The sequence below is a fragment of the Tauraco erythrolophus genome, chromosome 1, assembly GCF_009769465.1.
Source record: "Tauraco erythrolophus isolate bTauEry1 chromosome 1, bTauEry1.pri, whole genome shotgun sequence".
Taxonomy (NCBI): domain Eukaryota; kingdom Metazoa; phylum Chordata; class Aves; order Musophagiformes; family Musophagidae; genus Tauraco; species Tauraco erythrolophus.
The window spans coordinates 57,511,909-57,656,087 of record NC_141465.1 but is presented as its reverse complement, the minus strand read 5'-3'; the positions used below and the strand labels follow the sequence as shown (position 1 = coordinate 57,656,087).

General features: G+C 38.5%; 1 protein-coding gene across 1 annotated transcript; it reads right to left on the bottom strand.

Moving 5' to 3' along the window:
- Nucleotides 1-64,526: 64,526 nt before the first annotated feature.
- Nucleotides 64,527-121,538, bottom strand: PRKX (protein kinase cAMP-dependent X-linked catalytic subunit). Its single transcript, XM_086609593.1, has 9 exons — nt 121,358-121,538; nt 92,297-92,465; nt 87,273-87,536; nt 80,861-80,980; nt 74,893-74,988; nt 71,000-71,057; nt 68,460-68,537; nt 65,251-65,398; nt 64,527-64,727 (listed from the first exon to the last, which is right to left on the bottom strand). Exons 1-8 carry the CDS (start codon nt 121,536-121,538, stop codon nt 65,273-65,275), a joined length of 1,092 nt encoding a protein of 363 aa, XP_086465719.1. The 3' UTR covers nt 64,527-64,727; nt 65,251-65,272.
- Between the last annotated feature and the right edge of the window lie 22,641 nt (nt 121,539-144,179).

Here is a 144,179-nt window from a genome sequence, read left to right as displayed (position 1 = left end):
ATTTTGAAAAAAGAGGGGAGATGTCCCCCAACGCGCGAACTGAAAGGCGAAGGCGGAGGCAATCCAGGAGTTCCCAAAGACTCAGACTTCTCTGCAGAAGAATAGAAGAACTGTTAAATCTTCCAAAGAACATATTAGATGACTCTGATCCAGACGAGATAGATTTTGCCTTTATCCGTAGTTTGATACGTACACGCAAAGCTGCAAAATTATACCCGCTAACACACTGCAGGTGTAGATGTAGGAATTTAGAAATTATAACTATAGAGTGCGGAGGTTGTAGTCGCATATGTCATGAATCGCAACGTGATGCAGTGCAAGGCTGTACAGATTGTAGACACGCTTTAGATATTAACCCATACCAGGCGCTCGCTGCTTGGCTTAAAATAGAGAACGCTTCACGACAAAGGTTAACTGCGTTGTTTGAAAGTGCAGAAGAAGCTATATTAGCACACGCAGCCTTTAGGTTACAAAAACTACTGACTGTTGTAGAAGTAGCACAAAAGACACAAGTGATGGGTACCAGATATCAGAAGCAGTGTAGACATCATGACAAGGATGGAGGAGTTTATTGGTAAGACAATACCTATAGTAACAGGAATCTTAGTTTGGTGCCAAATGACCTATGGAATCAACTCCATCAGCCCGAGAGACAACATTTGGGTAACCATTGCTAACAAAACAAACCAGTCATCAATTTGCCTAGCCCTGGGTGGTATTGGAAACCCATTCCGTACCTGTCTCATAGGAGTACCAACATGGAAAGTGGCAGCCTTTAGAGGGCTAGTAAACACCACTAACCTAACATAGCAACTTCAATACCACAACGATCTATAGAGCGACCCCTCAACAGTATGACGGAGCAGTACAATGCCGGCTTATTCATGCACTTAATGCTTCCCTCCAGTCTGATCCAGAAGAATTAGACCTGCTTGGTAGTATGCATGCAAACACTAACGCTGGGAAAATAGGAGGATGGTTTTCATTTTTTGCCGTTAGACCCAAACAGCTCAAATAAAAACAGGAAACTATGGGCAACCTTAGATTCTAATCTTGACAGCGCATCGGTACTTTCGCTTTCTATACTCGAGCTGCAATGGCAGCAACATTACTGAACCTCGAAGGTTGCCCAAAGGAATTTTCTTAATTTGTGGGGACAGGGCATGGAATGGCATTCCAAAACAACCACAAGGAAGTCCTTGTTATTTAGGCCAACTAGCCTTATTCCATCCCAATATATCCCTATTAAGAGAATGGAGTGAAAATCACACCAGGAGAAAAGGAAGCCTACATGATCTAGACTGTAGCAGTGTAGGCAATCCCACATTTTGGAGTGAATTTGGACGAGTAGCTGCCTCCACATTTTTCCCAGGGTTAGCAGCAGCAAAAGCGCTCACCTTAGCAAAACAACTAGGTTGCTGGGCTTGTGACGAGATAAACTTAACATCCAGCATTCTAGATGAATTAACGAAAGATGTAGAAAGTGTCAATCATGCAGTATTGCAAAACAGAGCAGCGATTGACTATTTGCTTTTAGCCCATGGGCATGGTTGCGAAGAGATCGAAGGAATGTGTTGTATGAATTTAACAGGTCCAGGAAAGTCAGTGCATAAAAAACTTAAACAACTAAAGGACAAACTACATGCCTTGAAAGAGGTAGATGGCATCGATGGATGGTTGACTTCCTGGGGAATAGATGGTTGGGTGAGAGATCTCATCAAAACGTGCTTGGGGCCTCTTTTGTTGTTTAGGCTTTCTCTTGCTTTTTGGACCATGCTTAATGCAATGTGTGACCCAACGCTTGTCAGCTATAGCGCACGCCGTTTTTGAAAAAAGAGGGGGAGATGTTGCAGCTAAAGTGTTAACAGTAAGGAATGTGTATCAGCGAATATAAAAAGAACACTGTCCTTGAGATAAGAAGGTAGGTTGAAGCTATGAAAAACACACTGTCCCTGTGAAAAACAAGAAGGATGGAATTATGAAAAACAAGATTCTGAGCAAAACATAGTAACTGCAAAAATAGTAAAATATTGTAACAAACGTAGAAATCTCTATCCAATCACAGTGTGTATCATACTCGTGCTTGTCGCGTGAACAGTAGTGCTAGACCAATTAGCTTGCTAAGTACAGCGCATGAAAGCGTGCACAGAACCGAGCTATGCTATAAAAAGAGCAGTGTCACAGAATAAAGCTGAAGCCTTTTTACTCATCATATTGATGCGTCTTGCTTCCCCGTCTTCGGCCGCAACAAGTTGGTTTTGCAGATTTTTTTCTCCAATCAGCTTTTCTCCTATTAAACCAAAATAAAGGTGGTCATTTTAAAGTTAGTTGTATTTTCTGACAGAACTACTATTGTGATTAAGTGTAATAACCTTCTGCAATGCCACAACTCTTCAACAAATGCTTGCATGTACTTCAAGTCCTGTAGGTTAAACACACTATTTAATTTATGTGTTTTTTAGTTCTAGGACACATTGAGTGACCAGGTCACAAATTATTTCCTCAGGCATCCCCTGAAGAAGACTGTCTTTGCAGTCTGTGTATTAACTTGGAAAAAAAACACAGCAGTTACAGAATAGTTTAATTACTTAAGCATTTCAAGTCCTTTTCTATCACAGTACTATAATCATAAAGCTGCTTAAGAGAGTAAAATTGCCCAAGTGGATGAATATTTCCCATTTCAGGCTCTAGTGTAATGCCACAAACAACCAACTATTTTACAAGCCCTGCTCCCAAAATAAAAAAAAACACTTATTTTCCATCACAGCTGAGTGAAAGCAATAATAATCAAGATGAGTAAATGATGTAATATTCATTAACATTGAGCACATGGTTACCAATTGAATTAATTAGTAAACAATGAATATTCAATGAAATTGTGTGTTAATGCTCCCATAGAATAGGTAATTAAACACTGGGTTTGTTCATTAAATCATAAAATGTTTTGAGACCTCAAAGTTCATCTAGTTCCAACCCCCCCTGCCCATAGGCAAGGACACCCTCCACTACACCAGTTTGCCCAACACCTCATCCAACCTGGCCTTGAACACTTCCAGGGCTAAGGGATCCACAGCTTCTCCGGGCAAAGTATTCCAGAGACTCAACTCTCAGAGTGAAGAATTTATTCCTTAGATCTAATTGAAACCTACCCTCTTTCAGTTTAAAGCCATGGCCCCTTGTCTTATCACTACATGCCCTTGTCAAAAGTCTCTCTCCATCTTTCATATAGGCTCCTTTAAGTACTGGAAAGCTGTTAGAAGGTCTTTCCAGAGTCTTTTCTTCTCCAGGCTGAACAACCCAACTTTCTCAACCTGTCTCCACAGGAGAGCTGCTCCAGCCTTTGGATCATCTTCATGGTCCTCCTCTGGACCTGATCCAACAGGTTCATGTCTCTCCTGAGCTGAGGACTCCAGAGCTGAACATGGTACTCCATGTGAGGACTCACAAGAGCAGAGAATCATCTCCTTCAACCTGCTGGCCATGCTTTTCTTGATGTAGTCCAGGATACAATTGGCTTTCTGGGCTGCAAACATACATTGCCGGCTCATGCTGAGCTTCTCATCAACCAACCCCCCCAAACCCTTCTCCTCATAGAATCATTGAAAGGTTAGGGTTGGAAGGGACCTCAAAGATCATCTAGTTCCAACCCCCCTGTCATGGGCAGGGAAACCCTCCACTACACCAGGTTGCCCAAAGCCTCATCCAACCTATAACTTCCTTCATAACTGGAAATCATGTAAATACAAATAGCAATTGGTATAAGCTCCTGGGAGGCTGCCTGCTCCTATTGATCTCTCAAAACACTTGTAAGTTTATTTCACTTGCTGTCGCTCTCTTGAGTCTCTAGACACCAGCACAAACACACTCAATTTGATCAAAGCTGCATCTTGTACTGTGTGGCATTTCCAACTGGGATAAATGCTAAATGCTTTGAGAAGAGTGAACAAGTGTGTTGTGATATTTACTGTGCAATTCTTCTCCTCCTGGCTTGTGGTTACCTTTTTCTCTGGGCTGCAGGCACAACTAGACGTCTCTGACCATCACTTGCAGCTTCCTCTGGACACTGTAGCGGCATATTTATGATTTTTTTTCCCCTTCTGCTGCTTCTGAATTTAAATGCTGACAAACAGGTGCATTTCTCTTCCCTTTCTGTGCTGTTTTTCAAATTCTGTTATTATTTTACAACTGCTAATAAGAATAATAATTCCTTATTCACCTTCTCCGTTTTACATATGATTTTACTGGGCTCTGCAGTGCCCTGTCCCCCACTTGCCTACATCCTAGGCTGAAGGGTTATTTCATCTTTTTCATGGAGATGTCTATTTCTGACCACTGATTGCAGAGGGAGCCTAGGCATCTAGCTTAGAAGATATAATTCACCTTTTCAACTACTGAAGACAGACAAGATGAATGCCACTCAGGGTTTCTATGCAATTTTTCTTCATTGTATTCTGCACTGTCACACTCCACTCCCCTCTTCAATCTATATTTTCCTGCTTCTGGTTCTCTTACTCTGGCTTGTGACTTTTTCTAAATTTGTTACACTCTTCGTTATTCTTACAATGTTTTCCAAATTCTAGACATCATTTGAGCCTGCATGTTCCCATCTCTTATGCACTTTGTTTTTGTGACTTCTTATGGCTATTGCAACTATGGCTATTGCCCAGATTGCCCAGCTGGGTTGAATTGACTGATTTCCTAATTAAGGTTTAGACCCTGCCTACAAAAGGTGGGCTATTTCCTCCTGGCTGTGGAAGATGCAACTATGTCCTTGGAGCTGTAGTCTAGGTTGGTGAGCAACAACTTCTTGCTGTTTGATCTGAGTATTGCTACTTTATAGAATCTGTTTTCCAGCTGCCTGTCCCACCATTCAATCTGCTTGCTGTACCAACATCTTTTTTCCTTCTTTGTACTTTCAGCCTCTCTTAAATGATTTCTGCAGATTAATGCAGATTGACAAAAACTTTACATGTGCTTAAGTCTGCATCTTCCAGAATTCCTATATGTAGCTTTGGATCTTTAATTCCAATTACTATCTGATCTGTGATAATTAAATCTGGCAAAGTGCCACAGTTAACATGGTTTTCATTAATTTAGGGTCAGACAGGAATTCCTCAGAGAACTCTCCCTGCTTCTGCAATTTCAAATGAAGTCTGACCTTCCAGAGATTTCACTTTTTCCTGGGCACACAATATACCTTAAGCCTCCTCACTTTTAGATTTCAAGCTACCATTCTAGTTTGTCATTTTATTATTAATAAATATCAATGACTTCAAGTCTAGCAAAACAGAAGGATATATAATAGATAATGGTTTGTTTCTGGTTCTAGTCCTCTCTAACATTTCTTTGGGAACCTCAGTGATGGAAAAGAAAGGCTTGTAAAATTCACAGACTATCTGAAGAGAGAGCAGGATGACAAAATAAACAGAAGAGTGGATTAGGAATTGATTTTGACAGAGTTGACAAATAGTCTGAAAAAATCAGGCACAATAAGAAGAAATACACTCATGAAGAAATAATCAACAGCAGAAACAGCTGTAAAACAAGCTGTTAGCAGTTCTTTGTGAAAGAATCTTGACATACATGTGGAGTTAACGTGAGTCAATTGTATCATGCTGTTGTAGGAGAGGCACACAGCATACTGAGATATATAAACAAAAATAAGATATGTTAAGTAATTCTTCATTCAATTCAGCATTGCTACAGCCTTAGCTAGAAAAATGTGTCCAGTTTTAGACACAACACTTGAGGAAGACAGAAGAGACTGATCTGAGAGTTAGAAAATCTGATTTAGAGCAAAAAGATTGAAAATGGGCTTGTTTGACTAGAGAACAGAAAACTGAGGGAGGACATTATAATAGTCCCCACGAAAGAAACTGTTTCACATTACTCTGTAAAGAAGTAAGGAAAAAATCTGTGTTCTGAGTTCATGGACAAAAGCAAGATGACATGAATTTCATCTACAAAGAGATTCAGATCAGCTGCTAGGAAGAAATTCCTAGAAACAAGGAAAGATAAAAGTAATAATATGTGTGAGGAGGTTACATTGTTTCAATTACTCAATGTCTTTGCAAGCAGATTAGACAAGCATATGTAGAGATCCTTCTGAGGGTTAAGAGGGAAAAAATAGAATTATCATACAACCTTTCCAAATCTTGTCCAATCCTATTTTTTTATAATGCTGGGATAGTAGTCAAGATCAAACAGCCACTTTTTGTGGCTCTCTTTCATGTCATTAAATCTAACTGTTCATGCGCATGTTTTATTTCTTGCCAGGATCTTCTTCCAAGGCTCTGCAGCAATGCTGAAGACTTTCAGATCCCTATGCCCCTTCTTGCCTGAGAGTCACTCTCTCTCTGCCAAGCCAGATCAGGCTGCCCACCTTTTTCCTAAATATGTTAGTCTTAAGAGCTTTACCCATTCCTATTAACCTGACACTGCCTTCTAGGTGGCTCGTCCCAGCTCTAAACTGACAACCCAGAATTAAATCTTGAGGACTTGTAAGGCATTCACTGTAGCAGCTCCACAAAAGAAGAGTGGAGAGGGGACTACCTACACCTCTTGAGAAATGCTGTGCAGAGGATAGGACTGAAATCACATCCTTGTCCAGTGTCTGAATGTGTGGCTCAGGGACTGGGAGAGGCTATTCTGTCTAATCAGGATTTAGAAACTTTGAGTGTAGAAACCTATAAAACATTATTTGAAAGAGTCAGTGATCTGTTTTCTAAGATACTGATGCTAAAGCAATAGGAAGTGGTGTCCTCCACCCTTAACAACAGCCCCTTGGTGAGAACAATTATTTAGAAAGTGGTGGGCCAGGATTTGATCCCCTTCTTAGCTAAAGAAGTGACAAATTCACATTTTGCTTCTTCTAAGAAAGAAGACCGAACCACTGGGATCTACATCTGGGGGTCAGAAAATGGAAAAAAAGTTGTTTGTTTTTTTAATGTCTATTCAATGTAAGAATGTGTGAATGGTTCTGGGGACAGAGACAGAATACAGACATGAGTTGGAAACAGGAAAGAAGCAAATAGAAATAGTACTGGAGTCAGGGACTGGGTCCCAAGGCTTCCCATTCTTCACTATGTGCTCGAACTGCCAGGAACTGCACAGAAGTTCAGGGATGGTTCTACCAGTCTCCCTGATCCCAGTATGGAGCAGAGGGAAAGCGGGTGTCTGGGTGCTCAGTCTGGGACAGCCCTGAGTAACTACAGCAGTAGAAATACAGCTACAAGGGAATTTTTAGGCCAAAGAGGAAGATGCTCAAGGATTTCAGGTGACTTCTGGGCTAAGTGACTGTGGATCATGTTTTTCTTGCATTACCATCTCAGCCTTTAGTGCCTAAAATTTAATTAGCTGGGACATAAAACAAAGTCCTCTTAAGAATTTGAATCCCCAGATAAGGGCACAATCACATTACATCTTGATTTATAATTTTCATTTGTTCTCATGAAATCAGTGGATTTGCACAGCTGCAAAGAAAACAATATTTTGTTTAGCTATGCAACTGACCTGCATTTGGGCTTGCTTCTGTTCATCTTTCCATTTGTAAAATTGCAATAATGGTCCTTTTCCTAAAGAAAAATTGGAGGTAGAAGGACTTTGCATTATTGCTGTTATGAGAACAATTACAGAAGCCAAATAGTAAATTCATAGAAACTGGAAGAGTTCACCCACAAAGACATTTTCACATCAAATGAATTAAGAGCAATAGCTCAAGTCTCCAAAGTGTGTCCTGAAAACAGGAGGTCATGCAATGTTCCTTTTCTTCCTGTATTACCCTATTTTCTCAAAGCTCTTTTGCACGGTGACTTGCAGTATCTCAGAACTTTTGAAAGATGCAGTCGGTAAGGTTATATCAGCAACTAAAAACAGCTACAACCTGTTGCTCACCAGCCCGGGCTGCGGCACCAAGGACGCTGTTGCATCCTCCGCAGCCAGGAGGAAATGGCCTGCCTCTTGTAGGCAGGATAGGTACCTTGAGTTGATTAGAGTATCTCAACTCAGTCCAGCTGGGTAAGAATGATTGGTGCCATAAAAACCCTTGAAATTTTAAATGTGAAACAAGGTTTATGACATCTATTGAAGTGTTCCTCCTGTTACGATAAGTAGTTTTATATCTGATATGAATATAAAGGGATGTTGTCTCCTATGTGCCACAATGATGAAATGCTTTTTGCCATTGCAGGCACATTTACTCCTAGCTTTCAGTCTTATCAGTGGCAATTTTAACAGTTATAAACTTTTTTTTTCTCTCCCTGTTTATCCCATACTCAGTTACATCTTTTCCAATTGTGGAAAGTCCTCAAATGTACTGGAAATAGTTCAGGTTCTGGCAAACAAAAAGTAATCCTTAGAGACTGAATTTTCATGCACAGAGTTCATAGTCCCATAAATTTGTTCATTGTGCAAAGAAGCTTGACAATGGCAGAATTGTTTTATGAAGCACATACCACATGTTAAATTCATAACCATAGAGGTGTCAGAACCAGAGCAGTAAGTCTAGGATCGCTGCAGCCCTTTCCAATCACAGACATGTACCGTGTTTTATACACATGAAACAAATGGAGAATCTCAGGGTCTGGTCCTTTCTCCTGTGCACTACCTGCATTTTCCTGCTTCAACATTGTTTAAGGCAGAACATAATCCCATTTGAGTAGTTTGCATTCATGTTTGTGTAGTCTTTAAGTCATATGCACACCCCCTGTGTAATGCTAGTAACCAGTCCTGTTAAATACTTTAATAGAAAATATTACTATAGCTCAGGGAAAATAAACACTGATTAGGTACAACATGCAACATGTGAAAGTTATCAGCATAAAATTATGTCCAGTCCAAAATAACGCTGGGAACACCTTTTTATTTAATCTCTAACCAGATCAGTGCAACCACACGCCAAACTTACTTAATCGAGGAGGAAAGTTTCATGTCAATCTGTTGCATTAAAATTAACCTGGTATAAACAGTCTGGTACAAAGGTATGTAATCCTTCAGCACTGATGAATGTACGTTTCTTGACATAATTCATTCTGTTGGCCAGTTAAAATGTGTAGGAATCACACTTCTCTCTCCAGGTGATAACAAGATCATGCCATCTTAACAGTTTGTTATGAACATGGTGTTTAACGGCAGAATTCCATTAGTTCAGCACTCTTCAAAGGAGTAACCTTCATTTTCAATTTGAGGTGTGAAGAGCTAAGACATAGGTGAACAGATTTGTAATTTGTTGTTGTACCATTTCTTCTCTCCTTTGTGTGTTTACTTATTCAATGCTATCTTAATCTGCAATATCTTAGTGCTAATTTTAAATGGTTCTTTCTGACATAACCTTACATATCAGTGTAAAGCAGATGCTTTAGCCATGATGACTATAACCTCTGCTGGTCAGATATACTTGCAGGTGGTTTTTTTCTAGAAGGAGTCTAGAATCAAGAAAAAACATGCACATGAGCACAACAGGGAAAAGACAGGAAAAGAAAAGATTGGAAAAGATGGGAAAAGACAAGTGAAAGAAAAGGAGAGGAGAGGGAAGAAAAGAAAAGAGAAGAAAAGAGAAAAGAGAAGAAAAGAGAAAAGAGAAGAAAAGAAATCATTACTGTGTTACTTTGTCTCACTGTCTTACCTCTATGCTTTTTGCATTAGGATATTTAATATTTTCTTTGTCTCTCTGATAACTTCTTTCTCAGAGACCTGCAGACATTTGAAAGGACCCCACGATTTATTTCTTTTTTAATGCAGAAACAGCCAAAGCAGTTTTGGCCTCCTGAATCAAGTAACACCACAGTACCTATTTCTCCTGGGAGAGGTCGTGTTACTGGCTGCTTGGACGTGACAGCGGTACCTGATGGGTCCCAGCTGCTGATAAGAGGCTCTCGGACAGGGGTACGCCATTTACAGCACAGGAGGTGTAAGTAACTGCGTGCCACTCTGACAGCAATTGAATAAACCTGGCTCCAAGGCTGTCTGTAATGATACGTAACAGATAAATCAATTTTGATCTATGCAGGGCTGAATGGAAAAAGGGAGAAAAATGCTGAACTTTTTACCTTACAAAATGGGAGGAAGGAGTGGATCTACATCTCAGCTTCATCTGCTTTACGGAACATGAAGTAAAACAGTTACCTTTCAGGCCCTCATCCCTATCTAAAACTCTGGGAAGTGATGTTCATACATGTTTATGCACCAGAGACGAAACTCCATGTCTAAGTGCTACAGCAAGATGTTTTGTTAACACTTACCTGTAGCACACACAATGTCGTTGCTACTCAGCTTTCTTTTGCTGAATGCTATAAATGTACACCCACGTGGGCATGCAAACAGCATCACCAGCTCATTAACAGTCCTCTGAGCTCATTCATGACAAAATATGGAGGTCTCCAAGGGGCTGAGGAGCTCAGGTCTCTGCAGAAGACCCTTGTGCCTTGTAGCTTCTCCGAGGCAGCCGGGGGTCTGGGGCAGCCCCCAGGGCAGGCAGCCCCAGCTCAGCTGCCAAGATTGGAGCTGGGGCCAGGGAGATGCCGGCATGTTGAGGCTCTCAGCATTGCATGGTTCTCTGCCTCTGCTGGGGACAAGGCATTTGGGCAGCCAGCGGGAAACCTGCAAGTGGGGGGAAGTGACGGCAACAAACCACCTGCGCTGCAGACTCTGCATACATGTTTGAGACCTGGTCGCAAGCAAAACAGGTAGCCAATCCTCGGAAAGGTCAGTGTGCATTTTATTCCAGTCCAAAGTACAACTTTAAAACCTCAAATGAAGGTAGATTTTTGTTAACCAGTTTATGAGTTCAGAGGACCTATAAGACAGTCTCCCATATCTGTAAACACAGAAATAAAAAATTAGATTGTTTACCCTCCTGCTATTTTGAGATCTCAGAATAGCACAGCATCCTTTACTTAATAATACAGTAACCCTCCTCCTTGCAACCACAATATCCAGAGGTGGAAACAACTGGCAGCTTTTTCTCCCTTCTCTCCAGTATAATAACTCATGCACTTCCTTTGGGGGTCCTGAAGGAGGAATGTTTTGCTAGGATTGTGAAAAAGAGAGTTCCTGCTTGCTGCACATCTGTCAGGGGGCCATCTCACCCATCAGGAACAGCCCTGACAGTGGGGAAGGGAAGGGAGGAGGCGAAGAGGAGGAGTTGGTGCCTGCTGAAACACTATGCCAACTGCATGTTGATATAGAACCAACTATGTTGGTTCTCCTCCCCCTCTACTCTGCCCTGGCGAGGCTGCATCTGGAATATTGTGTCCAGTTCTGGGCCCCTCAGTTCAAGAAGGACAAGGAACTGCTTGAGAGAGTCCAGCACAGGGCCACAATGATGATTAAGGGAGTGGAGCATCTCCCTTCTGAGGAAAGGCTGAGGGAGCTGGGTCTCTTTAGCTTGGAGAAGAGGATACTGAGGGGGGACCTCATTAATGTTTATAAATATGTAAAGGGTGACTGTCATGAGGATGGAGCCTGGCTCTTCTCAGTGGCATCCAATGATAGGACAAGGGGAAATGGATATAAGCTGGAACATAGGAGGTTCTGCTTAAACATGAGGAAGAACTTCTTCCCAGTAAGGGTAACAGAACACTGGAACAGGCTGCCCAGAGAGGCTGTGGAGTCTCCTCTGGAGATGTTCAAAACCCACCTGGACGCGTTCTTGTGTGATCTGATCTAGGTGGTCCTGCTCCGGCAGGGGGGATTGGATTAGATGATCCTTTGAGGTCCCTTCCAATCTCTAACATTCTGTGATTCTATGATTCTGTGATTCAAAGAACTAATTACTGGAGTCAGAGATGCAAAATGATGCGTTGATCCTCACATCAAATCCATTCAAGCTGTTGGAATAAGAAAGAGCAAACCCAGTAGAAACACATAATGGTGGTCCAGAAGAAGTGAAGGAGGTAAAAGCGGACAGGTAAGTTAAAGAGGCCATCCAGGAAAAGGTAGTAAAACAGGGAAGTAAATGAACTGAGCAGTTTCTGGAAAGCAGGGGGTAGAAAAAGAAAAAAAAAAATCTACTGACTTTAATAGACGCTATATATTATCATAGAACCATAGAATGGTTTGTGTTGGAAGGGACCTTAAAGATCATCTAGTTCCAACCTCCCTGCCATAGGCAGGGACACCTTCCACTAGATCACGTTGCTCAAAGCCTCATCCAACCTGGCCTTGAACACTTCCAGGGATGGGGCAGCCATGACGTCTCTGGGCAACCTGTTCCAGTGCCTCATCACTCTCAGAGCGATGATTCATGTGAAGGAGAAATAAAAGATTAACTGAATAATTATATCCAAAGGAAAGGCCTTCTCAAAAAGCAGTCTGCAGTTAGCTGAGTAAAAAGAACAGGAGATGGAAGGTGCCATTGGAAAAGTTATAAATGAAACTATGGTAGTGAGCAAACTTTCAGTTATTTGCTTACCTGGGGAGTGGGAGGGACCTCTACATTAACATCATAGGAAATCCATGTGGGTTTTCTTCCTTTGAAAAATAAAAAATAATAAAAAAAAGGCAGCTTAACTTAGCTTGACTTAAGATTCAGGTTTGATTTTTAAACCTCTTCAAAAACTTTCTAAAATTATACATTCATTATTTTTAAACACAAATACTATGAATAAAGTATGGAAACACTGCAAGAGCTCTAAAAACTATAAATATGCTATGAGGCCAGAAATGAAATCTTTCGGCTTTCTGACTCAGCCCCAGAAGAAAACATGTTGCTTAAATTTCAAAAAATTCTGTAATAATTTTAGTTGTCAGAAATGACGTCTTTGTGTAAGCAGTTGTCTGAAGCAAAAATTAAAAATGCATTTTCCAAAGGTAAACCATGAAGAGCCAAAATATTTTTCATCCCTACTTTTCAAAATGTGAACTCTGACACACTTTAAAAAAAAAGTTAGATATGGATTTATGATCTAAAGATATTTTCACTGAAAACCAAAACACCAGCAAAAAGCAAACAAAACCAGCTTTAGAAGTGATCACTGCGTCCTGAAGCCACCGTCTTTCCCCTTCCCAATGGGCTCATAAATTAACAGCATCTTTCTTCTGAGGAAGACATAAAACACGAGCCATAGTTGTTGCTCAAGGCAGTATCTCCTTGACAGCGAGATACTGTTTGGCTTGAAACTTGGCACCAGTGTGGCAGTTACGTGTCACTGATTATCATTTACAGTTTAGTAATTAGAGAAAACACTCAGCTTGGTCAGCAAAATTTCTAGTACGTGGTGTGTTTGAGAGTGAAGGAATGAGAACGCAGCTCCACATGTGAATAGAATAACCGATACTGAGCTCTTTCCTGACATCTTCTCCCTCACTCATATTCATTCTACAATATGCAAGCAACGTTTAGCTGTTAAGTGAGTACAATCACCAAATCCTGCTGAACGCTTTCAAAAAGTTGATACCTAATATCCAGAGAGTCCTTTGAAAATCCAGGACACCATTTGTGATAGATAGTACTATCTCACTGAAGAGCAGGGTTTACTCTGCAATAAATCATAAATGCTTCTACTACCCCCACTTATGATTTATGTCTTGATCAGTATCTTGTGCCAGAATGCACCAGCTTGTAACTGTCATGGGGTATTACACTTGGCAGCAGTTTAATACTTCTTATACTTACACTATGATCTTACAGTAAAAAGTTCAAACTTTTCAGAAAATAAAAAACATGCAGCAACAACATTTAATCTCTATCCCTCTCATGAATCATTCACTCTTCTTAATGGCAGTCTGTTTTCATTATATTTGACCATAGAATTTTACCTGCGAGATCAGACCATGAACGTGAGGATGCTGCATTAAAGAGATCATCAGTGACTTAAGAAAGCCTCAGTGGCTAAGAGCTTCAAGATGAGTTTAATTTCTCAATAACTTCATGCTTTAAATTGTTCTCCAGTGAGGACAAAGACAATAAACATTAAATAAAAATTTAACACCCTCTTCGACTGTCTCACACTGTTGAAGGAGCAGTCCACAGTCTGAAACTGATACGCACTGCAAGTATGAATCATAGCATAACAGCACGTAGTAGGCTCCTCAATAAACTCTTCTTTGTGTCCAGGCTGCTCCAGAAAGGCAAAGGCAGTTGAAGGGCGTTCGGTTGGGCAAAGCAGCAGAGTTCTGTTCAGCTGGTTGAACACAGAGATCAAGGAATAACCAGAAGAAAGAAAGGCTGCTTGCTCTCAGCCAAAGAGCTATTTTTGCATGCTAAATGAAAAAAATGTAAAAGTGCAAGATTCGACCTCATTTTAACAGGAGTCTCATTACGACTCCAGCGAATGCCACATGATCTTAATTGGGAATATTAAATGGTGTAAATTGGTATTTTTAATCCTTCCACTGCGGCTAAGAACTTGCTGTAAATGTAAGCATTTTGAGAATGGAAAATCCAGTACTCTGTATAGAATATCCCACATGGGAACAGGAAAAATAAAAAAAGATTTGAGTTGCAATCTGAATTCTAGTAGCTTATATTAGAAATTGGCTAATAAAGCTTTAAATTCCTCGCATGAAACATGTAAAAAAATGTAAAAGTAACCACGAATCTTACTGGCTAGGTTGTGGGGATCAATACCGGCAGTTTTGCTGGGTCCAGTGAAATCATACCAGACATGGACTGAATATCTGCCCCAGTATCCAACTAGCTGTGTGTATATATACATATCTATGTTACAAATCTAAATGGTCTACTGGTTAACACAATCTCTTTCTACTCAGGATTTTAGAGTTCTCCTGTTTCTAACACCAACGAAAGACTCAGTCTTACAGGATGCTCTGTATTGTCAATTACTATGCAACTGGGATTAACGCGTGGATAAAGAGAAGGGGTGTAGGTGGGAAATTATACATACGCAGCCTCTGCAAAAGAAATAAGATAATTTTTCTAAATGTTATTTTTACTGTGATTCCTGCAGAAGTTATACTATAAGTTAGCTGAGTGACTGAACAGAACATTTTCCTTGAAAATCCTAAAGATCTCGAGCGATGAGCTAGCTCCAACGAAAGTAATTGCAATGCAGCGTAACTTCAATTACAGCTTTGGCAAAAATGATTCCTTTTTAAAATTGTACAGTCTTCTCTCAAAAGGCACCTTCTTGAAACACACAAAGCAGACTAGTTTTCTATTTACATAATTTTTAAAACTAATGTTGAACACAGTTCATTGTATCCAGGAGTAATTCACAGAGAAAGTACCTTTCATGAAGTGAAGTTGTAATTTAGTGCTTCCCAACCTTCAGCCTGTTGTCATGAACATGTTCACAACTGTGCCACTGGAAATGAATGAGATAGAAAGGAAAATCTAATCACAAGAAAATCTTTTCTTTGCAAATTTTGTAAATAAATTTCATGAGGAAGGTGAAGTCAGTTAAGTACAAGGGGAATGTATTTTAAAATTTTCCTCTGGGAAAGAAATCTCATTTTTCTGAGGTGTTTGGTGGCCTCTAGTGGCTCCTGTCTTCAGACAAAAACATGACAGCTGCCATATTTTAAAAAGTACTTCTTGGGATGGTTGATTTCAAACTTATTATGTTAGGCTAAATGACATATTAATTAGCTCTGTACATTTCTAATTGTACATAAGTGACAGATGTTGTTAATAGTCTGGAAGGAAAGCTGTCTATAATAGAAATATATAGTTAAATATATATATTTCACTATATAAGATACATATAAATCAGAGATAGGCTTGAATCCAACCCTGTAATTTAAACGTCCTTATAAAAAGTTAGAAAGATTGGTTTCAGCTCCAAAGTTTTAGCTCCACACTAAACATCTGCACTGCAAACAGCCATGTGATATTTCTTCATCTTAGCTTATGCAATATAAAAAATAGTTGAATAGAAAAAAAAATTGCTGGTGATGTGCCTCCAAGTTCAAAGTATAAAACCTGAAAATTTTTGCTTTGGTCTCATTGAATCCTAGTGGTGCATAAAGCTTGTGGGAGCTGTAAGTCCTTTAATGTTACATATCTTAAGGATCTTTACAGTTTTGATTTGGGGCAGCCCCACAGTCACCTGAGTCCTGCGGTTCCGAGAAGTAGAAGAGTATCACATACTGAGTCAGGATACATAAACTAGGAATAGTTTTACCTTGCCTACCTGAAGGGAAAGGAGTTTTCTTCACAAAATGCACTTGCCAAAATGGTCTTTATGCAACATGCAGTGGGAACTACCTCTTTGCTTATAGTTTCCTCCTTTTATTTCTTACTGCAATTGGACAGTCTGACCAAAGGTAAACTCCTTGATAATTATGGGAAGCCAAAGAAGCAGGTAGGAGACCATGGGTCACCTTCCCCCTCTGCCTGAAAGGATTCAGGCTGATCTCTCGGCTCCCGCGAGTGATCAAAAATCCAGACTATCTTCTGTGGGAGTGTGGGACTGTACGAGTGTTCCCCAGCCTTTGTGATGAATCTGATAGTTACTGAAATTTACCCTGGATGCCAGAACTGATGTCAGAAAGGCAGTCAAAGCAACACTGACTCTCATAGCGCCTTCAGTCCCCTATGGAGTTCGGACATGACAACAGTCATGCATTTCTAAAGCCCTATCAGTACCTTAACACAACTATATCAAAGTGTCTGAATCATAGCACCACTAACATTTTTAGTGTTGTTGAAATATAAACGTTCCCCTAAAACTGTGATAAAGCCTTACTGTGCTAAAGAGACATTTACCTTGACCAATTTAAGACATCTACAGTGTCTTACAGCAGAGCCAGTCACTGGGGAAACCACAGTGACAACAGAGGGAAATGAATGCTCTTAGAGAAGGGTCCACCTGACCAGTGAGAGAGATCTTAGGGACAGGCTGAACAGTATATCAGTGCAAGTGTTCAGTTAATTTGACTGTTATTCAGCAATTTTCATCATTCACAAGCAAACAGAATTCAAAGTGTACAGGAGTAGACTACAGAGGCAGTTAGTCTATGGACATATTAATAAATGCCCACAAACCTGTTACCTGCATGAAGGTGACACATTGGTAGGCTGAAAATTCTTTAATATTTTATTGATGCATCACTGTGAGGAACCAATTTAGCTCCTGAAAAACAAATAATTAATCTGAAATAAAGATGTTCAGATTTCTCTTCTGGGTGTAGTTTGTTCTTTCTTTTAAAATTTTATAATACTGTATCTTATAAAGCCCTCCTTTATCTCTTCTGCCAGCCTAAGTAGGATTTTACAGGGTTCTCTGTGGATGAGTACTGCTGGACATGTTACAGCACATCTCTTCAGATGGAGATTTTCATCTCAAAACCAAAGGTAACAAAAATAATCATTCTCTTCTCTTATCTGTGTCAGTATCCAGCTCTATAAATTGATAAACACCTGAGCATACATCTTCTTTTGCAATCATGTTATCATATTGGCTATATCACTCTGTCTACAACACAGGTCTCTTGCATTTTATGCATTCTGAACTTAAAAAAATCATAGAATATCTCTTAGGGCTATGAGGCATCACATGCGGCTGAGGAGAGACTGAGGTCAAATCATACGCTGGCTGGACGTGAACTCTCTACTGCAGAAGCAGAATGCCTAGCAGTGCCCTCTGCACCATTATGTTGGGGAGTGATCTCTTGCTGGAGAGTAACCACAAAGATTTAAGATGTGCTTTGGTCTGGACTTTGCTCAAGGCTGATTATCGGCAACTGCAGGAAGCCCCCTTCATTTCCTCTCATCTCCTAATGCCAAAGACTTCATGTGCCAGGGATCCCCATAGGAAGAACACATACATGCAGATTACTTTGCAAGATCTCTTTTTTTGAGGGGATGACTAACAATAATTTTTACTTTAAAAGTTCTTGAGATATTCACAAGAAGATAATAAATATATTATGTATAATAATTGAACTGTATGATCATTACAGTGCTGGGCAGCAAAACAGTGAAAGAAATACAGCTGGCTGAGCTATGAGAACATTTTTGTCTAAAATGGATTCTTTTATTGAACATTATTATTGCAAATAACAATTTGAAACTGCTTCCTAGGCTTTAAAAAAGATTCCTTATTGTTTCCTGCAGCTTGATGAAAACCAATTAGTGCTCTGAAAATAATGTGATGTGTCCTGAACAGATAGAGTTACAGTGCTTTACAAGTAAGTAGGCATTTAATATGTTCAGAAAACTCCATCATTTCTCTAAAATACTGGTGGTTTTGTAATTGTCTATATCTAAAATGGGTTGGTACATGCTGTGGTATGTCAGAAAAGCTTTCTTACTGAATATTTAGCAGGTAATATCATCTTTGGTTATCTTGCTAGTTCCAATAACCATTACCAAAACTTCAGCGTGGCAGCATGGAAATAACTAAAAATTTAATTTCATGGTAGAATGATTTCAATGTTATTTAACATATTACAAATAACTGTGAAACAACAAACAGGAAATGAGGTGGGTCCATTGGGAAACTGTCATCTGCAGAGAGGCTGATGGAATGTCACTCTGAATGTATGCTATGTGGCAAATCTTTTTACTGTCTTTTTACTGAACCACGATCTACTGGGAATGGGCATTCCCACGTATTTCTGAAAGCTGGTGTTATCAGGAGATAGTTGCTAATAGCAATGGCGTATTAATTCTAGAATACAACCAGAATAATCCCAGAAAGTCACATGCTGGCCCTCAGTAATTTCTCCTTCCAGGTTTCATATCATTGTGGTTGACAGACATCCCAGATCAGGGTTCATACCATAAACCTTGTGAGTCCTTCATACCCAGACAGGCAGAGCTTCCTCTCTTCCTTCTTTTCTTTACTTTCAGTCTTAATAATTTGGTCTTCCATGTATGGAGTCGTCTCCTATTCATCTTGTGCCAAACACTCCTCCAAGTTCTTCCTTGAAAAAAGGGAATTTCAACAAACACTCCTCCAAGTTCTTCCTTGAAAAAAGGGCCCTGCCGTTATCTACTGCTAACTTCCTGTTCCACATATCTCTCCCCCAACATGTTTGACCTTGCTGTATCGGTATATGCAGAAAGACAGGAAATTTAAACATTTTACAGAGAAGGTAAACAACTCACATATTTTTCCCACTATAAATAAACCAGATGATCTGACTCTTTACTATAAAAAGGTGTTGTCTGTATGACCTCTAAAGCAAGGCTTTAATTCATCAAGGGCTTCTACCTTTGAATCTTCTTAAGGGGTTGGAGAGCTTGATTAACTGAAACAGAAATCACAAACTAGGTTCTGCTTTGTCTTACTCGACTGTGATGCATTCTGCTTATCTAAGAGCTGAGGAAAATTTATTATTACTACTTACTCCCTCCAGATTTGGAGACATGAATGCTCCTATAGAGCAGCAAGGCTCCATTGGTCATAGTCCTCCTAACAGGCCCACTAAGCAAAGCTTAATGCTCTCCAAGGCGGAAAGATTGGATCATACAGATTTCTAGAAACTACACTTGGAAATTTTATGTAGATTAAGATTCTGAGAGGTCCTTTAATCATCTTAGTCTTAACCTACCAGAAGATTTCTCTTCTTCAAAAGAAAGAACCTGCCTGGTTCTTGGCTCCTGGTAAAACACACCATACTTCAGAGGCATGATTTGCCGCTTTTTTGTGCTACATACATACACTTAATTATGTTTGTGTCACTAAAGTTTTCTGATGCATTTCAGGCCCTGAATATGTCATCTTTGTCCCAGGGGTTTTCTAGTTTGATTTGGTTTTGTTTTGCTTGCTAAGCCCTGAGAAAAGGAGGTGAAGAAGGGATGGATTTGTTTAATTAAAAAAGAAAATAGAAGAAGAGAATGAACTGTGATCTTCAGCAGTAAATATTTGGACTTTTATCTTTAGAAAACAAAACATAAAACAAGTGGCAACTTGTGCACCTTGGAATTTCAACAGACCTTGCCAAGATGACAAAAAATAGCCCCTAGTAAGTGGTGAGGGCTGAATCTTTCACATCAGTGGCATGTCTGCTGGAGCTTTTCAAGACATGAGTGCCCTGGCTTTGCCTCTGGAAGCCCACCGACAGCTGTGGTACTGCCCTGGCCACTGGCATGCCCCCATGGCATACCAGAGGCAGCCACTTTGCTGCTGGTCTGAGAGCAGAAAAGAGGTCCCAGCGCTGTGCTGTGGGATTGGCTGCCCACAGAATCCCACATGGAGGAGGTCTGCTGCCACATCTCTCCTGCCATCCCCCACTCTCCTTCCCACCTCTCACTTGCACAAGTGGGTGAACGGGCTTTGAATTTATTGGGAAAAGAAACTTGAGAAGTCTGTTTATATCTGCTCGGTTACATCACTTACAAGATGAAATCTCTTCCCTTCTGAGATTTGCTTGGTATATACACAATCAATTATCATTGTAGAGTAATACTCTCCTAGGATCAGCCCTAACATCTGTCCATATTCTGTATCAATTTCTCCATAAAAACATCTTCCCAAAGACACTCACCATCATACTTGTAAGCCCTGAACACTCTGCAATGATAATCAATTGGCTGTTACAACAGAGAAATTCTCTAGTTATTCAGAAAGATATGCCTTTTCGGAGTAAACACATCTTTCAGATTTATACATACTCTATGTCACACTGTACTACATGGTGAGGAAATTCAGTAAACTCTGTTACAATTTCAAAAAACTGGTGGTATCACCACAGTCCCTGGTGTAGCTACCTAGAATTATTTGCAGAAACAGTACAAGGGATGGTATGCAAACTTTTTTAAGGAATGCAAAAAGGCAGATTTTGGACATACCTTGCAGGAAATTAACACCATTTAGTGCATTACACTTCATATCTTCCAAATAAAAGATTGAAATTGATATGGGAAAACTCAGACTCAGAAACTTACTGGTAAAGTACATTTCTACTGCATACTGAGGCATAGAACTCAAAACTGGTCTCTTACAGTATTTAGGAAATGTGGAAAGTGTTTCTGGCATCCCTGAATGGAAATTCAATCATTTCGGGTGAGTTTGCTCAGAAAAATAGCTTGCTACAAATTGTCTGGGTGTGCCTGCTCATACATGAATTCTATACTTGCAAGTGTCCACATGTAAGTGTCCAATAACACAAACCTATAAATCCTGAAACACTGAAAACTTCTATGCAAATCAAGTTTCCACTGTTATTACAGTTTAAAAATATAAACCTGAGAAAATACTTATAAAAAAAACTCTGTTTTTTGACCAATTTACCCAGTTTCATTGTGCAAACCCATGACCAGGCTTTGTAACTTCCACAACCTGCCCTCTGTAACTATTGTTTGTTGTACATCTAAAAATATAAAAACATAAAAACAATGGTTTAAAAACAGAAAAAAAAGGGAATATCATTTAAACGAACATATATGCTGAGGTTGTGATGGTTTATATACATCTAATGGAGACGGTTTTGCTTGGTTTGGTTGGGTTTTTTTCCTTGAAAATACTGTTAAGTCCTCCGTAACATTATTAATAAATGAAAACATGAAGCCTCTTTCTTCGCTGCTTTCCACTTTATGGAACTGTGACATAAAACGAACAAGCAGAAGGTGTCAGACACCACTTAATCACAATGGGAGTACAGTGAACTTCCTGCTGAGTGGCGTAATGACTATTCCAGGTATGCATTAATGGAGAATCGAATGAACATCAGTCCAACATGCTTATTTGAAATATCTCTGGAGGGATTTTGTATTAGCTATTTCTTTGTCATTTTCTCCAAGTATCATTAACACCTATGCTGTATTAGAGTATAGTTTATACATATAAATCTTTATCAGGCATTTTAAGAGAATTGGTGCCAGGTACATTTCTGAGGCGATGCCATTTCTGCTACTTTTAACAGAAGGGCATTGCCCCAGGTAGCTGTGAGCCATGGCCCCCCCAGCTAGCACCAAATCACAGTCAGTGTTAAATAATTTGTAATACAAACGATGCTGGGAAGAAAATTATAATCACTATCATCACTATATCATTTAGGGGGTGATATGTGTAGTCAAGAGCAACACACAAGTTGCCTAGAGGTTAAAGAGAATCCCAAAAATAACAGCTCAGGTAATAAAACTTCCCCCCCTAGGGGTGCCGTGGGGTCGAAAGCCCAACTTACGTGCTTATATACGAACGCACGCAGTATGGGCAATAAACAAGAGGAACTGGAAGCTCTTGCTATCCGGGGAAACTACGACATAGTTGCCATCACTGAAACATGGTGGGATGACTCGTATAACTGGAGTGCTACCATGGATGGCTACAAACTCTTCAGGAGGGATAGGAGAGGTAGAAGGGGTGGCGGGGTTGCCCTGTATGTAAGGGAAGATCTAAACTGTTTAGAGTTAAATGTTGGGGATGACCTAGTAGAATGTCTATGGGTGAAAATCAAAGAGGGGCCTATGAAGGCGGATATTGTAGTGGGTATCTGCTACAGGCCACCCTATCAGGACAGTGAGACTGATGAGCTATTCTTTAAACAACTGGGGGAAGTCTCGCGCTCACTAGCCCTTGTCCTTATGGGTGACTTTAACCTGCCTGATGTCTGTTGGAAGTATAACATGGCAGTCAGGAAACAGTCTAGGCGGTTCCTGCAGAGTGTGGAGGACAACTTCCTCTCACAACTGGTCAGTGAACCGACTAGAGAAGGAGCTCCCCTAGACCTGCTGTTTGTGAACAGAGAAGGTCTTGTGGGAGATGTGAAGGTTGGAGGACGCCTGGGGCTTAGTGACCACGAGATAATAGAATTCTCAATTCTAGGGGAAGTTAGGATGGGGAACACTAAAACGGCCAAGCTGGACTTTGGGCGAGCTGACTTTGGGCTGTTTAGAAGTCTGGTTAACAAAGTCCAATGGGAGACAGCTCTCAAGGGTAAGGGGGCGCAGGAGGGATGGTTACTATTCAAAAAGGAAATTCTGGAGGCACAGGAGCGAGCTGTCCCTGTGTGCCGGAAGTCGAGCCGCCGGGGTAGAAAACCAGCTTGGATGACAAAGGAGATTTGGGAACATCTCAAAAGAAAAAGGGATGTCTACAAGTCTTGGAAGAATGGGCAGGCATCCAGGAATCAATACAGGGAGGAAGTTAGGGCATGTAGGGAGATAATCAGGGAGGCAAAAGCCCAATTGGAACTTAGACTAGCCTGCTCCGTAAGGGACAACAAAAAGTCTTTCTATAAATATATTAATAACAAAAGGAGGGCTAAAGATCACCTCCAGCCCCTACTGGACTCAGGGGGTACATTAGTCACTAGGGATGAAGACAAGGCTGAGGTCCTTAATGCCTTCTTTGCCTCAGTCTTTAATAATAAGGTCAGCAGTTCCCAGGTGAGCTGGCCTTCGGTGTCTGAGTGCAGGGAGGGAGAGCAGATCGAAGCTCCTGTGATCCAAGAGGAACGGGTCAAGGATCTGCTCCTTCGGCTGGATGCCCACAAGTCTATGGGGCCTGATGGTATCCACCCGAGAGTCCTGAGAGAGCTGGCGGATGTCATTGCCAAACCCCTGTCCATTATCTTTGGGCAGTCTTGGCTCACTGGGGAAGTTCCGCTGGACTGGAGGCTGGCGGATGTTACCCCCATTTACAAAAAAGGGCGGAAGGAGGATCCGGGGAACTACAGGCCTGTCAGTCTGACCTCGGTGACGGGCAAAGTCATGGAACAGGTTATCTTGAGTGCTATTAATGAGCACATACAGGTTAACCGGGTGATCAGGCCCAGTCAACATGGGTTTATGAAAGGCAGGTCTTGCCAATCAAACCTGATCACCTTCTATGACAGGGTGACCCGCCTGGTTGACGAGGGAAGGGCTGTGGATGTAGTTTTCCTGGACCTCAGTAAAGCCTTTGATACAGTTTCTCATAGTGTTCTGGTGGAGAAACTGGTAACTGCTGGCCTGGATAGGCACACCCTCCTTTGGGTTAAAAACTGGCTGGATGGCCGGGCCCAAAGAGTGGTGGTAAATGGGGCTAAATCCGGCTGGAGGCCGGTCACCAGTGGGGTTCCCCAGGGCTCAGTGCTGGGTCCAGTTCTGTTTAACATCTTTATCAATGACCTGGATGAGGGGATTGAATGTACCCTCAGTAAATTTGCGGACGACACCAAGCTGGGAGGCTGTGTCGATCTGCTCGAGGGTAGGGAGGCCCTTCAGAGGGATTTGAACAGACTGGATCGTTGGGCTGAGGCCAATGGCATGAGCTTTAATAAGGCCAAGTGCAGAGTCCTTCACTTGGGGTATAAAAACCCCAAGCATCGCTATAGGCTTGGGGAGGAGTGGCTGGAGAGCTGCCTGGCGGAAAAGGACCTGGGGGTGTTGGTTGACTACCGGCTTGATATGAGCCAGCAGTGTGCCCAGGTGGCCAAAAAGGCCAATGGGATACTGGCATGTATCAAGAATAGTGTGACCAGCAGGAGCAGGGAAGTGATCCTGCCCCTGTACTCGGCACTGGTGAGGCCGCACCTGGAATATTGTGTCCAGTTTTGGGCCCCTCGCTTTAAGAGAGATATTGAGCTCCTGGAGCGAGTCCAAAGAAGGGCGACTAAACTGGTCGAGGGGCTGGAAAATAAAACTTATGAGGAGCGGCTGAGGGAGTTGGGGCTGTTTAGCCTGGAGAAGAGGAGGCTGAGGGGAGACCTGATTACGGCCTATAAATACTTGAGAAAAGATGGTGGGGAGGTAGGGGAAGGGCTCTTTACATTAGTGATGGGAGATAGAACAAGAGGAAATGGGCATAAGCTTAGTCAGGGGAGATTCAGGTTGGATGTTAGGAAGTATTTCTTCTCTGAAAGGGTTGTCAGCCATTGGAATAAGCTGCCCAGGGAAGTGGTTGAGTCCCCATCCCTGGATGTGTTTAAGAATAGGGTGGATGAGCTACTTGAGGATATGGTTTAATGGGGATTAGGGATGGTTGGACTCGATGATCTCTAAGGTCTTTTCCAACCTAGAAATCTATGAAATCTATGAAATCCATCACAAGTTGGAGCGCAAGGAAAATCCTGCGGAGCCCATTCTTATCTGTGCTGGTTATGCCACCTTCACAATTACTAAAGTAGTGAGATGGACTACTGTTGCACATGGTCAGCTTCACCGGCTCTGAAAACCATGTGCTGGCAAAGATCACAGTAGCTGCTGCCACGGGCAAGCAACATCTACGGCAAACGATTCTTGTGTGTTACCGTACTTCTCAGCTAAAGAGCTCACTTCATAAACAGTCAACACCCAAATTACAGTATTTTAGGGAAAGTGCTTTTGCAGAATTGCCAGTGCAGGCTTGGGAGGATTGTGCTGATGAAAATTCAAATTCAGCATCCTTAGAGAGAAGCTGGAATTTCAGAATTTAACTGATGGAGAAATTCTGATTTGGCATTGTTTAATTTCAGTTCAGTAGAATCCAATTTGGCAAGAAAGCACTTAGGTTACATTTTTAGACAGGTATATACATATGCCTGTGTATGCAGATATATATCATTTATATAAATCTATAAAAAACTACATTAATTCAACATCTACCTCTGCTATAACAAATACACACAATTGGGGTTTCAAATATGCTGATAGATAAAACACATCTGTTTTACTACATGGCTTGACTGCTCAAAATATACCTATGTTTGTACCCTGTCCTCATCATTATGCAACCTAAGCAACTGTGTAGTTCATTTACATAAGACATTTTGAGTGTTAGTATTGAGAATAACAGAAAAACATGTTTATTTCTTCTCAAAAAACTTTTTATGACCTTTAGGGGCCTAGGTCCCTCTCTCATTCTCTCCTCTAGCTCTTAGCAGTGTATAGTTTCCTAAAAACTGAAAATGAAAACAAAACCTCTCCTGAGATATTAGAGTCTGAAAGCTGCAAATGATTTTATGAGCCTTGTGCATTGGTATGTCACAACTGGTGCTACACAGCACCTCCACAGAGTAGTAATAACTTCTTTCTATCACTCTGTGGGAGGATGGAGAAGAACAATGAAAATCACTTTCTTCTTCTCAAGAACAACATAAAATATTTCTGAAATATTTTCTATTAAAAATATGCATATTTAACGTCGACTCTTTTCAAAGGTAATCTCATTATTCCTGGTTAGTCAATTTTTCATTGCAGTCTGTAAGGTATAATGTGCCAAATATGTCAGGTGGTCCTATAACAACACAGAAGATATTTGAAAACAGAAGCCGGTTCTGAAGAACTGACATCATCTTTCTGAGCTTTCTTCTAGGTTAAATCTCATCCAAGTGCTGCCTAGGCCTAATCTAGCCTAAATCATGAGTTTGTACAGGGTGCAACTCTGGCTTTTCTTGACAGATACTTTTAGCTGTAGGGAATTGGAATTCCTAGGGTCTGCTTACAGTTTACAGCTTGGTTTTTTTTTTTGTTAAATTTAATCCAGGTTCATCAAGATCACCACTTTGTGAACTGACAGACTACCGTAAAAATGCTCTCTGTCCTCCTTGCAGAAGCCAGTCTCCAGTACATTTAGCATGCTGTCATATAGCCAGCCGTATCGTGAAGGAATAATAGACAGCACATGAGAGGGCTCCAGGTGACACTGAGGTCCATCTGCCTCCTCAAGCCGCTCCTACTTCACTCTTATCATATCTAATTATTTCTTAAATCTACAAACTCCTTAGTGTCTCTCATTGACCTACTCCAAAAGCTCACTGTACTATTCATGTGGCCTGTAGAGGCATGCGAGTGATCTGAAACAACCACGGGCAGATACCAAAAGTAGCAGGGAAACTGAGATGCAGGTCCGGCCAAGTGCTCGCCAGCAGTACGTGCAAGGTTTGGGAATTGCACGCCTGTTCTCAGACCCTCTCCTTTGCCTTTCCGTACAGACACAGTCAAAAGAGCCAGCTGGAACAGCTTGCAATTTTATGCAAAAGATCATCTTGCAAAATACTGAGATGTCAGACCTTCGCCAGCAAGGCAGACCTCTGCTGGTTCCCCTTGCTCCAAGCCGTCACTACATAACAGACTTCATAGAAAACTGTGGTTTGTAAGAAGTAAATGCATCTTCCTTTGTTCCAGAAAGATGCCAAATAAAAATAATGAAATAATCAGTAATAATTAACAAAATTAACTTGAGGCTTCTGAAGAAGAAAGCAAAAACAACCAGAAAGTTCATAAAATAAAGCAAAACTCAGGGGAAATAAAAAGGTTGATCAAGTCAAGTAACCTATTTGTTGTTTTGAAACAATTAACCCTGTACTTACAGCTGCAGTAGGGAGCAGAAAGAACAAGGAATGACCACAAATAAAAAGGAGAAACAGGAAAGAAGACATAAATGAACAACTGCTGCTGCTGCAGTTTTCCTCAGTCCAGGCATTGAATAGAAATCTGAATCCAGATTGGAAAAGAAATCAGTAAGCCAATAGGTCATTAAAAGAGAAGGAAGATACTTTAAATTCACGCTGCTCATTAGAGGTTTACTTTAACTGCTTCACATTCACACTAGATACAATCTGAGTTGTGAAAGCAGCCCTGCTGTTTAGGGATGGAGATTTGTGCCAATCAATTCTGCAGAAGGTGCTTACTGAACAATTACAAAAGATTTGGACTTGGTCCTGAGACTGAAGAAGAGCATTGGAAAAGACAATGTGACTGCTGGCTTCTGGTGTTTTTCTTTGCTTGTGTTTCTGTCTTTTGCAAGGTATCGAAGAGTTCCCGAGTTTCCATATTTCTCCTGTTTATGTCTACGGAGTTTCTATTCAGAAATTTTGTAAAAGGACAGCACTTGCCTGAAAAATCCATCTTCTGCTCTGAGAGGTTTTTTCTTTTCTTTTTTTTTCTTTCTTTCTTTTTTTAAAAAAAAATAGAAATACAAAGGTTGTCTCTATAGTTTATCCCAGGGAAAAAAAAGAATAATCACTCAAAAAAAAAAAAAAGAATCACTCATAAATCTTTGATCTTACCTCTTCATTTTTTTCCAAAATAAAACCTCAAACGTGTTTACTATCCTAAAAACAAATTGCTGTTTTTCACAGGTCAAGTTCCTGACATCACCTTGTCATAGAAATGGGCCTGAGCTGCAAACATAAGTACAGATCTCAAATTTCCTAAAGTGCATTTTTTTTGCTGGATTTTCTTTGTTTTATCATTTTTTTTTCATCCAGATGGCAAATCCATATGGAAATCTCTCCAGAGGTTCTCTCTCAAAATGCAAAGTTGTCTAGGTCATTCAGTTCCTTGCTTTGTTTTTGGTGTTGGTGATGTCTTCATTTACTACAGGAGAACCCAAGAATCCTAAGCTCAAATCTTAGCCAAGTAAAAAGACAATAATATCACCTAAATATATTGTCTTCAACTCGTAGATCATATTGTTACATTTGTAGATACTGTCATATGAATTCAGGCTTTAAAAAGCTGTCCCGTTTCTATATTCTGCTTTTTAGGGGAAAAAAAAAAAAAATCCCAGTACTGTTATTTTTTAGAAGAAGAAGTGAGATTTAGTATCAAAAAAAGAAAAAGAGTGGAAAAATGGATTATAAATTATAAAAGAAACATGAGACAAAGTGACATAGAATTATTATCTTGGTCATTTAGAATTTGTGGAGGAAGATTGCTAGAAAGATGTGGTGCACCTAATAATATTTTGGCCTTAGCACTGGTGATGCAATAAGGCAATCAGTTTATAACTGCCTAGCTCTCTCTCACTTCCCAGACAAATTCCAGATCCCTAAAAATGTAGACTCACATAAAGAACTGTTGAAACAGGCCAACTTAACTAAGAAAAATTATCTGTATAAGTTCTCCATGTTTTTGTAAGAGGGTTTGATGTGGGCCCGTGATTTTCATCTATCAGCTATGCATACGGACAGGCATTCCCATAGTGTTAAGACTCAACCCACTTGGCAAAACTTCTAGTCACTGGCCAAGTGGGTGTTGCCACTTGGGCAACTTTAAAAAGAAAAACTGTTTAATTTTATAAGTATCAATGTTGATATCTTTTCCAGACAGTTAATTCATCAGCATACCTAAGTCTTCCAGGAAAATTTATACTGTCCAGTTTAAGACCAAACCAGCTGCCTTCAGTTTTTCCAGAAGCTTCAGGGTGTGTTAAAGCACCTTTTCAAGAGATAACACATCATCTGCTTTCACTGCGCCCACTGTATTTGTCAAGAAACAATTTACAGTAGTCATGCATTTACGGGATACAAGAAAAGCAACAAAAGACAGTCCACATGTCAGTGAGGAGAAGCAAGTGCCATAGTAAAAGAGGTTAAAATTATCATTTGGCAAAGATTTATTTATTCAAATACTTAAACAGAGTAACCAAGTTGAATGGAAACCAACAAGGTTCAGATATGTACGCCTGTAGGAAGTTTGCTTTTGCATCCTTAAAGAAATTATTGTGTCCAAAGATCTTTTTAATAAAATATCTCATATAAGTTTTAATTGAGTCTTAAAGATTTTAGCTGTGTGCATGTAATACTTCACACAGCTCTACCAAGAGCAGATGAAAACAGATAACATTTACATCTTTAAAATGTTGAAAAAAAGTTCTAGGGTGGGAAACGGCCTTTTGGTTTTATATCCTCATTTTTCAGGAAAGGAAGACTACTGAAATCCAATTATACATGGCTGTGTCCCTGGGATGAATGCCAACCAGAGGCTCTGTCTCTTTGACTTTTAGGGCTTTGGAACTACGTCTGTGAAGAATTAGTAAGAAATTTAGTGATATTGGTTGTATGCTTTAACCTAGTCCTCTATTTACTTTCCCTCCAAAGTGCTACCTTTGAATCATACCTGTTTGCTCACACTGCCATGGTGGTCTTGGGCCGGTAGAAAAAAATAGTAAGCTCTGTTCTCATTTCATTTTGGCCTGCTTCCCTGCTCTTAGCAATAAGTTAAGCAAAGCAAAAACTCCAACATCCATGTCCTTTATCCTTTCCCCCACATATTTTCTGAGATATTGATCCTTTTAAAAAAAAGAGAAAAGAAAAATTTCTGTTTAAATTTTTCAGAATCAAAAACCCCATCTCTGTTTCCTGTAATAAATCATTTGAATACAAAAAACCTCTTCGAGGTATCAAAGCATGTGATGCTGAAGAAAGTCAGTATATAATCAACCTAAGAAACACTCTACAAAATAAGATATTATGTTCATTGAGCATCACTCGCAGTAAAAATAATTTTAAACTAAGTCAGTACCAAATGGAAAAACTGGCATGAAGTCTGTCTAGCCACACACTTTTTTAACCTGGAATACAAAACTTCACTTTTCCTCAGAGAATAAAAATATCAGTACTATTTTATTTAATCTCATATCAGTAGAGGTGCTGTTGGTCCCTAACCACACATATAGTAAGAGCAGCTGAAACTGCAATACAGCTTTGCAAAGAAAAGAGATCATCTGCGCAAATATCCTAATATCCCATTGCCACAGGTAACCTGGATAACACAAAAATACAAGCAATACAAAACAAATGTAACCTGGTCTAGAAGAACAGAGAAAGAGACAGGACATAGGTGTTTGCATCAGCCGTGGCATGAAGCAGCTCTGAGCTGGAGCTGCCTTGGGTTGGGGAATCCACATGCCACAGCAGTGCTTTGGAAGCCACATTCTTTCATGTAGGGATATGAAATGAAGGATCTCTGCATGGATAATCCAAAAACCCACATGATCCCACCCTAAGTAATGCAGACTGACTATAATCTTCCCAATAATCATGGGCTTAATGATGGATTTCCTTCAGAGCATCTCAGGAAGGCCTAAGAAAGCTCTCAAGTTGAATCAGCCTTGAACAATGCTCTTGATTTAATTTCCATCCTTAAAAATGTGGGTTTCAGGAAAGATTATTTTTGAGTGAGTTCAGCTGGGAGCACTTCAGTGTCTTCAGTGAAGTTCAGCACATTTGGAGGAACAGAGAACTTGGTCATTAAACAGAGATCAACAACTTCTGTGCAAATGGAAAATAGTCTTCACTAACATTTTTTTTTTTTAATGTAGCAGCCTTCCCCACCCGTTATTTTTGTGGCTGCAACTGAATTCACAAGGAATAATTTAAAAAAAAAAACAACCACTATGAAAGCTAAGACAACTAGAAAATGACGATTCCTTTTCCAGAAAGATGATCTAAATAAAAGAGAAAAATTACTGCAGCATGACAGTTCAGAGACACTGAGCGGAAGTTCTTACAGCAACTCCCCAGGGAACTCTCTCAGAAAATCAACAAACCCCCTAATCTTCAGAGGTAACTGTACGAAAATCACTGAATTTTGAAGATTGTAAAAGTTCTTACTCCATTTGTTATTCTTTTGAAGGCCTTGTTTCCTCTCTTTCCCATTTCCCATGTTTCAAGGAAGGGACATCAGAAGGTAAAGTACATTGTATACTACTAAAATACTGTTTTCTGGAAGTCTTCATATGAAACAGTCAAGAACATATTGTTAGCAACAATATCCTAACAACGGACACCTTTATATGTTCATTCCCCTAGCCTTCCCCTATACGTAGCTATGTTCGTCTGCCAAACGGCTATTCAAAAGGGAAAACTCATTAAAATATGCTTTATAACGCATCCACTGAGATCACAGTCGTTACTACTCTTGGTAGCTATTTCAGCAATATAAAGCAGACATCATGCTGGCTTACGCTTCCCCATTATGCTTGGGGGTCTATTGCATTATTAAAGGAGTGGAAAGTAGTAAAACCACACCTACTTTAATGTTCATATAAAATATTGATCTCTGTTGGACAAAGGTTTTCATTTTTAATGCATTACATAACATTCCTGACTTAGTGGTAGACGTTAAAATTTAGGTTATTTGAACTTATTTATGTTTTTCATATGAAAAGAGATTTTTCTCTTTGGTTTCTGTAAAAACAAGCGAAACTGTTGAGACGCCTATATCTTCTGGGCTCAATAAAGACTGAAAATATTTGTTTAATAACAAATGCAGTTTTCATTTCTTAACTAGTGTATTGGTAAGTACAGTTCTTCTCAGTTACCAGGTATGCGGAGGTATCTTAGCTCCGTTCTGGAAAAAGATACAGGTATGCACCATTTTCCAGGAGCCTGATTTCTGTAGGAAAGTACACCAACATCTCCAAGAGATCCCAAGGATCAGGGGACCAAGCCTATGAAGCATGCCAATGAGGTCGTAGCCTCACTCAAGCCTAGTTCTCATAAAAGCTATATCCTGGAGCTGGGAAACTTCAGCCCTTCTGACTCATTTTCCTTCTCTGATTTTTCTGACTTTTTTCCCCTTTCACGTTTGCTCGTTTGATTTAGAGTTGGTACTTGATACATGTTTAGGATAGACCTCTTTAAAAAAAGGCAAAGCCAGGAAAAGGGGAAGGGGACACCGGGCGAGTACCGAGGCAAGAAGCCCTTGCCTCTCTGCACTTGCAGTCGAGGGTACCTGTATTGCTTGCTTAGTTCACATAGCTTAAGGATGGAATGAGGGAAATAATCCTAATTGGTAACTGGACCAGATGCAGAGGATCTAGTAAAGACAATGATAAAAACCCCCATACTGTAAAGCATGTGCCCTTTGTAACTCATTCCCGATATCCTGATCAAGCTTTCGGAGGCTTCATGCATTAGAGGCTCTCATTCAGCCAAGATCAGGCAAACGTCAGGAATCAAATTATAAAAATGTCAAAACAAATTACTGATCTGCAACCTGTGACTGAGTCTATCAATAATAGATGATGACAAGCAAGGATTTAAAGCTAGTGCTCATGAAGAATTGGCCTCCTCTGTGTATTCTGTTTTCTCCATTAGTTTTTCCCTATATATGTCCCCTTTATGTGGCTTGCTCATCTCTGCGTTACGAATGTAGGCCATGTGCTCTCTATTGTGAGGCTACCTTTATATGAAACATAGCAGAGTAGGATCTAACCAGGATTTGTAGCTGTACTGCAAGGAAAATTAACATGATTAATAACAGGATTTAATTTAATTAAACTTTTTCAACTTCAGAACCAAGAAAATTATTTAATAGGCTATTCTCTTACCAAATAGACACAGATCATTTTTTTTTCTCTTCTAATGAGTACATTCCTGCACATACAGGATTCTAGAAATACTACAATAAAGAACAGGTATTTTGGATTTCTTCGTGTTATTCAATGTGTTCAGTCCAATGGGATAAAAGGAATTTTTAAATCCTGCAATGTATGTCTGGTTCTTTGTATAAAACTAAACATCATACAACTGCATTTAAGGAATTTACAAGGTAAATGGGAGTTTCAGAAACATGTTCTGAGATACAGCTGTCACGTTAGGAGAGAAAGATAATTCACTGCACACATATGTGGTGGAAATTGGACAGTACAGCTGGAATATGTCCTCATGCTTATTACAATCTGAAATACCACTTCTGTATTGACTGTGTGAAAAATGCTATAACATCAAAGAATACTTTCAGAGAAGACCATTGCTCAGAAAGAACAGTTTACTGAATCTGGAGTTTAAGTCCCAGAATAAAAAGGCTAGATGAGAAAGGAAATTCACAATACCTTGTACCGTGTTTAGATCACCTAAACGTCCCTTCTGATCAGAAACAACCCCTTTTGAATAGGCTTGATTCGCCTACACTGACTACTTTTATTCCTTTTCAATGTATATTCATCACAATGGTCATTTAAAAAAAACCAAACCTGACATGGAAGAGTCTGATAACAATATGTTTAATTTCCATTTTGTATTTTTTACAGTGCCCTTCTTGCAGAACATGATTTTGGAAAAGAGATTGGTGGACAGCAGATCAAAAGCCCTCTGGGACAGGCTTTAGCAACTCTAGCACAATGGAGTTTCCTTGGGGGTGATGGTAGTATAAATAATAATAAAATGCTAACAATTCTGTCTGCCAGGTTTTCTTCAGGATATTACTGCAGTGCATCTAAAGGTGCTTTGACTGGGTCAAAGCTTTTTGTTTCCCTATTCTGGGAACTATTTGTTCCTTCCTACACATTTGAGACTTTCCATTAAGAGAGACATTAAATGACTGAACAGATTTAACCTTATTTCTGGTCAGCAAAAGTCAATGACTTGCTGAGGATTTCTTTTCAATTCTCGGTTTCACAGAAGCTTCATATCTGCCAAGAGAAAATACTATACAAAATTTTCCTTCTGAAATCTTGGGAAAGCCATACCTTTAGTCATTTACCTAAGTGTTAAGAAACCATCCAGATGCAGTCGCCATAAAATTTACAACCAGAACCTACCTTTAATTAAAACCTTACTGCAACAACAGAGAAACAGTGGGTTTTTCCATCCAGCCAAGTGGAATCGGTTCATTCTGCTTTATAATTCAAATTTTATAGTGCCTTTTTCAGAGGAGACTCTCTTCTCTTTCCTGTCTGTCTTCGATTATTGCTGGGCTGGTGCCACTATCAGGGTCTGCTTGCTGCTGCAAGACCAAATCTGCATTTACGCAACACAAAAGAGCTGGTCCAGCTCCTCAGTCACTCCAGACTTGCATCTGACAGCACTCTGGAAGCACAGACCTTGCACAAACTGCCAATAAAAGCCAACCTTCCCGACTACATTCCTTTAAAAGCCACTATTGTTCTCATTCACGACTGAACAGCTCGGCCTTCCTTTCAAATGAAAAAAAGGAGTCAGGGCTGCATTGAACAACTTCCAGACGTTTCCTCCACCCTCAAAGCATTCAATCCTATCATAAGGTTTTTGTGTGTAGTACCCTTGAAATGAGTATGGTTGTTGTTATTCTTCGCAATAGGACAAAATCTCTCCAATAAATGCCAGCTCGATATTTCTTTAATCTTTTAAAAGAAGGTTTCTGTATGTATTGATACACAGAAAATTGGAAGGGCAGAGTAGTAAATACATATAAGGCATAATTTTACTGGCAGACAAGTAGGTGATGGATTAAGTTTGGTGATACTTCAGCTTCTTCGGTAATAAGCCACTTCCATTGTGATCCCACATTGTTTTTCTAAGTCACATTCTGGGCTTCAAAACAATGCAAGTGGTTATAATTTATTTTCATTTTACTCAGTGTTACGCTAGTAAAACAGTCAGCTCCAGGAAGATGTCATGAATGGAAGTGTTTTTAACACAAAGATGTCTAAATAGCCCTTTTAACCTATTTCTTGATTATATTTCTTAATTTATTCATTTACTACAATTACTACCTAAAAATATGCTACCAACTTCCAGTGCACTAGAAACCAAAAAGGAAGCACAGTCCTTACCCAGGAGACATAGCAATCTAAAATACAGGGCAACCAGACAGTTAAATTGGTGAGCTATAAAACAAACGTCTGCCAAAATATATATTAAAAAAAAAAAAGTTGTGTTTTACCTCAGCTGCTTTTTTTTTTTTTGACACATTTGTATTAGAAAAAGAAAAATAGGGATATAGATTGTTTATATTCCCTGATGTAGATTTAGATTCAATACATACAGAATCAAACAAAACTAAGTTCTCTGCGGTGAACCAGCAGAGATGGAAATGCCCAATATTCATGGGCAGGTCAGATAGGCTTTAGTGCTTTCCTTCTCATTGGAACAGGGAACAAAGCACTGAGGTCTCCCCCCACAGCGCAAGGGAAAAATTAGGTAGATTCAAATACAATTATTTAAAAATCCTGCCCTGTGAATAGGAAGCATTTATGGGAAAAAGCTAAGTAGAAGGGCGCTTTCAATCCTGCTTTCTGATGCTTAAGTGCCTTTTACTATAAGGAAAACTCCTTAAAAACTAGAAGCCCCTGCTAAAGGTGAGTCCAGGCACAGTTTTTCATGAAGCACAGCCCGTGAAGGATATAAAGAAAGTAAACTTCTGTCGAGCACACTCCTGGACAGAATTAATCCCTCAGTGTGGGATTAATTAAGTCTCCTTCCACCTGAAGGGATTCAGACCCAAAGTTCCCATGAAGCCATGGTAGGAGCACACGTCAGGCCCCTCAGTGAAGCTATGTATAAAAATCACTTAAAGCATACTCTAAAACAAAGCATGAACAGATACAATGAAAGTGTGAATCTATGGCACGCTGATTAGGATGTTCAATTGAGAGGCAGGAGAGCAGTTATTGATTTATTTTTTGGATCAGGTAGCAAAGTCAAATCCATATCTCTAGCAAAGAGCACTCCTATGAAATGCACAGACACCTAAGCAGGAGATCCATACTGCCCTGGACGGTAAGCTACTTGAGCTACCTAGTAGTAAACACCAACACTAAGTAGATGGCCCATTGGGACACCATGTTCTCCCAAATCATCAATGTTTGTCGTAACGAACAGGGCACCTGTCCTAGCTATCTCTGAGATCTTTTTTTTTTTAGGAATTAGTTGCCTGAAATAAACCCTTTTTAGACAAAACAAAGGCACTAGCACCCCTCCAGTGGTTCAGTATTTACATGGGAAGTCATAAAGAAAGATAACCTTGCTGACCAGCTTTCTTCCATAAAAGGACATAAGCTGAGTTCCATTCCCCATTTGCTTGGGTATTAGAGCATTTTATACATAATGTAAGTAGCATTAATTAGCAAGAAGGAGATATATCTACTGAAGAGGAAGTGATGTTGGTTCAAATCTTGACAAGCAAATAAGAAACTGAACTGGATCCTGCACAAATTGCATTGATTTTCTCTCCATTGAAATATTGGGAAAGTGAAGAGCCACTACTTTGGGAAGAGCTTCATTTAGTCTAGATACTCTGAACACAGTGGTAAAACCAGTCCCTTGGACAACATTACCTGGGGGCATTGGTCAACAGTCAGCTGAATACGAGCCAGTGGTGTGCCCAGATGGCCAAGAAGACCAATAGCATCCTGGCTTATATCAGAAATAGCGTGGCCAGCAGGAGTAGGGGAGCAATTGTCCTCCTGTACTCGGCACTGGTGAGGCTGAACCTCAAATACTGTCTTCACTTTTGGGCCACTCACTATAAGAAAGACATTGAGATGCTGGAGCATATCCAAAGAAGGGGAAGAAGCTGGTGAAGGGTCTAGAGCACAAGTCCAGTGAGGATCAGCTGAAGGAACTGAGGTTGCTTAGCCTGGAGAAAAGGAGGCTCAGGGAACACTTTATTTCCCTCTACAACTACCTAATAGGAGGTTATAGCGAGGTGGGTGTCAGTCTCTTCGCCCAGGTAACAAGAGGAACAAGATAGAACGAGAGGAAATGGCCTCAAGTTGCACCAGGTGAGGTTTAGATTGCATATTATGAAAAATTTCTTCACCAAAAGGGTTGTTGAGCATTAGAACAGGTTGCCCAGGGAAATGGTTGAGTCACCATCTCTGGAGGTATTTAAAAGATGTGTAGATGTGGTGCTAAGGGACATGGTTAGGGGAGCATGGTGGTATTTGGTTGATGGTTGGACTTGATGATCTTAGAGGTCTTTTCCAACCTTAACGATTCTATGGTTATAGGATTGTATGGTTTAGTGGTGGACTTGGCAGTGTTGGACCTGATGATCTTAAAGGTCTTTTCCAACCTAAATTATTCTATGATTTAATGATTCTAAAAGCATACTGATTACTATGTGCTGCTGGGGCAGTCACAGACTAAATGTACCTACACTGGTTTGGTAGTGGAAGTTACATGCCTGTGAGATAAGGTGGCAGCTGAAGGAGAGTTTTGTGCATATCATGAGCACATGATGCTGATGTAAATTCCTTCATGGTAAGGAGATGGAAGTTGGCTGAGAAAATTTGTACTTAATGGGATGAATTAGATCTGCTATCCTAGTCTCTCCAAAAGAACGCTACAGTAAAGTATTGTCTATTTCCATCTAAATTTAGCATGAGGGATCCTTATTGTTTTTATTTAGTGAATTTTATCCAAACATCCTCTTTCCTCTCACTGTTTCCTTCCCTGTTGCCTGTTTCTCCTCTACAGCTGGGAGGAAGTACCCTTTGGTCCCACAGGACTGTCCATTGGGTCGCATTGCACTCGGCCAGTGCCCCTCACCCCAACTCAAGCTGAACACAGATATCTTTGAGGTGCCAGAAACCTAAAATATATGGGCGATCGTAAATAAAGAGTAGGAACCAGGAAGAGGGGAGAGAGGGATAAAGTCTGTCATGAAATAGTGAGCTGAGAAGTTATCCCCTCGGTTCCTCTCTCTGCTGTCAGGGAGAGAGATGCTTAGAGTGGTTTCTCATTCAAAACAAGGCTCCAAGCTCTTGTACTACTGGAAATGGGTATTTGATAAATGCAGAGCTCAATTTCCCTTCCCTGCCACCCTTGCCTAGCTCTCCTCCGGGTGCTAGAAGGGAATGAAGTCCCTCCTTCTCTTTCTTACTGCTCCTCATCCTCCCCAGATAGAAGTCCCCTGGCCACTGTCCCATTGGAGCACCCTTCAGTAGCTCTGACTAAGGCTCTCAGGTCATGGGCATGTGCAAGGGATCGCCCTCTTTCAGGAAAAACCCAGTGACACGGAGCCAGCCGTTCTGCACACAAAACCCTGGAAGGTCCTAATGTGTTCAGCATGTGCAAGCTGATTAAGTTATGACTACAGGGAGACATATAATCGTCAGCGTATAGTTGGAGGTAGTAAGAGGAGAAGTTATTAAACATGGTATGAGGGAGTTTATTAGGAGTAATAGAATGGAATTGAGAAAGCAAACACTTGAACATATGGAAAAACTGTCTGACAATGAGATCAACTCTAAGTACGAACGAGTAGTGTAAGGAAGTGGTAGAAACCACATTTAAAATCAGACTTAACAGTAGAAGATGTGCTGTGGGGAACAGGTCTGCCCTGGCATGGAGATGTGCCGACTAATCAAGTTAATCTCCCCTCTTTGCACCTAGTATTCCTGGATCCGAAAACAGGTCCAACCACAACAGACCCAGACTCCACATTCTGAGGCTTCATGCCCTCTATGCTACGATCAGCAGAAATGTTATCTTTTAAATATATGTTACCTGCTACTGGAAATCTTTGCCAAGCTGAAAGTCATGGACAAGATGGGGAAAACAAACAAGGGAGATGAGGCTGTCTACACTGACAAAGGCCAAAGAACACCTTACCAGGACTGTAATAGTTATTTATTTTCAGACTCACCATCACCTGTGGCTTTGTCTAAGGATTTTATTATTACGCACCTAGTATTTTCTGGATGGGGGGGAGGTTGAAAGGAAAGTAAGATGTGTGAGATTAAAAAAGAAAGCCCTTAAAATTACGTCCAGGCTGTAGGAAGTGCAGGCAACACGTTTTTGCCTTTCTTGCTTTCAGTGTAAGGGGAAGAGATCTGCGGGGAAAGTCTGGCTTGGTTATTTTTACAGCTACAGGACCATTGCTAAACACGGCACGTAGACGCCGCCGACTGGAAATACCCACCCACCACCTACGTATTTATTGTGAAACCAAGGCAATAGCAGAAGGCACCAGCGCTGCTGTTATCAAGTCAGCTGGGAATACCAGAAATCCTCACGTCCTCTCAGCAGCCGGGTGATCCCGCAGCTCCAGCGAGGCAGCGAAATCTCGGCTCTCAGATGATACGACAGTGCATATATGGGTCTAAGAAGGCTTGAATTAACTGTCAGACATTGCCTCAGGACACAAAGATGCATACATTTTTCCATTCTCCTTTTCTGCAATCTCTCCGCTTAATCCCACACAGCAGTTTCAGTGAAACCCGATAGGTCACTGGTGGGTTGCTTCCTAAAACTCCTGTTTTCTTCCTCTGCAGACAGTCTCAAACGGAGCAGCTAAATTGGGCTTAAGTGTCTGGCACGCAAACACCAGAATAGAGCAGAGGTTTTTGTGAATATATTAATTGGTATATGGATTTTAATGACTGAATAGTGCTTTTTAGGAGGTAAACATGGAAATGGCTAAAGGTATTGTTACAATTTAGTATTTTTGGAGGTATTCTGGGTTTAGGACTAGAGATCGATATTTTCGAAAAAATCTCTCTCTTGCTCTATCTTATCTTATATTGCAGTTTTACACCCTCATATATGGAGTCTGGGGGCATCTTTGGCCTTTTGTACGATATTTATGTACAAGTCAAGAGTGTTTCACTGTGTAAACACACACTCAAATGACTCAAATTGAATCATTTCTGTTTCCAACCCTCTGTTCTATCTCAGAGTCCCTACAAAGCAATTACACAGCTGAATATAATGTCTCTGGAATTTGGTGCTTTCTCACTACAAAATCTTGGCTAAGAAATTCTGAGTTTATATTTATCATCATTACTGTTACAGACTTTGGCAGCATTAAACAAGGAAATCAAGTAAGGCCATTTTCATTATTTCATCCAAATGATATACATTTTCATCATGTGGTTTGTAGAAAATATTGTAAGTTTAAGGAGTACTTGCTAATCAATATATCCAAAAAATAATGGCAGGTGGATGCTAAAAACATTCAGAAAATGGTCTTAAGAACTCTGAAGCTGTCTAGCTTCGCTGGTGCTAAAAAACTCCAATAATATTTGCATTAAACTCAAATACTGTTTTTCTTCATAATACTTCTACACTCAAACGCATACATAGTCAAAAGAAAATCAGGAAATACTGCAAGTTTTTGTTTGCTCTTCTGTAAGTGAGAGAAAAGACCAGCGTGCGTTTACCTCAGTCTTCCGAGCTGTTTTCAGTTAGTCTGCAAGCACAATGAATTTGTCTTCACCACCATGCAATCCGAAATACTTTTCCCCATCTATGTTCCAGATCTGGCCTTTGACGTAGGTGACAGGATGTGAAATGGGGTCCTCTTAACCACTGCAGAATGTGTTCTTAGAAGATTGTCATGAGTTCTCTCAGCTGTCCCCATAGAATCATAGAATCGTTAGGGCTGGAAGGGACCTTCAAAGGCCATCTAGTCCAACCCCCCTGCAAGGAACAGGGATATCTCCAACTAGATCAGGTTGCTCAGGGCCTCATCCAACTGGGCCTTGAACGTCTCCAGGGATGGAGCATCCACCACCTCTCTGGGCAACCTGTTCCAGTGTTCTACAACTCTCATGGTAAAAAATTTTTTCCTAATATTCAACCTGAATCTACCTCCCTCTATTTTAAAACCATTACCCTTGTCCCCAAGTCTTTGGTGACTCAACTCCATCATATTTCTTGCTTTTCATTTTAACGCACACGTATGTGAACGGAAGCTACACGATGCCTTTTTTTCTGCTGTGTTCCTTTGTCATGCGGTATTACCAAGGGATCAGTTAGAGAAGAAAAAGTCTTTGGAGGTCAGGAGTCTTGGATGGTAGGCTTAAATTAAACATTTAATTGAGTGACCCTCAGCAAGTCATTTCATTCTGCACATCAGTTTTTCCTCATGACTGTCATTTGTAATATCCAGGACACAGATTTCTGGGTGGGTGGCACTGTTATTAATTATTTGCATGACTCACATCCAAGAGATCCCTGGTCACACAGTCAACTCATCTGCGTTGAATACAGTACAAAACTGACAAACACACATACACAGACTGTAAAATAGTGTGTTAGGGACAAAGTAATGATAATCCATACTGCAAATAACATCAGCATTAGCTGCTTTTTATGACTCTTGCACTAGAAAATCCTGAAGGAAGCAGAGCTTTGAAAATGAGTCCAATAGATGAAACATCCACTAAAAATGACTTAGTCACAACAAGTTCCCTGCTCACCAGCAGACTGTTTTGAGAAGCTGCTATCTGGAATATTTGAGGCAAAGCAGCTGTTTCCATCTACCCCCTCCACAGTGAGCTCTGCATAGAAGGGGTACGGTGAGGATATGCGGAGGCAGCTAGCGCCTATATGAGGTCACCCTGAAGCAATCAAACATCTGAGTTTTGTTTTATTTCATGAGGCTTTTTTCATTAACAAAGCCAAATGTCATATTCTGTTATCCTAGTCCTTTCCACAGAAGGATTATAGCTGTCTAGTTTATCAGGGTTCATTTTTTTTTGCTAACAATGCTCACATTTCCCTCTCTTTACTGTATGATAAGACATTAATCTTCATTTTCTACTAATCAGTCCAAGGGTTTTAACACTTAATACTTTATACGTGGAAAGCAAAAGAACTGTCAGCATGATATAATTAAATTCTCTCTCATTGACCCTTGAAATCTTTAACAGCACCTCTTGCAATCATGTAATTACAGTAAATTGCAAGGAAAGCATCCAAATTCAGTCAGATCTCCTGAATAATAACTGCTTTCTGCATTCCTGAACCCACAGCTGTTAGCATTGCTGTCGAGATGTATTTAAGGAACCTTGAAAGACTAACAACTATATAACCATAGCAATACTGGGTAGAAAATCCTACTTACATCATTGGTGATTCGTTAAATATTGGAGACCTCCCTGCAAAACATTTTGATTTTCTGTTCAGTACATAGTACCTAGGATTTAATAAAAATAATTTACTAGATATTTACTCTCTGATCTACTTTTTCAGTAACCAAATCTACATAAACAGATATCAATTACAAACGTTTCTGATTAGAGATATTCAGGGAAGTATCAATGTCTCAGACCAGGAGTTTCAGAAAAATGAATACCATCTCAGGCCATTTAGAGGTAAGATTCAGGAACAGAGATATGAAAAATTAAATATCAAAGACAGCTTTAAGACTATCTGTCATTCTCACACATATGGAAAGGATATCAAGGTACTGATTGTCTGAGTCTTGAGACGGTCCACCAATTATGTTTGAGATAGTGCCACCTGATATTACGGTCACAAATATCCTAAATTAAGATTTTTCTTTTTGGGTATTTGTTTAAGATGACTAATTTTCAGTTTGAACCCATATATATATATGTATATATATGATTTCAAGGACAAATTTGTACTGAAAAAACAAGGGGTTTTTCTTGCTCCAATGTTCTCTTTCACAATGCAGAACTTCCAAGCAGTGTCGACCACGATCACCATACACACCAGTGTGCTCCCCCCAATATCCTTATTTAAAATAAATTTGAGAAGACAGTGATTTGCCACCTGCAACCTCTGCTTGTCCTTTTCCTGGCTATTGATTTACCAGAAATTCTTTCTCCCTCCAAGTCCACCATGCAGGACTGACCATGCACAACTAATTCACTGAGCAAGTGAAGGGGAGGACCTGCATTTCAAGGGACCTCAATGCTGAGCGAAAGGAGCCGCCCTTCTGATTCACACCAGCAAAGCTCTGTTCTCCATAATTCTGATTTCCCTAGCCTTTTCCTGCTGATCAAAGAATGGCCCAGCGATAACACCAAGCAGAAATGGATCTTTCTTGGCTGCTGGACACAGACATGACAGCACTCAAGGTTAACAGATGTTTTAGCTTTACCAGAAAATGACCTCAGCTTCCACCCCCTAAATTTCTCATGCTAGAAGAAAATCAGACCATATCAATGGAGCAAATATAGAGGAGTGGGAGGAGAGCAATGCTTCCTTTCACCCAGGCACCATCAGCAGTCCCACTCAGCTCTTGCACGTCCATCTCCCCTTACTGCCATGAGCATAACAGGCAAAAGCCGTTTTCTTCTCTGTCTTACTCCACGGTGTGTTCAGGGCAGTTTCCAAGGCTGTTATATGCTTCCCCAGCCAGATATAGCAGCTGGGCCTGGGGCCAGGAGCCTGGCTCATTGTCCAGAAATGTGATTCTGATTTGGACTTTGCGATGGGTGAGGGAGCTGCGCTGAGCTTCCTTGGGGAAGAAGGGAGTTTGTCCAAAGCCTTTGTAACACAACGCAAGCGTAAAGCCCAGAGCTACAGAACACATAGCGACAGAAGGAGCTTTGGCCAGCCTCATTGACATTGCTTGCAGCACTGCTACCACTTGCAGCTGTACCATGTGTACTGCACGTAAACACTAACAGGTCATCACTGAGCTCACAGCACAGAAACCCCTTGAGGTATGACCTAGAGTCAGTGGTTCACACTCAGCTCACAACAATCTGCCTGGACTTTGGGAGAGAATTAAAAATACACAGAGAGCAAGGAAAGGGGCTCTGTGCTGATATCCTGCTGGCGCAGGGCCCTTCTTCCCCTTGGAACTGTAGGTGTGGAGGAGCAGAGAGGTAGGTGAGCCCCCCTCCCATGAGCACTGGCTCTTTGCAGACTCAGTGGGATCTTAGGTGGATGGGGACAGTGGAATTCAGTAAGCCAGGCTGCCAAGGCTTGGCAACACAGCTGCAATTATTCGAGCTGTTCGCATTTTGTTTATTTTCTTGATTGTTATGTGATTATATAAGTAATTTATTCCTTATCCTTTCCATTTCCTCAGTAAAGAAAGGAATAAAAGAAATTTAATAAGCAAAGAAAGGAACCTGAAGTATTTCCAAGGTCTTCTGTTCTACAGGCTCAGGATTAGAAAGAGACCAAGTTCCCAAGCCTACAATTTAAAACTACTACAAAAGTAGTTAGGATGCTGAGAAAGCAGGGATACGTGCTTCCCAGTTAGACTTGTTTATGTTGCATAGAAATAATTTCTGACGCAGGTATGGAGCTCAAGACTATCTACCAGGCTGCAAACTCCTCAGCTGTTGCTCTTTCTCACCCATTTGTACTAGATCCTTGCCTTTATAATACCACCTCGTTTCAAGAACACAGTCAGAGCCAAGAAAGTAAACGGTGGTCTCTCAACTTCTGTTTTCATTTCTTCATAGAATCATAGAATCATAGAATCATAGAATCATAGAATGGTTAGGGCTGGAAGGGACCTTCAAAGGTCATCTAGTCCAACCCCCCTGCAAGGAACAGGGATATCTCCAACTAGATCAGGTTGCTCAGGGCCTTGTCCAACCTGGCCTTGAACGTCTCCAGGGATGGAGCATCCACCACCTCTCTGGGCAACCTGTTCCAGTGTTCTACCACTCTCATAGTAAAAAATTTTTTCCTAATATCCAACCTGAACCTACCTCCCTCTATTTTAAAACCATTACCCCTTGTCCTATCATAACTGGCCCTCCTGAACAGCCTCTCCCCATCTTTCCTGTAGGCCCCCTTGAGGTACTGGAAGACCGCTATAAGGTCACCCCGGAGCCTTCTCTTCTCCAGGCTGAACAGCCCCAACTCTTTCAGCCTGTCCTCATAGGAAAGGTGCTCCAGCCCTCTTATCATCTTCGTGGCCCTCCTCTGGACCCTCTCCAACTGGTCCATGTCCTTCTTATGTTGGGGACTCCAGAACTGGATGCAGTACTCCAAGTGAGGTCTCACGAGGGCAGAGTAGAGGGGGAGAATCACCTCCCTCGACCTGCTGGCCACGCTCCTCTTGATGCAGCCCAGGACGCGGTTGGCCTTCTGGGCCGCAAGAGCACATTGCCGGCTCATATTGAGCTTCTCGTCCACCAGTACTCCCAAGTCCTTCTCCTCAGGGCTGCTCTCGATCCAATCACCACCCAGTCTGTATTTATGCCTGAGATTGCCACGACCCAGATGTAGGACCTTGCATTTGGCCTGGTTAAACTTCATGAGGTTGGTACGGGCCCACCTCTCCAGCCTGTCAAGGTCCCTCTGGATGGCATCCCTCCCTTCCAGCGTGTCGACGGCACCACACAGCTTGGTGTCATCGGCGAACTTGCTGAGGGTGCACTCCATGCCACTGTCCACGTCACCGACAAAGATGTTGAAGAGGGCCGGGCCCAACACGGACCCCTGAGGGACGCCACTTGTGACCGGTCTCCACTTGGACATTGAGCCGTTGACCACTACTCTCTGAGTGCGGCCATTGAGCCAATTCCTTATCCACCGAGTGGTCCATCCATCAAACCCATGACTCTCTAATTTAGAGAGAAGAATGTCGTGCGGGACAGTGTCAAAAGCTTTGCACAAGTCCAGGTAGATGACATCCATTGGTCGACCCTTGTCCACCGATGCTGTCACCCCATCATAAAAGGCCACCAAGTTGGTCAGGCACGATCTGCCTTTGGTGAAGCCATGTTGGCTGTCACCCACCACCTCCTTGCTCTCCATGTGCCTTAGCATGGTTCCCAGGAGAATCTGCTCCATGACCTTGCCAGGCACAGAGGTGAGGCTGACCGGCCTGTAGTTGCCCGGGTCCTCCTTGTTCCCCTTTTTAAAAATGGGGGTTATGTTCCCTCTCTTCCAGTCATCGGGGACCTCGCCAGACCGCCACGACTTCTCGAATACAATAGCCAGTGGCTTGGCAACTTCATCCGCCAGTTCCTTCAGGACCCGCGGATGGATCTCATCAGGTCCCATGGACTTGTGCACCTTCAAGTTCCTCAGATGTTCTCGAACCTGCTCTTCAAGTACAGTGGGCGGTGGTTCATCCTCACAGTCCCTGCTAGTTCTTTCCACAGCTTGGGTGGTAAGACAAGAGGCTTTACCATTGAAGACTGAGGCAAAAAATTCATTGAGTACCTCAGCCTTCTCTATGTCCCGAGTAACCAGAGCACCAGTATCCTTCCGGAGGGGGCCTACATTCTCTTTGGACTTCCTTTTGTCCCCTACATACCTATAGAAGCATTTCTTGTTGCTTTTTATATCCCTTGCCAAATTCAATTCCTTCAGGGCTTTAGCCTTCCTCACTTGATCCCTGGTCACTCTTACAGCTTCTCTGTATTCCTCCCAGGCTATCTGTCTCCGTTTCCACCCTCTGTAGGCTAACCTCTTCATTTTCAGTTGGTCCAGGAGCTCCTTGCTCATCCACGCCGGCCTCCTGGTCTTTTTGCCCGACTTGTTCTTCGTCGGGATGCACCTCTGCTGAGCTTGGAGAAGGTGCTCCTTGAATGTGGACCAACTTTCCTGGGCCCCTTGTCCCTCCAGGGCCACCTCCCACGGCACTTTGCCCATCAGGTGCTTCAAGAGGCTGAAGTCCGCCTTCTTGAAGTCTAGGGTAAAATTTCTTGGGTGAGTAATCACTCTATTTCACCAAAGGTGACAGTAGGACCATCTCTTTGGGAGACTGTGGCTTCATGGCTACCTGTGCCAACCTGTGAGAGAGGATCTGAGGCTTTCGCTCAGGCTGGGACATCTTGTGAGTGTGTCTGTGTGTGCCTGTCTAAGCTCAAGAAAAGAGAGGCAATTCAGCCCCATGACAGCAGTGTGCCTATGACTTATAGCAGGAGCATGCACTTGCTTTTTCAGATGCACACCTGATTTTTGCTAGTTTGCCAAATCCTCCAGTAATTCTTACTATGTGAGTAACCACAGGCCCTATTTTAGCACTTGTCCTATCGGAGTCAGGTCATAAAGACCTGCCTAAGCATTTAAATTTTAAGAAATGAGAAGCCACATATCCTGCTGTACCAGGATCAAGGCAATGTGGCCATGTAAATGTTTAACTAGTTGCAAAATTGTTGTCCTTTAGGTGAACTTTTCTCATTTTAATATGAAAACCTCACCCCCACTGCTGAAGCTACCCGCCTCCTGCAGAAGACCCTCACCCACTGAGCATATGCATTGATTTTCTAGAGGCTTATACCTTTAATTGTAGATGAAGACAACTTGTGCCAATCAGAAGAGATTTTAGTAGAATGATTACCAATAAAAATGTTATACCTTATACATATGTAATTATGCATGCATAAAAAACATTGTTTTGAGCACCTAGGTGTGCTAGCTTTGTGGAATTACCCCCTAGCACGCCTTTTGTGCGCAGAACCGGAATAAAGCAAATTTTGCGCACTGGATGAAAGAATCCATACTTGGGACAACACTATGGCCAAGAAGCGATGGTTTAACTGTTCTGGCCCTGCGAGCGGGCAGAGCGGCATTTCAGAGAATCAGGACTCTTTCCTCAGTCACAGAAATCTCTAGGAAAATCACGGCTCCACATCTGGAGGCTGTCTTTCACCAGAATTATTCTCTGAGGAATCACACATCTCTTCTCACATCAGTGGGCTCTTTCTTGACTTTACTGTAGTGTCCTAAAAAAGAAAAGGATCTTTCTTTTTAATTTGCTGTGATCAGACAAGATCTGGTTATAGCTCTAGGTAGGATATGACATTTTATGCTTGAAAAAAAAGACCTATATGTAAAGTAAGTACAAGGTCTGGACTCGTTTACACAGTAAAAATCTAGATCACTCTCTTTCTAAGCTTATCTCATTGGATTTTCAAATCTCATTTAAAAATCTTCCAAATAATTGCCCTATGATTTATGCTGATCTTTGCTTCACTTCTCCTGACCCTGTACTGCTGCCACCAGACGATCATTTTGCAAACAGGCAGGCACAGCAGTTCTTCTGTAGGAAGGCCAGAAAAAGGATGAAGAGACAGAGCAGGTAAGAAACAGAACAGAAACTAAGGACTCCCAGTGGAGTTGTGTTCAGCTAACAGCAAAAGCTAGCTATTAGTAATTAGCCTGCAAAACCAGTTGCCTGCTTACATCCTGTAGTAATTTTTCTAGTGTTTTCTCCATCTCTAGCTATGTTAAAAGATTTGGTACCCATGGCTCTAAATAATCTTCTCTTCCCTCCCACTACAGTATTTCTACATAATTTTATCCCAAGAGTACTGAAAAACAAATTCTCACATGGCAAGCAAAGGTCTTAAGTACAGGATTGTACTGCTAGGCAAAGGCACCAGGCAGACAACACATTTACCTATAGGGGACATGGCACAGCAATAATATAGGGTGTCAGTATGAAAAATTAGTACAGCTAATGAGATTAAGCTATCTATTTATACTAGAAAACAAACTCAGACTTACAGTTCTGGTGCTGCACAATGGATAACTGGTATCTAATAAGTAGGCTTGGTTCTCACAGGAAGGAGAGAAGGCTATGTTATTATGTATGTAGCTACAGTAATATATATGTTTATTTAAGTTATCCACAATGTAATAAAATAGTATCCATTAAAAGCAACCAAAAAAGAGAAGACTGCAAGGAGAGGACAAACAATAGCATGTTTGCAGCCTCTAAAGCTAAAGAAGCCTGGAGTTCTCAGCAGGGCAATTAGCTTTGCTGAACTAGCAGCAGCAGCCACCAGACACAGGAGCCCTGCCTGATGAACAGGATTACACGGCTGTGAAGTGTGGTGGGGTGAGACGGGTCCATCCTCGCCCCAGCTCCTGTCAGGAGAAGGGGATTTCTTGGCAGACTGACCTACACCATAAGAACAGGCCCACTCCTAGGGAGCAACATGCTGAAAACACTTAAAAAATATTTTTCCTCTCTAAGGAGGTTGCTTCTTCATCCAAGAGGCGGCAAATGAAATCTTTCCACTCCATTCGAGTCCTTTCAGCCTTGTTCCTTTTTAATTATTTTGGCTCTGTGACAGCTTGCCTTTCCTATCCCATTGGTGTCTCAGATCTCGCCTCTTCCCCCAGCTAGCTGTCAGTGCTCTGCTTTCTCTCCCTGGCTGCTATTTCACATCTTTGTGCAAACCCCAGACCGCAGGCTTTACCCTACAAGTCTTTTTTTTTTTTTTTTTTTTTCTTTTTTTCCCCTTGCACTGCGCTTACAGACTCTCATCTTACTAAAACACAATGGAAAAAGACCATCTTATTTTGGCTCCCATATTGATGCTACTGTTACAGAAATGGTCTGCTGAGACTGAAGAGAGGTAAGGACATTCAGGTTGGCGTGCAGCGTGGCAGGACACCTCAATGTCTCCACCACAAGCGCACCTCCCAAAAATCCCTTCGGGGCATCGTGCCCGCAGCCATCATGTACCCACCGGTTGAGGCGGTCGCCCTGCACCAGCCAGAGGGTCCCGCTCCCTCAGCTCCTGCTCACCCCGTGCCACCACCGGCATAGCTTCACCCTCTCTTTGAGCAACCTAGTGTAGAGTAGTGGAGGGTGTCCCTGCCCATGGCAGGGGGGTTGGAACTAGATGATCTTTGAGGTCCCTTCCAACCCCAACCATTCTATGATTCTATGATCTTTGAGGTCCCTTCCAACCCCAACCATTCTATGATTCTATGATCTTTGAGGTCCCTTCCAACCCCAACCATTCTATGATTCTATGATTCGCCTCCCTCCATTGGCATGGAGGGCGGCACCGCTCCATCGGCACTGGCAGCTGCACGCAGAGATAAAATTGCCAAAGGGTTTGAAGCACTAATTTGACTCCAGACTCACGTTTACAGCAGCTGCTCATGACAGATGCTGGATAACCACCTGGAAGGTACTGAGCCTTGACTCACGCTGAAATACGTGACTCAGGGTGCCAGGCTCCCTTCAGTACAGCGCCTGACAGCGTGCAAAAATCCAGCGCAACACAGGCCTTCAAGAGAATTTTTACCTGCTACTTGCAGGTATCTAGGATACTGAGGAAAGCTCAGATGGAAAAAAAGGTCTGCAGAAGTTCTTCGTTGGAACATGGCACTGTCATCGTACATGAGGATGACGTATTTCCAGCCCGTTGAGTCACACTTTTTAAACAATCGCATATGGGACCTGGGTACAAAAATATTTTGGTGTATTAGTCAAGGTTTTTCTTGTCTATGAAATCATGTATTGAAGAGTTCTTATGAATCACTTTGTCCTTAATTTATCTCCCAGCTGCTTCTCTGAGAGACTGTTTAAAGTGAAAATAAGAAATCCTGATTCAAGTTTGGATGTTGTTTTATTTTCCTTCATAATACTTTGGTGGTAGCCCAAGTACCATACATTTTTCCCTTCAAAATGTCTGATTTATAAATCCAAAGTTAATAATCATTGTTTCATTCAGTTAAAAGGGAAACATGACGTTAACCCACTATGACTGGCTTAAGAGAGATGGACTTGCAGACACAGAAAGAACTTTACTATCCTAGTTTTGTGAAGTGCTTTGAAACTCCTAAACTATTACAGAAAAAATAATCTTTCCAATCTCATTACCATGTTCAAGTATAAGCCAAATTTACAGGGGCCATTAACGTGATGACGAATCTGTTTTTCAGTCAGTAAAGGCAACCTAAAAGGATAACAGAGCATATTAATGTCACAGCTGCCTTAAATCATGTCAGAGCTACTTGTAGGACCTTGACTTACCTGAATAGAGAGTCTTTAGTGATTACTTAGTCAAATAGCTGCATAGCTTTCATCTGAATAAACCTATGATTGCCACTATAGGTTAGAACTTCTTAGAAAATACCAGAAAAAAACTAAATGAAAACAAAAATGACCTTTGTTTCGGAAAATGCTCCCATTAGATGCCTCCCAGTTAAATGGGCTATGTTTTGTGAGCGATGCCTACCACATTCACTGACCCTAATGATGCTGCCACTTTCAGAATCACTATTTTTTGCAGGCATAAATACCACAAAATACATCCTTCAATTATAAAATATCAAGTTCAGCAGACTCACAATGATATAATAAAAAAAATCTCTTGTGACTGGAGTCTCAAACCCTTGAGCCTCCTTATACTCTTATTCCACAATTAAGGTCTCGAAGAAATCCTTGATGCCCCATGCAAGTGAAGACAGGCCCTCCAGAAGCCCATGCAGTCTTCTCTTGCCTAAGGACATTTTGAAACTCCTTGGCCATGTACTTAAATTCTCGGTGCAGAGTCTCCATCTCCTGATTCCTTTATATCACTCCTTTTTGAATCAGAACCATCAGCAGGAATCAGAGCACTCGGTACATGACAGTTGATGTTATCTCACTGCACCTGCTGTGCTTTTATTGCCACGTATTATACTTCTAAGACTGTGATCAGCAGGCAATACATAACATATCCAAAACACAGCTAGCTGAAAGTGGAATCGCTTCTGTACACAGTACTATAAAGCCATTAAAATGCTTTTAATAGTGCTGTGGCTTGTTTTTAAGGGGAAAAAAACCACTTTTTTTTTTACAACACACATTGGATTATAAATTCATGCTCTTCATATGAGAAGAGGACATTCTGTGATCCTTGACTAAAAAGACAGTTCATGGGGGAGTAATGCTTGCCAAGTTAACTAAAGAGGAGACTGAATTCTCATCAATTCAAACAGGAAACGAGAGAGGAAGACTGTTTTGTTTTCCTGTACATCTTCTCAAGATCAAATCTTTAACTCCAAATTTAGAACTGTTTGGAACTAAGCCTGGTTGAAACAATTGAATGATTTACTATTGTTTAAAAATAAATACTATGACTCTGGAGTATACTATAAAAGTACTTCTGTGGTTACTGTATTCCTTAACATATTTTCTTCTTTTTTTCCTTCCTCTAACCTCCTGTCATCAAAAGGACAAGAACAATTCATGTTCTATTAACAGTCGTCAAATGCCTCTCGACTTCGTCTGGAACATTTTTCATTATATGGTATTTCAAAAGAGGAGGAATTTAAAAAATAGATGGTGTTATTATTGTGTGCACATAAACTGATTGCTGAGTAAACTAGGAGTTTATCACAAGAAAGGCATTACTCGAAAATGGCATCAGTCTTCCTCTGTTTTCAATTAAATATATTCCAGGCCAATACTCACGACACGGTTTTCAGTGTAGGAGGGAGATGTGCTCTCCGTATTAGTGAAAGCCAAAATATTAGAGGGAATTATTTTGTTGACATGAGGAGCCCTGCATGAGCGATACGGTAGTTATACATTTGGGGTGCCTCAACAAAGTTGGGTGTGGACAGATCTGTGTCTTCAGATCTATCACACAACCCTGTCACCCAGCCCAAGCAACAGACATGAAGCTGCTCTGGCCTTTGCCTTGAAGATCTTTCCTGCCCGAGGTAATGTCTTCTTTTCTGAGAAGGTCTCATTGTGCTCCATTCCTGTCTGTCTGTGATGCAAGAGTTGGCTGGCAAGCCGAATGCGATCATGTTTGGGCTCGTGGTTCCCGGAAGGGCTTTTTTGTGGTGACGCATTCTCTTTCCACACTTCAGCTAGCCGTGCAGGAGCTCCTCAGCGTTTATGAATCATCCAGACAACCATGTCTGATGGAAAGCAAGCACAATGTTACAAGACTTCATTATTTGCCAGCTTGTCGCATCACCATAGAAAAAAAACTAGGCAGAAATAAGTTTCTGGTGAAACTTCTTTATCTGATAGAGGCATATTCTGAGCATCATCCAGGACTCTCTGGATTTCGTGAACATCCGGCAACTAATGAGCACACCAGTCTCTTGTCCCTCAGTTTGCAAAGAGCTGGGTCCTACATCAATTTCAACTGCCCTTCACAAGCCAGAGAAAGGCCACACTAGCTTTCTAGTCTTGAGAGAAAAGAGGTTGTATGGCATGGCATTCACCCCTTGGGTAAAAGAGTTTATCAACTGCTGGAAACTTTGTTCTACACATGGACATAAAGGAGGTGACATTCCTTCCACCCCTGAGCTGGTTGACATATAAAATCAGTTTTCTTCCAAATGAAGATCCAAAGCTGTCTACAGAGACAGCAAATCAGCACCACCTCCAAACAGAAGAATCTGCTTGTCATGAGCAACCAGCACACAGCAGTTGACATCAACACACAGTACGTTTTACAACTTTAGACCTCCATTAAGTCCAGAGAAGACAAGGGACTAAACAAATTCCTTAGCTCATTATTTCAACACTGCTGAGGCTAAAGTCGTGAGAACAACGAATTTATTAGTTTGGTGGCTGTTTGGAAAAACTTTAAAATGGGAAAAAAAATATCTAAAAATAAATGCTTTATTTTTAGTCAAATAAAGAAAATGAGCATTGTGTGTTCTATTCTCTTAGCTTTTGAGGACAGTTCCAAAAAAGTCCTTTAGGCTGAATGCAAAATACTGTTTTATTGCTTTGGCTCTAAGTGGCTCTGTGTGAGCAGGGGGGTTGAATCAGATGACCTCCAGAGGTCCCTTCCAATCTCAACCATCCTGTCATTTTGTGAAATGGTCAAGTGAAGAAATCAAAACTTTTCCTCAGTATTTCCTTTCCCCCTTCCCCCAAATCAATTTACCTAATTCGATCTTTGAAGTCCCAAGTCGATCTGGTGTAACACAAGGCACTGAGTATGAGATTCAGATAGAAAGCTTTCAAAACCAAGGAAACAACACTCCCTCTCCCATTCCTAAGACATCGCTATTCTTTAGTTTCAAGTACTCTCTCCAACCCTAGAAGCTGCATTTGCCTTAAATCAACTACTTCATGGGTGGTGGAGGTATTTTAGTGGATTTTGGTTTTATTCTTATAGAAGTAAGAGGATACAGTATCAAAGGAAATAGGCATTGAACATTTTTATTTCACATAGTCCTTTTTTCAATTTGAAAAATTAAAACCTCAACCGAAGAAAGGCACACTGCCTAAACGTGCTATGTATGGCAGTACCACGACACAAATGCACCACAGGTATTTTCTTTCCCTTACTTGCCCCAGGGAAAGATTTCCTACGCAGTGTTACATTTCTATTAAAGAAGTTTGTACAACATAATTCTTCTCACTTACCCTCTTACCCAGAGACTCTCTTTTTCCAGTCAATTACATGCACCCCCCCTACTTATTGACTTCCCCATATTCAAGACATGCAAAATGAGATTGATTGGGTAGATGAAATAAGTGACATTTATAGGAGAAATAGTCTTTGATCCTTAAGCCTTGTATCTTACGACATTTTTTTAAAGATTTTTTAACTTAAATCGTGTTATGGGAAATCCTTTTAAAGACTCTAGCATGATAAGGCTTTTTTTCTCTCTTTTTTTGTTTAGAATGCTTTGGTTTATTTCTCATTCACAGTCTTTCACGTGACTCAAAATAATGCATTGTTTCAGTCTGTGATTTATTGCTGCTATCTCCCATAACACCTTGAGAAGCAACAGGATCAGAGATTTTTTTTCCAATAAAATAACCAGAAGTGAACTCCACTGAATATCACCCTCAGGGCAACGGGGAAACAGGCTTGAACACGAAGTAAGCACTTCCAAAACAATACAGGAAAAAAAACAGCTATGGATGTCTTTAAAGGGAACCAGCTCAAAGAATACAGTAAACGCTACAACTTTTTGGCAATGTATGAAACTATACTGTAACTCAAACCTGATTTTCAAGGTGGCTTGTATTTTTCCTTCCAATACACCATATGCAATGGCCCTACGCAGAGAGAGAAAAAAAACACACCCCACACTTTTGGACAACATATGTTCTAAAAGTCACTGCCTGTTTCTATAATTTTCCTGCAGCTTTTCTCTTTTAGGCTGCTTGAAGCTATGCCAACCTAAGATCAACCAAAGAGATTTAAAGAGAAAAAAATTTATGGACTGGATTATTTTAAGTAAGATGAAATCTGCTCCATTCGTTGTACAGAATACCCTAGAAGCTTAAAGATATTACAAGGTAAAATTCTCATTTGCATTTTTATTGTATTAATTATGATCATTGTTGATAGTTTGAAATCAGAAAAAAAACACAGGCTCATAACAAAGTTAAATAAGGAGGATACTTTTCTGAACTGTTCATGATTTTGGCACTGGCACGGTAAGAAAGTTTATTTGGTTTTGGTTTTAATGACAATAACAAAAATCATCACTCCACTGTTTGATCACTGAAGCTTCTTATTTTATACTTGGAAATTTGAAAAAATCTTTTGTAACTCTTGTCTATCACCACAAGGCTAGTGGAGGTTTGTTTCCTAGGCTGATAGGTTATCATTAACGTGATGCTATTTCACTCCATGAATCCTACCTGCTGGTAAACTTGTTACCTATGAAAAGATATCCACTCTGCAAAGAACTGAGGAGCTGAAAGCTTGCTTGTATTGGCAACTTCACTCTTTCTTTGACATCTTCCTTTCTTAATACACATACAGGAACAAAAGCAGTGAAAAAGCCCCATGTTTTAAAGCCGTAATATGTCTTTTGCTTTAAAAATGTGACATGTCACATGTTGAACTTCAAGCCATTTAATATGTTTTATGTAGATGCTTACTAAATTTGAATACTAAAAAAAAAAGAAAAAAGATACAGCTAACTCAGCTGCTCCTTTTCCATCCAGGTAAACACTGCTTTTGGGGGTAACAAGACAGGTTTTACACTTCCATCAAAGATTTACACTTTGAAGTCATACAAAAGGCATTTACAGTAGCCAGGAACACCAACAACAATTTTTTTTTTAGGACATAAGTGACCCCCAACATACCTCATCATTGTTTTTAAATGAAAGCACCCTAGTAAAATCTATCTAACACAAAGCAGAGGACAAGCTGTGCAGCATTCACCATGACCTGGCTTGCAGTTTTGAGAAATGCCCTGCGGATATCTCAGCTTCACTCTGAGACATGAGCTGGAGCCATTGCTACGTTGTTTCTACTACAGAAGTTTCGACACATGGGTGGAAGACAGGAATGGGTGCCAACCTCCTCTTTTCATTCCCCATTCAATAGCCTCCAGTTTTAATTCCCCGCCGAAGAACTGAAATCAGCCCACCTTCCTGACACCTGTTTATTCAGACAATATTACTCTATTTCCAATCTTAAAATATTTTACATCAAAAGCCTTGATATTCTTAAGTATCTTGTTCCTAAATTGAATTCACACTTTTATTTGACTGCCAAGTATTAAAGTATTAAAATTTTAAACAAATTAATGTATTGATTTCAAACTTGTAATATTTTGCATGTAAATAATCACCAGCTGTATAAATAAAATTTGAAATAGTTAATTATTGGCAGAATTTACAGAGTCTGAAAAGAACTTCACAGACATTTTCACATTCCAAAACCTCATCATCTCAAAACCAAGGGTCAACGAGAAAACCTGACTAAAGAGTAATGACCACTCATGTACTGATGGTCTGTCTAGAAAAAAAATAAAGGATTGAAAAAACCCTCCCATTCCTCAATAGCCAGGCAGTGAAATAAAAGAACAGACTCCAACTAGTCCCTAGCAACACTTACTTGAATGATCCACAATCCCACTTTTCTTCTTGCATCATCAAGACTTTGCTGGGGATTACATCAGTCACAGGAGCTCTACATTAAGATTTTAAAATGGGTCCAAAACATTTGAATTTTGTGTTACTTTACAGTGTGTTTCAAGAGTCCTGCTCTCCAGCGGCAAATACCCGCAGAGAGAATCGAAGGACTTCAGATACGTTCAGTTATTGGAAACGTCTTTTCAGAAGAACCAAGTCGAAGTAGTGCTTTTGATCCGAAGTTCAGTTCACAGCAGGGAAACATTTCTCGTGGATCAGTCGAGTTAAGGGGCTGACTTACCGCTGCTTCGTGGATGAGGGCAGAAAGAGCCAACATCACGGCACAGGACTGCGGCGCTGCTTTACAGAGGCCAGTAAGAAAAATCCTAAATCTCAATATGCTCGAACCATGAAAGCACTAATTTGGAACAAACTTTGGTGTTCCTTGATGATGCATTTACACAGGTACTCCCAGCTTAGTTTTATTAACAAAAAGACAAAATAATTTACTTATTTCTATTTACTTACCAGTACTTATTTTTTGCAAAATGTGTTACTAGAATGGGTAAAAGCTTGACCAAATTTAGCCAGCATGCCTTGAAGGAAACTATTAATCAGTAGAAATGAAAGATATGTTACTTGTGAGGGTTTTACTGTATTAAGGCAGTCTAGCAGCACTACTTCAGTCAAATATTTTTATAAGCACCTTGATTAGAAGAAGGTCCTAAATTAACTTAAAATTTCTTTTTAACTGAGAAATTAAAATCAGGTCAGAGAAAGTACTAGCTATTACACATACAATTTCACAGAATCATAGTATCGTCTGGTTGGAAGAGACCTTCAAGATCATCGAGTCCAACCATTCACCCTGCACTGTCAGGGTCCCTAAACCATGTTGCTCAACACCAAATCCATGCGGTTTTTAAACACCTCCAGGGATGGGGACTCCATCACCTCCCTGGGCAGCCTGTTCCAATACTTCACAACCCTCTCTGTAAAGAAATTCTTCCTGATATCTAACCTAAATTTCCCCTGGCACAACTTGAGGCCATTCCCTCTCGTCCTGTCATTCATAACGTTGGAAAAGAGACCAACCCCCATCTCCCTACAACTTCCTTTCAGGTAATTGTAGACAGCAATAAGGTCCCCCCTGAGCCTTCTCTTCTCCAGACTAAACAGTCCCAGCTCCCTCAGCGGCTCCTCATAGGACAAGTTCTCTAAACCCTTCACCAGTTTTGTTGCCCTTCTCTGAACCCACTCCAGCACCTCAAGGTCCTTCTTGAAGTGAGGGGCCCAAAACTGGACACAGTACTCCAGGTGTGGCCTCACCAGTGCTGAGTATAGGGGGACGATCACTTCCCTGCTCCTGCTGGCCACACTGTTTCTGATACATGCCAGGATTCTGTCGGCTTTCTTGGCTGCTTGGGCACACTGCTGGCTCATGTTCAATCGGCTGTCGACCAGCACCCCCAGGTCCTTCTCTGCTGTGCAGCTTTCCAGCCACATTTCCCCAAGCCTGTAACGCTGCAGGGGGTTGTTGTGGCCCAAGTGCAGGACCCGGCACTTGGTCTTGTTGAATTTCAGACAGTTGGCCTCGGCCCATCAATCCAGTCTGTCCAGGTCCCTCTGTAGAGCCTCCCGACCCTCAGGCAGATCAACACTACCTCCCAATTTAGTGTCATCTGCAAACTTGCTGAGGGTGCACTCAATCCCCTCATCCAGATCATTGATAACATTTGAAACATTCCACATTTATGACATCTGTCCACCAAACTTCAGAAGCACTGAACAGCTGAGACCTTTTCCTTTTGTATCCTAAATAAAAAATTGAGCTGTCTAGTGTTTAATTCCTGAAGAAATGTGGACTTAAAGAAACCTGCCATTGAAAAGCTCAAAGTTTTTCTAAGGCTCGGTCTTAATATTTGCTAAGCTGTTCAGTTACACTGTTAGAGAGCTGCTGAAAGAAAAAAGACCTGGTCCTTCAAAGTGAGAAGGCTTAAGTTTAGGCTCTGAAGGAAGCCTGACACACCACACACTTGAGTAAGCTGCTGTTTTCTTCACGTGATCTACAACAGCAGAAGCATTCAAAGCACAACCACCTCCTCTGCACAGCTTACCCTTGTGCAGAACAGAAAATTGAAGAGGAATATGACTGTAAAACACTTTTCTCCTTCTACAACCAAGGTGTTTTAGTCTCAAGGATCTCTAAACTAGACTAATTACTGACTAAAGTTGAAAAACTCTGGCTCCTACAACTCTCTCTTTTTATACAATATCGGGAAGAAGAGCAGTTCATAGCTTAGCAGCCAGCATAAAACTAGAACAGCCACAATTTTCTCTACAACTTTCAGTGACAGAGCAAGTACATGTACAAGTACGTACTGTTCAGGCATACTAAGTGATTTCTTGGATTAAAGGCTAATTCAAGCCTATTTGGTTTCCAAAAATAGTCTTTCTTCCATTTGCCTTCTTTACTACCACAGTCCAGAATATGGACAATATGCTGGAGACAAGAAGAAATAATAATTAAAAAAAAAAATCTCAAGTTCGTTAGTTAAGCCGAAACAGACTACATTTTTTAAGGCATCTGTGATATACTCTGATAAACTAAGAAAATCAGTGCAGTAGAGACAGCACCTGCACAGCATCTTTCACATACACACAGCAAGATACACCTGCATTTTTGTGCTTCAGGTTACATACCAGTTTTGAGACTTCCCTCAGAGTCTTCAGTGGACTTTGTCCTAAATTACAGATGCAGTAAGAGATGACTGGCGCTCAACTGCCTCAATAACTCGCTCTTATTAGCCCTAAAACAAACGCAGCAAATCAGATAAAACCGTACCTTAAGTCAAAGTCGGTACTTACTACTTACTGCTGAAACTTTCTGTTGTCAGAGTTTGGAAAATTCCTGTACAAGACTAGAAAAATATCTGGATATATTGAAAGACATTCTTACAATTCCACTTAGTAAAATTTTACAATACTCCTGGTTTCAAGGATAGATAGAAGCTTGACGTACATTCACGTGTGGTGTTTTTTTGAAGGGTAGGTGGAAAGGAGTGGAAGAGAGAAAGGAAATCAGACTCTTCTACTGGGACAACAGAAGATCCTTTTCCATCTCTGTGAAAAGCTGCCTAAATTCTGAAGCTGAGATTGTAGCAGCTAACAGGAGTTCACGTAAGGAACAGCTCAATATGTGTATTATATACCAATTCACAAAGTACTGGGCAAGATCCAGAGTTGCAACAGTGCCAGTTGCTTTCAACCATTTCTTATAATACCATGCATACTGTTACTGGTTAACAACAGGTCACAGAAGGGTGGGTTCTTGTCAAATGCTTCTTTTCACAGTGCTTTGCAGCAAAAAGGGCAAATGAACCACACAAGTGAGACAGATTTGGGAGTAGTGAGTAATGCCATGTGAGTATGGTCCAGATACTTATACACCAGCGAAACTTACCTGTCCTGCATGAGTGAAAAAGCATATTTAAAACGGCCTCTGCTGGATAAGATTCAGAGTTACACGTGCAGTCAAAAAAAGATATAGTATTCAGGTTAGAAAAAGTGAACAAAAAAAACCCTTACCACATGGCAAAAGGCTGGAGTAAGAACAAGATGCCAAACCAAATTCTTTGAAAACACCCTGGACACTTCCTAACATTCAAAAAAATTGGTATTTTTTAGCTGCGCAGTTCTAGTGATTCATGAAAAGCTTGCCGGGGCTCACTGCAGTGTTCCTTCACTTTCCATTAGCAGTTTCTTGAAGCACATGACATTGGGGTTTAGAAGAGAAAAACGTCAATGCACAAAATCTAGAATTAAGCCAGGCAGAAAGAAAGCATGACGTTCTGTGTCAAAAGACGAACCCCTAACTAGCCCAAACTGTATCCAGCTGGTTCTCTGCCTACATAATTATCTCTACAAGATTAAGCTATCTAGTGGTAAGAACTAAAATACAATCGACCTGGGAGAAGTAATGTAACACAAACAGCTAAACAAATTTTGTTTAAAATGGGACTTTTGAAGGTCTTAATGGAAGATGAAATAAACATTTAGTTATGTGTGCCTGACATCATAAGAATATTTTTTGATGCTTAAAGAAACAGATTGAAATGAATGTTCCAGACCGCGTTCAGGTCATTAAGCTGTGAAAATGTCGAAGCAATTAGGGTCTTATAATCAAAGTTTAACGAGACGTCTGAGTTAACACTTTTCATTATCGGTGCACTACCTGAAATGTATTTGAAAATTTTTTTGCTGCTTCTTCCATGCCAACTGAAATATATTCCACCACTTGTGTCTTGCTCTGGAGAGACTCAACTCCTGAAAAGAAGGAACAGTTGTTTTTCTACTCCTCTCCTCTCTCCATCATTTTTTTTGGATGAACAATCTCTACCTCCTCCCAAGATAAATGGAAGCAAACTAGGTTTAAACATTTAAAAAGATATAAAGGTTTATTAAATGAATCCAGATTTGACAGATTTTACATAAATTAAACAGCAATAAAATTTTACTAGGGTTTATGTACAGATCACAGTGATTTTCATTGTGCAATGAGGGCTGACTTTGTAACTTTGAACAGTACTTATACATGTGAGCTACAATAAGCAACCAGCAACAAACAAGTTAACCTCGCAAGTCTAGCAGTACAAACTGATTATGCAGCACACAAATGTCTGCTATCACTATTACTACTTACTACACAATAGAGTATTTATAAAGCAGTCGAGGTTTGCCATAGAAAAGTGCAAAACATGGAAAGTCTGTACACAGTACAGTACAAAACGGAATCATGCTACAGTCATTGAAAGCTGAAAAATAATTCTATAGCGTAGGAAGCACTGCATCACAACTCTTCTGACTGGCAAAGCAGATTGGCTGAGGAACAGCCATATTTTAATTGCTTTCAAAACTGCAAAATCCCTGTTCATCCATTTAAACATAGTTTAGTACCTATATTTTGATCAATTAACAATGACTTTCTACAGTGGAAGATCACATTAGTTAAAGCTCAGTAGCACACATATTCATTGATAAGCTAATTTACAGGAAAATCTACAGCATGTTCTCCATTGAAATCATGAAGCATTTTTATCATTTGGTTACAAGGCAATTAAGTTTACAATGCACGTTTATCACTTAAAACCTCAAATTGGGCAATTAAAAAATATATATATAAAACTCAAAAATAAAGGTTGTTTCTAATGTTTAACATTCTTGTTCACCGAAGCAGAATACCAAAGGCCTATGAGCTCTTGCAAGAAAACAGTCCTTATGCAACAGTCTATATGCAAAAACACATGTTAACAGAAGCAACCATAATAAAATGAACTTCAGAGAATACAATATTTGAACAGAAAATAAAAAAGTGTTCTAGTCTGTTTAAAGAAAACATAAATCCAGAGTCCTTAGTGCAGTGTGTATCTGGGGACTTCTGTGTGAGCACTCAGACAGAGCTATGTTAGTGAGTCCTAGCAAAGACTTAAAATAAAACAGATTAACTTGTGCAAATAAATAAAACGGGCAGGTAGTAACAGCTGACTATGTTGAAGACTGTAGAGAAAATAAGTGATCACTTAAAATAATGCTTCAAAAATGTGGTTTTTTTTTTTGTAAGGGATTTTAACTAAAAAAATTTGAAAGTTTTGTACTAGAAAGCATATTGACGAGGTCAGTAGTTAGGCATATGTACACATGGCTCTGGAAACAATGTAAAGTCAATGGATTACCATTATTAGTAAGATTGTATTCGTTCTTTAGTCTCTATCGTAATGAGTGTCAGTGCATCCACTGCCAGCAATGGATAAGATTCATAAAAAGAAAATCCACTCTCTCCTGTTGTTCAAGCATTCAAAACTTCTAACCACCAATGTGGCAATTAGTCAAACGTCAAAACTTCATTTCCTCAGCTTTGAAGACTTAAACACAGTGCAGTTTTTAAATTTGAAAAAAAAAATAATTATATTTAGCACACTTGCTTGTTGCAATATGTACCTTTTTAAATAAGAAATTGGTTTTGTAGTACTCAGATTCCATAAAATACTGTAAGCTTAAGCATAAAAAAACCCCACTTGAACTGTGCTTGTTCCCCGTAGATAAAGTCTTACTTACTGTGGTTTATGTGCTTCAGTTTTTCCAATTGATTTGGAATAATTAGATACAAATACAGTGGACAAGATTCATTTTTTTCAAGAGAATAAGGTATTTTTACCAGGTTGAAATGATAATTTTCTACGAGTTTTCCTGTATTTCATTATACATTCCTACACAGTATTTACTGAGTGGTAGCTGGGGCCACCAACTTGTGGGACTTGCATCTTCAAGATGACTGATGTTTCAGAATTAGCACTTTGAAGTATCCTAATTTTGTTACACTTTGTGCATTTTTGCAAAAAGTTATGCAATCTCTTAAAGTTAGACTTGCTTTATGAAGAAATAGATCTAGATGATCTTTCTTTATGAAGAAATAACCTAGAAATTGCAAGTTCTCAAAAGTACTTCTGTACTGCTTAGAGCTAAATGAAAGAAAACAGAAGTCACTTTTCCACAAGGAGACACCAGCTGCAGATCTGTCATGAAATTATAAACATGGTAATTCCATTAGTGATTACCAGAATGTCTACTTTGTAAGCATTCAGGATTTAGGTCAGAAAATCTTTGGCCTACACTTCTTATGGCATTTCAGATCAAAAATGTGGAAAGCATTTTGTGGGAGAAACTCTCTGTACAATCTACTTGAACAGCTTAATGTCGAGCCATCAGTCATAGTAGTGGAACTCCAGTAAGCCAATGTGCTTTCAAAAAAAATATTTTTGGTCTAAATATCGTAATTTCATTAAAAGTTATCTAAAACCACAACATCTGAAAGAATGTATTTACTTCGGAAATCAAAGCACTTCAAAATCAATTCCTCTATATTAACACAAGTATCACAACATGTAACATGGAAAAAAAACCTTAAAAAAAACCCTGACTTGTATACAATCTTCCTTCATGTTTATGTGTATTCACATACACATATGCATACATATGCACACACTGGTATTTGGTGCTACTTAAAATGAAGCAGTATTGCAAATAATTCCTAAATACAGTGTACTCAAGCTGCTAGAAAGCTGTTAGTACAGGATGAAAAAAGGAGACTCCTTACATCTCAGGTTTGAACTCTGTACATATGGAATTCCTGGCAGCAGAGACTTTAGGACATTTCCAAAAGCAGGAGTAGAAAAATTAGGCTCTAATATATATTCAGTCTTTCCTCTGATATTCTGAAGTGCCAAGCATTCAATAACAACTATTCCAATAATGAAAAAAGTCTGTCATGGCTCATGCTTTACATTTGGAGAAGAGAGCAAGCTTGAGAGAGAACAACTCCGTAAGAGCCAGTTAGAGCCCTTTTATCAGTTTGCACTGAATTGCATATTTACAGAGAGTCTGCATGTGAGGAATCTCGTCTCAGACACACTCAATATCCTGGTTTGTAAAGAGACATCACTGCGACACAACTTCATAAACTAGCCATTAAGATGCATCTTAATCAACAAGAAAACATGCCCTTGTCTTTCTGCTTTCAAGTACTATGGTTGCAAGTGTGAGGCATTGGAAATTCTAGGTATAAATCTTTTTTAAAACGTAATTATTTTTATTTTTACAAAGAATTATAAAATGTATATAAGATGATGAAAAACTTATCCTTTTAAGATTTTTATTCCTAGAGAACTTCTTGAAAAACATTATTTGAAAAATAAAAATCATAGACTCTGCAAAGTACAAAAATTTACATCTTTGCACAGTTCCTGTGCTTTAGTTGTATTGTATTCATTATATACATATATACTAATTTGTGCTTTTAATTACACAAGTTTAGTATAAACTTATAAAATTAAGTCTATGAGTTAACTATGCAAAAAGGATCTGGGAATAGCAGGAAACTTAACTAACCCATAAGTTAAAAAAAAAAAATTCTAAAATATACCACTTTAGTGAGTCTACTTTAGAGTAGACTATCAATATTACAATTCACTAAAGTAATGTTAAATGTTTACAGCAAAAAAATTGTTCTTGCCTGCCTCCAACTCTTTAGATATTTGCTGTATACCAATATGCATGTCTGAATGCAGTTTGATTCTTATCCACAAATAAAGTCTTCATTTACGTATGAACTCCATCTTTCTTCAGATCTGCTCTTAGCACTTCAATTTCCTTCCAGTTTCTGAGACAAAAGAATAATGAAAGAGGAACAAAATACAACATGGAGCATGTGAATGGAATGACAAGTATCAATCTATCACAGTTACAAGACAGAATCCAGGGTACAGAATTAATCTGACAATCTTATTCCTCTAAGTAAAGTCTTCATTCTTAATAAAAATCTCGTTATCAAGAACAATCACATTTCATTATCTGTCAAATCAATCTAGATATTTCCTTTTAACACACTATTTAAAAGTTTTAAGGACAGAAGGACTTAAGTCTATGCGAAAAACTCTTCATCACTGTAGAACAGTAAAGCCTGTGAGATAAATTACCTTTGTCATTCTGTAAGCCTGCTTTACAATATTTTATTTCAACTGTTTACTTTATACTATCTACTACCATGATTCATGTTGGTTTTACGAGCTGTAAGGAAGTATTAATCACTTTTATGTATCAGAAGAATTCTGATAATTTCTGCATATGGCTCACACTCACAGACCTGCAATGTTTTGAAGAGGACTCCCGACATTTGGACATACCTCATCCACCGTAATGTCGCATTCAGAAGTTCTTGAAAATTTCTAGATCTTTAGGAGGTACTGGAGGTGTCTTGTTCCAGTCATCTTCAGGATAAGCTTCAAAATTGGAAGTATCCCCATCATTGGATACTTTCGGTACTATGGGAGGCTAGTCAGAACAAGTACAACACAAAACGTTAGTAGTTTCCTCCATGAGCTCCTCTCCATCATATTAAAGCAGAAATTCTGTAAAAGACTTATAAATATGTACTCATTTTGTTTAATCAAAGCTCACTTTTTTCACTAATAATGAGTGGCATGAGAGAGAAGCTTGCAGCGAAAGAGACGTTCCAACGCTTTGTCTATACTGGAGTTCAATGCTGTGGTTAAATGACACAATACAGATAACTACTTTATTTAGCACTCAAGTTCTAGCTGCTTTGCAAACTGAAGGTAACTACCCCAAGAGATGACTGCAACTAAGCTTCCAGACACTTGCCATTACACTATAATCTGCCACTCTCCCTCTTCACTCCTCCCCTCTCCCATGGCCCATGAGCAAACAGGAATGTCATCACATTAGGTTCCTTTCAACTAAGAATGGGTCTTGATAGCAGTGTGGGTAGCTGCTTTCTAATTGAAGGGAAAAAAGCCTCCTCTTCTCTTCATTGCTTTGCAATAGATTGATTGCTTTTAAGAGGGTTGAAAATTACTAACTTTGGTATGCCTCACACCACCTACTATGCTTTTTCCTAGCCTAGCTATAAATTCAAGCAGGTAAAGAAATTGCTGCACTTCAAAAAGTCACTTCACAAGGATGTCTCTAAAAGTATCTTAATTCAAATGCATCTTTTTAAGGAAACTTGGAGGTGCCAAGAGAAGTATCTGTTTGCTGTTTCTTTCCTCAGAGGATCCTTTGGATTTCTACTATTGCCCAGCTTTCCAACACCTGCAGTTTTGTCTCATATCTAGCATCGAGATTACTCTGCCCTTCTTGCCACACACTATGAGATAAAGCTACTTTCTGGAACATTTCATTAATTCCAGTGGTTACCCTGGAAAGTGCAAAACCCTTTTCTTCTCTCAAGGGACATGCATCTCTCTATCCCCTTCTCAGTAACAGAGAGTTTAACTATTTTCATGAGTCCAACAAAACACTTCAGGATGAGAAAATCTTACAGATGATCAGCAAACTGGCTAATAACAGTCGTAACACAGACGTAACTCTGAAGTACAGCAAAACATTATTCTGCATCTCCTCAAACAGATCAAAGCCTGGCTTCCGCTAGCTCTGAGAGCTCATCTGATCTTTTGAGACAATGCCATCAGCAGGTTTTCAATGGGAAAGAAAAGGTTGTGAGGGAGAGTACTGCTAAGCTTCAGCCAAAAGCAAAGTCCCACTTTTGCAACGTGGCAGTCACAGCATACTGCCCAGCTGCTTAAGAAAACGTGCAGAATCTGATCTGCTCCAGAGACCTATCTGCTCCACTGTGCACAATGCCTGGTACCCCCACGTCCCTGTAAGCATTTCAGCAGGAAAATCAGTTTTGTGAAGTGACACACAAAAATGGGAAAACGGGGTGGGGGTGGTGGGGGGAAGAGAGAAAGCAAAATCCTCCATTTCAGATTAACAAGATTTTCTCTCTGTCGTTAGTATTATTTGTATAATTCTGATATTTAAGATCTTATCAGGACTGTGAATCAATGTTTCATTTGTACAACAGGCCAATTTATACTGTAAGAAACAGGGAAAATGGAGCACTGTATCCATTATTTTGTATTTTCAATCTCTTCATCAGTATGAAATAGAGCAAGATTGTGAAAACTAATTGTGAAGAATATAGTTGCCTCTAGAAATAACAACGTAAATTTCTGACCCAATTCACATTCTTGCTCTGAAGTATTATTAAGCAGCATCTCATCTTCTGAGAGCTTAGTGTAGCCAGTACAAAACTTCAGAAAAAAGTTTTGAATTCATAATAATCTGCATGCCACAGTGACTCTTGGCTGTTTGTTCGTTGTTTTGTTTTTGTTCTGTGTTGTTTCTTTGGTTTGTTGTTGGTTTTGTTTTTTTTTTTAACAAAAATGTAACACAAAGGATGGTTGGACCTGAGACTTTTGATTTGTACCTCTAACATTCAGTTTTTAATGCTACTTTTTTGTTATTTATTTGCTAATACAGTAGGCTATCATAAACTTCAGAGCTGAATTATTAACCAGTTTGTGTTCTTCATGGATTTGCATGACCAGAATTTACAGTAAATAATTTGAAAAATGGGACTTCATTACAATAGATCTACATAAAACATCAGAGTGTAATAATCGTTAAAAATCTCCAAACCCACACACTTAGAACAATGTAAACTTTTTTTAAGAAAAAAGTCACCTATAGTTTTGTATTAAGATGTTGTCTACAAGAACACATCAAGAACATTTTCATCTCTTATCTATTTTGCAAGAACTCAATTTAAGATATCTAGCCAGAAATTAATTATAAGAAACCAATGCTAAGAAAGAAAAACCGAATATTTAATTGGTATTTGATTGACTACATATGGCAACCTATGTTAGTGAAAATCATTGCTATAAGAAATCGTACTAGTTAGAAATCTGAAAAAGAATGAAGGTAGTTTTACTTCCAAAGGACTTTAAAAAGCATTTTGCAGCATGGATAGCTTTTGCAAACATCTGCCCTCATATAATACTAGAATCCAGTGCTGTTAAAAAGCATGTTAGAATTACATTCATAAATCCTTCTCTCTCACCTTCCCTATTCCTCCTATTCCATATGCTTTACATTTTATTAAAGCGTTTACCTGAATTGAACTTGGCACAAAAATTTAAAGCCCAAAGTAAAATACTTCCACAGATATAAGGGGAAGAGGGGAGGGGGTGCAGGCGGAAATCAACAAACCACCAATATCCTCCCATCCTCCCAAACAAGTAGTTACTTACAAAAGCCTAAAACTGAAAATTAAATATTGTATTAACCAATCAACTTCAGCAAAACAAAGCAAGAATTTATTTTAGACATTTCATATATAGATAAAAATGCAATTTAACATTCACATAATTAATTCTGCAGTGTAAAAGGATAAAAATGCATGTAGTTATAGATGCGTGCGTTTATACACATACGAACACACAGATGCAACAGGCAACAAAACCTCAACAGATCAGCTTAAATGAACAATGTTGCGATGTCCTATATGGTATTTTGCAGAACATACCTTCAGTCTCCTTTGAGGTACAGCGTCCCAATCTATAGACCTGAACCATCGATGTCTCTTCACATCATCTGCTCCGTTCTTTAAAGAAAAAAATCAAAATAAGTATTTAGTAAGTTATTTGTATGTCAAACCATCTATTTCATAAGCACTGTGGTATCAAGGCAGACTAATGGTCTGTCTAACCTTTTTTCTTTTCTCAGGTGATAGTCATTAAAAGATTCTACAGGATAAATTCATAGCGTTATTCCCCTAGCAGATCCTGAGTTCCAGCAATAAGATCCAAATTTCTTTTTTATTTTTTAGCAGCATTCTTCTGACACAAGGGAGATTAAGAATAGGCTTTAAAATACCCACAAAACCATTCACTGAAGTTCTATTCACCTCTGTTTTCTCCAGCACTTTAGAGAGTGCCTCTTATTCAGATATACTTTCTAATTCTTACGCTAATAAAAGAAAACAACTGAGAGCTGACGGTGTCTTAAATAAAAATCATGCAAAGCACGTAGTTCTATCAAGTATTACAGATGTTTAGTACAGACAAAAAGAGGTTCTCGGTACCATTACAAAAGTATATACATAAAACCAGTTGTTTTCATTTTAGATACATGGATAAAGGCGTATTTGTCTTGTAATGATTATTCTCTCTGGGCTGACTGTTTTGATTACATAAATAAAGAATGAAAATGTCTTTTTTTTTTTTCTCTTTTCTTTTCCCCAGGCTGAAGCTTGGTTCAATCACAGACTCAAGGCATTAAGCACTGGGGAAAAACAGTTGGTTCTCTGTTTCAGGTTTGATCACAGCACAGTTTTAATGCACAGCACTCAAGCTCATATCACATGCAGCTCCATGGAATGAAACATACCATACATTTGGCTTTTTTCAGATATACATGGAGTTGGACTATCCATGCTCATATCCAAAGAGGCAACCAGCAGAGTACCCTCAAAAGCAGATCTGACTGAATGCTTCACCAGAAAATGCCCAATGGGATTTGAATCTTTTTAAACAAACTGTTATTATGAAAAAGGATCAGAGTTAAGATTGACCTATGGCTCCCACCTCAAATCCTGTTTCTAATTAGAACTATTTTTCATTTTGACATTTTAGCCAACTGTAGGGAAAGACCTCAAAACAAAACAAAACAACCACGGAGAAAAAAAAAAAAAAAAGTCAGCCAAACACCTTTCCCAAAACCCATGTTTGAATAAACTAAGGTTTGCTTTTGTTTTAGTTTTCCTTCAAAACTGTCAAAAGATATAAATTTTTTCAGTGGTCAATAACTTTCTAAATGTTCAGTTTATAAAAGTTTGGTTTTAATCCTCTTGCTGCCCGTCTGAAAACTGCAAAGAATTCTGAAAGATAAGAAAAACATTTATTTTCTTACCAGTCTAAGTTTGTGCCATAAAAGGCTCTGAAAAGGAACTTCAGACAGCAGGTTCGAGCATTTATACTTACATTGGTACGTTCAAGGAACCTGGATGACCGTGCATCTTTTACCTACTTCACCTATGTGCAACATAAATTGTGTTTTGTGTAAAAAAGTAAACCTCTAACGTCCTATGCCCAGGGAAATGGAAATTTCAGCTGCCTCTGAAGAATTAAAACACTACACAAGCTAATTCAGGTATCTGCAACACCGTAACAACAATAAGTCATCAATGAATATAGGAGTCACTTATCCTGCCAGAAGGGTAAACAAAACTACACTGAGTTTTGTGCAGTGCTTTGGCTAGCTTGTTGAAATACCTGAGTTAGTTCACATGCAGCTAACTTCTCACTGCACTACCAACCAAAGCTACTGCACAGCTGCAGAATCAACATCATCTTGGCATTACAAGTAGTACCACATCAGAACGTGTCACTGAATTCACAGGGTTGCTTTGCATTCCTCCTTGACATATGACAGATACAGATGTATTTCTGAGGTAAGGTGGAATGCTACCTGAGGCATGTGAGTATATTTCTGACTAGTAAGCTACTGCCTTCAGAAGTCTGTTCAGAATAATTCTTCGTGGAAGACTATTTGATTGTGCTTAATCAGCCCCACCACAAAACTACCAGGACAATAACCAAACATCATGGTACTACAAAAAACTCTATACTCTTTAAAGTAATTTTTAAGCTTCAAATTCGATTAGTGCTTGTTTAGGAATTAAACAACTCCAAAGAAAGAAGCAAATCAGTCCGTACCCTGCCCTACAGGATGCAGTACCATGCTGCTGTAAGTCTTCAAATTAACCAGTAAACAGGTAGAGGTTCTTTTGTTTTCCTTTTTTTTTTTTCTTTTTTTTGGTGGCAGGGAGGTGGAAAAACTGTCATGAAGGGTAGCATTAATCCAGACAATAGGAGTACGATTTCCAGAAATACAGAGTTAAACTTTACATTTAGGATTGTACAACCAAAGTAATGTATAAGAAAATGTATTTCGATTCCGTGCTCATAAAAACAAAAGCCATAGAAGAGCTGTTCTCCATCTTTGCTATAGAATTGTTTCAACCTTGTGCTATGTTCTGCATTACACCTAACATTTCATACTGACCTTCATATTTCCTAATCGTCTTGTCCTGTCAACCACAAGCAGCTTCTTAATAAGGTCTCTGCAGTAAAGAAAACATGTTCTCTGTTAAACAAAAGTAATTTATATCTGACTGTCATACAAATGTTACAGCATATGAGCATACTTCTCTTTGACTAGCTAATACTGTGTGCAATTTACCCATTCGTTTCCTTCATATTTTAGAACACTTAAGAGTGAATGATAAAGAGGAATAACCTGTTCTAAAACCAACTCACAGAATTCTTGCAAATAAACTACTTTAATAGCAAAGTACTTTCAATATTAAGCACCAAAAAACTCTGACATAAATCGAGTATCACAATTTACTTAGTTAGCTTGATTACTTACAAGTTGAAAGTCAAATCTGGCTTCACATTTCTATAAGCAGCTATTTTCTATCTCAAAAACTATTTTGCTAATTATTTTTAGAATAATAGCATTCTGTTCTCCTTGCACAATGTACCACAGACAGGAAAGAAAAAAAACTTTAGTCACTCTTTTGTTTCTACAGCCTCAAATAGTCTTGAGAGATGCTACACTGCACGAAATCCTGAGGATCTACAGAGTATGGTTAATTCTAATTTTTAACTTTGCAGAAGGTTTAAAAAAACACCCAACAGCTTTATTTATAGAAAATAATGCAAACATATTAATGACACATGTGCCTCTCTAAAACCCTAACTGTAACATCTACTATTCCAAAACAAAAACAGAATTCTGTCACCCATCCTTGAAATCATAAAAGCATATGCACAAAGAATATATGAACTGAGAGTGAATGTGCTACACTGTTTGAAAAGCTGTTGCATTTGGCAGGAATACAGTTCTAAAATTCAACTGGAAAAATATTCAATTGCCGGATAAAAGGAGAACAAAAAAGTCAAGCTAGAAAGCGATTTTTAAAACTCCCATGATCATTCCAGCCAATCAATATTGGGATTAGACTAGATCATGTGACTAAATCATTTATCTCTCTAATGAAAAGAAATCCAGAAACCCAGAACAAGATTCACAGGTTATGTAGCCAAAGATAAATGACAGAGTTCCTTAATCCTATATAACCAGAAAATATTCAGCGGATCATTCTTGGCTTGCTTCAAAAATAATCTTAGATAAGCACATTTAAGAGATGAGCTTGCTCAGTGATACTGTATTGTCACTAAAGATGAAGACATTTGCTGCATTCAATAGAACATCCATTAAACTGAACCAAGTAGTAGAAAGTTTAGTGCTTCTTTTTTACATAGTTTCTAAAGAATAATTTAGAAATGAGCATGTCAAAGTCAATCCAATAGATGTGGCTGCTGTAGAATTTCATTCACCAAATACATACATCAGGGTCTTTCCAGACTAATAATTATTAAACAGCTGTAAGCACTAATGTTTTGTTTGGTATTTTCCAAAACTGCCTTTGCAAAAACAAACAAACAAAAATATAAAGAAATAACTTAAAAACTCATTAATGGCCAAAGAAAGAGGTGGAGCATAATTAACAGTTATGTTTTATCAGAAACGAAGTAACACAAAACTCTGCTGACAGTCTTATTTGGGAATTTCTAGTTAGTTAATTTATTATCATCATCATAGCAGAAGCTGCTCCTCAGAAGAGATCTGAACTAATGGTCAAATATGTCAAGGACTTCATGTATACAGGACAAAGGACGTGGACATCTGAACAAATTTCAAGGTAGCTAACAAAAGGGACACAGTAGAGAGCAACATGAAGAGATGTACTCAGGCCAGAAGCAACAGCACTTATACAAGACACAGAGCAGTTATACAGCACAGTAAGAGACAGTGAACATCATGCAGCAGAAGGGAAAGCAAAAGTGGTACCAATTCAAAGGGTAAAAAGTGCAGGAGGGTGATAGGGGGTAGGCAGGTAGGAAAACATCAACCAGTAAATTTAGCCAGTACACCTAGACAGAAAAGTTTTCCCAAAGTTCAAAAAGGAAAATAGTTTTGCTGCCTAAGAGCTGAGAGTTGAAGTTCAATTGTTAAAAACACGGTATAGAACTAATACTTCAGAAAGCCTGGACGTGACGGGACCCAAGATAGTCTTCTAAGATACTAATTGGTAAGGAAGAAGAAAGAGAAAGCAAATGAGATACAAATAAGTTAAGAAGCAGACTGTCGTCTTAGGACAAAACAACCTTGGTGCTTGCTATAAGCTAATGGTGCAGAGATATCAAAGACTACCCAGTTCTGCATGTTGTGGTTTAAAAAAAAAAAGGAAGAGGAGTTGACAGAACAAGAGAGAGAGATACTACGCTACAACCCACTGCAGAAAGCAGGTGAAGCCACATAAATGAATGAGATGACCCAAAACCAAGGTGCCAAAGGAGGAAAGCCCAAGCTATAATCCTATAGGACCCGTTAAAGGCAGGAGTGTAAAGGGAATGAACTGCCAAGCACACACTGAAAGAACACCTGGGTAAGAAAAGCTGGGAAAGAGGTGTATCAATAACTACGTTGATTAACAAATCTTACAATTCATTGACAGTCACATCTAAACTGAAGAGCAAAACCTTCATAATCCCTAACATTCTGTGATATGCATGCTTACTGCCATAACCAGGAAATTTCACAGCATCTTACGGATAGTAGAAATCAGTGTTGTCTGTGAATGTTGAGTCCAAACAAAAGCTAACAGCATCTATACTTTTAAATGCTTTCACCATGTTACAAAGGTTGCTAATGATAATAACCTAATTTGAGCTGTTCATCTTCTGGTCACACTGTTATACTCTAGTGCACACAATACTCTGAGAAATTCAGTTTTCTCTCTGTTAGGAAGACCAGACAATGAGACTACACTAAATTGGAAACATCGAGATAGTAAGGGAAAACTCTGTTAAGAACAGACATAAATATGAGACACTAATCAGCCTAAGGTGATGCAGACATGCTTGATTCAGTGCACCTGATGATTCAATAGAGGCTTAAAAAAATCCTCCTTAAATAGTTATTTTTGCAGAACTCATAAAAGTTCAGAGAAAGTTGGGCAGATTTCATTAGATTTGCCATACAACATTTTATCTATTTACCTAGCAGTGACAGTAAGCAAGTGCCATGTCTAAGTTCACTTTTTCAGAACACCTTGAAAGATTAACCTGGGAATGTAAGAATACCTTCCTGTGCTTTCTCACTCAATCATCTCTGCTCCTGAGGAGAAACTTCCATTTTTAAAATTGCTCTTCCTCTGTTCTAATGTTTACTAACAATTACCTAAATTACGAAATTTTTAAATAGGGAAAAAAGCATTTCATCTGTGACACACCTGTAACAACTGCAAAATACTTTGAATAAAATGCATACATGCATATATCACATTGCATATCGAACTGGGGCTCTGCTATCAGAAGTGCAAGCCAATTAAACTGGAACTTGTAAGTATCAGAAAATTCATTCAAGCAGTTATGCTGCGAGTGACTTAACTGGTACATATGCATGCAAAGGAACAGTTTAGTGTCCGCTTCCTGCTCTCCTAATTTTTATTCATTACTAAATAGCTATTAATTAGCTATTAATATTAGCTATTAATACTAAATTACTCTTTATCCTCTTTTCTTCCTTTCATGCACCAACGTGGTACCAATGAGCTTTGTACAAGATGGAAAAGCATTTAATATTCAAAAACATGCAGAAAAGTAAGAGAGGTAGATACCATCTTACAACCATATCTCCAGCTTGAAGTCTACCAAACAGATAAGTCTACTTATTGACTGCAAGAGTAAACGTAATCTAAAATATTTTTCAACACAGTGTTTTAGAAAATTAAAATCTAGTATCTGGTCTTCTACAAAGATCCTTTAGAAATAGTGGTCAGGAGGTGTCTAGAATATAAAAGACAGTGCTTGGAGTCATGGACTTACTTTACATATAAATCCAAATGCCTTGGGAAATCTATTTTGCCAGCAAGAATCTTCTGATATATACCAAATGGATTGTCATCAAAAAATGGAGGAAACCTATTTTAATAGAGCAAATTTTTAGAGATTAGAAAAAGGATTTCTAAAAGCCTTATAAACAATATTACGTTACAGCAATTCCCCTCAGAAATGACTGGTTATATAGTTCATTTTGGTAGGGCATCATCAAACAATCACTAACTTGAAGAATAACTTAAGGCTGCTATTGCAAAACAGAAAACATTTTTGTATGCAGCACACTGAACACAGAATTAAAATTGAAGAGATATTTTTGTTACATTAACACAGTAAAAATATCAACTATGAAACATATTTTCAGTATTAAAGTAAAAAATACTTTGCCTTTATCTATAAAACCCAAGGGCATACTTTCTAAAACGGCATTACCATTTTTGATCTTGTCCTGCAACTGCAGGCACACCCTTATTCGCTAGTTTCTATCTGAAGTGTCAAAGGACTCTCATATGAATAGATTGTACAGTTCAGTTATTTATTGTATTTCTTGAATTCCAATATATGTTTTGTTAGAGAAGGCTTGGAAGAGACAGACTGTTCAGAACCTGAAATTGTCTCAAAGTGCATCTGTCTTTCTGCGTTGGACAGATAAGGTACTTATTTCATAATCTTCTTGAGATGATCAGTAAATCAAAATGCAATTAAAATTCTACACTTACTGTTCTCTAAAAAGTTCTTCATGAAGTAACAAGTTAACAGAGACTACTTCTTGTTTTACAGCTACAGCGAGAACTGAGAGAATTTTCTGTCGTGCTTCCTTTTCTAGTATAACACATACCCTGATTACTGCAAAAAGCTCAGAGTATGTGCACATCAGCACAGGTGATACAAGCAGCTTAGCCCAAATGCCAACAGGTTTTCAGAGCAGCAGTCACCTTTTTAGGAGTTACCACAGGAAACCTTTTAGGGTAATGGAGTAACTGACCATTCAATCACTAATCTTAGTCCCCACTTTGACTTCTGTAACACGACCAAAGCATCCCTTCTCCTGCTATGCTTCTGGCTCAAAACCCCTACTGAATAGAAAAAAGGGATTTTGATATCAATCATATTAATAACGTCCAACCACTATTAAGGTCCAACATTTAAACTGTTTTTACATCTCTCTAACATTTTATAATCACTTCCTAAGAGAACTTAACTGTGTGCACGCACACACACAAATATAGTGCTGGTGGCTTTGGAAATCATTGGTAGCATAAACAAGGGTGAAAACAACATTTCTTCATTTCACATTCTTTCCTTAATTTTATGTTACTCAAGCTAGATTACGCCTCAACGAGTACTATACATTATTTCCATTACACAAGTGTTTTCAGAAGTACCAATTTCTTCATTATTCAGCTGATTGTCAAGTGGATTACCATTTCCTTTGAAATACTCTAATATTCAGTCAAAAATTAAAAAAAAAAACCAAAACAAAACACCAAAAAACACCAAATTCCATCAGAAGAGTAAAATAAAGCTGTCTGTACACGTAAGGTGATACTATAAAGCACAGAAAAACTATCTGGTTAAGGAAAGACTGAAGAACATTTGTTACTATTGTTTAGGAAGTCAGAGTAGTTTCATGATGAAAAACTGAACCGTCTCAGCTACAAAGAAACTGAAAAATATAAGAATCTCAGGGAGAAATATTCGTACTTTTATACATTCCTGCTTTGACACTAAAGAACAAGAAAAATGTGATAGATATTTAATATGCATAAAATTTTCCCACACCAGAGAGACTATCATATAAAGGTTCATTTTTAGTAAGGCATCATTATGTCCTTCACATTCTCCAAAGCAAGTTGACAAACAGCATACTCAGTTTCCAATGTTGTATTTGTTATTACATATTACAATCTATAAATGCATAAAGCAATTAGAATCAGACTTTGTAATGATGTATTACAAAGGTACCAGCTGCAGTAAGCAGACTGATACGAAATGCAGGGTTTTTTCCTCCATCTCCAAACATTCTGTACACTACTGAGATGTGAAATCAAGAATATGTATATGTTTTAACATATTTACGTATGTTTAAATTGCTCTTTGCTTTCCCACTTTGAAAATCCAAAATTACTATATCTAGAATTCTTGAGAGAAATTTAAATCACACTTGGCTATATAATAGCTTAATGGCAATACTGTCTAAAGTGCATTTGAACTGTATACAAAATGATAACAGCTTTGAAAGATTACATAGTTTTCTTATGAACAAACTAAATAACTTGACTTTGATACTACTTACAAATGTCAATCTACAACACAGCATTGATTTTAGACCAAACAACACAAGTGCTGAGCTGGAAGGTACCTAATAAATCAACAAAAACCCCCTTGGAGTTTCAGATTGCCTTCACGCAATAACAAACAGCTGCCTTTTTTCCACCAACTGAAAAGAAGCTAAAAAAAAAACCCCAAAAAAACTCTATATATGGGACAACAGCTGCAAACCATTCCTTTAGCTATCTGATGCATTAATATGGCACTGACATTGGTCTCAAAGATATATCTCAAAGATAACAGATAGTTTTAGCACTGAAGAAGAGTTGTAAAACTTCACGGGAAAACACACAGGTCTGAGAATATGAAACCATAGACAGGAGCCATTAGTTACCTAAAATGACAGGCCAGCACATCATATATGACCACCAAAGCAGAAACGGAAAACACAAAGCCCTCATTAAATGAGAAAATTCAGTTAGCTACATGTCTGATGACAGTACAATTATTACCTAACATATCCAACGTAAAGTAACAAACATATTTTCTTCTGTGGTAGATTGTAACAGAACACATTTACTCAAAATAAATAGATCTTTCAACTCTTTCTATTGACAGTTTATTTAGCCTGTTAATGTTACTCATCTGTTCTGTAAAGGTGTCTCCTCATCTTTGGTTCTCCCTGTTCTTTCCCCTTCCTGTATTTTACTATCTTAAACCTAAATGGGACTTTACCTTAAATCTAGTATGTGCAGAACTAGAATTCCACAGGTCTCTAGAGATTAAGTTAGAGAAATAAGACACTGCAGAACAGGAAAAGTGTGGTTTTGTTTGTTTGTTTTGAGAGATACCATTTCCCTGCACACACATCTACTCTTTCTTTTCAATTGCTTTTGGGGTTCAGAGAGAGTAACTTCAGGAAATAACTACCAAATGTCTTAAGTCATTCACTGGCAGACAATAACTTAGTCTTGAAGTCAGGTTTTGTTCACCACCTTATTTCTTAAATCTTCTTCAAATTTCAAGGGATAAAGTTACCTAGGTCTGATTTTGCATTAATAGCTTTGATAGTAAATATCAAGCCAAATCTTGAGTTGGTGACGAAAAGTGTTTTAAAATTCTACTGCCAACAACAGTGAAAAGCTGATAAAATGCTAAAAGCATATGCAATATGTGACAACCTGCCCTCTCAAAGAAAGCACACACAAGCCACAATCCCTGCCCCCCTCAGCTCCCCAAGCTCAAGAATCTTAAAAATCCTAAGCAAGTAAGTAGTATCAATCTACATCTGCCCCCCCCCCCCCCCCCCAAAAAAGAATAACAAACAACAACCAACCAACCAAAAAAACCCCACCATAAAACCTTCAAACAAACAAAAATTAACATAAAACATAAATTAACAAAATTAACTTGGGCAGAGTCTCTATCCCAGCTTTGGACAGGGACTCCATCCAAACATTGAAGAATAAAAAGAAGGATCCAATCATTATGAAGAGCATACCCACACAAATACTATAGTAAAAAGAGTTACGAAATCAGTTGCAGTAGACAGCTGCTCTGTCAATCAGCCTATGTAAGATCTCAGTTGCCTTTTAAAAATGTGTAATTTATCTCTCTTGCTTAAGTGTCTCTACAGCCAAAGTGTTTATGTTAAGCTTGGGGGAATCCAGATGTCATCACTCGAGCCAGATAGTTTCAGGACATAAAAGATCCTATATAGCAATGATTGCAGCTGCTCCCTTTTTTAATGAAGAATATATACCAGTCATACTTCAGTGCCCTGCAGTCTTGAGGTCTCTGGCTCCAGAGATGAAACCTTGCTTGACTATCACCTTTAGTCAGATGCTAACTTTGGAAACCACATTTCTATTACTGCTGTAGTGGAATCTTGTCAACATCTTGCAAGGCACAGAAAGGAAAAACACCCCACGCCCACTTACACTGAGACTACACAGACCAAATAGATTAGCAGAAAGGTAAATCACTCTGACTGCAGCACTTGCGCTAACATTACAGCACCAGACACTTTTATCTACTGTTTTCACGCTGTCTAGGACTAAGATTTGTGGCAACAATGCTGCTCGGAATCTCTTGCTCCTTTCAACCCTCCGAGAAGGACTCCCTTGACCAACTTGGGCTGCTTACCCTTACAGAGAGGGGTGGAAGAAAGGTGAAGCCTGGTCTCTGTGCACATCAGTTAGCCAAGCCTGTCTGGGTCAGTAGGGAACTACTAGTACATTCTTAGGCCTTTTTTCTGTCCAGAAATTGCCTTGAGATTCAAAGTAAATGCATATGCAACTCTTCAGGACATGAAGAAAGCAAGCAGTGGGCAGCAATGTTGTTCTGGGATAAAGTTTTAATGCTGTTATTGGGTGAACTTCTTCACTGCAAACAGAGGTGATGGATTGGAGCTATGAAGCAATCATCAACCAGGGGAACCATCTGCTCGTGCAACCTGACGAGCTTGTCCAAACATCAGAAAAGTCAAAGCTACCCTGAACTGACAGTGTTGTCTACAGAAAAGGAAGAATAAATCCAAGCAAGGACGTTTTTGTTCCGACTTCAGTCTGCGGGGCTGCAGATCCAAAAACAGAAGGCCATGAGGCAACCTGACGCACGCTCCGGGAGCCAAGGGCACAGAGCACACCGGGCCTGCTACCGAAAAGACGAAACTAACAACTGGGAAACTAGAACTGATGAAATACACTGTTTCTTCTGAAGTTATGAACGAATGCCTTGCTTTCAGCTGCATTTGTTCTACTGCACCAACCATGGCAAAACTGATCTTTCAAAATTCCCACTTCTTTTGTTTTGGCAAGTACCTTCAAAAGATATAGCCAAGACAAAAAATAAGGAAAAACATATGGATGCCTTGTTCAGTACACAAGCAGAATTTCATATTCTCCCTCAACTGGTTATTTATTTCATTGAAAATAGTATTTCTTTTTTGAAAAAAGAGCAAATTAAGACAATTACTTTTATCTACCTAATACTGAAAGCCAGAAACTATTACATTAATGCCAGAAAGTCTCTCTTCAGTTTGAATTTGTATCTTTTGGAAACATTGCTTATCAAGCAAATTCCAAACCATCAAAAGTAGCATTTGAGCAAACAAATTTCCAAATAAGACCTTTTAAGCTTTCCTCTGCTCTTTTTAATTTGCTTTAAAAAAAAAAAGTGCTCAGTAGTAATACAAGCTGTACTAATAAAAGTCTTCCTACTTTACTTGCCACTACGCATTTTTACAGATTAAACCTCCCACTGCAAATATTATTTCACTTTGCCAGAAACTAATTACAGAAGCTTCAAAGAAAGCTGGTAGCCCTCTTCTATCACCATTTAAATATAAAGGATTTTATGTATAAAAATCTAAACTTTAACAAAACCTGAACTTCCAAAACAGATAAGGAAAAGAGCAGCTGTTAAAAAAAAAAACTTAAGTAAAAAAACCCAAACAAAACAACAAATGAATCCAACAAATCCAAAAACCTAAGAAACCCCTAGTGATAGATGTTCTTTTATACAATTTCCTAACTTCTAACTTCTCTCTTCAGAGGCAGAAACAAAACCAGTATATCAATAATAAACTTAGCCCAAATTTAGTATTCTGAATATCAAAAACAGAACTACTAAAGAATCCTGTATCACGTAATATTGCTGTGATATAGTAATCATTATCACTTACCCTGACAACATCTCAAATATAAGAATTCCTAGGGCCCACCAATCCACAGCTCTTCCATGGCCTTTGCTTTGTATAACTTCTGGTGCAAGGTACTCAGGAGTGCCACAGAGCGTCCACGTCCTGGGAGGAAAATGAGAAAAAAAAAAAACCACACAAAACGAAAAACAAAACCAGACTGAAGTGAAACTGAAATAACAGTAATACAAAAAAAAAAAAAAAATCAAAAGCACACATAGAAAGTACCCAACATATACCTATGTGTTTATTGTATATAGGGAAAAAGAGAGAAAAGAGAGACCTCCAAAAAGATCTATAAAGACTGCTTTGATGATGTTCCCCAATTATCCCGTAACAGAGATATATGGAAATTCAGAAATTTCTTGGATGCAGGAAACATCTGTGCATTGAGTTTCCCAACTGCTGGTGTGGTACTCTACCCATTATTAACAATGGTTTTCACCCTGTAAGCTGCAGATCCTGGGAATTCATGGTCTACTACTGACAGGCCCAGAAAAGGCAAGATCATTGGCATTTTCCAGCAAAAGTAAAAAATTTTGTTTAGAAAAAACAAAGTGAGAGGGGTATATAACAAATCAGTAGCTTAAATCAGTAAACAGCTGCAGACCTAAGTAAGATTCTTTTTACAATCTAAATAGCATTTTTCAAATAGTATTCCAATGTCATCTGCCATCGCTTCCACAATATCCATTAAAAGGAAAACATCTGTATTTTTAATTATTTAAAATATTTACAAGGTGTAGTTACGCAAGTGTAAGATATGTAAGTAATACTATTTTTTATATATTTTAATGTCATTTTTAGTCATAGCTTTTTTCATATAAGCTCAGGATATAAAAGTGTTATATTGCTACCTAATTGAAATGTGCATTTCAAATTTCAATGTACATTTCATACACTAATGAAATAATATGAAGCTAAGCAGTTAATGTTTACAAAGATCAAATTACAATTTGAAACTAAGAATATTCCAAAACCCTTTCTTTCAGAAATGTGAACTCTTATTTGTAAAAATACCAATATGGAATTTGCTTCGCATCACTATCTTATGTTTAAATACATACTAGAGAAAAAAATACGTGCTTTCATTCTGAATAAGTTACACTTCCCTGATCACAAGGCAGAAAATGAAACTTTGAAAAAGTGCTCACCAATTCAAGAGAGGATGAAATAACAGCACAGAAAAGAAAAAAAAGTATATTGCATTTTACAAAAGTTCTAGTAAGAAACGACAAAGAATACAGTCAGAAAATTAATGGTCACTGCATATGATTTCTAACTTGCAGCAAGAGAAGCTCTTAATTGTTTTATTTGTTAAGTGCGGGAAGAATCTTCTCCAATCAAACTGGTAATACGGTCCTGAACATATGCATTAAGATGAATAGCAATCATCTTTAGAAGTAATACATACTCCCTTCAACTTGTAGTTTTTCCTATTGTTCTGCTAAACTTAACAAACCTTCTTTTCCTTTACCATACATGGATATTCGAGATGTACCTTATGGAATCTCAAGACCGTCAAGACTTTTTTTTTTAAAGATTAAATAATACATTTTTTCTGAGATTGCAGAATTATTTTAAAGTGATATTTTGGCTGTTTTTTCTTGTTTTCCGTTTGTTTGGTTAGTTTCTTTAAGCCTTAGCCTTGTTTCATATAAATCCTTAAGATCAAGGAAGAGGAGTTGTACAGTCAGTCAAGACTTTAAATGTACAGAGTTGAATTTCTTTAAGCTTGATTTTAATATCACAAAAGCTAAATTACTCTAGCTAAACCGTCAGTAAATTACTCTAGCTAAACCATCAGAATGTGTTAGACACACCACACACCCAAGCACTCCACAGTTCTTGAAACTATGTTCATTAGTGTAGAGAATACATCTTTAATTTTCATCATAAAAGAGTGGCATAATTTTTATTGCTAGAAAATACAAACTCTCATTTTCCAAATCGAGTATACTCAAGAAATTTCTTAACATACAGCACTGTTTTACACACTGCTGCCATCTAGCAGCTGCCTAGATCAGCACTAGGTAATTAAGACAAACAGCAAAGCTTTCTTGCCTTTTAAAACAAAATATTCCACTCTCTCCCAAATTAAAAAGCTGTATTACAATCCATGGTATGAATTTTTATTCATACCGATTTAGCCAGCTCTGCAAACAAAGCAGCTGCCAGTTTTACTGTATTTGGGAAGTAGAGCTGTACAAATAAAGCAAACAGAGAAAGCACATTCATTTTAATGTATGAGCCAGTCAGCTTGCAGGACAATGCCCCACAACAGTCATCCTTTCCTTCCCAAAAATTGCCAATGCTATCCATGTATAAATTCAGCAGAGATGCAGTCTTTGGCGGTTTTCATCGCTTATCAAGGTCATTTAGATTACCAAAAAAAAAAAAAAAAAAAAAATATTCAGTCTAACACTGGACCATGACTTCCAGAACCCACATAATTTCCTAGTGACAATGTAAATAAATTGACCCTCACTTAAGGGTGAGGTTAATAACAGGATCTTTTTTATTCAAGCAAAAGGAAAACCACAAGTTAAGGAAAGGATGACATAACCTGCAGTATCCTACCTGCACTAGGAAATAAAATTTATTACCACCAGTAGGTCATCTACTTCTCTTAATTTCAATCAAATTTATATTTACTAACTACACAAAAACTCGAAGGAAGCTCAAATTGTTTGTCAAGCTGTGTATTACTGCCATAAGATCATGATTTGTATCTCCTCTTTTGTTGGTCATGAAATAAACTATTTAATATTTTGGAAAAAGCATCAAGTAAATTCTATATAAAGATCAAATTGTCTCAAGTGTTGGGTTTTTTTTAGCATTACTATGTCATGACTGTTGCATGTTTATTTGAAACTCCAGATCATCCTTCTGAAGGTAAGTTATAAAGTAGAATAATAAGAATAGACTGTTTCCTTCAAACTGCAACAAAAAGTCCACTGCTCTGGGTTTTCAAGATAAAAGCTGAAAAAAAGGTAAACTATAGTTGATAAGGTTGAATACATAGCTTTAAAACACGAAAACAAAACAAAGAATCTACTCTGGTCACAAAGATAAGGTATAAAATACTATTTGTGGGACTTGTTAAGAGTATTATTTGAAGAAGTCTCAATGGTTAACGTATTTTAGCGTTCCACATCATTCAGCATCCACACCTCTTAAGTGCCTGACAGGCTTCTCGCATACAAGCCCGAGATTAACAAAAACATCCTTTTTGGTGTTCTCTTCTAGAACTTTCTCCATAATTATATTCAGTGGAGATTGCTTTGTTTCCAATCCACAAAAGTTTGTTCTGCAAGACATTCTTGCTTCGACAGTGACACAGAGTAGACTGCAAACAAGACTTGCTGCGCCTTGTTTTGTTTTTCTTCTCAATTCACTCTGCAGAACAGTCAGGAGGCACATCCAGCTTAAGCAACAGTGCAGAAGTATCCCCAGTATCTTAAAGGTTAATCTCAAGTTTCCAGGAAGATTTTCATAGTTTAAAATTTTTTGACAAGAATGTAAACTGAACAAACTAAAATTAACAGTGAATAACATTTATCAGAAAAAAAAAAAACAAAACTAAACCCACGAAAGTCCTAACTTTACCTAAAACTTTCATAACATTGAGTGAAATCTGTGCACAAAAAAAAACAAACAAACGAACAAAAAACACCACAAGTGAGAAAGATCGGAAAAATGTTTAATGGAGATATTATGCCAAAAAAATGGTATATGCTTTCCAGAAAAAGAAAGGTCTAAAACATAATGGCTATGAAGTTCAAAGTAAATCCTTTCTACATCCTTCAGGTAACAATCCTTGACTATTTTTAGAAGTACTCTACAACCTAAAAGGGAAGAAGAATAAACTGAAGGACAGATCAACACAGAATAGAAGGAGACAAGAAAACCTCATCTCTTTCCTCTTTCTCTAGAAAAAAAAACATAACAATCAAACCCTTCAGAAAATTTACTAATAAGAAGGTAAATGTGCAGGCTGCATCCCACTGTGGAAACATGAGCTACAAGCCAGGCACTCTCCCTAAAGAGCAGCTTAATCGTAGATGTGAAAGGGTGAAGTGTTCACCATTTCACACATGGTAATGGCCAGAAAGGACAATGTGTACAGAAAAATCTCATTTAAGCAACTACGGAATTATTCATGGGAAGTGTAGCTGTATGGAAGATTTTCTGCAGACCATATTTTATTTTACATATCATGTCCTCCATTCTATAGGAACATATTAGTTGGCCCTAAGTGACAGGCTTCCTCACAGCTGTTTGAAAAACATACATACTTAGTGTTTTATTTTCACAATTCATATACACGCTATATATATATGTGCATATGTATATGTATATATACATACACACATAAGGGTTACGTGTACAGACATTTGCCATGCATAAAAATGACAAAACGTCTCCTGTACTTTTGATCAAATAGACTATGAAACAAAATAACCTACTGGAGTGCATTAGTGGATAAATTGCTCACAACTGTGTATTTTTACAGTGACAAAAACAGCTCTGTGAAAATGACTACAGATAGTGGGGAAAATATTACGCAGTTACAAAAAAAAAAAAAAAACACCAAAAATGCAAACTACCAAAACCAAACCAGACTTGTATATGTAACTACCTGTGTTCTAACTGATAAAGTCCTTGCTCCTCCCAACTTTATGTTCTGTACTTTCTATTATCCGTTGTATATTCATAAGTGGATCAGCTAGGAACATAAACTACTATAGTGTCTGTGATTCAATTCGATACAAATGGATCAACTTCACTGCTCCCCAGGCAATACAAGACACAAAAAAAAACAATTAAAACAGTAGTGATAACTTGTTTTAATGTCCTGAAATGTATTTTGACAAATTCCCTCTTACAGATTCACCTTCCAGATTGAAAAATATACTTTGATGTAAACTATCACCTTATTTAATGAAGAGTTACTTATGAATTGTGCCTTAAACCCACAGAAATTCAAATTAAGGACAACCACTAAGTGGCAGTATCTACATGTAAAAAGTAAGTCTTCAGAATTTGCATGAAAATGTCTTATAAAGAGATCTTCCTACTTTCTTACATGGAAGTAGCCTTACGTCTTCCTGCAAAAAGTTATTTTGATTTAAAAACAAAATATTAAGAAAAAAAAAGCCAACATTTGTAGATCTATCTGCTTGCTCACTGGAAACTGAATTCATTCAAACATGCTGATATTGAAACACTGTGGTTTTGAAAGAGACTTTCAGAGCTCAAGGGTCTGAAACCAGCATATTTATTTGCTGCCTACTACTATTCCGTGCCAAGGCAACCCAGTACCGCGAGCACATAACCTGTAGGGAAGCAACCTTTATGACCTCCATAATACGATCTGATCTGTCCTGTTTGACTTTACTTCATTAAGAGATCCATTAAGAGTAGCTTCCTCAGATTATCTTCTTTTCAAATGGATCTTGTGGAATTTCCTCTCCACACCGCACTGTTGCAAAAGCAGCATCAGACAGACAGGTAAACAGATGAATGAAGAGGACCAGCATCTGTGTAAGCCGAACTCGCTTACTAGGCTGCCTCGGCTAGAACAATCAGATATATTCTCCCTTAAGAGGCAGCCCGAGGGAATAATACCAAACCTTGTAACACCGCTTAGACAGCCTACTTTTTTCCTCCCTTTTTTTCGAACCCCATTGACAGCTCTTGCCTCCTTTTAAGAACATGTAATATAATCTTGGAAGAGCAGTTCAAATTGAGGCAAGAGAGAAATCACTGGGGAAAAAAAAAAAAAATCTCTGCATTATCAAAAAGTTTACACATACTAGTAAAACAGACATAAGGCTGACAATATTGTAGAACTTACAGTTAAATAAATCACGCCTGCTGAAGCTGGCCTTATTATTTCTGTCTAGATTTTGCAGTTTCATTTTAGCAACAGGCTAGTGAAAACATACTATCCATTTTTAAAATGTTATTTCTACACTTCAAAAATCTCTCTTAAAGGAAAGCATAGGAAACATGAGTTACAAAACATTTAGCAACTCAACCTGTATGGAGGATTAATGTCCCATTTAACATACTGAAATACAAATCTCAATATTTTACTTCACTGAACTCCCTTTTTACAAGATGACTGTTGAGAACTTAAAAATACAAAACTACTCACACAAAAATGTTTTTCCCAGGTAGCTTATATGTGATATTGCTCCCAGTTATACCTAAGGTGTAATATTGGTTTCCATGTGGCCATTTTAGGACTGTAATTTCCCTCATATTAAGGGATTTGACACGTGTGAACCACATGGAATATCAGGTGAAATGCTGAGCTCTGAAATCAAACTACTTTTCTTCCAACTGTAATTATGTTTTCAATGTTAAACTGTAACAAAAACCTACTTACCTATCCACCAGCTTTTTAGCAAATCCAAAATCAGTAAGCTTGATATGTCCTTCTTTGTCTAGTAATATATTTTCAGGTTTTAAGTCTCTGTAAACTATTTCTTTGGAGTGCAGGTATTCTATTGCACAAATAATTTCCGTAGAGTAAAACAGTCCTGTGCTGTTGTTAAAACGCCCCATGTTGCGCAGGTAACTAAAGAGTTCTCCTCCTGGAACGTACTCCATTAACATGTACAAAAAACGTTCATCATGGTTGGTCCAAAATCTGTAATAAAAATATTATTTTATTGAATAAGCAAGTTATCTCTCTGATTTGCTTTATATTTCTGTAAAATGATCTCTGTTGCCCCAACTATGTACATAATTAATGGTTCCTATTCCACAAATATTAAAATTCCAAGAATCTAGCAGCATTATGTAACAATATACATTCAAGTAGCTGACTTAACCTGAAAAGTAAAACAGCACAGGCCAAGAAAGAAAATCTAACTGACAGTTTCCATTACATTGTACAAAACAAGTCTCTGCTAAGCACCCAATAACCAACTTAATATACTGCCAGTCTGCTAAGACCAGATAACATTTACGAACCACACATTTCATCAAATATTGCCAAAGCAAAGGGGGGTGAGCAGAATCTGCTTTTGTAAAGATGTTTACGACAGTATGTTCAAAAACAGGACACCGAAGAGTTTTCCTTCCTCTCTCTTATCCCTTTCTCTCCAGAAATACACAACCCCAACTAAAGCACCAGATCACAATGCTTGCTCTTCTATGGTCTCTAAAAAAAAGCAATAGAAAAGTAAAAATGACAGCAAAACAAGATTAATTTCTGTGCCTCAGAATTAACCTAATGGTAAGTACCTTCCACTCCTCAGACTGTTGCCTTTAATTTAAGAATACTATTGTGGTACATTCATTACTAGAGTGCAGTCAAAAGCAGCTAAGGAAGAAAGAAAATCATTCCACATGGCTTTCAAATGCTTCATTACAGAATACAGGAATCTTCTCTTCCACATTCTCCAAAACTAAGCTGTTTTTCTTTCTACCCACATTAAACAACTCATACACCACACACACAAATGTAACTCAACAGTTAAGTAGAAAATAAGTATTTGGTAACATCTTGAAGAATATTGTACCATTTTAAACAAACAACTATCCCTATTACTACGATAATAGATAAAGAACACGGTATCCCTACCGACTTTATTGATACAAGAACAAAAGTGACTTTAGTTTATAGTAACTGCTTCTGCAGTACACCACAAGAATGGAAAGATCAAACACACTTTTTTTTTTTTTCCCTCTCCCTTCATTAGCTGGTTCCTAATCAAGGCATAGAGCCTCAAGAAAGGCTTGAGCAAAGCAAACTGAGCTCTCAAACCCATGAGTGACTTTTGCTCAGTAAGATTTTATTTCTTGATACTGGCACTGAGGGCAATTAAGAAATGAGACAGAGCATCAGACGTCAGGAACAGCTCCTCTATTCCTTCGAAGTGATGAAGAAGGCAGAACTCAGGCTTGCCTTTTGCTTTTATGGCACTACTTCCCTATCACAAAGTCATCAACATCATTAATTAGCTATTCATGATGTCCATAGTATCTTTCATGGTTATGTAAAAATACTCTTGAGATGTACTTTAAGGAGTTAGGCAAAGTTGTACCTACAACAAACAAAGACAGAGGAACAGGAATGGCCAAAATGAAGCAAACCATGTACTTAAAAAGACACGTACAGAGGAGAGGAAGAGCAAAATATGACAAAAATTATACAGAAAAAAAATGGAAGACCTAGACCATTAAATCCCAGTATTTTTAGTGGAATTAATTCTTCAAGAACTGACTCTGAAAAGGATTGTCTATCCACAGAAAAACAGATACATAATTTGGTATACATAAAAAATAGCAAAGTAAAAAACTTTATTTTTGCAATACAGATTGTTTTAAATGGTGTAATGGTATTTTAACACACAAAAAGAAAATATCACCAAAGCTGTCATTAGAGTAATACGTATGGTGTCATGTAATTTTACAATTCAGCTTCACTACATGAACTTTGGATGCTATTGTGAACACTTACAGACAAATAACTATTTTAGCTTATAGCGCTATAAGACACATTTCATTTTTATTAATTCTTGTTCTCTTGAAAAAAAAAAATCAAAGATACATGTCAAAATTACAGTATAATATGAACTGCTGCATCTACAGAGGTATGATACGTCACTCAAACACGTCAGTGAAGATCACCTAGAAGTCTTCAGTGATCAGTTGTTGCCAGAGAACCAAACAAGCATTTCCAAAAAAACAGTTTAAGAAGTAAGTAAATAATAACTTCGGCATCTACAGAAAAACTGATTCATGACCTCCCTACATAAAGGAAAGGCGTTTCTCAAAAATAACATGAAAAGGAAAAAAAAATCCTATATAAAAATCTTTATACATAGGAAGATATTGGAGAGATGAATACCCGAAATAAATTATGTGCAGCACTACTTTGAAATTCCTCATCATAAAGTGCTAAAAAAATACAGTATTATGCTGTACTGACACATATTCCTTGCTTTGCAACCAGAGGAAGATATTATTCATGTTTAAGGTGGTGATACTAACTGAAAACACAAAAAACAGACCATGTAGATAACACAGTTCAAAGGCACTGAAGCAGAACTACATAGAATTTTTTCCCTTTTTACTGATCAACTATAGTAAAAAAATTCATTAAAAAAAGCATGTATTGGGCAAGGGATGAGGTGGCTGAAAAAAAAAAAAAATCTGTTAGCCACAAAAAAGCTACAGAAAGTTTTATTTGTCATACAGTCGGTGAAAACTGTCCACAAATGCTTGCTTGCTTAACCTAAAGCACACAAATATTAACATCACTTAAATTTTAACTACCGCATTTCAGCTAGGTGGCTTTGAGCCTCCTTTGCCAAGGGACAAAGGCAGCACATGGACGATTAAATGAGCATAGTTGATGCAGCATCTCATTGAACATGTCAACAGAAAAAGGCAGAGAGCTAGAAGACATGAAGAATGTTTGCTTTGCACACAAGTGAACTTGGAATCATAGAACTGTTTATGTTGGAAAAGACCCTTAGACCATAAAGTCCAAGACACGAGTTACAACAGCAAACCATGTCCCTAAGCACCACATCTACACATCTTTTAAATACCTCCAGGGATGGTGACTCCACCACTTCCCTGGGCAGCCTGTTCTAATGCTTGACAATACTTTTGGGGAAGAAATTTTTCCTAATATCCAGTCTAAACCCCCCTGGCACAACTTGAGGCCACTTCCTCTGGTCCTTTCACTTGTTACCTGGGAGAAGAGACTAACATCCACCTTGCTACAACCTCCTTTCAGGTAGCTGTGGAGCTGTAAGGTCTCCCCTCAGCCTCCTTTTCTCCAGGCTAAACAACCCCAGTTCCCTCAGGTGCTCCTTACAAGACTTGTGCTCTAGACCCTTCATCAGCTCTGTTGTCCTTCTTTGGACATGCTCCAGCACCTCAGTGTCTCTTTTGTGGTGGAGGGCACAAAACAGAACACAGCATTGTGTCCTTTCTTTGGCAATTTTAAAAATCTGACATTTTGAAAATAAGGCATGAATGAAATCAAAGAAAATTTATCAGTTTGGATTTTTGATCACTTCTGTATGGACACAAACTCTCACATTCCTGTCTGATTTCTCACCGATGTTTCTCTATTCCCACACTTGCTGCACTGTTCCAGATATACAGACGTACTGGACTGTTTTGCTTGTTTGTTTGTTTTTTCTAGGGTATTGGTTGGTTGTGTTGTTTTTTGTTTTGTTTTGTTTTTTCCCAAAAAATTTATATATGTATATTGATATACATATGAAATCCTGTTCCCCTGTTCCATTCGTATTTTAACCAGTCTAACCAGATGTACTCAGCCTCTCCACCTTGCTTTCCTGCATGCATCTCAAAGTCCACAGACTCTAGAACTCATCTTACTGATACTATGCCACACACAGGATTTCTGAACGCTGGCTGGAAACTGATAGCATCACGATGCTGGAAAAAGCAGCAGCACACCAGGGAAAAAGCCTGCTTCTGCAGGGCTCTTTCCATCTTTCGGATGACTGCATGCTTTTGCCTTTTCTTTTCCCTCTGATACTTTCTTAGCACTGGGAGGAGGCTGCACTCCCTGCAGCTAGAGATTAACTGAGGCTAATTTTTTCTAATTCTATGTAAAACTGATTAAAGGCAGGTAAATGCAAAACAAATCTTGGTCAATGGCCTCGTATCCATGCATGAGAAAATGTAAGTGGAAATTAACTGTGCAATTACCCAGAGATTTATTTATCCCATTAATAAATATGGACTCGGATACACTGAACGTATCGTGGTGCTGTGAACAGAAAAGTATTGTGCCTTCTCTCTTTAATAAAGGTATCATTTGAATCATCGGAATTCCACTAAAAAAAAATATTCTTCATGAACTTTGTTTGAATCATGTTTCTCAATAGGTTCCATCACTTATCCTCAAATATGGGAATAACAAAGCTCAAGAACTCCTGCAGTCATTTAAGCTCTTTGAAAATAAAGTTTGCAAAAGTAAAGTTCACTAAAGTTTTCAAAAAGCAGACACTTAAATCTAACTGTATCTTAATCTAGAAGTCTACAGGAAATATATACATAGAAATACTTGTTTCCTTGTCATTCCAACATCAAGAATCATTCTAAAAGTCATTGTGATGAGCCAATCCTAACATTTCTTCATTAGTATTTCCCCATCACTTAAGAAAATTTCTGCAGTAGGAAAATGAGAAAGTAAAGCTCCAGCATAGAAGTGAAGCCTATAATAAATTATTGCTTAAATGTTTAAAATATGCCTCTTGATTTTAAATTCTTGATTCTTCTATAATAAATATTTGGGTCTAGATTGTGTAATGCTTGGTGTTAGTTAAGTACATAAGAACTTGCAGTGAGACCCTGGAACACTTTAATTGCACTTTACATATGAGTTAAATGAATTTTAAAAATACAACAACTTACAATCTGATCAAAAAGGGGTGGTTGACCTCTTTCAAGACTGACTTTTCATTGTGCACATGTTGCTCTTGCTTCAGTCGAATGACATCAGGAATGCTCATTACTTTCAGTGCGAAATAACGTTTGGCCATTTTTTCCTTCACCAGGTGAACACGCCCAAAGGTACCTGTGCCTGAAAAGTCAAAGAAGCAATGTCAACTTACTGCAAAAAAGAAAAAAAAAAAAACACAAAGATAATTTACTACATTAAAACCTACAGGAACTCAATTCCTGTGCAGTGTTTTCCCTCCCTCCCCAATAAATATGTATCAGTATTACATATTTCAACTGTTTTCACACAATTTTTTTTCTTGGGATTTCTCAATTTTTACTGATAATTATTTAATAAAAATAACAGTATTGTGATACTGCCTCTCTTTGAACAGACACTGGTACCATTTCTTGCAAAGAGAAGTGGTCCTGAGAAATGGTAAGGGAGATGTATAAAAAAAAAAAGTATGTAATATGTAAGATGCCACAACGTGTGGCACAAAAGAAAAAAAAATTTAAAAATCACTGACCAAGAATATATAATGTTCAATTGTAATGGATTCAATAATTCCTCAACACAAAAAAACACCCTACTTAACTTTCCATATATTATTTACTAATAGAAGGTAGCTAAAAATCAATCAGGGTTTCAAATGTAGAAACTCATAACACGAAGAGCACAGAATATAAAAAAAAACACAAATAAAAAAAAAATATTCAAACTATTCATCTACTAAGGTTCCGTGACTGAGAACAGCCATTTGCAATTTTTCAGGTGAGGAGATTATTCCTTTAAATGTGCACAGAGAAATGAAGTGATTCCTCAAGATAATGGTGTGACAGTAAGAAGTACTTAAAAGTTGCTGACCCTTCTAGAAGTGAAAAAAAAACTGACCAGCTTAGAGTGCTGCATCATTGTATTACATGGAAACAGTAGATTCCAGGCACCCTTTTTTTGTACTTAACATACTGCTTTTTCAATTCACTCTTAAAAATATGAAAGGAAAACGAAAACATATTGTCTTTTAAATGATATATTATGTATTTCTCCATTCAATAATCATTAAAGTTCCTTTTAAGTGCATTGCATTTGACAACTGTACATAAATGAACTCAACGTTTCTTTTAATTTGAATTTAAAACGAAAACTAGCACTTCGATTTGTACTGCAGCATAGTGTTATATATCTGAAGATGAACTCACATTTCAGCTCATTGGGTGGTTCCTCATTGTTTTTCACTCATTACACAATGCCATGTAGGTTCCATTAGAACAGCACACCAGACATTTTTAATCCTATTCTTTGACACAAATATGTGCCACTATAAAAGACACTTGGCATTCAAATCAATTGCCTAACTTCTAAAAGGTCACTCTCTTGTCAAGAAACGCCTTCCAAAAAAATTAAAATCTCATACTTAAGCCCACAATCATCCCCTTCCTTGCACATACCCTAGGAAGGCAGTCCATAGACCTGTTTCAGTACTATTAACTGTTATGTCAATTGATTTCAGATTGTGCTGACCGGTTATGATCAACGTATACTACAAGGCAATTTTCCAAGATGTGTACGGATGTGAAGGGAAACAGATTTTTGAGAGAGGCGTGGAGGAGAGAGACCAAAACATGAACTTTCAAAACTGCAGTACTTGAAGAGGGAATTAAAATCAAAGGAGCTTTTGCCTCTAGTAGGTTCAAGAAATTTGAGAATTTGTAAAAAAAAATGTTTGGCTTCTGTATCTGTATTCTCACTTAAAACATTTACATTTTATTTAGCAGTTATATTTTGCAGTCACTTGTAATTTTTAAGAGCATGGCATTTACTGAAAAGCAAAACAAAATACCTGTATTACAAACTAGAAACTAAAAACTTCAGCAATCTAGTTTTATTGGCACTTGCAGCTCTGTTACCAATACAGCTTTCTAAACCAGCTTTCGAGATAAAACTTCTCACTTAGCAAACCCACCAAGGGCTACAGTTGTCCAGGCACAGAAGATTCTATCAAAGCAGTTTTACATTCCCACCTGTCCTGAGTTACAGTTCTTTAACCATAAGAACTGTAAACAGGTCCCAGACAAAGCTTGCTGTTATAGTTAAGGCACCAGGTTACCCTGGAAAATTTATCATGCAATTAAATCCTTTAACAATGCAGTGACATTACAAGACTATACCTGTAAATAACCTTATTTTTATGGAGATGGGCTTCTGCAGTTTAAAAAAAAAAAAAAAAAAAGGTTCAAAAGCTTCCAAGCAGAGCCAACACGGGTTATTTACATTCTTATTAAATGTGCAGACAAAAAATTAACTCAGGTTACTTTAGAATCAGGAACTGAAATTTAAGTTCTGAGTAAAACCACTGTCACGAATAACTATACTCATATCACACACTGAAACTAAAAATCATCTTAAATTTTTAAGTTAACAGTAACTTTTAAATTAACAGTACCAATCCCATGAGTAAATGCTGGTTTCATATGCATTTTGACACTTGTATGAACAAAGTGGTTCCATAAACATATTCAATAAGGAAGTCAGAAGTGAACACATACCTAACTGTTCCTAGGTCTACTCCAATTGTTCTCCTTGTCCTAGAAATCTTCATTTTAGAATGCTTTAATTTTTCATTATTGGTCTAACTTTACAAATGGTGCTGCTCAGGAACAATAGCAACAATAGCTATCACAACTTCCATCCCTTTTCAAAGAAGGACCTGTAGGGGACTTAGCAATAGCTCTAACTTGAGAAACACAGCCTCTTTAAAAACGTCTCTGCCAGGAGTGGCAAAGCCTGGCAAGCTATTCCAGAATGGTGGCAAGCAGCTAATCTTGAGAGTCTCTGAGAAAACCAGAAGACCACACAGACAGAGAAGAACTTGAAACCTCCCCAACCAGTTTTACTGTTGAACTGATTGCAGGCAGTCTTTTTTCAAACATCTTTAGCCCAGTTTCAAGCAACTATGGAAACTGAGACGACAATACAGACTAAGAAGCCATCTAACATTTGTTTTCAGACATCTCTGCTCACAATGTGAATTTTCTCCCATTCAAGTCTTCTCAGAAAATCCATTAGGTCTACATCAGTTGGTAGTGACAGTACCCAGACACACAACCACCATTCTTCTAGCACTTTTGACTAACAATATGCTCTCTTAAAGCTCTAAAGGAAAATACTACTCATGTTCTGGAATTTACTTACACCATTTAAATTGTTCCATCAAACTCCTCTTGCTGTAAAGAGAAGCAAAAAGCAGACATGGAGAGTACTACATATTTTTTTTCAACTAAGAAAAAAGACTTTAACCGTGTAACCAGGGGCAGCAGGGGAACTTGCTGAAACTTAAAAACAGTTGTACAAAAGTATGCAAATAGGGTTTAATTTATGCCTTTGCACAGCCACATACAGGACTAATGTTGAGCTGCCTTTTTTTTTGCTTTTTTTTTTTTTCCTTTTTATGCTTAGCAAGTCTTCAGACAATCAGATAAAGTTTGCATAAAAATATGACTACAATTCAAATACCTCACTTTAAACTTTTGGTCTGGATCTCCTGATCACACTTCTAGACATTTCTGAAAGATTTTTAAAATGCTCTTTCTTGCAAATGAGGGAGGAGGAACGGGATGGGACAGGACGGCCAAGGTGCGAGGCTGCAACAACGTGTTATGGCCGTTTAGCACAGTCAAGAAAATCTAGCTGTTTTATAAAAACAGGTTTTCTTGCTGGGACTAGGTGGAAATTCTGCCCCTCATATTCATGGAAAGAAAACTAAAAATTTGAAGCAGCAAAGCATCAGCATGTAAGATGGAGACCCAGCTCCACAAATTCGAGGGAAGGCTTTTGGAAGCAGACAGAGGCAGGGTTACTTGTCTTCTATCAAAGCATCGCTACCTGCTGCCCTCCAGGAAGGAGACACTGAGCTCATTAACAGTTTCTGTTAATCCCCATGAAAGAATTGTTCATATTTTTACCCTGATCACCTCAGACCTCAGCTATACGAACCAGATAAATCTGACCTTCTGTGACAGATAAACAAACATTCCTTAGGATTACTCTCAAATAGAAATATTCTGTACTTGCCTATCTTGCATATAACAATGAAAGGAAATAAAGTGCTTATAGATTTGCACAATATTCTACTGACATTTATTTAATGCTTAGTTCAAACCAAGAGAACTTCAGGGACTGTGTACCATTCTGGACAAGTCCTGGGATGTATCAAATACTATCCTGCTGAAGGAAGCACAATGGCTACACACACGCACATGCGTATCCTTACCTGTCTTTGTTATAGCATGTCAGCGTTTTAGAGCAAAACATCAGAAAATTATAGCTCATGAAAGCGGTTGCTATAAGAAGGTCTGAAGGAAGATTTGTAGTTTATTTACACAGTCCCCTTCTCCCTGCTAAGGTATACAGCAAACCAAGGTTTCTGGCCATCGGTAACAAAAGCAAGTGAAGAGTGCCTGTGCTATGTGAAACACAATTCAAGATTTTCAGGACTGAACAGGCAAACAGAATAAAACATGTAAAATGCTAACCACTAATCCAGTATGATCTGTTTAGAACAGAAACAATAAAATTTTTGGATCCCTTTGCAAATTTAATGTGGTTGCAGAACTTGAAGGAATGCCAGTAATCTTCCCAATTAGAGAACCTTCTCATGTTAAACACACATAAAGGGAGGAGGCCAAAAAATGCAGAGGACCAGCTTGGCCTAGGTATTAAACACAAGAAAGGCATTCTCAGTCTTACAAAACAAGCCGGATTCCCTAACACCATGCCAAAATACCATAGCCAGCTCCCAGGATTTTACTCTCTTTGAAGCCTGGTAGAAAAGAATAAAGAATGTGGGAATATTTCTGATGCAATTTTAGATACTTTTGATGCTAGGAAAACCAATCCTGCAACTTTTGATCAGCTACAACAATTGAGTAGTCATGTAGTGACTATTTTGCTATTGATGTAGGTGACTAATTTAATGCTCAGTTTGCCTTTTTATTTGCTTCCCTAAATTAGGCCCAGCTGTTCCAGCTTCCCATCCTTTTAATCCCCAGCTCTTTCTTAAAACCAAGTTTGCCTTGCTCAGATAGATACCATCTGTTTTAATGAATAAAGTAGGTCATGTGAGATTCACAACCCTGAGGGCTGCTTTCTGCATCCCAAAGGAGTTGGTCCTGACTTCCACAGATGCCTACAAAATGTATCAGATGTATTTGCTTTTATTTACAGTTAGAAGAAACATTTCCTACTGTGCAACATATTAGTCTTTGTTGGTAGCCACAAGCATTGCAGGCTTTTTTCTGTTGAGTATCAGAGATAAACTGAGCGAACTCTATCAGATTACAAACTCACTATTGAATGTCAAACTTGCTGTCATTTAACCTCTGTCTCACCTTGGAATGGAACTTGAACAGCCTAGCAATACCTGTCTTAAGAGGGGGAGTGGAAGGAGTCAGTAATTCTTGACAAAGAAGGAGAAAAAGTGGCACCACAAAGAAAACCAGCCTGCCCAAACAGACTAGTAATCAAAAGATTAACATTTTGAGAGAGAGATACGGAGAACCACATGACACAAGCAACTGTGGGCTTCTACGATAGGAGATGTGGTTAAGACATAAACAGGGCAACACAGAACGAGGATGATGATTTTGGACATCACAGTAGCCAAGTTCACTTTTTTTTTTAATAACTTTTCAATCCATAGACCAATGTCAACTGAAAATGCCTTGCAGACTACTACTCAACCTTCTCAAATTCAGCATCTTCACACTGTTCCACAAACCAGCAGTGGATTGCTCACCGTAACTCTTAGACCACTGCTTCTATACTTCTATTCCTTTCTAAGGTATAGAAGGTTCTGGTCTAAACCTGAAAAACACTCCAGAGTAATAAAGAAATTTAGAGGGTTTACAGGTTGCCTATTTTCTGTCTAGAACTGCATCTCTCGTACTGTTGAATATATGAAGTAAATATCAGACAATACTTTTTGCAAAGCTTTTGTACGTCCTTCAACGATCATGTATCTGAGGAGATAGTCTGATAAAAAGAGCTTAAAAGCACAGACAACAGAGATGCCTCAGGTAGTGTTCACCATGTGCGGGTTCTGTCAGAGAAGCTTGCTTCTATGACTTTGTCCATTGCTATGATTTGGTTGTCCACCATGCTACGATTCCATTTACATTAGGAACTCCCTGGAAAGAGAAAAATGTCTTTCTACTTAGCAATACTGTGAGATACCACACAGCAAGAAATATGCAAGATCATAACTTTTCAGACTACCTGTCCCAGAAATTTTATTGCCAGTGGCATGCTAGCATTCTCTCTTACTTCTGTTTTGGTTTCTGGGCTCAGCCCTTGTCAACTCATTTTTCAACTGAAAGCTCAATCTCACTAATTCTTTATCCCAGATCAGTTGAAAAGAAAGTAGCAATGCACACAAAGTAAAGCCTAGCTTTTGACTCAAAGATGCTGCAGTAAAAAATTTCCACCTCTTTGCTGCTTTCAAATTCCAAATATCTGACATATTTTCAGGTTCTTTCTTACTTGGTATACAGGGAGCCTATAACAACACACCACCAAAACTGCATTTAACAATCAGGAATTTGGTATTGTCTCTTTTCAGCTTTGCTCAAGATTTGATATGCCAGAGAATATCAGTCAATTGTGTCAACAACTCTTGTTGTTGACCCATCCATTTGAATCTTTCTGAACAACAATCCTTAAGAATTAAGAACATAGGAATCATCAGGCTAATTAATACACATCAGTCAAGCTTCCTGGTTTTCACTTAGTTCAGAAAGAGGTTCCTGATTTCCAAAATGTCGCTCAACAGAACACCCATGATAGGAGTTCCTTTCTTATTCCAGATAATTTTTTTTTTTTTGGCTGAACTTATTGGGTCTTTGTAAAAATTACTATAAATATCAGGGCATCTTTAAACAAAATAAGCAGAAATATTGAAAGTTTCTCCTCTATCTGTATTCTTTATTGGTCCCCAGTATTTAAAAATAATAAATAACTAAATAAGACCAGAAAGTCACCAGCTTGCTGGTGATAAGATAACCTTTAATCCTTTCCATTTCTAAACAGCTCTTAGAATACTGACTTTAAATATATGTCCATACCCCTTCACAAACATCCACAATCTTCAGAACAATTCTCATAAAACTGGTATTTTCCCATTTGATTCTTCAATAGTATTTTTGTAACTCTTCCCATGCCTTCCACTACTTGTGATTTGTGACACTTTGATATAAAGAATATGAACAGGTGAGCAAATGAAAAGCTTTACCCCCATACTGAAACAGGACATTGCAAAGTCATTGTTACTTTTACCTACTTAAATATTGCATATGAAGTGTCAATAGGCCTCGACTGAAAATCTGTAAAGATGTAAACATTTTATAAAAATAGCTCACATAAAAACCTTCGAAGATGTACTCCTTTTCTCTTAGAAACTCTATATTACTTTTGCTTAACTAAATTTCGGAGGCCTATTGAAACAGCGTATTTTAAATGATACCAAACCCCTGCTAAAATTCAAGTGTATCAATCTGCATTGACCCGAGTTCAAAAAAATTTGGTCTATCACGTTTTTAAAAGTTAAGCTAAGAATCAGGCACTTGTCTGTCTAGCATCGCGTTACAAATTAAAACACTGGAAAGCATTAAATTATCTATTTCATCTGGTAGGAATTTCATGTAATTAAAGCATTATTAAAAAGTGTCACTTTAACAGTTGGAAAAGAATCTGTATATTAGAAAGTGTACTAGCAAGATAGGTCATCTTTGAACTTTTAAAGTTATAAAGCGTCATTCAAATCCTTTCCACAGAATTGCTTCTTTCAGGTAGTGAGAGATTAAAATAAGCACGTTAACTGAGAGCTTCATGGAATGCAAATATCAAAGTGAAGGATCCCCTCCCCCCTGCCCCGAAATCTCTCAAACAACAAAAGCCAGACATTCAAAATCCAACATCTAGCCACCTCCTGCTCACTAACTGGCATTAAAAATTCTCATCAAGTTAGGATTCTTTTTAAATTAACTTATGCTCAAAGTTAATATTTTGTAATTGCTGTAATTATTTTTTCTTTAAGTATTTAAAATCACTATGAAACAGCTTCCTTACAATGAAACCTAAAACAAATTGGTGGACTTTTAGGTTAAAAACTAGTTACGCTTTTGCTTACCACAAACAAAATAATACACGAACGCATCACAAAGTAACCAGACTCAGGGAAAGAAAAGGAAACCCAAAAAGATGAGTCAGTTATTATTCTAGGTATCATCAAATCCCAGATTTCAGGCTACAAGCTTCCTCTTGATTGCTTAAAAAAAAATATGGAAAAAATGCTATGACAGAAACATTTTATATTATAACCCAAAACGATGAATCCTGATTTCTCTTCAGATACCGTTTTAATTTGAGATCTGCTGTTATGAACACGTGGCTCCTGCTTCTTGAGTTGGGATTAGTACTAAATACAAAATTTTGAACTGGATGTCCCAGAAGCAGTCTAAGCCAAAAGGAATTGACTTCTAATTTTCTATGAAGAATAACAACTTGCAGTTTACCTCTGATAGTGCATAAAGAATGCATTGTGCTAAATCATTAATATGCTCTTTACCAGAAATTCTCTTCTGATGATGAGCTAGAAGTGCATCTCACTGATTTTTTTTTTTTTTTTGAGTAAAAAAAAATGAGCAGAGTGAGTAGAACCTATGCAGGGACACGCTAAATTGCAAAAACCGGGTCTGTTAAGTAGCTTTTGCTCTGTCAGTTGCTACAGTTGAACATATTACTTCCCATATGTTGCTGCCAAATTACTGTACAAACAAAGCTTATAATTATACCTAAAGAAAACATAAGACCTGAAAATAAAGTTGACCAAACATCTACAAAACATGTGCTCAGAACACATGTTCCCACCTAAAAAACTCAAAACAAACAAACAAACAAAATCCCAAACAAAACATTTTGATGACTAAGAAACACACACAAATGCAAGAATCCACAAAGGATTTAAAGAGTCTCTTCTACAGAAGTTAAAGTAACATGGAATCTGATCAATATCAGACACATTCAGTAGCACAGGTTGAAACTTTAACAGCAGCGCCCCCTAAACTATGTTAGGCTAAACAGGGGTACTTAGTAGGTATCTAAAACCTGATTAGCAACTTCCCTTTTCAACCCATAAATATGTCTTTCTATAAACTTCTAAGATTTTTACATAATCAAGATATTCTTATTTGTCCTGAAACTCAACTCTTGCAGATTTCTTCCTTTGCTATCTGCAAAAGAACTACTCGATGCAAGTCAATCCCACATGAATGCAAAGAAAGTATCAGGCTTAATATCCTTGATTGTGTCCTTTAAAAAAGCAAACAAAAAAATCTTGTTAAAGTACACAGGTTTATTATTGCTGAATGAATGTAATAAAAGCCACATTGTTCATACTTGACCAATTTCCTCCTTCACCAGTGCTGGACAGAAGACTTTGAGGGACTGGTACCTCTTATAATACATTCTTTTCAATTACATTTCATTTCCATCTTCATCTAAAGTAGTGTTGTTAAAGGAGAAGCAAATTAAGGGGGACATTTCATACAGTGCACAAAACCTGTATTTTTTAATACTTTTGAAACAGTTTATCTATTCACTACTTAATATGTTATTTCTACAGTGCTTTTAAAGTGTAAGATTGAATAGCAAATTATGTTCAAGAGCTCCTGGATGAAGACAGATGAGAGACTTTAATTTAATTTAAACACACTCAGAACGTTTTAGTTCTCGTGTGTTTCAGGAAATAGCTAAATAGGCAAATAACAGAAAATTATTCAAAATTACTTATTCCCTGCTATTTTATGTGTTACCACAGAATTAGGCACATGAGACCCTAGTCTGGAAACACACTTGCATATGTATACACATAGATACCAGCAAAATTGAGATTTAGTTAGTAAGGTCAGGTTGAAATCCAGATAACTAATAGGCAGAAAGCAAATTCTGTCAAATTAGCAGTGAAAGTAAAGTTCAGTGGCCATTACCTACTTTTCCCAGATTTTTTGAACTTTGATCTTTTTTCGTTTAGACTTTTGGCTTTCATTTTTAAAATTTCAGTGACTTAGAGCTAACTCAGGATAAGAAAAAAAAAAAACAACACACATCTGGACATTCACATTGAAGACAAAGCCTGTCCACTGAGTAGTAGTTACAGGCCTTGAAGCATGAGAAAGTTTGTTCTTCGCATCATACCTTCAAATCTTAAGATCCATATTTTTGAAAAATGACAAAATGGAGTTCTTTCTTCTTTCAAAGACAGAAGATTACCACAGAGGACCACATAGCCCCACATCATCCCTTTATGATCAGACATTAAAATATACAGCGGATATGTGTCTTGAAGGGCTGCCACTGTTCTTGGCCTGTTGCAAGTGGGAACTTATAAAAAGTCTTTTCACAATAGGAAAAAAGAAGAAGTAGGAAAGTTGCAGGCTAACCTTGTACAAGCAGTAACTAAACAGCTCATTTGTACCCCAAACATAAGCTGAGAGATAGACTTTCTCCATCTTTTAGGCAAATAACCAACCAACAGTCTCCCCAGACACCTTGGGTTGGAACTACCTCATGTAATTACATAGCTTATCTTTGGACCAGCCAGGTGGAATCCTTCCCAACTCAAAGGACAATAAAGGCACTTCTATATTCAGTTGGGCAGTTTTACACATCCGATTTATGAACCCAGAAGTACCTATTTCCCTCTGCTGATTATAAAGTGATTCTACACATACAGGTTTGACAGTCATTTACACGGCATAGGTCTAAATTCAGACAGAGGAAAACAAGCTCAAAGTTATCCAGTCTGATACGTGTGTGTGTGTGTGATTACATGACATGGAAATTATTGACACAGAATATACTAATTTGTGTAAGGAAGTATACATTTGTGAGGTTTAAAAAAATGATTGTTAGCAACTCATTAAATTCCCCATACATGTCACCAAAACTAGGCCAAATGATACCGATACAATTTTATAACCTTCAGCAGTGTGAAGCAAATAAAACTGACTGGCACAATATCATGAATGTGCTATTAAAAAAGTCAGCTCATTCATCTGGTATTTTTTTTAAATAATGATATAGTTAATAAACAGACATTTCAGACAAGAAGGTATACAGTTCTTACAAATAATCACAGCTCAAACCACATCCAATTTGCAAGCTTGCACACAATCTGTAATTTTACATATGTTATTCAAGTTTATACAGCACAAGAGAGTCACAGAAGGTACTTAAAAACTATTGTTATGTTTACATTACACTGGAGCTGTTATGCAGACAAAAAGAGAAGATGATTTCTGATGCAAATAGTTTTCTGAAAATTTTATTTAGTTTGATCTTTGTTTTGAATGGGCTGTACTGAGTACTAAAGATTTTATTATAATAAGCACAAAGAACTCAGTGTTGTAACTACAGCAAAATGAATACCTTCCCAAAAGACTCAAATAATTTCTTTGCATCTATAAGCTATGAACAGTGTGCTGGGCCACTGAGACCCTGTATTGTGTGTTCTGTAATTTAAGTTTTACAAAGCAAAATCAAGCTACAAGCCAGCAAGAATCTTTTCCTAAAACACAATTTCAATCTGGAACTAGCACTGCAAATGGATTTATTTTTGGTTAAGGGTTAATACATGGAGAATTCACCAGTGGAACACAGTATTCCTCAAAGGAAAGGCTTTGTTTATATTCATAAGACAGTATCAACTGATATTCCTGAGAGACTACAGAGTTGAGATGCATTACGTATCTAGAATTTACTTCACGTGTTCATTACCTTTCCAAATTCTATCATACTATACCATATAAAAAAAATAAAATAAAATAGTGTAACATTGTCGAAGGAAAAGAGATTGTATCACTGTTGTTTGGCACTAGAATGGGCATAATATTCTTCACATAAAGAGCTATTATGTGAGAAAGAGGATGTAAGTCTAGAATATCCAAACAAAGTTATATCAGATACAGAACTGGAACAAATGCACTAACACAAATATTAAGTTTCAAAATCCCAGTCTCTCAAATATCAATTAAATATTTCAGAAGAAAATTTCTACCATGCCCCAGGCATTGTGTTGATACTAATAGAAGTAAAGACTGAAAATATTCTTAGTATTAATACCTAATGTTACTGAAGTCATGCCAATGTTAATTTAACAATTACGTTTCATATAAACAAATACTCCAACAGAAAAGGACTGTGGTCTTCAAATTTTCATGCTATTCAACACTGTATGGACCATTGCACTGTTTTTTCCTCTATAATGCAGAAACGTTAAGGTTAAACTTGATTAAAATTCTGCTCTGTTTTCTAACTTCAGTCACGTAGTAGGCTGAATTGAAACACAGAATAGGTAGATTAGGTTTTTCTATTTTTACTATGCAGCTTCTTAATAGGAAAGAAAAGCCACTCTACCAAGTTTCCACAGTTAGAAGCCAACCACTCTTTTTAGTTTTATATACACACTTTCCTGTCCCTCTCTTCTACAAACTGGGATCCAGTCTCTCCAATATTATACCTCTGAATATCACACTCAAGAAACGCATCCAAGCCAACGAAGAATATTCTAAGTAGAAGGTTGTACATCATCGATATTTAAATCGACAAAGATGAACCAGGATGCGAACATTTGAGAACTTATGAAAGAGTACACTCATACAACCCACAAATAAATTCTTTTCAAGAAACAACCTCAATTTTCAAAGTGTTTTGAAGAAACAAACTCTACAAGAAAATCAAGAGGTGAATAGGTCACTACAGTCAATACTAAAGTAAGTTTTGGAGACTATGACACATCATAATAATATGATTAATTTTGCAACAGTAGGGATAGACTTTTTGGCTGATACCAGATGGCATTGTTGTGCTGGACATTGTTTCTGTACAGTTATTTGTTTGGTGGGGTTTTTTTAAAAAGAAAAAGTATAAAATTATCTAAAGGTACAATATTTATTTTAATGCCATTTGCATTAAATCTAGTTTGCTAATTTCATACATGTGAAAACACAGGTGGGAAGATGCAGTATGTCACGAACAAGCTAAGATATAGATGAACTCCCTAAAGAGTAATTTTTTCCTCATCCAAAAGCAAGACTGGCATACAAGGTTATGGAAATAAATCTCATTTTCAATGCTCCTGAACAAAAATATATAAAGAGTAAACATATGTGTATAATAAAGAATTTATCAGATTTGAAATTATTCATGAATCACAACATGAAACCAGGAATCCTTCATACAGTCACGTGAAGAGCAAAGAGAAGGATAAGGTTACAAATTAAACACCAATAACACAGGGAAATAAAATATCCTACAGTACACATGCTTCAATCACACATTTTTTCAAGATTCCTGAAAGGATGCTTTGTTTGGACAGGTGAGCACAATTTAGCTTACCTTAATTCACACTTAACCACACTTAACCAATCCACTCCTAAATTTCCGGGCTAATATACACACTAGAGAAGAACTAAGCTCGTTACTTCTTGGAATGTTTGTATCAAAATGCAGGTAAGTGACTTCAAACCCATCTTATACTATTTGATAACTAGTTTTATAGAATGACCAACTTATTGAATATAAAACAATATGTGTAGTGTGAGAAGGCTTAAGTCTAAGAAAACCAAAACCTGTATTGCAGAACACTACTAAGTCCCATTAACGGCACAGTATATGCTTCTTTAAACTGTAGGTAAACTTTCAAAACACAGATCTAGAGTGTCATTTCTAATGGCAATTTTGTTCAAATCTATGATTTCTAAACTGCTTACGAGTAGGTCTTTCTTAAATATCATCTGTCAATTCAAGGACTGGCTTCATTAAAATAAAAAAAAAGGTCACCTCATCCTCATGTTGTAGGATTTGAACAACACTAGAGACAAAAATCCATATACATCCAAGAAGGAAAACAGTAAGCACATATATGAGCACGTACCCTACATAAATCTTTCCATAAGACCTAAGAAGCTGCCATAAAATCTGAAAGCACTTCAAACACTGTCAAATAAATTTAGTTCAGTTTTTAAATGCATTGAGAAGAAAAGATCACACAACTCTTCACACATATCGAGTTTGGGCTAATAAAAATCTCGTCCTTACTAGTGACCCAGTGTTCAAGACTCTTCAAATTGCAGAATCTCAACCTAAAAACTCACTGGATTCACCCACTGACCTGATGGTGACTAAGCGCCAAGTAATACAGCGGAAAATTGCTTAATACGTGTACTCAAGAAAAGTCTATTGAGACACTAAAAACTGCATTTCAGGATGAGTGTTTGGACAATACAGATGGACAACTCTCCATCCTAAGTGGACTGGTTAATGTAAAGAATGCCTCAAATAGGAAACAAAGCTTTAAAAAGAAAAGAAAACAAAATTCCCTTTTCCATTATCTATGACAGTCAAAAGCATCAGGAGATCAGATCCTTGAGCTCTAATACTGATCAGTCCATGATCAGTGTTACCTGTTACATCCTTCCTCAAAAACCTCTACTCACAAGAGTTTAACTTTTATATATGGTGTATTTAGAATACTGCAGAGAAACCAATTCTCAGCATTAAGAGATTTATCAATCACTCTGTTCCACAGACCATGAGGAGCTACTTCCTGGATCTTACCTCATAATGCTCTGTATGGTCATAAAGAATATCAAGTACATTATACCGTAGTAATAATAGGGAAGACTAGTAGATAGACATTGCTAATAGAAAACACAATTTCCAACCAATCATATCACAGTTACAGTTAAGAGCTTGTCAGCCGCAGAGATTCCTTTTTATGTCCCCAGTGTTCCCACTTTCCAATCACCAAAAGCAGTTAGTCAATAATACTCAAACCTTGAAAATAAAACCAAGTTCTCTTTTTTCATAAGAATCAATATTTCCTTTTAGATTTTCAGTTATTTCACTCTGCTATCCGATGTATGTCTTCATCATGCATGAAATTTCTTAGCAACATAACCCATATACGAAGATATATGGCTATACAGAGACACATACACCCATTTACTCAATCACAGGTTTATTTACTGCCATAGTTGCTTCTCACTTCTACTCTTTCCCATTCTCTCACTCCATAAAATCTGAGAATTATGTATGTGAACTTAGTCTGATATATTTAAAAACAAGATCACAGTCTGCAGTAAAGAGAGTAATGAATAGCAAATCCAACATCACCTTGATTCGATAGATTAAATTACAGCTAATTGAATTCATGAGCTATAGTTCATAAATAAAGAGTACTTGACATGCCCTTGTAGAGACTCTTTCTCCAAAATTGTGGCATCATTGCTTACTAAGAGCTTCACTCACTATTATAGTGGACATAGCACACCTTTCCACAGAAATGTATTTTAAATTATTCATTTTGAAGAATAAATATTTCAACATAATTTATAATTCAGGACTTACTCTCAAAGAAATAGCGCACAAGCACAAACGTGCTAGAATTACAAGGCAGAGCCAGATATAAGGATCAGAAATGAACACAAAACCAATCTATCTGGGCCAGGTCATCAGTTCATATATAACTCAAATCAGTTGTAACTGAAAGTTACTGGTATCTAATGGTTATTAGTTTATCATCCATTAACACTTTTTACAGAAGCTGAAGCACCTTAAGTTTTCAGCCGCAAAGATAAAAGGCATACCTCTGAGCTGAAGAGAGATGTAACATGCCAAACAAGAAAAATTATTAGGCATGTCAGACATTTACTGTTCTATCAAGTGAAATGCAGTTTGTTTCAGATGCTTGCATGTTTCCTAGGAACAAGTAACAGTCTCAGAAGACGGGACAGAGACTGATGAAATTATTATTCCATACATAAGTCGTCCTCCTATATCACTGATGGAAAAGAAAATCAGCATTGCACTATCCAAAATATACCTCCTCAGGAGGTACCAGAAGAAAGCTGTGCCAATTACTAATACAAATATCTTACTTCTTGACTTAAAAGTTAAATGTCATCCTTAACAGGATTTGCCAGTACACAAGTTAAATACCATCAATGTTTAAAAGAGTCCCTAAGCACCTGTTTTCACTGTACTGCCCTTTTTAGACAAGTCAAGTTTAACAAGTTCCTCAGTCTTTAAAATGAGGTCTGTGTACGACATGCAAAACTCTTTTTAGAGGTGACTGTACTTTATGGTAAATTATTCAATTGCTTTCACCAAAAAAGATTGGTCTTGCTTATAAAACCTTATAAACCAACTTGGCTATGGAAGGATCTCCAAATCAAAGTAACCAAACAGTATGGCTTTTTTCCTTCTCTCTGCGCTCCCTCTCGCAAATGTCCTAGCAATTTCTAGGTTGTTTCTCCCCTCTCCCCCCTCCCCTTACTACAATCATTGTTTAATTTTATTTCAAGAATCATATTCTAGAGAAGAAAGGGAGACCAAGCAACAAAGATGTATTTGTTCTCAAACAATGCAGCTCTTAACATCTCTATCAAAAACGAAAGTCATTTAGGCTAGAAATCACAACTAGTCTGGGAGTATCTGGAGTTCTGAATCTCTCCCTAGCTGTTACATCCAATCGCCAGCTAGAGAACTTTTATCTCCTGCTAATATTCTAAATGCCAAAACACGTGAAGATTAGAGAGAGGTTTATCAACGTATTTTATTACAGGAGATAAACCGGCAATATTTCACGCAAGAGTGCCCAACTTTAGGATATCAGTGAATCCATAGCTGCCTTAGTTCCAGATGAAGCAGCAACATAAAGTCACTGACATCGCACACTCGGCATTAACTAGCAACAACTACAAGTTCAGATATACCTACCAACCAAGCACTTCCAACACTTGTTTCTTCACATACCATCATTTAGAACACCCAACCATGCTCCCAGACAGACTTTCACTCTGTTCTACTCGTTTTGCTCTGAAAAGAAACAATATCGAGAATACACGAATCTAAACAAAATGGAAGTGTCTCAAAACAGCATTAAATCCCCTTATCCTACTTTTCCAACACCTTTAAGGAGGAATTCCAACATTCGGAACCAAAGGGATAGCCTCACCTACACATTCATCTCCGTTACTGCCTGCCAGCCTTCTCTGACTATTCATCCACTTTGGCAGTCCCCATTTTACTAGCAATCCTCTTTGTTAAAATACAAACAGTAACCATGCAAAAAAGCCAGTAAAATTCAAAAAGAATATTTAAAATTAACACAGAGGTGTGAACTCACGTCTTCAAATATATAGCGTCAAAGCATTTCACTGAACATTTAAGACCAAGATTCAAAGACAAAATTATTTATATTGCAGGCTTTTATCACCAAGGTACACTCCCAGGAAACTCTTAAAAGCCATGTGAAACAGGCATACTCTAAGCTATGAAATCAATAACTATGCAACCAACTCCAGCTTTAGTTTTAAATTAGATGGGTTTACCTGCAGACCTGTGAGGAAAAAAAAAAAAAAAAAGATTGCTGAGAGACTGGCTAATTAGCCACCAAGCCAGTCGTATTCCTTGTTTCCCCATTTCACAATGTTGCTTCTCTATTTGCTATTATGTATTGCAGACTCTTCTCAACAGCTAAAGAATTCACTGATAAGTAACATCACCTGCAGTAGAGTATAATTCGTACATATTTCACGTTAAAAGAATATTAAAAATCCTCACTAAACAGGATTTTGAAATTCTTTTTCTCAGTCTGCCTCTGATGTCAGTCAGGTTGAATACTGATGGAATTACACCGTAGCCACATCTTATGCTCAAGTTGTTCTCACAAAACTAAATCATGTTACACTTTTTTCTTTTTTTTTCTTTTTTTTTTTTTTTTTTTTTTGGGGGGGGGGGGGGGGGGAGGTGGGGAAGGAAAGGTATCATTCCAAAAATATCCTTCAGATTTCAGATCTCAAATAGTTACTTCAGAAAATGCACGACCCACTCAAATTGCCGTATCACAGACTTCCAGAGCATTGTTTTCCCAGAATGATGATCTCAGACCAAGCCAGCAAAGCTGTACTCTGCGTAGCCCACAACCAACAGTGCAGTAGAAGCAGTGAAAAATTTAGCCCTATCTAACATCAAAAGCAGCAAAAAGATCATCTCCCCTTCCACCAAAATAAATCTTTTCAATTACAGTAAGTACTGCAGGCAAAAAGAGTTGAGATAATTCTAGAAACTCTCTTTACTTAGACATTTAGAACAAAGGATATAGTTTATTTTAATAGTTAAAAGAGAGAGTTTTCATAGGCTTTACAGCATCAGGAATGGATGTGCCTCAATTTGTTTCTACCTTTTAACCAATGAAAGATGAAATGTATACAAATGAGATACAAAAATTAACTTTAGCAACCACCTTTTTTTTCTTTCCCCAGGAGAAATATGTCTTTTAAAAAAATATTTTGCATTAACTCTGGTGAGAGTCCTTTCTTTCAGATTCTTTCCAAATCTCTTCTCAGTTACTTTGTTTTCCTTCTAATGGTTCTGTATTGTAAGACACACTGTCTTTCTCACAGCATCTTCCCAGCTGCCTTTTCTAGCTGTGAAAAAAAAAGTCACAAACCCAATTTTTAATCAAGGAAAATTTTCCATGAACAGATGCAAGGGATCACTGCTACTCACTATGAAATTACTAGAAGAGATGAAGAAAGCTTTTAAACAGAATAATTTGAATTGTTGCAATACTAGGAAATTTTTAGAAATATTTTTAAATGTATGATATCCCAAATGACATTATTTCCAAATATATTAATGAATGAGTAATTTCTGCATATATGGTTGCTAACGTGAATTTATTTTAAGTGGATCAAACCATGACAGTCACTCAAAAAGAAGGAAGAACAATGCAAGAACGTCTGCACCCAGCACTTCTAAGTGTGACAACCGGGTGGGTTAGATAAAGACATACTGCAGAACTCTTCACAGGCCTTTGAAAGTCATAAAAGTCAGGGAGAGTTTAGCGGCCTCAGAACACAATTTCAGCATACTGACATGCAACCTGAAACATTTTGATGAGAGAGAGAAGAATCCCAGTTTAGAAACAGACTGACCAGCAGCTGTCCTCATTGTTCACTCTCCAAGGACAGACAAGGAGCTACCCACTAATCTTCCTGAAAACGAACTAAAATTTTACAATGCATACTCTGAAGTTATTTTTGGCAGGCCATGAAAGTTAAAACTGTGCAGGCTATCATCTCCTGCACCCGTGGAGCTGTAAGAAGCCAATAGCAAGCTAGGGGGAAGAGGTCTGAGGCTTGAAGCGTGTCATCAGTTTTAGGGCAGGTGGCTAGAGTCGTCTGCTATTATAGCACCCAGAAGTTTCACATAAGCACAGTCAGCTCCCAGCCTCTTATTTTTTATATTTGCCATCCATATAGCTATTATAGTGCATCCTAATTAGTAGATCAGCAAAGCAAAAATTTACACCCAGTTCAGCCGGTTTCTGAAGAGTCTATGGAAGGATAGCTCTCTTCACATCTACCTAAACAATTCTAGAGCATTTAATTTACTGACTGGGGCAACACCTGAGAGGTACAAAAAGTAATACTAACTAGACATTGTGCTTTAATCCAGAGAGCTCCCTGCACCTTCAACAATAATGGCAGTGTCATTACTGTAAATGTTTCAGATTGCTCAGAGTCCCCATATTTCCCACTACAAACAGAACAACCCTTAAGCAGATGTCAAGAATGCTGTGTAAGAAGCTACATTTTAATTAAGATCCATACCAAAATCCATAAAAACATACTGCATAGTGGGCAGCTTAAATGGTCACTTTATATGATTTTGGTAACAAACCATTACCTTCTTTGCAAGAATCATGAAAAAAAAAAAAAATCCCGAATCTTGGCACCTCCACATCCTTTCCTTTTGTATTGGACAATGTCACAGATTACATAGTCGCATTTTCTAGGCAAAATAATGCACTGCATTGATAAATTTAGTACTTTTTAAAAGTATGCATAAGACAATGCCAAACATACACAAAAAAAACCAAATGCACACCTGAGTTACAGGTTAAAACTGCTAATAATAGTTTATATAGCTCTTCTGCCTTGAGTTGCCTTTCCCAAGTACTCCAATAAATACAAAATACAAATCTTTACACCTGAATTCTTGCAAATTACATGGTAGAATCAAATTAACAAATGCCAGATATGTGACCTTTCATGAAAAATTAGCTCAGAATCAATCCTGTAATGAAGTCAAAGATATCCTAGTTAAAAAAAAAATACCACATGCTGTATATACTGTATGAATAGTTTGTAGAAACAAAGATCTGCTAAGTGCAAGGGACAGCCAATTAAGAAGTTTTATATATCCTGAAAGGTAATGAGAAGTTTTCTATATTCTCATTCTTCCTACATCAAGCTGCAGAATTGTAGAACTTATGTTTTATGAGTTTATATACATTTAAATATATATGCATATATAAAATATAAAATTTATAATCCAATAAAAAAAGCTGTAGGTGATATTCAAACTGAACACCCAAAAACAAAACAAGAGGAAGGAAGATTTTACATAAAAATTAGTCTGTTTTAGACACCATAACTTGCTGGCATAAGGGATATGAAATACATTGCAAACCAAATAAAGCCATATAACCAACCTACTTAACTTTGGTATTAAATAAACATTCCTCAACAAATAAAGAGTCACAAGACTAGAAACCCAGATACTTCACAAAGTATTTAAATTGCCTGAAGGGCGCAGTTCAGATTTACTTCACTATAATGTAGGTCAAATTAAGGTGGACTTCCCTGCTCCCAACAGACTAAGTTCAGGGTTGTCAAAGCAAGACTTGGGGAATGGTTCCACTGACCAGATCGACCCAACAGACAAGTCTAACATTCCATCACCATTGGTATTATACAGAAATGTTATATCATGCAGTTCAGTCACATGGAAACAATGCTTCCATAAAACATTAATTTCAATGTGTTTCAGTTATAAATAAATAAAGTATGTACACTAGCAATTCGTCTGAGGTGAAGCATATTGAAGAAGATCAACTGATGCTCTGGAGAAAAATGACAACACATTTACACAAAAGTTACTGTCAATCAATTAATAGACCAGCTATCAACTGCTCCAAGCTGGGACAAAAGTGAAGAAAGAGGGCAGCCGAGTGGAAAGTTTTCATGAACAAATACCACAGATCACCATCATTTAAGACTGGACAGGGCAGCTGTCAGAATTCACCAAAAGAAAATTTGAGTATCCACACATTTGAAAAGCAACTCCGCAATGCAAACATCTTCAAACTACCTTAAAATAGGTATAGATATTAATAAAAATCCTTCAGCATGAGCATTACACAGCATCTCAGGCAAGCTTATTTTACTAACCCAAAAGCACAAACACTTTAGCAGGTTTGTCTAAAAAGGAGAACTGTACTTGTATATTCTACAACATAGATATGTCCAGAACACCACATTATGAATACTTCTAATATGACAGGACTTACAGTTTCAACACTATTTTCCCTGCTCCAGTCATCTTTTGGCCTTTCAGTGAAAGAGCTTTAGTATTGACACAAAACAGTGAGGTTGCTTAAACTGAATTTTAAAACCACAAAATTTAGAGTTCAATAAGACCGTGGCCCTTAAACTGTGTAAAAACAAAAGCTTAAATTAATCCTTGTAAAGAGATTGTTATTTTAATATTTTCAGAACACTCGTCAAAGTAGAAGAAGTTCAAAGAAGCTTTCCAAAATGATAAATCTGTACTATTCTCAGAATATATTTTTTTTAGATTATCAATGAGTTCAGTGCAAAAATGCTCACAGAAACACTGTATCTATTTTATACACTGTCCCTCTAAACTTTTAGAAGAAATCAAGCATCGCTCACTGCTTCAGAGGTAACATCTTTTCCAACACTGTCGCCTGAAACCCCTCAGTCTTTAATTTGTGAACTCACAGTCCTACCATCACAGCTGAAATTATTCAATGCCCTTAAAATATATTATTTACCCAAATTAAAATGGTAAACATAATACAAAGGGCAAAAATTTGAACACTTCTTTATACCAAAATTAACAAAGCAAGACTACAATTATCCACAGAAATATAATAGTAAGATTGACATATATGGGTTTTGAATATTTTCTCATTCTCTTCAAATGAGAAATATAACGTTTTGTTGACTACTTTCACAATTTAGTCACCTGTCTCCCAGGTGAATTTCTTAGCACTCTTAAGTTTACTCTATAACAAAGAAGCTGTACGAAGGGAAAATTTCTGATCCATCTTCAGTATTAAAAAAGAATAATAATAACAATAATAAAGCAATACGTATTTCAAATAAGAATTGAACCACTACTCTAATGTGAAGTGCAAACAGTGGTTAGAAGAATGTTGTTGCATGTACCTTCCTCCTCCCTAATTTTTTTTTTTTTTAAAAAAGGACACATTTGTACATTCATTTTTCCTATGGGAAAAAAAGAAATACAGTTTAATTTTGGGAAGTGCTCTTCCCTATCACCTGAATATCCCAGGTACACACCAACACACTACACTTCACAAAATTTTACATCTTTGAAGCTGCTAAGAAACCTCCAAAACCGTGTATAAATGGGAGGATGCTTTCCCAAGTAAATACATTGTGTTAAATTACTCACTAGTAGTACAAGCTAAGGTTGAAGATGTTTTACACTGTTAAGTAGCAACAGTAAGGGAACTGTATTGTTTAACCTAAACTAATTTGGTTAAGAATAGCTTATGCCCAGACAAGCCCTTGAAAGTAAACACAAAGATCCCATCTTTTACTTCACAAGAATTCACTCTTCATAGCTGTATACACAAAAGCCATACATAAACTCCACCACCTTTTCTTTCTTCTAATATTTATATATGGCCTATCACCCTTAAAAGTGGATCAAACCAGGATTAAATGCACTTTGGTCTGGGATTCATCCCCCTAAGTTTTCATGATATAAAAGCCAAAATACCAAGACATTCATCTCCAAAAGGCTGCTCTCCCTGTCCACTACAAATAGTCCAGACATGCAAACTCAGGAACCTAAACAGAAAATGTGAGTCAGGCCCTAAGAGCCTACATGCTGCCAACCACCAGCATGTCAAGTTGGTACTTCCTCCCTTTGAAGAAGAAGAAAAAAAAAACAACCCACAATTCAAATCTCTACTTCTCTTCAGGTTTTCTATCTTTTCAGTTTTGGCTGACATACAACACTTGATGAAATAATTTTTCAACAGTATCTTCACCTGAAACATTACTTTTATTTAAGCGTAAACTTGGCAGGAGGAAGATGTGGTGTCAGGTGCTTTTGATTTTGTGGGAGAGGAGTTTTGCCTGCTTCTTATTTCTGAAATAGTAGTACTAATTGGGTTACAGATTATTCCATTATTTGCATTGCAACAGGCACTTTTGGGCATCTCTGGGCTATTTATAGGACTTAAATTATTTATCTTTAAGAAGTATATTTGAGCATCAAAGTCCATTCTATAACATACCATCAAGTTCACATCAGAGAGAGAATGCTGGATTTCTTTCCACAATGAGTTAGATATCCAAATAAGATTAAGGCAAAAGAAACAGGTGACAGGCAAACACTAGTCATTTACCTCAAGACCAATTTTCAACACTGAAGATAGAAAAGCAGAAATGCGAACTTTCAGTTTTCACATGTTCAGACTTCTTCCATACACTCTCACTTTTCTGACCTTTTCAAAAGATAACAGAGACTATTTCTTTCAATCCATTTTTTCCAGCCTAATGAGAACAAGAACCTTATGGGAAAAGACCTGTTGCTGTCTACTCCACAATAAACATTATGCTACTGAAACTCACCTCAGCAGCGGATAACAGGAAAAGCAAGAGAAGAAAGCTGAGTCACACCTGGTCATTTTCTCTCTAGAGCATCAGCTGTAACAATACGAAGGATTTATTTCGGGACAAGTATGATCTTGTGGGAGGAAAAAAAGAAGCAAGCAAGACATTCCACAGAGAGTGAAAATAAAATCCAAGTCACGTAGCTTTATGACTAAAGTCTCAGAGATGTACAAGTGTAATGGTGAATTCAGGTCACCATTACAGTCACAACATTCAGACCATGTTTTCTTTCAAAATTTGTGGTATTTAAGGACACTGCCAAGTAAAATACTGGAATATTATTTATCATTTCAGTATCAAGAAAAGGTGTCAAAACAGGAAAAAAAATGCTCACAAGTCCCCTAGATAAAATATTTTCAATAGGTGAGGACCTTGGTAGTGAAACCAAAAATAACACTTGGTAAGAAAAAAAAAAAAAAAAAACAACCCACAAAAAAATCCACCAGTGCTCTTTGCTAGTAAAGAAGAACGTAGCTATTCTGGTGCAGAATTTTCTACTTTGACTATACACAGAGAAAATAACATCCTATGTAGGAGCAGATTCCTTCTTACAGCACACGTTACGGTTCTGTACCCACTGTCTTGCTGATATAATGCCATTTGAAATATATTTGGCTAGCATGTTTTGTGTGCTTAAGTAGTGAAATTAAGTATTTAAAAACGCGTTGCACCTCATTTTCCCCGTGTACTTTTAAAAGTTTTCCCAGGCTCGTAAAAATTAAAATACCGGTTTGCCCAATTTTTTATTCTGCATTTGCTTAGTGTAAATCACTTCATGGGAACAGTTGTTTAAAACAATCTCTTCACATGAAAACACTATTATTAAAATATTTCAATCAATTGGACATATTTACAAAACTCACTTTACATTTATAAAGCCTGTATGCAATTCATCACACTTGGAAAAAAGGGCAAGAAACAGATCTCACAGGAGAGAGGGCAAGGATAAGTTTGTCATCTTTCTCCTTCTAGAATTCTCTTCCTTCCCACTTCCCTACTACCACACATTTCATTCAGGAACATAACTTTTGTTGTCCTAACTTCACCTACTCAAAAGTGAAGAAGTATCTTCTGTTTTCTTGTACTTATTATTCTAGTTTACTTGAATTAATTCTTCATTATGGCATAATTAAGAATTTAGTATGTCCATTTCAGGATATACGTCAGGTGGCCAACTGCAGCTGCTCTGGCTACTGGAATAGGAAGGTTGCTCTTGTTAAATGCTTACTAAAACCTCACTAAACCCAAGGACGATTCAGAAACTATACCACTAGCATTTATAGTCTCTCTCTTCCACCAACCCAATCAACAAAAAGTTTGAAATGGGTTCAGATAAGCACTGGTGGGCGATGAACTTTCAGCAGTTAAATTTCAGTTAACGTGGTGGTCATGGCATATAAATTTTTGCTTCTGTGCGGCACAGAACTACCTCAGTCTTGGCACAGCCAAGTATATAAATTCAACTGAGATTTACAGGATATTTCAGCCTGGTCTGAGGAACAGTTTTTGAGCGTGCTGAATAAACACTTGTATTTCAACCTCCTTTGAAATGAAAATTAATTCAAAATCAGAAGTGGACAACCAGGCACCTTCAATAGCTCCAGAGCAAGAGCACTCACCTTTCATTTAAGTGGACTAGTTAAAAAAAAAATATACACCTCAAAGGTTCAAACCCACATCTTCAACCTCTCAGGAGGTACCCTTAAAGAAATATTCATCCTGTTCAACCTCTCTTAGTGCCAGAAACCAGTATGCACCCTACTCTTGTGCCCTCCTCAACCTGTAACTTCACTTTATTGACAAGTATTAGGGCACTTCCCCCAAAACCATACCTGTACTCTAGTCTCTGCTCACAATGCCAAAGGGTCCACAGACACCAAAACAAAGGCCGAGTCCAGGAGTATTTGAGGGAGATAAACGTCCTCCCAATCATTATGCTAAACTGTTCTCCCCTTTTGATCTTTCTTCCCTCACGGTGAATTCTTTGCTAAACCAGGCACAGTGTCCAACAGAAATCACAGACACCACGTCCAATCCAGCCTGCATTATGGTGGTCGGGTTAACAGATTTTAGAAAGATAGATTCTAGACTCTTAGACTATGAAGGATATTTAGAACAGTAGCTATTATATTCAAGGCAGGTACTGCTTCCAATTTTTTTTTTTATTTTTACATGAACTTTATTCCATCCTCCAAGAGAAGGTGCCTAAAGTCAGGGATGACCACAATGTCACAGACACTGTCATTTTGTTACTTTAAGTACTACCCATAAACAGCTGTAAGAGCATGGAGCTCACCTCTCTCTATTTGGCCACTTTCTCAAGCTGATCGTTTCCGAGGCCATACTGATTCTATGCCTGGGTACATCTATAAGGAACAATGGTTCTAGCAGAGAAGATACTGGAACTTCCTGTCCTCTAATTTCTGAGTATCTCCTTCCCCTCCACAAACGTCTCCAAATATTTCAGACAGAGCACATAGCTTTGGAGAACATGAGCAGAAAGAAAATGGTTATTCTTATCACAGCAATCAAACTGCAGATGACTCTAAACTGCTGTAGTGAAATTGATGACAATATATTAATCTCATCTATTTGTGCAGGGAGATCAAAACAGTTGATAGGGTAATACTGACTTAAACCACTGCTAAAAAAAACCCCTGTAGATACACTCTTTAAGTACACATGACATAAACATAAACTGTACTTGACTAACTTAATTAAAAAAAGGTTTGAGCCAAGCAAAAATGAGCTTTTTCAAGCTAAACTACGCATCTATATTGTATTCCACAATATTCTGCACTGATTTCAATTGCTGCCCGTTTAACTCCGAAGGCAAAATGGCACGCTAGTAGGTGCCTATGGAGCAGACCAACCTCACGCAGAGTTCTTGGCTCAGATCTCAGACACACTACAGACACACTAGCAGGGCACTGCATCTTTTAGAAACTCTGCCACTTGGAGGCAGGTACAAATGTGTTCAGTTTCAGTATCACTTTGAGGCTGCTGTACTGCTTCCTGGTCAGGAGCTAGATCCCTTCCCTCCTCACGTCGTACTACTGAAGCGCACAGGCATGTCATAAATTCATTTTAAAAACCGACTTACAATAAGCCAGCTCAGCTTCCTTGACAAGGTAAGGCCTTATGCGTTTATCTGTGCACATTTTTATACCCTTCAACTTTTAGGCTTTATCTTCCTTCTCCCTACTAAACAACCAACGCCACAGTTCATAAGAGATGCAAAGGACGGTCATCTTCTCAGAGCTATTTGAAAAAAGAAAAAAGATCAAGCTCGGGAAGACTGAGAAGGAAGGGAGACTGTTTAAGTATTCTGTCAGTGCCTTGATACTGCCCTATCTGGTTCTTTTACATTCTATTCCCTTCTCTGTGTCTTCATAACAAGCAGTCTCACTTTTTTAAAGTACCTTTTTATACCTTGTGGAATCACAACTTTCGTCCTCCTTAATCTCTGTAAGAAGCGCCTTAAAGAACACTCTAAAAAGATACGCTGTTTAAAACTGACACTAGGATTATTTCCACATTTCTTCACTGGCCTCAGGAACATTTCTGCAATTACTATGCCTTTCTTTAAAACTTACTATTTTTCTGCAGCCTATGCTTCACTTGAAGTCACAATCCTATGTGATGACAACTGTACCCACAGCAACTAGTTATGATGCAACAAACAAGATCAACCACTTCTGGTGGAAAAAAAAGCATCACAAACCTTATAAGCAGTCTCTTAATAATATCAATTAATTTCTCAATACAATGTCTGTTCATATTTCAAATTGCAAAAATTATCTCAAAAAACAATGCACTGCAAGAGAAGATAAGGTGATCTTCACCAATCGTAACATTCTCAGGCCTTCCCAACTCCATTTTCAAAGATCTACCAAAACCATCAACTTCTCTAACAAAGGGTTTAAATCACACCTTTTTAGCTGAAGGAAGCTTAGAGGAAATTACCATTTACAGCATTTATGAGAATAAATCTATCCCAAATCATTTCATAGTCCTATAAAGGGGAAAATAAAAAAGAATAAACTTCCATATAGTTGGACATACAAGCCTGCAAGTGCAAAAACGTAGGTAACTATACATACGTACATTCAAACACAGTGCACAGATACAGTGGAATGAACACAATGAACATCATCACTGATGTCTGAAATGCCAATTTATTAAACACATGCATTTACTCTGCAATGCCACTGATTACAGGCAGGTAAGCGTGGTAGATAGGAGATGTAACCTTGCCTTCTACCAGAATTCTACACACGCAAAGCATCTTTGCATCAATATTCAGGGCGACAGCGTGCTGGGTTTTTGAAACATACTCAGCTGTATTCAGTTAACTGTTTGATCGCTAGCCTGACAGCTACATTTAAATGAGGCGGTTTTTATCATGATGCGGGTAAATGAAGTTAAACCAGATAAATCAGGTTTTACACCCAAAGGTCTTTAGGTTTCGGCAGTGACCGTCCTCGCCTCGCAGACAGGCCGGACCCGGTCACGGGCTCGTCCAGCTGCAGATCAAAACCGCGATCTCGCAGCCAAAGACGAGGACACCGCCCGCACGGGGCTCGTCAGCGCTCCCGCACGGAAGCGCGCCAGGGGCGGGCAACGCCAGCGGCCGCCCGCAGACTCCAAGCTCCGCTCCCGAACTACGCGAAGGCTGCAGCGCGCCTTCCCCAGCGCCGTACAGCCACCGCCGGCAGCCCTGAGGCGCCGAGCAGCCTTTAACACACCACCCGGCGGCCCCCTCCCCAGCGCCGCGGCTGTGTGAGGAGGAGACGGGGTGGAGATCGCCCCCAACGGCACCTGCCGGCCGTTAAACGGCCGGCGGTACAACCCCGCCGCCTCGGAGCGGGCCCGCAACGCCCAGCCGCCGCGGCTCTGGGGCGCGGCGGAGAAAGAAATGAGAGGAGGAACAGGACGACGTCCCCGAAAAAAAAAAAAAAAAAGAGGAGGCCACTGGAGAAGGGAAGGGGGCTGCCGGCCGATGGGGTACCTCCGGGGCCGCGCCGGCGGGAGCAGGGCGGGCGGCGCTGGGCTCCCTCGCCGGGCTGCCCGCCCTCCTCCCGCCGAGCACGGCTGCAGGCAGTCAGTCACCTGGGCAGCTCCTTTGTTCCTCCCCGGTCCCGCCGCCTCACCCCTTCCCGCACTCACCCACGGTGGCCAGGGTCTCCAGGTCCTCCAGCTTGTAGGCGGCGGGCTCGGGCGCGGCGGGCGAGTCGGGGCCGGCGGGGCTGGGGACCGGCGCGGCGGGCTGAGGCACGGCCAGCCCCGCCGCCGCTTCGCCGCCGCTCTTCGCCCCCATTTTGGCCTTGGCGGCGCTGAAGGCATCCATGGGGCCGAGCGGGCGCCCCGCGGCCGCTCAGCGCATGGAGAAGGGCGAGCCGGTCCGGCGAGGGGCAGGGGGAGGAGAGGGAGCGGCGGGGACGCAAAGTTTCAGTCTTCAGCAGGCGGGGTGGCTGCTCTCCGGGGCCGGAGCCCGTTCCCGCTGCCGCCTCTGAGGGGGCGCGGAGCCCTTCAGCATCGCGGCCAGCCGCCGCGCCGCCCGCCACTCGCACAGCAGGGACCGCCGCGCAGACAATGGCGAGGGTGCGCCCGGCCGGGCCGAGCTGTGCCGAGCCGAGCCGCGCCGCACGCGGGGCGGAGGGGCGGGGCTTGCCTTCCTGCCGCTGCGGCACGGTCCCGCCGGGGCGGGGCGGGGGTAGAAGCGCGTCCCCGCTGCACGGCGGGAGCGCGCAGCTCGGGTTTCCCCACAGCCGCGGGCGCAGCCCGGGGATGTCTGGTAACGCCGGTGCCCTCAGCTCGTCCTTCCCCACCCCCGCGTCCCGCCTCAGCGGCAACGCGGCGCTGATGCGGCGGCGGGTGGCGGGGATCAGCGGCGGCTGCCCCCGCGCTCCGCCGGTGCCGCGGCCGCCGGGGGACGGGGCAAGGTCCCGCCCGCTCCCCACGGAAAGTTAAAGAAATGACTGATGGAGCCCATTCAAAGCGGCTTCCTCGCCCACCTGGCGTCACACTGACAGCTCTGGGGAGACTCGGTAATTCCCCGCGCCTGGGAGCGCGTGTTGGAGGAACTCGGCTGCTCCGGGGTTAGTCAGTGCCCCTCGCCCGCCCGTTTCCAAGGGCTTCTCAGGCGTTATTCCGCTCACTGTTTTCAAGCAGACGTGGGTATTGCAACAGCCACAGCCCCTCCGTGCTCCCTGCTCGAGCCTGCGAAAACCTCGGCGGCCGGGGCTGGCGGCCGGTGCGCCGGGCAGAGCGGAGGCGGCACCTCCTGTGGCAGCCGCAGCCGGTCGGGTACCACCGGGCACGGCTCCTTCCGCGGCGGCCGAGGCGCTGTCGACGGTTATGCTGCAAGACAGGGAAAATCGGTGTGGGAGCCAAGTCACTGAGAAGCGTTCCTGTCAAAATTGCGAAGGATATCCTAATTTTTTCCATGCCTTTTTCCGGCCCAGTTTCGCACAGTTCAGAGCTCTTACTCTGTGCTCCAGTTGAAAGGGTATCTGTAAAGCTGATGTGTAAATCGTGTCGCACAGGTGGCATTTTGTATCTGCATTTTATTAAATGTGAAAACATGGGGGTATAAGGCCTACTAGTTCCTGTGTGGAGCAGGTTCAATAATGATGAGAAATAATTATGTGTATGTATACAAAAAATGAGTGTAAATATCTAAATTATAGATAAGAATTACAAATTTCTGTATATCTTTCCTGAATTTTAAGAGATCCTTTCAGTCTCATTTACAGTCACGATACCCAGAGAATGTAACATGTATTTTTATCTTTTAGCTTGTTGACATGAAGGGTTATGACTAATTTGGGAAAATGCTAGGTCATCTCTGCTTCCTGTCTGCCTATGAAAAGAATCACCAGTCAAGGAGGATGACATCACTTTTGCTACAAAATTTCAAATTTCGTTTGGGTACTTTTCAGAATGCAAGTTTTGCACTTTATTTTGCTTTACTCCTTTACTTGATTTCCTATTGTATTATTTTTTGTACATTGTATACAAAAAAATATTGTGACTCATGCCTTGAATCGAATATTTTGCAGGTTCCTTAAATCGCAAATCGTAAATGTTCTGGCAGGCTGTAAATTTAGTTGCTGTTTGATCAAAAGACGGGCAAGCCAATAAACCTGTCTTAACAAGAACAGAAGATTTTGTTTAAGGTAACAGTTTGGAAAATACACATTCATACATTGAGAAATCTGAGCGTATATAAAAATGTAAATTTGTTTTTAGCCAAATAATTGCAAATTAAGATGATTTTTAAGAAAGAGGTACTAAGAGGTACTAAGAGGTAAGCTAATTATGATCGACATTTTCAAGAGAGGGTACCTTAACTTCAGTCAATTCAAGAAAATCAATATGTCTTCCTGAAACCATTTTTGTTAATAAAAACTGAGAAATCATTCACTGCTTAAATGTTAAAAAGGACAGAAGGCATTGATTACCTTCAACCAATATTTCTATTTATGCTATGAACTTTACTTAGTGATTAAATTACTTGCATTCAGGAACTTAAAACTTCTTTAAAGAGCCTCCTGCTGCCATACTTCAACAATCAGTGGCCTATATGACAGCACACGTTCAAAAAGGCTGTGATTCAGCAAGGTTCATAAGCACAGGATTAGCTCCATTCAATGCAGTGTCTCTTTTCTTGTGATTAAAGTTAGCTTCCTACCTTGCTAGATTGGCATCCAAAGCATTTGCTAGTTGTAGTTGCAGCAATATAATTGCAATGTTTATATTTAGAATGTCAACATATTATTAGTGTGCTTTACCACCTCTGTATAACCTACTTAGAGTTTATCTTGATGGTACTGATTATTATTCACAGTATTTCAGGGAAAGAAAAGGCTGTTCTTTCTAAATACAATGAAATTGAGAATCAAAACTCATAACTTCATAAATTGCATGTGGAAGTAGAGCTGACCACTGGGTTGCAATAGTGGATGTGGAACTTAGTATCTCTTACTAAAAGAGATTTAGTTTAAAAACATATCTAGAGAAGAGTAGTTTAAATAAACTGTTTCCTAAATACTGATGATTTTAGGTGAGGGCTTTTTCCTTCCATTTCAGCTGGAAAAAGTGTTCAGTGTACTTAGATTCCTTTGAAAGCTCAGAATTTTGAGAGGCCAAAAGAGTCCTAGCTGCTAGTTTTGTTTCTCCAGGCTGCCTTTCATGTATGTGCATTTGCCAGACTTCAATTCGCTGCACGTACAGCCACACCGGTAGTTCAGTGATTCTTTGGGTGCTGAATTACTACTAACCTACCTCTCATTCCTTCCTTTCTGTTTTTTTGTAGGTTTTTTATTTCCCCCAGGAAACCTTTGTTTAACAGTTTTAACCTAGTGGAAAGGGTTACAAACTTTCTACCTGACAATCTATGAATCGATATAAGAGATCATTTCTCTGTCATTTCGAGGAGACGTCGTGATACATAATACAAATGGAACATGATTTAAGCACCTAACTCTCAGTCTTTTGATTCCCTGAGAAAGTAATCAGTCATTTAAATGTCTCCATGACTGCAGACAAAAGAGTGTCTCCTGTGGTCTGAGCAGGTTTGCGTTTGTCTACTTGAAAGCATGCTATTTTCTTCCCTGCAAATATGTAATTTTCCTTACAAATCTTGTTAAAGCATATCTTTACCATCACCGTCATAGTAAAAATACTACAAGTTTGCTCGAGAACCTGTTCAAACCTGTAGGGAGGAAGTGGAGAAGTCCTTCGGTGTGGTTATTACTAGTAAAAAGCTCTGTGTGTTCTCCTTTTGTCACATTATGTGCAGTGTCTAAAAATGTGGGACTGCTCTGAGGAGGAAGAATCACTAGTAAAGATAATTAGTACTGGTATGTGTTTTTCATTTGTTTTGTTTTGCTAAAGAAGCTCATGATCAGGCAAGTTCCATGAAGTAAACAAGCACCCTTTCCTGCAAGAAATCCCTGCCTGTGACACGGAAAGGGGGAAATTGTTCCACCCATCTGAAGTAGTTCCTTCATAGTATGGAAATAAGGCCGTTTGTATAATGAACAATCACACATCATGCGGATGTATCTACACGTTCATAAAGCAACTGCCACACTTGTATTTTAATATGATTATGTTTAATGTTTTTTTAAAAAGCCTTTTAATGATTATGAGTATAGTGGCTGAATCCAAATGAGAGTTTGAGGACTGAGATATAACATAGATGCCTGCTTCCAAAACCATCATTCTGTCGAGTGTTGCCGAGTTGATGCCTCGCTTCGGAAGTGCATCGACTTACCCAATTCAAACATGGAAATGCTGTTACTAGGGTGTCTAGACTTCTGCCCAGTCTGAGCAAGTTTGTGCCTAGCTTCTGCCAAAACTAGATTGAGATCTGGAAACAAGATGTTGCTTTGCCTACGTTTGCTGAGGAACTTGTTCTGTTAAGCATTCTGGAAGCCTCTCTCTCGTATATGCAAAACTGCTCCCCTCACAAAATAGAGTCGCGGCCACCTTTTTAGAAAAAAAAAGTTGGAGGAGCGCTGTGTTATCTAACAGGAGAAACTGAAATACCAATGTGCCGGATGGGTTCTTCAAAGACATGGTGGTATTTTCTTCAGTTGGAAGACGGAATAGAATAGCGAAGCACTGAGACATCTTTTTGTTCCTTCTCTTCCCTAAAGAATGAGTTACATATATTCATACTATCACATCTCATTTTGAATACTCAGGATAGCATGCTGTTGTTATAGCAGTCATTCAGCAAATGGAATATCCAGCATTTTTGATCTTAAATGTATGAAAGGAGTTCTCATTCCAGACTCCTTCCTTGAAGTTACCGGAGACAACTGCAGGACATACTCTCCCATATTGTGCATTCCTATTTCACACTTTTTTTACTGTGCTCATGAGATGAGGTGTTTGGTTCATTGCTCTGTGGAATGCTGCAAAAGTTGTAGAAATCAAATACATTTATACAATTTGTGATATGTAGCTGTGGTGTTTTTACAAATTTTATCAAGGTTCTGCAAAGATTACTGTAAAACCATGAATTCTATAAATGATTAATTGGTATGAGCTTTATCAATTATTTTTTTGTAGCAAGACGTGCATTGTGTGAGCTTTATAGCATTTAGAGTAGTCAAACAGATTAGTAAAACACAGCTGTTGCTACCAACCTCAGAGAACCAAGTCATCTCATCAAGGAGTTGTCCTTTACATGTAACTGTAACATTTCTGTGCCAAACCATATTTTCCCCCTATATTTAGAAGAGTTAGACTTTTAAAGTGTAATTGCATATGAAGTGTTTTTTAAGGCACACACATCTAATGCATGAACAGAATGAATCTTTCAGTTTAGCATTTTTTGAATTTCTATTGGTTTTCATGTTGGTGTCTTCATATCCAAGATTAAGGACTTGCACCGGGAAAAAGACACAGCTAAAATCTTCCTTTAGTCACAGGCATCTAAGTGAGAAAGCTACCAGGCTTAGGAGGCCATCGAGTCTTCATTGATTTAGTGTCAGATTTTCCCTCTGCCACAATTCACGCGGGCTTCAGGCTTAGAAAGGTGCAGTTCATTTTGAGCTGATCCAAATCCAGGCTGCCACGATTCTGTCGTCCTCCTCCCGCTCTCACATCAGTAGTCCCACCCACGCCTTTGCTTTTGCATTTGACATTCAGGCAGCTCCCTGGTGAGCCGGTTCAGGAGTTGGTTCAGGGACTGATTTATAAAATAAAGTTGCTAGGGCTTTTAGCCGGATCAGTTCCCCAAAGCATTGCCAAGAACAAGATTTTAGGGCGTTCAGTGCCCTAATCACTCAGTTTGGGGAATTCTGAGGCAGGCTGCGTTTCCATCAAGGTGGTTCAGCTTTGTCCTTCACATTCTCTTGCTTATGCCTTTGCTGTCCCTCCTATTGTCCCTTGAAAGAAAAAAATCATCACTTTGAATATTCCATGGATGTAACATGTCTGCAGCTGAGGTTAGTGTTTCCCATGAATGGTTTTTAAATAGATCTTCATTCAGCGCTCTGGACAAATAAATCACTTCACAGTAGCATTCAGGCTGGCCATAAAACCAGAGGAAAGAGATGGGCACCTCATTTAGATTATCAGGATTTCTTGTATTCTGGAGGTATATGCCTATCTGTATCAGGAAATACGTAGATTTTACCCAAGTTATCTCCAGGCAAGAGGCTGGAATTGTCTCTCCTGCTTCTGGGGCACTGAAAATCAGCTAAACAAAGCCTCACCCTTACTTACTCCAAGTTTAGGCAAATCTCTACAAATCTTTGCAGTTTGTCTCTAAAATGAAGATGACACTGCAGTCCCCAAAGTTTTACAGATACTATGCAAAGATGTTACAAATATTTATATTCATGGGCAAATGTTAGCAAGTCTTGCTGCTTATTTTTTGAAAGCAAAATGCTTGCATGCATGATAGAAAAATGGAATGGAATTGATTTCTTCTGCTGCGAAGTAATATATTCTTTTCTTAATCTGTTCTCTGGTATTCTGTAATTCATTCATTTAATTTAATTAAAATACTTTAAATTCTCTAAATTCATTCTGTAATGGCAAACTTACCATTTTGCCATTACAAGCTTGCCTGATTTATACTTTTATCTTTCACTATCTGTTAATATCTTTATAGAAACATGAGCTAAAGAAGATAGAAAAGCCTTCAAAATATTTCTGCTGATACTCTTACAGTCTGATCACTACTGAAGGTGAAGAAACAGATTTTAGATTTCCTAGAATTCATTTTTGTACTCTTATGTATAAAATAAAATTTATATATGATTTTCAAACTCTTTTCCTGCTAATGAAGTATGTATTTTGCAAAAAAAATGTAAAGTGATATAACTGTGATTCATTCTTCTGTTTACAGTTCAGTTCATAAGAGTCATTGCAGACTCATTAAGCAAAGTATTTAAGCACCTACTTAATTTCTATTAGTTTTAAACAAGTGCCTAGATTCTGTTAAAGCCGATGCAATTAGTCACAAGGTGTGATGTTGCAATGACTACGACTGAGTTTACCTGCATACTTAAAGTCGTGTGTGCACTTACATTCTTTTATCAAGGGGAGCATAAACTAAAAAGCATAAAACTGTTCAAGCAACAAAACAGAATGAATCTATTTTCAAACATAAAATGGAAATACATCCTATGGAGGCATCTTGTCCATTTAACTATGAACTTCAGAAAAAAACCCACATTGTGGCTTCTTGGAAAAGTCAAGTTAATATATGATCATTATATACCTGTGCAAACTCTAAATTATGTCCCAGCATATATACTACACAGCTGGTCACATCCACTCCTGGAAAAGATCAATCTACCATCAAGGGCTTTACATGTGAATTTTAATGCTCTGACTTTTTTTTTGCTAATTTATGATGCATTTTATTTTTCCTGGTGTGTTTCTTTTGTGTAGTATAAAGTCGGCGAAATAGTCAACATAACAAGGATAGAGAACAGTGGGTGTTGGGCAATAAAAAATATGAATGTAGATGGGTTAAGCAACATGTAAGCAGACCAATAGTTCATTGATCTTGCAAAATACCTAATTACATATCTCTTCTACTATACATAGCTGCTGATCTGATGGCCTTTGAGCTGATATTGTTTCCAGCCTTTGTATTTGTTGGGAGGCAATGGATAATTTCTCTGGATGGCTGGAGCAGATCACTCATTCACAGTCCTGTTAAGGATGAGAACTTTTAGAAAGCTAAGCTTTGGTGCACAGCCATTCTGTTATCTAGGTTTTAGACTGATGTAATTGTACAAAAGTTTTACAGATGAAATTAGGATTATTTAATTAAATACAAAATCTAACAGCTGGAATTGAAGCTAACAACGTTTTAGGAGATAGGTAATTAATTGCATTCAACTGATGGACTGTCAATGCAATTTCCTGCAAGTCTGAGGACAGTGAGGAAGACAGTAGCTTGAATCAGAGAAAAAATTCATTCAGGAAGAAGAGATGCTTTAAATCAGCTAAAAATAAATGTAAGCATTCTTTGCCAGCTTTGGGTTTAGTACATCTAGGAATCTGATGATGTCCATGACGAGGCAGAGAAGTTACTCTCATCATTAACAAATTCAGTTTATCAAGACTTATATCCAGTGCTTTGGAAAATTTCTCAACATGTTTATCTCTTTTGCCATGATTATTTTCCTTCATCCACCAATCAACTCCTCATAGGCACAAGGATATTTCTGTGATGACAGAGGTTTTGTATCAGGCATAATCTACATACACTTGCAGTTGGTTGGTTGGGTGGTTTGTTTGTTTGCTGTGATTAGTTAATAATGACACACTTCAAGTATTAAAAGATGGTTGTTTAGGAACTGATTCAAACCTAGTGGAAATTAACGTGAATCTTGCGCTTACCAATGCCCAAGATTAGTAGATAATATGATTTTGTAAAAGAAGAAATTATTTTTGGAGTATCAGCTTGTGGGAAAAGGGTCTTTAGTGCTGCTGTTTCCCTCTCTCCATTTTAGTAAATTTCTGAAAATGTATTATGTGCTTATTCACATTTCTTATGAGATGTATATATATAAAAATATGACAACTTTAAATTGTCTTTTAAATTACTTTGATTATTGTAACTTGGAATTCAATTTTAAACATCGCCATTTAAACATACTGAGTGTTTTCCTTGCCATTAATATAGGCAATTCTTGTAATACTTTATGTTTGTATGAAATGCTGTGGATGCATTTTTGCAAGCATGTGGACATTCCTTTTGGGCAGAAGGCTCTCACTGGCTCTGACTGTACCTTTTTTCCTGTTTTGTTATATTTGCAGGTAAAGGAAACTGCAGGTGGAAGAAGTGCTTAGAAGATTGTACTGGAACTGCAGATAACCCTTTGTAGCTGCTGATATCCTTTGTAAATGTAATGGGCAATTGTGCTCATGTTGAAAACCAGAGGAGTTTTGCCATTCACTCCACTGGGCTCACTATTTGGAGCATGGAGCTGACCGCTAATCAGCACACCACAGAGCAAGAGAGACCTCTCATTAGTTTTCTGTTGGAATGAATTGGGAGGTTTTGTTTACAGCCATGCCTTGTCTCTTCACAGTCCTCAGCTGCTCCAGATGGGCTTCACAAGGTAAACAAGGGGATCCACAGCCTCTGTTGAACATCCTGATTTTCCGTTTCTGGCCATGCTTGAGAAGGGGGCACAGCAATTCCATAGAACCCCTATTCCTTTTGGTCTGACACTGCGATGCATAAATAGATACAGAAGAATAAGGCAATGACCTTTCTTTTAGGTATGGTATAAGGTATGACATTTCTTTTATTTGTGCACCCTTAATATGATGTACTAATTTTTTAAAATGTATTTTACATAAAGCATCTGTAATCTCTTTTATCTAATATATTTAAGCTCACTTTTTTTCCACATATAAGTTTAGTTTTTGTTGCTATTCTGCTCTCAGATGTGCCTATGTATCTGCAACCTATTAACTAGAAATAGAAAGGGAAAAAATGGGATTTGGAATGAGGGACAGAACAAAAACATAATAATACTCTTTCTACAATTATTTCAGAAATATTTTTTTTTTATTTAATCAAATTATTTTCATTTGAACAGTTCCATTTTCCTTCTTTCTCTTTCCTGCATATATGTCATGAAAGCCACACGGAGTTATATAATTTTACTAAAAAAACTCTAACTATATTTTATTTAAAAAAATATTTTTTTTTCTTAACTCTGTTTTTAGCTTGGGCTGCATTTAACTACTTGGTAGGTCCTGTAGCACAAGGATAAGGTTTTGATCTTTGTTTGGTTACTCCTTTTTTGTGGCTGTTATTCTTCAGATACTTTACTGCCTTAACCACTTTATCAGTGGTGCTGCTTTCATGTTATAAGAAGCTGTTCTCCTCATGTTTATATACTATGGGTTTCTTATCTTCTGTTTTTACACATCCTTTCATCAGACAGCCAAGCAGTCTCCTTGCTTAGAACAAGGTTCGTATCTCCCAATGACGCTTATACAGCTGAGAAGGTTACTACTCAAAAATTAATAGAAAACTCTGCCAGTTGGCTTCATCTTTTCACATTTTCCATTAAAAAGGATGCCCAAATTCACTACAGAAAAGCATAGGATGCAAAAAATGACAAATGTAAACAATAAATAATAACAGACATATGGGCCAAGGAGAAACAGTGTTCCTGTTGGAAAACTGAGTGAAATGCAGAGTGGGTAGGGTGGTGGGAGTCAGGGCAGCACTTCCAGGTGGCACTGCCAAGGAGGAGGGCTGCCGAGGGTTTCTGAGCCCCAGAGACAAGGGCTCAAAGGAGAGCATTGGCAGGGTTTCCTTTTTCAGCTTCCTTCTGAATTTCTAGTGGGGAACGGCAGACTGACATTTCACTGGGGACTGAGAAGCCCAGTCTATAGGAACCGCTGAAGAGACAAATTGGATCTGACCATACCGTGGCTCATGACACGACTTTCCGAGCCAGCTCTGTCCATTTCAAATCCCATAGGTGGAATGGGCAATAAATGCACATGTGGTAGCACATGACTTTTTGTGTCAAGGCATCTGTGCTGCCTGCAGTTTATGTAAGCTTTGGTTGATTTAGACTCTAGATATGAATTTGATTTTAAAATTGATGAGAGAAGGATGAAGTTCTTTAGCAGTGACTTAGCTGAGGGTTCATCAGTTGGTTTTAGTATCTGAATTTGAACAGCTGGATCTTGGGGAATGTGGAAAAGAAGAAAATTACTGTAATTCAGAAAGAAATGTAGGTAAGGGGATACAAGGATTTCACAAAGAAACAGCAGTGCAGAGACAGAATTGCTTCCCTAAAAATGCAGATGTACAAATTTTAGGGTACAGGTGTGTGGTGGGTTAGGCTGCTCCGGCAACTATACCCGACACAGTCCCCTCTCACCCTCCCACACCTCAGGGATGAGGGAGAGAATCAAAGAGGAAAAAGAAAAGAGACCCGAGGGTTGAGATAAGAACAATTTACTACTACCGCTACCAATATATGTATATACAGATATGTACAAGGATAAACATATGCAAACGAGTGATGTACGGTGTAATTGCTCACCACCCCTTGACCGAGGCCCGTCTCGTCCCGAAACTGCAATCCCGAAACAGATAGAACTCGATACCGCAATCCCGGAAGAACGGGAGGCCCCGAGACAGAGAGCGAGAGAGAGAGGGGAAAACACTCTGAGCACCCGAAAGTGAGAGTCCTGGAAGGGCAAAAGCCCTTCTTTCCGGCTGACCCTGACTCTTATACTGGGCATGACGCTGCATGATATGGAATACTAATTGGCCAGTTTGGCACTCAATCTTAAGTTCAGGTACAAATCGTAAGGAGAGTCGTGGACCCCTTGTCCCAGCTATGCTCCCCCCTTATCCTGTTGTGCTCCTGCACACTGGCAAGAACCCGGCAGACTGAAAAGTCCTTGAGACCTCAGTGCCATCTATAAACATCAGTGCACTATCAGCATTCTTCTCAGAGTGAGCCTCTGAGTAAAACCAAAACACGGAGCTCTTCTAGCTGCTAAAAAGAAGAGCTAATCCTGGTCCCAGCTAAAACCAGGACAGTATCCACCCCTTATTCCATACCATGCACGTCATGTTCAAACCTTACATATACATATACAGCTGACCACCTCATTTTCCGTCAGTAGTAATACCTGAGTGTGCCAGCCTGTGTCCCCAGTGGATGTCACGTATGATAAGCAAGGATCTTAACAAAGGGACATGCAGGCAGGTTTTCAGAAGTTAGGAAACCAAGAGCTGAATATGTGAAAATCATATTATGATGCTGTAACACTAGAGTGTCATGGTTTAACCCCAGGTGGCAACTAATGCCCACCTAACTCCTCGTTCACTCCCTCCCCGGTGGGATGGGGGAGAGAATTGAGAAGGGTCGAAGTGAGAAAACTTGTGGGTTGAGATAAAGACAATTTAATAGGTAAAGGAAAAGCCATGCGCACAAGCAAACCAAAACCGGAAATTCATTCACTGCTTCCCATCGACAGGCAGGTGTTGAGCCATCTCCAGAAAAGCAGGGCTCCAGCACATGTAATGATGACTTGGGAAGACAAACGCCATCACTTGGAACATCCCCCCCTTCCTTCTTCTTCCCCCATCTTTATACACTGAGCTTGATGGCATATGACATGGCGTATTCCTTTGTTCAGCTGGAGTCAGCTGTCCCAGCTGTGTCCCCTCCCAGCCTCCCGTGCACTCCCAGTCTCCTCGCTGGTGGGGGGGTGTGAGAAGCAGAGAAGGCTTTGATGCTGTGTAAGCACTGCTCAGCAGTAACTAAAACATCAGTGCAGTATCAGTATTGTTCTCATACTAAATCTGAAAACGTAGCACTATACCAGCTACTAGGAAGAAGATTTACTCTATCCCAGTCAAAACCAGGGCGTATAGTAACAAGGCTAAATTGGAAGATGGTGGCATCAAACGTTTCTTCAGATTTATTCAGTACTCTTCTACTCTGTTATGTGAGATGGAGTAACTCTTACCTGACCACTGATAGATATTCTGTTCGCTGTAAATATTTAAGATCTTCAACAGTGTAGTCTACTGTTCTACCAAACTATTTCATTTATAATATTTGATGGGGGAAAAAAAGACAGTGCAAAGATGACTTATGCATTTGAGAAGAGATTAGAGAATAATTGGTGACATTATTTCTGAGATTCATTGAGAAGTGCTTATCACTAACTAATTTGAAAAGCACTACTATCATTTATTTGGCAATATTACAAGTATTGCATATATTAATCTCATTACATCATAGATTATTTTTATTTCTTAAAAATCAGTATTTATTTGCTGAACATAATACGACAACTTTGATACTTATTTGAAGTTTTTTGACAGAAAAGTTTTAACTGTAGATAAAGTTTCAAAGGTTGACAATTTAATCTTCCCAGCTAAACACAGGGATTTTGAGCAGGATAAAATCTTTAATGAATTTTAATGGAATCAAATGGCAGCTTGAAGCTATTCTTGGATAAGTCCATTTAAAATGTGTTTCTCATTTTGGCACTGTTTCATGAGAGCAAATATGTGTTGTGTGTCGGTTTAAGCTTACATATGATTTGAATTCAATAGGAACGAAGGAAATCCTTAAGTACTTTGTTGACTAACAAAAACCTAAGGACATACTTACCAGTAAGTGCTTTCCTAGATTGAAACTCTTATAATTTAAACATTTTCTCCAGTTGCGGTGAGAGTAGAGTGAAAGAAGAAGAGAAAAATCACCTTTGATCTCACTGAACCATTTAAATTATAGGCATGGCTCTCCGGGAACCATTTGTACCAAATCAGGCCAATTCAGCAGAATGAAGCTTCAAACTACATATTCTTATTATATGTAACACTAATTTCACCAGGTGTGAAATTGTTTTCTGCTAATCTAAAAGCATGAAATAAGCACAGTGCAAGGAATACCTCATGAAAATAAAGTACCACGCTGATGGTTTCTGACAGTGGATAATGACTTGACAGAGGGAAATGGTGCACTCATGACACAGGTTTGCTGGAACCTCAAAAATTCACTTTCAAGTATTTCTTTAGCACTCCAATTTGTTCTTTTCCAAAGATGTGCTAAATTTCAGTTTCACAAAGCAATAAAAATATTGAAAGCAAAACTATTGATGCAAAGGAAAGATGATATTAGAAATGTACATCCTTGTGTTTTTATACATTTGCTGAAAATATGAAATAATTTCTTGCCAAATGAACCCTACAGTGCAGTGCAGAAATAAAAGACTATCAAATGATATGTCATTGACATATGTAAATCTCTGTGCTAAGGCCTTCCAAAGAATATTTTTTTTTTCTATTAGTCCACACATGTGAATAGAATTTAAAGAATCGAGTTCCTTCATATTACAGAAATACTATATGTTGTATTTCTGTACACATAATTAGAAGTGATTATGCATTAGACATGGCAAAATAAATGACAACGATATAAATATCCTGAAAAGAGTATTCTTTGCATGAGAGGAAGGTCTGCCTCTGTTCTGAGAAGTGTTCCTGCGAAGCTGTGACAATCATTCCTGGCCATGAGAATACCTCTTCTGCAAAGAAGCTGGTAAGGCCTAAGCAGAAAATTATTTTAAGATGGGGAAAACTATATGACCTCTGGAGCCTTTCAAGACCTCTTGCTATGCCACAGAAATATTTCTGATGTTATCTGCCCTTACTTAGCAAAGTTTCGTTATCATTACAGTAAGAAAGTGTTCATATTAAAACTTTGATGAAAATTTTATATGTTGCCTCCAAAAAACAACTCAAATTATTAACTCACTATTTTATTCTTTAGCTTTTAAATTTTGTAACACGTAAATATGAACATAAAGCAGTCTACCACTTTTTTCAGTCTATTTCAGTATTTGTGTTTTTATTAGGTTTAAGTTAATGAAAATCAGACATTTTCTGAGTAGTTCATTTACCTGACTCAGGAAACTGTAATACTAGGTTAGAATCAGAATTTATATTGCCATATTTTAGTTTGAAACAAAATGTTTCAAATTTAAACCAAACATTGCTTAAGGGTCTAACGTTTTTCTTCTAGAGACACATTTGATAATTACTTGAGTGCCTCTATGACAGTTATGCTTTGCACTTTCTCAAAAGCATATAATTACAATGTAAAATGCCATGCTATGTCTTTGGTTCTCTTGTAGAAATCTCATCTAAAATTTAGTTTTTTCACTGTTTCAATTTTGAAAACAGGCACATTTATTCAAGATAGCACACAGCTTTCTGAACAAAATTCCATTTCTGTGAGTGCATGGGAATTACCTGCTTTTATTTGTACTCTGCAAAATGCTTTTTTGTTTCTCCCTGGAGGACTACATTATTTCTGTGGCATAAAAAGAAGAAAGAATGAGCACTGATAACTATGCTAACGTAATACTGAAACCAGAGTCGCAGAACCCAGCGCACTGAGTGAGGAACTAGTAGTCATCCATGAGTGAGTGGAGATGAGAGGAGGCAAAGGCAAGTGCGGTGTGGAAAAAGCTAAGACTTCACTTTTGATATGCAGATTAGTAGTATACAAAATCAAGATGGAAATGCAGGTGCCCTATCACGTCAGCCATTGGGGCAAAACGGTATTCAGGCCAAGTTAAGCAGCCCTCAACTGATTGTTTGTTTCTTTTTTCCCCCAGCCCCTTCCACTTGTCCCTTCAGTTGCACAACCACCCAGTGAACTCTCCTGGTAAAGTCGTCAGGCTGAAAACCCATGTAATACAAAGAGAGGGCTTTTTTCAGCCTCACCAGTTCCTTGGTTTGGGTGCAAACCACACGGCTGCAAAACTAGCTTTCCCAGAAAAATGGAAGAGGTGGTCAGGAACAGAGGATGTATATGAGCCCTATGCGATGATGCTGCAGCTGAAGAAACCCACATAGGATGATGACCTCATAGACGTGTTTTTGTCAAACTATTTCTTGCCATTGACTCACTACAGAATATAGTGGAGTCACATCACCTGTGTTTCCTACTGAATCTAGATATCATCTAAAGCTGTTTTATAAGACTGCTGTTATTAAAAAAAAAAAAAATCCAGCTTACATTTGCTTATCTATATTATGAAATTGTTTTATTATGTAAATTGTTTTACCTAAGAAATGATTTAGTTCATCAAAATTAATAAGAATAGTTGGAAAAGACAAAGAGATAGTGAAACCTGTCTTTAGTGATTTCTAGCATTTTTAGACTGCATTCACATTGAATCTTAAACTATAGTCCTTGACAATATACTCTGCAAGTTGATTCCAAGTGAAGTGGCTTCTTTTGTATTCCTATTTCTTTGCATTCCTATAGTACATTATCTGCCTTTTTATAAGGCAGACATGTTTTTTGTTCTTGTCTTTTTTCTTATTTTGGCCTTATCCTCATAAGTATTTGGGAAAAATCCATCTTCATGTAGTTGAAAAAGAAATCTAACATTCTAATATCTATTTGTTTTATTGTGATCTTATTACTGCAGTCTTTCATCAAACCAAATACAATCCAAGATCTTTCCAATCTTGACTTCTTTTTATCATTCATAGTTCTTTACTATCTTCCTTTGAAACACATTGACACAAATATGGGACAGGTCTCATATGAATTTCTCAACAGTTATTATCAAGTTACTATTATCTTTTCCAATTTTTAATGTTTTTTTTCATGCCTTTTTCTATTATTTAAGATTTCTATTTTTTCTGTCTTTAACAATCTCTTTTCCTTCTTCTGTAATTGCATCTGTCATGGCTGTTAGTTTAAAGACTAGACCCCATGCTACCGTAAAATACATCTTAACTTACCTGTGTTAGGTTTTGTTCTTCCTCATGACATATTTAACATTTCTATTTCTCTGTATTTCTCCCTGTATGTCATCTATTTCATCATTCTGGAATATAAGCAGTCCGTTTGGAGCTCTCGCTAGTCTTTATTGTTTTAGTAACCTACAAACTTGCCCTCCATTCTATGTAATTTTAATTTCTGTAAAACATGTAACAATTTCTGGCATATTTTGCTCATTCTGACTCACAACTGTCTTCCCTTCTGCTGTTTTAGATTTATTTCACTTTCAGTAGCAGCATTTCTATCTATGTTTTGCATATGTGTCTTTAAATATGTATTGATCCCTAATGATTCAATTTTTCTCTTATTTTGCAGGAATATAAATATTTTGTGGATTTCCTATGCCATTGTTCTTCTCATCCATTTCATATATACTAATTTTATCAGCTGAACCCATAATTTTTTTTTAAAATCTGTTTGGCAAAAATTCCCTTTGACTGATTAATGGGTCGATTAATTGTTGCTATGATTAGTGATATATGAGCATAAGGTAAACATAGCAGCTGGATTTCCCTAAAAATTATAGCAAATCACAAAAAAAAGTTAAAATTTGTTTTCACTGTGAAGTGAAAGGTGGAACAGAGTCCATAGTTATCCTCACTCGGGATTTTGGAAGCAGTAAAGTCATGCAGGTACTCAGCAGACATGGCTTTTTAACTCGGGTGCAAAGATGGCTAATACAGCCATGATGTTTCTGTGTTTTACCAGGTGAATATATAATGCTATTGGGTCCTGTAGTGTGACCTCAGCATGGGAGTGTTTTTAAGAAAACATCGGTGAGGACCATATGGAAATAAAAATTCAGCTGAAGAGGAGGAACATGCTGACAGAGCTTATGATATAAGCTATATAAGTCATTATGAAGCTGCCTTAACTGCATCTCGCAGCCCAAGGTATCCATTTCCACCTCTGGCCTCACTATGCTCTTCAGAGGCACTTCACTGCTAAGCTTTGTCTGGCAAAAGACCCTGGAGAAAAGCCCTGCAGAGAAGGTGTAAAATATAAGCACAAAATGAAAAGAAATAGTTTCAGACTTCCCAATCTTTCTTGAGATTGAGAACAGCCCTGTTTTTGATCCCTGCATCACTAGCTCCAGAAAACGGCCTACTCAATAACCATTTCTTCTTCTCAGTGTGATTCCTTGGCCCAAGACATTTCTGTATCAGTTAAGGAGGCCAGATGGTGCCAGAGGGGCAATCAAGCCAGTCTTCTGCGCTGCAGGCGGAAGAACTGCAGGTGCCAGGCCTCCGCCCAAGAAAACTCTCAGAAGAAATCAGGCAGTTCTAGAATTTCAGAAATAATTCCTGCCTTGAGTACTTGAAGATTCACAGATCAAATGATATACATCCTGATTCTGTAAGTGCTCTTCACAGGTTATGAGAACTACTTAGCAGTATTCAGCCTTTGTGTAAGAAAGACTTTCTGAAGCATCTTCCCTAGGGCTAAGCAGCACTGAACGGTTTAATGTTCTCTAGCACATTCCCATGTCCTTATTAATATGAGAATGAAGCCTACGATGTCAAATGGTTCGCTTGAGTACAAGTCTTTTGATCTTGTTTAGCATTTATTGCTAGACCTTAAAAGTCAAGCTGGTTTAGGCAGCTACAGAGGTATGGTCCACACTCTCCACATTATTTCTCATTAGATGTTCTTTCTCCCACACTTTATTCTTTTTACTAGCATTTAACTTTTCCATTCTTCTAATTGCATTCTGCTGAGTGTATGCCTGGTTCCATTACCTCTCCTACTCTTTTTGTGCCTGTTCCAGAGTCTCTATCGATTTTAAAGATCATTGTTATTGTTTTGGATTGCAATAGAAAGCAGACATTGATAAATTATGGAGTGAATATGGCAGTGGCTGTACAAATGTTCTCCTCTATTGCCCAGAAGTTATCTACTCTTCTGGTTTACCCAGGAAATAAATTATTGTTGTTTTAAAATAATATCATATTAAAATAGTGCTCTATGTTAATTTCTTTTGAAGATTGTTTTTAAGGCTGTCTAAACTTAAGGCTGAAAGTTCCCTTTTGGCTCCTAAATTAAAGTCTGAGTTTCATTAATGATCAGCCTCTGGTAGTTTCACCCAAGACAGTGACTGCATACCCTACCACATGAGAAAATCATGCTATTGATGTCTCTATGTGGATATAGGAAGCCTGGTTTATATTTTTTTTTAATTAGAAAATCTCAAAAATTTTATTTTTATATTTTTGAGAAGAATTCACATTGTTTTTAAATTCTTAAGGGTGTGCTTTCATTTGAAAGGACAGAGATTTTCTTATACATTGCTCACTGGAATTAATTAGGAGTTACAGTCACAAAAATACCATGTGTCTGTTGTACTGCCCTTTTTCCATATTAGTGAAACTGATACAGATATTTTTATGGTCATGGTCACTCAATAAATAATGAATGATATTTTCTACTAAATCTCATGCTGATAATCTACCTTGTGGTTTTTCAAAAATATTGCTTAGATGTCTTATTTTTCATTATTTTGGAGAAATGGATGAATAAGTAAAAATATTTTGTTTTACTTATATCTGTGCTTGATCATGCATACAATTCTAGGACATGCTACACCTTTAATTTATGTACTTTTTGCCAGATGATTCCATAGTCATTAGCATGCCTTCAGATTGCTACTATAATTAGTCACCATGTAATCTAGAGCCTAATAATCATATATAAATTCCCTACTAATTACCCTGTAATCTACTATTTGTTGATTAGAAGAGCATGGGATGAGTATTTCTACTATTATTAATCTCAATTTACATGATAATTATAGGGCTGTTACAGATTTTTCTTGTTTACTTGCTTGGCTATGCTGTGCGGCATTTTTATTGTGTTAATAAAATACTGCCTTTTTATGTTCATCCATTTTAATCCCGACTCAGCTGGCTTTTCCTTCCATGCACTTCTAGTCTGCATTGTTCTTCGGCTGGTGTGCATGCAGGTCACTGCAACAGGTCACCCTTTGTTTTCTCTGAAAAGTACCCAGGCAAGTTTTGAGGCTTCAGGATATAAGACAACGTTTATGTGAAATAGTTACAATGCTCCTGTCTGGTTTAAATATAGGGCGAAACCCTGCCCATGCTGAAGGAAAAACACAGGGAACTGTTACTCTGTGGATCAAGAATGTACACATACCTGCTCTGAAGTTCAGGAGCAGGCAGTGTGGTTGGATAGTTGGGTGAAGATGAAAGGGGAAAAGAATAAGGTTAATTTAATGGTAAGGATTTGCTATAAACTGCCAAACAGAAGGAGTAGGTGGATGAGGCTATTTTGTGTAAGTATGTAATGCATCAAAATAGCAGGGTTGTAGTAGATGGTTTTTAATTAAGCTCGTATCTTTGGAAGAGTAATTTTGCTTTTCACACAAGGAATAACAACTTGTCAGATAGACACAATATTTTTATTTGAATAAATGGTTAGTACTAGCAGTTTCAGATGTGATTCTAACTAGCCAAACAATACCACTTGGAAATCCAAAGACAGGAGACATGTTGATGTAAGTGATTATGATGTATCTGGGATTCTAGGGAGAGAATGCGTGGATGGAAGAAGAGGATAAAGACTGACAGAAGCGTGTTTCAACAAAGGAGACTTAGCAAATTCAAAGCGCTGTTAGGTAGGGTCTCTTGGGAAGACAGAATGAAAGAAGGATAACTATCAGGGTAGAAAGCTATAACATTTAAAGAATTAATTAAATTTTACAACAGCAAAATATCTCAATTTAAAAAGTGAGAATTTAGCGAATATGATAAATTATATAAATTATCTGAAGTCAGTAAGATGAAATGCAATTTAAAAAAATGCATATTAAGGCACTTGGGGATCAAAAAAGAATACAAATACAAAATGGGAAACCAATCCTTACACAGAAGAATTACAGAAGAGTATTTTGCAGATACTGCGTACAGCAACATAATAAATGTAAATCAACAGTGTGATGTGGTTTAAAAAATGCAAATTTCATTCTAGAAGGTATTAGCAGCTGTGTTATACATAACACAGGTAGTAATTATTCTGGTAATTATTCTGCTTTTTCCAGATCTAGGCCTCTACTAAAATGATGTGTCTAATTTTAGGAACTACTCTCTATGAAAGGTGTAGGCAAGTTAGAATGAGTTCAGGGTAGAGCTAAAAGTGCTAAAAGATTTAGATAATATGATCTCCAAGGACAATCTGAAAGCACTGAGTTAGTGTAGTCTAGAAAAATAAGACTGTTAAAGGATATATCCTTCAGTATATACAGGCTGTTACATAGTGGTATTCAGTTATCTTCCATGTGCACTGGAGGAAAAGGACAATACTGGTTGAATTTGGAACAAGATTTATGTTAAATGGAAAAAGACAATATTCAAAAGATATTGATAATTAGCAACAGGAACAAGCTGCCTAGTGTAAAAATAGTATTTCTATTATTGGAGGCTTTGAAAGAGCGACAGTGCCTTAGTAAAGGGAGATGGACTTGGTAACTCTTATGTTCTTATACCACTCCCACATTTCCAGAGTTGTTAAATTAATGGCAGCAACACCTTGGATTTGGGGAGGATTTTACCCCCGAATGAGTTGGATGTGGCTAAGAGCGGAGCTACAAACTGGTATAAAACTGGTATCCTACAGCTGGACCCTGTGGGGACTAGGAAGAATCATAGAATCATAATCCCCCAGAAGGTGAGGATTTGGTTCAATACATGGAAAATGTAATGGCAGAATACATGAGTGTGCTTTATGCCTCCTTACCTCTTACCAGTTTTTATACTGGTTCACTGGATCACAGGATTTAGTGTATGATCCCCAGAAACTAGATAATTATATGGAAAATACATTGACTGTGTAGTATGAAATTGCATAGCTCAGCTACATGATGGTGTTGTGGGTTAGGCCAAATCCCACACACAGCCGGTCACTCCCCTCCCCCACCCCCAGGAATGAGGGAGAGAATTAAAGGATAAACGGGAACCCGTGGGTTGAGATAAGAACAATTTAATACAGATGATTTAAGACACAGTGTAGGTGCTCACCACCCCCTTGTATGCGAAGCCCATCTCGTCCCGAAGCTTCAATCCCGGACGAATGCGAGGCCCCGAAATAGAGAGGGGCAGAGAGAGAGAGAGAGAGAGTATTCCGAGAGTGGGAGTACTGGGAGAAAGAGAAAAAAAGAAAAGGCAATAGAGCAAAAGTGCAGCAAGCGCAAAAGAGCAACAGCGCCGAAAGAGCCAAAGCGCAAAAGCCCTTCTGTCCGGCTGACCCTCACTTTTATACTGGGCATGACGCTGCATGATATGGAATACTAATTGGCCAGTTTGGCCCTCAATCTTAAGTTCCACTACAAATCACAAGGGGAATCGTGTCCCCCTTGTCCCAACTATGCTCCCCCCTTATCCCGCCGTGCTTCTGCACTCCGGCACACTGAAAAGTCCTTGGAGTTTCACGTCCAACCACAAACATCAGCTTGCTATCAACATTCTTCTCAGAGCGAGCCTCTGAGTAAAACCAAAACACGGAGCTCTTCTAGCTGCTAAAAAGAAGAGCTAACTCTGTCCCAGCTAAAACTAGGACAGATGGTATTTGAAAATTTTCATAATTACAGAAGTTCAGATTGATGCTAACCTTAAAATAAAGGCACTTGAGTGCCTTCTTTCAGATCCAAATTATAATTAGTTATAATGACTTATTCTAATAAGCTTTTATTCTTGAGGGTGATATATTATCAATCTTATTTGAATCATTGGGAAGAAATGCAGAAATTAACATAAATAAATGAATAAATGTAAATGAAACTATACCTTGGTAATCAGATAAAGTTCTAAATAAAAATAACTCACCTTAAATATTGAAGAGAGACTGACTTTTGAGAATATGCTTGGAAAATTTGAGCACTAAAGCCTTCTTCATCTTAAATTTGTTCAGAGTAAAAAGAAAATTTTACTTACATCTCCCTATCAAGTCAATTTCAGTCATGAATTACAGAGAAGTCATCACTCAAGAGCTAGCCTTATACAATAGAAGCCACGAGCAGATAACCAGTGTTATAATTAATACGATTTAATAGCCCATTCAGATCATCATCTACTTTTAGAGAGAGTCAGAGCTGCTACCCAAGAATTTTCTATTAGCCATTTTTACGGTTCTGAGATTGAGTGTCCAGTGATATTGTCTGACTAGAACATATTTTAGAACTTTGAGCCTGAAAAACAGGTGACATCCAAATACATTTCAAATTACAACACTTTGTATGAAAAAAAAAAAAGCCAACATAAAACAACAGTAAACATTGCGTTACTAATGGAAAACAAAACTGCAAAGTGTAATGCCACAAAAATTGTTGGTTTGCTCTGAACAAATAGAAAAATGATAGTTCCACACAGTGACAGTCTTTATGTAAGTAGTGATATATTAATGTACTTTTATTGTATAAGATGTTGTGAATGATGTTAGAAAGTATTTCTTCTCTGAAAGGGTTGTCAGCCACTGGAATAGGCTGCCCAGGGAGGTGGTTGAGTCCCCATCCCTGGATGTGTTTAAGAAAAGGGTGGATGAACTACTTAGGGATATGGTTTAATGGGAGATTAGGGACGGTTGGACTGGATGATCTCTAAGGTCTTTTCCAACCTAGAAAATCTATGAAA

Bases quoted from the DNA above. Each gene is read 5' to 3' on its own strand.
- PRKX (XM_086609593.1), bottom strand. From the start codon at position 121,538: ATGGATGCCTTCAGCGCCGCCAAGGCCAAAATGGGGGCGAAGAGCGGC. The intron at 74,989-80,860 runs GTAAGTGATAAT...CTATTAAAATAG, and splicing joins ATATTTGAGATGTTGTCAGG to GTTTCCTCCATTTTTTGATG. The intron at 65,399-68,459 runs GTATGTTCTGCA...TGTTCTGACTAG, and splicing joins TACCTCAAAGGAGACTGAAG to CCTCCCATAGTACCGAAAGT.